This window comes from Onychostruthus taczanowskii, unplaced genomic scaffold, assembly GCF_017590055.1.
Source record: "Onychostruthus taczanowskii isolate IOZ18803 unplaced genomic scaffold, ASM1759005v1 scaffold41, whole genome shotgun sequence".
In the NCBI taxonomy this organism is placed as follows: domain Eukaryota; kingdom Metazoa; phylum Chordata; class Aves; order Passeriformes; family Passeridae; genus Onychostruthus; species Onychostruthus taczanowskii.
Window position 1 is genome coordinate 5,298,559 of NW_024501571.1, and position 142,416 is coordinate 5,440,974.

Here is a 142,416-nt window from a genome sequence, read left to right on the forward strand (position 1 = left end):
TCATGGCAGATGCCCTTAAAATAATAGGTAGTTACAGGTTCCTCCATGGAGGGTGGGAAAGGGATCCAGCCAAAGCATTTGCAGTGATGCCATCCAGTCCCAGCTGCCTTCTATGAATGGATATTCCTGACTTGTTAATTTTGGTTCCTAAAAGGTTTCATTGCCTTGTCTAATTGGAGACAATACTTTCTTTGGTCATCGTTTAAGCAGCTAAATTTGCCTGAAATAAATCTTCCCAGAGCTTTGGAATTTAATTGTCATCATGTAACCACAAGCACTGCAGGACAAAAGGGATCAATAATGCAAATAATACTGACTTACAGCAGTCTGGGGAACTGTTTGATGAGCAGTACATCTTCTCATGTGAGGCAATATTGTAATTAAATATATTCCAGGTAAAAAGAAAGCTTTTCTCTCATCTCACTCAGCTCTTAGATAAGGTATCTGATGGGATATATGCCAGGCAGAAAATGAGACAGTAAAGCAGTTCTTTGCAATAATAGAGACAGACTGCAGGCTTTAAGGAAAACTTGTAAATTATCCCTAAGCATTGAGTTGTGCTTAAGATGATTCTGAAACTTTATTCAGACTCTCACTTGAGTTGTTTCAGTGAGGAATGCTTTAGGTCCTTGCTAAAATTTGGCCAAATGTGAAATCATATATCAAGTAGTCTAATTTCTTCACAGCATATATGAAATACTTATCTTTGAAATGGTAGTGTAGTAAGTTCACAGCTAGATATATTTGTCCTCTTAAATATGGACACTGCAGTTGTTATGTTTTAATTGTATGTTGCCCTTTATGAGATTTTTTTAAGTACTTGCTATTTGATTTGTGATTTAATGTACAATTTTTTCCTCAAACTCTATGATTATTTAGTCCTCCTGAAATAGAGTTTTTCTCTTAAAGTTGCTTCTAATGCAATTCCTCTCTCTACATTCCTGTGGGATATCTTCCCTGTGGGAATATATCCAGCATTCTCACCACAGGCAGAACATGCAATTTGTCCTAAAACCATATTAATTATTGCATCACTGTTCACCTCAGAGCAGCTGCCTTCCTCTTTTGGGTTGAAACTATGTCTAAATTTTTTTACTGTGTTCAAATGTCTGTTATAAAAATGGCTGAACTGAAGCTGCCCGTGGGCAGTTCTCATTTTATCTAGATGTTCCCTCATCTCTGAGATGTAACTTTTTCTGCTGATTGCTCTTTATTTTCTGCAGTTAGGCTGTTTGCCTGTTTTGAATATGGTTGTGAAGGTGACATTTGTTTGCTGAGTGTGGAGCTCTTTTCTATACATTCTAGGGTGTTTTCTCCCACTGCCAGATAAGCTCAATATCTCTGTCTGGAAGGAATTCTAGATATCTGCCCTGTCTGAGCATTCTTCTGTCCAGGTGGCTTCTCTAAAGTTTGTGCTTTCAAATTTGAAAACCTTATTTGCATACCAGCTTTTGTCTTCTTTATTGAACTTGATCAACTCTTTGTTTGTGCAGTGGTGAACTGGTCATGGGGCTGTGTCCATTCTGCTGGACTGCCAGCAGTGACCCTCACTGGACATGGAATTTGCACCCCAAGGAGACCAGTTCTACAGGAAGAGCTCTGTAGGGTCTGCAGGGGGACTGGGAGAACTGAAATCAAGCAGACCAGCACAACCAGTTCTTCAAATGCATCTTAGTAGAGGAAAAAAATGTAAGATCTGCTGTGAAAACACCATCTTCCTTTTCCAGCAGTGTCCTTGGGCAGAATGCACTGAAGATGGTGGAGGGGGCAGTTAAAAGAAAAGAAGTAGCTCATAGCTCTGGTCAGTCCAAAGAGAAAAAGAAGAAATCTGCACTGGATGAGATCATGGAGGTAATAATCATGCAGGATCTGTTTCTGTGTGCCCCTGTGCCTGTGACAATGTCCACTTCACCTTTGAAGTGACCTCAGACCTTCAGTTCACGTGGAATTCCAACTTTCAAATCTTACCAGGAAAATAATTTCATTTCCCCATAAAACTGGTTTCATTTCTTCATAAAAGTGGCTGCTCAACTCTGCCTATTCTCCAGATAACTGAGGTGTTGGGAAGTAAAGGAATACAGATTTTGCAAGACAACAGAATACCTAGAAACACTTGCCAAAAAAAGAAAAAAAATACAAATCACCATTATTTTGTCATGAGTTCCTGGATTCATCAAATGGATTTATGAGGCAAGACTATACTGACTTACCCTTATTTAGGGTTTGGGGATTGTTTTTGTTCCCCACATGACATGGGGCTGGAGAATTGGTTCAAAGCTGCTCAAAGGCATGGGAAAACTGCATTGGCAGGAGGAGGCAAATGTTGATTATTTGTTCTTCTTTAGCTTGAAGAGGAGAAGAAAAGAGCATCTCGAAGAGATTACTGGTTACAGCCTGTAAGTGACTTAAAAATTATTATTATACCAAATACACTCAATTCTGCAATTCTAAAGCCATTGTTGATTAGTGTAAAGATCCAAAGCAGATTGCAAACTAGATTTACATTTATTTTCCCTTTCCTCCTCTTGACCCATTGTGGACATTGTCACATTAGATTGTGAATTCAAGTGTAACTGTATTTGTCAAAGAAACCCAAAAAAGTCTTGAGGGCTGCTACTTTGAGCCAGTAATTTGACAATATGCACAAATTCCTGAAAGCCACATCTTTACTATTGTTGCTTCCTGCACTGTGCTGTACTGTTAATTTAGATTGTAGAGTTGTTTGCGCATTTTGGCACTTTATTTTTTCTCTCCTTTCAAATCTCCCAGGAAATTGTTGTAAAAATTGTAACAAAAAAGCTTGGAGATAAGTACCACAAGAAGAAGGCAGTTGTTAAGGTAAGGTGGAGCACTGGGGAGCACTGGTTTGGCTTTTTTGGAATTATGTGACTTAGGAAGATTTGTTTCATTGTGCAGGTTGTTCAGCCTTAAGACAACACTGTTGAGGACTGAAATGTCACCTCACCTGTATTGGGATTTATTCTGGACAGGCAGTGAGCCTCTGAATTGCTTTAAGGGCATCTATTCAGTGATCTTTTCTTAAGCACAGCTTTGTCCTGTGTAGTTTGTCCCTATTAACACTTCCATCTTGGAGAATAATCTCTGTATCCATGGGATGTGACAACAGCAGTGCAGTGCAGTTCTGCACTGATATTTTAAGCTGCAGGGTCTCATTTGCACACAAAATCAATCTCCAGGCTGGAGCCCTTGCATTTTGCTCGTTTTGAAAATGCAGAATTGCAGAGTCACAATGCCAGAATTTGTTAACTTGGAAGTGTAAATTTAGAGAACAACGTTTGGTATTTCTGATTGGCCTCTGCCTTTCAAAACAGGAAGTGATTGACAAATACACAGCAGTTGTGAAGGTGATTGACTCTGGGGACAAGCTGAAGCTGGATCAGACACATCTAGAAACTGTAATACCAGCGCCAGGTACAGCTGTTTCCTTCTGTTTTCAGCTTCTGCCTCTGCAAAACTTATATTTCAGTTGTTTTAAACTATAATTCATCCACTTGAAAGTATTATAACCTCTCCTGAGAAGACAGGCTGAGAGAGTTGGGGTTGGTCAGCATGGAAAAGGGAAGGTGCTGTGAAGACCTTGGAGCACCTTCAAATACTTAAAGGGGGTTTATAAGAAAGATGGGGAAAAACTTTTCAGCAGAGGTTTGGGACCCTGTTGTGTAACTCTTTTCCTATTTTTATTTCAGGCAAGAAAGTGATGGTATTAAATGGTGGATATAGGGGAAATGAAGGCATTTTGGAGTCCATCAATGAGAAGAGGTTTTCAGTGACAATAACTATTGACTCAGTAAGTGTCAAACATTGCAGGCTCTTGTTTGCAGAGAGCTTTCCATCTGTACATGGAGAGCTTTCAGAAAGAAACATGTTATCCTTAATCCTGCCTTACAGGTGGGATTTGTGGTGTGCAAAGTTCTGTGGACACCCCCCACTTATCAATAGCCACATATTCCCATCTATCACAGGCTTATTCTTTGCTGTTTGCAGAGAATCTTCAAAAAGATGATAGGGTGCTGAATTTAGCAAGTTTTGAAATTGAAAGAGATTTGGAAAATATTTTATGTGTTTATTTTGAACATGGCTGTTGTGGTACTGTTTTGTGGGAAGGTAAAAAATGCAAAATATGCAAGGATGTGAATGCACTCCTGCCTTTTCCAGACTGAATGAGCTTTATGTGCTCATTTGTTGTCTTGTTTATGGTTAACAGTTATGGTTGACAATCAGTCCATGCCACCATGTCTGTGTGGCTTTCTTTGTTCTGCTCTGCAAAACCAACCTTTAAACTGATTGATAAAGCACATATGATACTGGCTCAAAGTCAAACTTCTTAAACACAGCTTGCAATTCAAAGAAGGGCTGCACAAACTCAGCCCAGGTTGGATTCTGGAGGATTTGGGAAGAGACAGTGCAGATGCCCTGATGAGAGGAGCAACTTTGGTACTAAAAGCAAACTGAAAAGTGAAAGGATTTCTGGGATGGTGTCGAGGCCTTGTCACATTCTCTGGTCAGGCTGAAAATTATGAATCAAGGAACATTGTATCATGAACAAATCCCTTTTACCTCTCCTACTATAATCTCCCTCCTGGGAATTCAAGAAACAAACAATTTTATGTTGTGATGTGGTTTTTTTTTCTGTCATTCTCCAGGGACCTTTGAAAGGGCGCAGAGTCGAAGATATCCAGTATGAAGATGTTTCCAAACTTGCCTGAGGTGCTAAATCGTGCATCAGAGAAGATTTTGGTTCTCAAAACCTTCTTTCTGACATCTTTCAGGCAGACACAAGACTCTACCATGTCAGGGTTTTAATTGTGTGTATATGTATTTATAATGTATATAGACATTAACAACAGCAAACTTGATTTATTTAAAGATTGATTGATTTTTTGTTACATAAAATGTTTATGGAAATACTATCAGTGGAAATTTTTCATCTGATTTTATATCAAAATTATATTTGCTTCCATTTCCTTTTGTAAAATGTAGCAGAGAGCTGCAAACTGGAATATGTGGGCAGGTCCTGAAGAGAGAATTACCTATAGGGAGGCAGTGTGTATTGGAGCCAGTGGAGTTTAAACAACACAGTTTGCAATTCAGAGCCAAAATGGACTTGTGAGTGCATGACCAAGGCATGGGATTGAGGGGATAACAGGAAGATACCAGTGCTGCAAGGGGTTATTTTCTGGATGCTGTAAGAGTGGTCTGGTTTATTACGTGCAGCCACCAGTTTATTTTTGATCAGCACAGCAGTGATAGTAGAATGCAAGTCATTACTCCTCCAGCAGGTTTGTCAGGGCTCCTGATAATACTAATATGGAATTTATCTTCATATGGACTCTATATGGAGCTGCTCCATGGATGTTACTTGTGGAGTGTCTTGGGATGCCAGCTGAAGCTTGGGCAGATAGGAATTGGGGGTTACTCCTTCGGTTTTCCAAAGCCTTTTCCTTTCTTCCATTGTTGCTCTGCTACGTGAGTAATGTTACTCATGCTAAATGATATAGCATTACTTGTTTTATTTTTTTAAAAGTGTCACATTTTGTACAATGTTTAATTTCTAAGGCACTTCAGGAATAAACAGAAACCTTTCTTAGGCCAGTGTGTTTCTTACCAACCTTTCCAATGCTGTTAAGTCCACCAAAGAGCACAGTGAAGTGCTGGGTTGGTGCACCACATTATTTGGGTCAAAAAAACCATGTGGGTGGTCCTGGGCAAACTAAAACCCATCACCTAAAGGTTGTGTGTCTCTGGAACCTTTTAGCTTTCCTTGCCTTGAAAGGTCTTGTTGATTTGTGGTTTCCAGGGGAAGCCTGCACAAAACTGGAAGTCTACAGAGGTTTAATGAAACAGCTGCTGTGTGAAGTAGCCTGGAACAACCTCACACAGGACATCAGCTGTCCTTTCAAGCATAAAGAGTGGAGACTTACAAGACCTGGAGGCACAGAACGCTTGTCTGTAAATTCAGGCTCTTTGTGCAGCCTGGGCTGTGTAAACAGCACTGCCCTCTCCCAGAGAACAGGTAGAGAGGAGGTTTCTGAGACAGTAGTCAGGGCAAGTGACAGAACAGAGCAGCTTCTTTGTCACTGAAAATAATTACACTTGACATCCTACAACCTGATGAATTAGAGTAAATACAGTAGACAAGTTGTGAGTTGTGTAGAGAAGACCAGAGAATGGTATCACTGAAGTGGCTGCTGCAGGATGTTGTGGAGGCCAGAATTGATGGGTGAGTTGAAAGAAGCAATAAATGATTTGTAGGAAGTTGCTGACACTTCCAAGAGGAACTTTGAAGAGACATTTCAAAACCACATTGGCACAGCTGCAAGAAAGGTCCTGTACCAGCTTTTAGTGCCAAAGTGAAGGAAACCAAAGCTGGGAAGGGCAAGGAGACTACGTGAGTTCCTGTCCTAAATTAGGGCTGCTGAAAAGCATAAGGCCAATGTGTTTTAATAAGGTGTTCTAAAAGCAGAGTTTTAAATCCAGCTTTTGGTAGACACACAGGTATATTTGTTTCACTACTGATCTCATTCATTGCTGAATGCTCCTGAAATGTAAGTGATCTTTTGGGAGCTAAGCTACCTGGAAGGGAAACTTTTAGTACTGATGATTATTTCTATATAGTGTGAATGTTTCCCACTTTCAAAGATTTGTATCTCTGTGAAGCCCCATTCTAATGTTGAATTTTCACAAAAGGGCTGGAGGCTGTCTAAGACTCATCTAATTAATTTCTTGCCAATATAGCAGCAACAATTATTTCAAGTACCCTCCTCATCACTGGTTAATCTATCTTTAGGTACTGGAGACTGCTCATGACATCCATTCCAGACCCATGTTCCTTTTCTGTTAAATTTCCTTTACTTAATGCACATCCTTCTTTTTGCCCAGTCCAACATTGTATGAGCATATATTTTCCCAGCAGTCTGGAAACATAAAGATGTAAGTATTAAATACATGTTAAATATTATATTAATACATATTAAATCTGGTTGTGTGTGTTACCAACTCTGCAGGAGCCATGACACTTACAGCTCTACTATGAAATGGATATTAGAAAATAGTAGAAATTTTTGATGGAGTTTACAGCCCATTAAATCAGACACTGCAAGAGGAAGACACCTCCTCCAACCCAGCATGTCACTTTATTACAGATTTAATTTCTCAGCAGAAAAGGGAGTTTACATGTCTTTGAAAGACTCATAAAACAAAACAAACAGTGGTGGGGTCACCCCCAGTCACTGTGGTGTGACAGCTGCTGCTGCTCAGAGGAGTTGTTTGGGCATGAAGGAGCAGATGGGAACTGTTTGTACTAAACTGGAGCATTCAGGGTTTCTTCATGAAGCTGTAGAGGTGGGGGACCAGGTAATCCCTGTAGTGGCCATCGATGAAGCCTTTGCCACTGTTGTGCACAAACCAGCACAGCACGTCAGTCCCCAGCACGCGGTCTGTCCTGTAGTCCTTCTGCACGCCCCTGCAGGGGGAGGACACCCAAAGGAGGGTCAAACATGGCAACAGACATCCTGCTCAATATTGGTGCTGCTCTGCCAAAGTGGGGAGAGGTGCCTTCCACCAGCAGGAAGTGGAAATAACCACAAAACACAATTTATTTTACTGTTCCATGACCTCACGGGCCTGTTCTGGGGAGATCCAGGCTGGGCAGCTCTGAGGACAGAACTGATTTAGAAAGAGAGCAACAAAGCACAGGATTCCTACCTGGTAACAGTGAACTTGTTGCCCTTCACTTCCATGATGGCTTGTGGTTTCTCTGGAACTTGCCCAGGTGTTTGGTGGTGGATTGACACTTCTGGTTCAGACACAAACTGACCTGGTCAGGGAGAGTTTAAAGCTGTTTGTGTGCCCTGACCTTTGAAGCTCCATCTCAGCTGCTGCCAGGCACTTTTGGAAAACCCAACTAGCTCCAGCAAGCAAACCAATCCTGCATGGACCATGGGGCACTGTCTCACTAATGGGATAAAAAACCTCTGCTCCTCAAAAGGAGTTCTGTGTGGGTCCAGGACTCAGAAGGTAGATTTGCCTTATGAACTGAGGCTTTGCTTTTGTTTTATACCACTGCAAGAAAGGGCTGTCATTTAGGGAATGCTAGTTACAGATGTTTGCACAGAAATCTCCTCAGAAAGTTTGGAGGAGTTTGTTTTGGTGTTTTTATTGTCAACGTGCAGCAGTTTAGCCAAGCAGGGAAAGTCCTGTCTCAGTGTCACCAAATCTAGTCAGGTCTGCTTTGAAAACACCCTCCCCAGCTGGAATAAGGAATAATCTCCTGGTCCCTGATGTTCCACTATGTCCTTGGGGCTTCCAGGATATTACAGAATATTTTTAATAATTTCTACAGCTTTTCCATCAGGACACAGCCACCAACAAATTGAAAGCATGAAGATGTGCCAGAAGATGTTTAGGCTGGATATTAGGAAAAGGTTCTTCACCCAGGAGGTGGCTGGACACTGGAAGGGGTTCCCCAGGAAGTGGTTACAGCACTAAATGGGAGTTAAGGAGAATATGGAAAATGCTGTCAGGCACATGGTGGGATTCTTGGGAATGTCCTGTGCAAGAACTGCACTCCTTGTGGGTTTCTTCCAACTCAGGGTACTTTATGTCTATGATTCTGTAAAATTCCCTCCAAGACCTAGCAAAACCCCTTCCTACTGCCCCACCATTCCCACTGCCTGGCCCCCAGCCATTACCTATCAGCCCATGGGCTGCAGGAGAGAACTGATTTTCTGGGGGAATGTAGATTCCCAGGAAGTCAACATTAACTGGGTGTTTCTTCCACACACGGTGCAGCAAAACCATGAAGGACATCTCCTCCCCCACAGTGATGGTAACGTTGCTTTCTTTCTTCACAGATATGAGGAGCCTGGCAGAGAGGTGCCAAAGGACAAGGTCAGTTCATCTGCCCACACAACAGCTCCCAGCCCTTTGAGATTCACCCAGGCATCCAGAACAATCCCACAGGGATGGCAGGTACATCAGAGGATCTGACAAGCCTGAGCCTTGGGAGTGGTACCCAGCATTCTGGCAGGACAGTGCCTAAGAAACACTTCACCCCCATGTTAGGGCAACCGAATTTCCCCTACAAAATTAAGCTCTTTCTACAGTGACTACAGATTTTGGATGTGGTGCTGTTGCCTAAACAGTGCTGTAGGGTGTCCAGCATGGCTGCCAGCTGTTAATCTGCAGGGGAAGCTCTCCTGGATGACGTGAGGCATTGCAGGAACCCTGAGGGTATCTCAAATAGAATTAGATGGGAGCAGGTGAAAAATGATCAACTCACTGTTTGCGAATGATGTGCCCTGTGTCAGCCCAGGTCAGTGTGATGGCATACGAGCCGTCTTTCAGCGTGATTGTTTCCGTGGTTATCTCCACTTTCAGGCCTTTCTTTTTGAAATAAAACCCAATTTTGCCAAAGTATGTGTTGAGTTTCTTATTCTCTGCTTTCTTGGCCCCAACGAGCTGCCCATTGACCACAACTCCTGTGAAGAGCAGAGAAGGAAACGTTGCCTCAGTCTTGGAGCACTGCCTGGAGACTTGGAGTTCTGATCTCAACAGGGAGCACCATGACATCAACAGAAACAGACACTCTTCTGACCCCATTTTTCTCATTTTTCCAGCCAAGAGAAGAGAATAATTTATTAAACTGCCTCCTGATGCTACTGTTCACCCCTTAGCACAATAATATGGTGGGAATAGCTATTAGATCTTGCTGGGAGTAGGAGCAAAACCCCTTCAGGTGTAGTGTAAGGGATGCATAGGAAAAGAGGAAGTAGCCTCAGGTTGTGCCATGGGAGGTTTAGGTTGGATATTAGGGAAAGTTTCTTCACTGAAAGGGTGGTCGTTGGAACAGCTGCTCAGGGAAATGGTGGAGTCACCATCCCTGAAAATTTCAAAACAACTGTGGTTGTGATGCTTGGTTTCCTGGTGAGGTTGGCCGTGCTGGGTTAAAATTTGGACTTGATCATCTTTATGGTCTTTGCCAACTTCAGCTGTCCTGTTATTCCATGATCTTGGCTCCTTTCCCTGTGTTTGGCCACCCTCACAGTGAAAGGGTTTTCCCCAGTGGCTCACTTCTACTCTGAGTTTCACCTGTAGCACCTCATTTCTGCAGCCTCTTGTCCCTTAGCTGTGCACCTTGGAGTTGTGCCAGGCTTCACCTTCTGATCATGTGGTTGAGAACACCAACAAGACCCACCATGGACCTACCACTTAATTTCTTAAGCCTGACCAAACCCAGCCATCTCAGCCTCTCCCTCTCTGTCCTCTGCTCCCAGCCCCAAAATCATCTTGATGGCCACCACTGAATTCAGTCCAGTTTGTCAACACCTCTCTTGTACTGACAAGATCCAAACTGGACATGATAATCCAGATGTGGAGGGAAATAACCATGTAAAATAAGCCATGTTTTACTCCCTTACCAGTGCCAGGATCAGAAACCAGGTTTAGGATCTTCCCAGGCTCCGAGTTGATGTTGAAGCAGATGTTCCTTTGGCTCTTGGGCAGGTGTATGATGAAATGTGGGTCATTGTCCACTGAAACACAGAAACAAACAAGTGTGAGAAGCAGGTCAGCGCCTACCCTGGAGGGGAGAGACACAAAAGCTTTTCAAAAATATTTTGAAGGGCTTTTTGGGATTCCTCACAGTAAAATGAGGGCCCTTTCCACCCTAAGGTAGCTAAAAAAGTTCTCAGATGTTCCTCATAAAAGCCCCTCACTTCCTCCTCAAACAATTCCCTGGTTTAAGGGAAGGAAGTGACGTTCCTGGTTTGAGAGCTGCCAAATGCAGTGAACCATATTGATGTCAGGTAAAAAAAAATCCTGCCTACCAATCCCACTGAGGAATACAATCCAGGACTGGATCTTGCAGTATATTTAACAACCTGGACAGGATTGGACCCCTCAGAAATGCATATACCCCTTAAAATTTGCCTCAGATGAGACAAACAGCTGCCCCCATCACTGAAGGCAGCTGCTTCCAGCCTTGTCTTGCAGTGCAGAGCTCTGCCCAGCTCCAGTCTGGCATTTCCCTGTGCTGAGAAGGAGTTTGAGAGCTCGTTGTGTAATCACTACATAAATACACACATCTCACAGAGAGTTATTGTAGTGACACCGTGTTTATGGGCAGTAGTTCTCACAGCTGGCTTGCTCAAATAAACTGCCACTAAACTGTGGCAAAGGCCCAAGAATTAACAGGATCCATCAGTCACCAGAGCACTCAGAGATTTTTATCTATCACAGGACATTTATCTGCCATTTACAACAGCAGTAACTCTACAATAGCTTTCATCTGTCATTTACAATGGAGGTAACTTTGCTACTGCAGAGAAGCTAAAGTTAAGCTCAGCAAAGAGCCCCAGCCTCAGGGAAGCACACAGGAGCTTATGAGGTCACTTAGATACTTTAGATCCTATTAGGATCCAAAATAGTTTCATCCTTGTAGTTTACAGCATATTTTTACAGGATTATCTATTCTAAATCAAAATTACTCCATGATTTATAAAGGAAAAGTTTGGGTTGGAAGAGACCTTAAAGAGCATCTTGTTCCAAGCCCCCTACCAGGGGCAGGGACACCTTCCACTAGACCAGGCTGCCCAAATGCTCATCCAGCCTGGCCTGAAACACTTCCAGGGATGGTGGTGAGAATTAGGTGATGAGTGCTGGTGTGTCTGGTGATCTTGGCAGAGAAATGCTGTAGGTTTTACCTCTGTTGATGCTCAGAGAGGACACAGGTGGGCTCCTTTGCTCAGGCATGAAGCTGACTGGCACAGCTGTGACATTGGCCCAGGATGGGATCCCCTTGTTGTTATTGGGTGCATTTGGAGTTAATCCCAGGGTACCTGTTAGATGACAGCCACAATTAGGGTTCTGCAAGTGCTGACATATTTAACAGTGTAATTTTTAGAGCATTGCAGCAGATCAAAACCTGATGTGTTATACCAATATAAAGCAGGTGAAACACCATTTACAATGGATTTGTGTAACATCATAAAGTTGGATTTGCTCCAGTGTCTTCACCAATATGATTTATGAGGGTAGATAGCTCACCATAAGTTAATAGAGAAAAAATGGAGCCTGGTTTTTTATCTCTCATTCATGAGAGCAGCTCCCACTTTAGCAAAGCCTCCCATGTAAAGGCTGAAGTGTTTTGCAAAGAAAAAAGCTGACTTTAAAAGATTCAGCATATGATAAAAGCTTTGCTGACTTGGGTCCTGAGTTTGAGATGCCTGATAAAAGACAGGACTCTTCCTGCATGCTCTGGGATGATCCATGTGAATGAAGGTTTCAGGGAAATGCAATAATTTAACATCTGTGATCATGTTCCTCTGGGCTAGAGCTCTCTCTGCCTTTGCCAATGATGGAGACAGGAAGTAACTTGTCCTGTCTCTCTCCCATTCAGTTCATAAAGCAAAATGATCTTAAACAATTCATGAAACTTGGTTTGTTTAGTGTGCTGGGCTGACATTCACATCTGCTGACCCTGCTCTGAAAAGGAGTAAGAGGGTGGAGGAGCTGGAGGAGAACAGCAGGGCTGAAGATTGCACAGGTCACATCTCTGTCAGCACCTTCATCCTTGTGTCCCTAATTCAGACCAGAGGCTGTTTCACACAACATGAGAGACACAGACATTGGCAGAGTGAGACACTGACCTGGGCAGCAGCCCTTCCTGGGGTCTTTGGGTTGGTCTGCCAGCATTATCTCATCCTTCTCAGCATTCTCTATCAGCATGGCTGTGAAGGGGGTGACGATGTGATGGTCCAGAGACATCTGCAGGATGGATTTGGTGATGTTCCTCTTCAAAGCTGCGGTGGGGGCTGCGTTCCTGAGTGGAAACAGAAGCAGAACTCCTGGTTAGCAGCTCTACAGGACAGCTACCATGGCAATTCTGTCATGGAGGGGTCACAGAGACAAGTGGTGTTGCAAGAGAAAAGGCTGAGGGGATTAATCCTGAGCTGTTCCATGGCTCTCAGTCTCCATGAGGTAAATCTCCATGATTTCATTCCCTCAGCCCCACAGCCAGGCCTGTTGGAGCACATTTCTCCTCACCTCTCTGCCATCATCTGGTTGACAGTCAGATAGGCCCACAGCTTCCTGGTGAATTCAGGATCTGCATATTTGTCCTTCTTCATGAATCCATCCAGCTCTTCAACATCTCTCAGGGTTTCCATGACAAGCTCTGCATTTGCCTGTGCAGTCAGAGACAGAAAGATGAGGGATGGGAGCCAGGAGAATGGGGTGCCTTGAATTCCCCTCCTGGTGCTGTTAAGGACCCACTCTGGCCCTGCCCTTGGTCACTTCTAGATCAGAAAGTCCCAGCACCGTTGGCCTGACTGCAATGGAGAGGGAAGGTGTAGCAGGAGGCCCTTCTGTTAAAGACACTTCTGTGGCAATGGATTAAAGTAGTTCAAGGAGCTGTTAACAGTAGCCCAAGAGGTGCTACCTCATGCCAAAAGAAGAGGCTCTTGACAGAGCCCTCAGGCTTTTTCACATCCAGTTCCACTGAAGAACACCAACCAAATTCTACTCTCTCACACAGACCCTTGGACTGCACTGTGCTTTGGCAGGAAAAAATACTGAAGATGTTTGGGTTTTTTCCAACAACTGACAAATGATAACTCCTAAGCCCTGTAAGAGTGCAGATAATTCCGTTGTTCTTCAGAAAGAAGGGTCTGGATGTAATGATCCCATCCAATCCCACCCCACTCCACCTGGAAGAGCAGCCCTGAAAACACGGGGAAAGGCTCATCACACATAAGAGGGCAGGTCTTGATATGCTGTAGATCCACCAGCTTGAACTCCCTGACAATGGGAAGTTCAGTCATGAAAAGAATTACCTTAGCGGGTCACTCCTGCATCTCCACAAAGCATGAAGGAAAATCCATACTTTTGTCCAGATTTAATCCTTTTGGTACATTTATCAGCAGGAAGCTCCTCTGGCAGGCTGCAGGGTGCAGGGGGTGACTATCCCTGGCTGTACTTGCAGCTATTGTGAAACACTATTGGAAAAATCTCCCCACGAGTATCCCCACATTCCCACCCAGAATCCAAGAGGACAAAACCCTCCACTGAGCATTAACCTTCATCAGGGAGACTGCACACAGGAGGGAATGGAGCAGCCCAAATCCCCTGAGCAGGTGTCCCAGGGACACCTTCACTCACTGCAGTTGCTGTGACGACGCTCTCCAAGTGCTGCAGGTTTTCCGTGTCGACCTTCCCGGCCACCACTATCTCTGAGCCACCAAAGTAGTTGTGGAAGCTGCTCTGGGTGACGTCTGACACTGACTCCTGGGGGTAGTTGAACTGAATCTTCTTCAGGAGCGGGGTGGAGACCTGGTTGTAGAAATTCTGAGAGGGAAGGAGGCAGAGAAGTGAGTTTGTTGTGCATGAGGTGACTCTCTTGCACAGGCCACTCTTACTGAAAGGACAGCAGGTGACAAAACCTGGAGCCTTAAGGAGCAAGAGGGAATTTCCTCATCTCATTGAATGCAGACTTCTTCATACATGGCACACTTCTTAGGGGGCACAGCAAGAATATCTGGTAGAAGACTTGTGAAAGTCAAAGGATGGTCAGAAGTCCATGGACTATGTTGTACCCAAACCTAAAAGTCCTGAGCACAGATGTATGTGGACCTGAATTCCTCCTCAGGATGGTCAGCTCTGGGCTACTGTGTAAGACACACAGCTACTTCCCACCTAATTCTTGTATAGATGGTGAAATCAGGGAAGAGTAACAGTATAAGTATGTCAGAGTTTGATCAGCAACAATTCCTTCTCACTGATTTGGAGCCAGAACTAGGGTTGAACTTTTTCTTGCATTGGGTAAGTCTGGATTATCATTCAGCATTTATTGCTGGGGTTTTTGTTTGTGATGACATGGCCTAAAGTAACATCCAGGCCTTAATTTTAACTCAGAAAATCTTTTTTTATAGTCAAGGCTGTTTTATAGAATATTAATCCTACACAGGGAAGTAAAGTATGTGTTATAGATATTATTAAAACTGCAACTAGGATTACTTAAGCTGAAATATGATTGATATTTTGCAGGACTCTCCAGAAGAAATCATGGGTTTTGAGAACTTCTTGGTAGTGGAGTTACAGCTGTGAACAGAACAGGAGAGTTTCAAAGGCAGTGAGGCAGAAACTCACCTTCATTTGGAGAGAAGTTTCCTGATTTCCAAAAATCCTCTGGGCCATGCCACGGTTGTCAGTTGCGATCCTCTGCAGGAAATCGTAATCTACATCAAACCCAATCCCGAGGCAGAAGAGAGAGAACTCATCCTTTATGCTTTGCTTCACATTCTTCTGGATTGTTGTTAACTTCAGCTCACCTTGGAGACACAGAAAGGGTGACATTCACCTGAGCAACAGGAAAGTCTCCATCAAGGTGAGCACATTCCTGCTCTCCCTGTGTCTCTGGTCCTCTCTGGATTTTAGGGAAATCCAAAAAGCTCAATGCTAGATTTCCACTGCCTACAGCAATGTTTGAGCTCCTCCTGGATAGAGATTAACAAAGTGTTTGCACTGAAGACAATCCTTTTGAACACTTTATTTTGATATCTGATGTGTTTCATTGTATATCCAGGACTCTTAGTAACTTCCTAGAGGGGTTTGAAATTCTAGCACATCTAGAGTTCTCCCAGAATTAGTGATTCAGGCTCTCTGCAGATTAAAACATCTCCATGAAGACTTTACTTTGTTTCTCATACTTAAGACATTCTCTGTCATCATTGGGACTGTGGTTTTTTTTCAGGCTTATATTTAATGGTGGAGTTTTTTGATATGACATCTTCAAGTCAGCAACTGCTTTGACCTGTACCAAATTCAATCCAAATTAATTTGCTTTCCACTCTCTCTTCCTGCTTTTGTTGTTATGCTTATGACTCCACAGATCTGTGTGGGCTAAGCTCATAGGAAGAGGAAGTTTTTGTGCAATCATAGGATCATAGAATGGTTTGTGTTGAAAGGAACTTCAAAGATCATCCAGTTCCAGCCCCTCTGCTATGGGAAGGGACACTTTCCACTAGACCAGGTTACTCAAAAGCCCAGTTTCTCTAAGGTTGTTTTGATTACCTGTCCTATAGGATTTGTGCACTTCTGTAAATTGCAAAAAAATCATAACCTGCACAAAAAGCTGCCCATCTTTTTAAAGATTCTGTGCTTCTGTGGCACTTCCAGCACTTGGCAAAAGGGCAGCAGAAGGCATTGGAAGAAAGATGAATGGAATTTTTTAAACTTACTGCCAAATTGTCTGCTTGTTGCTCTTCTCAGGCTTACCCCACCAGCCTTTCTTCTCACCCCAAGCAGGATCCTTACCTACTGTCGGGTCTCCATCAGATACCAATACAATCATGGAAACTGAGTTTGGGTCCAACATGCCTAAACTTTTGGCTTCGTTCAGGATGAAAGTGGCTCGGAGAAGAGCTTCATTGATATTTGTGCCTGTCAAAGACACAGGAAGAAAACAAGTTTTTTTATTCTTGTTAACTCCAGATCAGTTCTAAGATTCTAGTTGAGTTAAGTGGGACAAGAGCAGAGATCAAGGCAGCAAAACCCCTTCTCTCTGATGTTTAGGTAAACCTTTCTGCACTCTGGTTCCCTTTTTCATCCCAGGCTGTCATCTTCATGAGGCTCCTCCACTCCCCCTCACTAATTCCAGTGTGACGATTTGTGGTGTTGGGAACTACTTGGTGTGGGAAGAGTTACTGGGTGTGCAGGCAGGTGATTGAATGAGAGTATGGAAAAACCTCCTGTTCTGGCCATTAGCCCATTCCTTGGACAAGAGCAGGTATATGTTTGCTGAGCTTATCTAAGGCTTGATTTGTGACACAGAAGGAGGAGAGTAAGAAATCAGGATGAGAGGAACAGAAACCTGAAGGTTGAGCAGAAAATAGTTTTTTTTTTTTTTGTCAAGAAAGAAAAAAAATCAGCAGCTCCAGAGACAAGATAATCAAATGCTGCATTTAAACTGGCTTTGAGATCATTGGAGCTGATCTCTATGCTTATCTGTCAATTCTTTTTGGGGTAACGAAGTCAATCACTCATATATCCAGCTTGGTTTCCTATTTCCAACACACTGATGATTTTGGACAAGTCTATAACTTCATGTTCATTGTAGTGAAAACTTCTGGAGATGAAGGTGCCACAGCACCAGAAGGCTCTGATGTTAGGGAGAGTCTCTCCACAATATTGATGCACAAATAACTGAATAACAAATCCAGAACTGCACTTCAGATAGTGGCAGATTAAAATCATCATAAGCTCATTCCAAAGACCTGTGCAGCTGAAAAAGGCATCTGTCCTTGTTTATCAGACAGTGAATGAAGGCACAAAAAGGATAAACAGTTTGCCCACGTGGCATTTAGTAGCTCATAGAATCATTGAGTCGTTAAGGTTGGAAATGACCTCTAAGATCGAGTCCAACCATTAACCCCAGACCACCACTAAACCATATCCTTAAATTCCTGCAGCTGTTTCTTGCAGGACTCGTGGTCCAGCCCCTTCCCCAGCTCTGTTGCCCTTCCCTGGACATGCTCCAGCCCCTCAATGTCCTTCCTGTCAAAGGGGCCCCAAACTGAGCATGGGACTGGAGGAGTGGCCTCAGCAGTGCCCAGCACAGGGGAGGGTCACTGGCCTGGTCCTGCTGGCCACACAAGTGCCAGTCCAAGCCAGGACACCATTGGCTTTCCTAGCACCTGGGCACACTGCTGGGCGATGTTCAGCTGGCTGCCAGCCCAGGGCAAATGACTGTGATTCCCTGCTTAGGGAATATTTCATCTGCCTGTTCATCCAGGCCTATGGGATGGACTTCGTCTTTCAGTGGTATTTGGGATCTCTGAGGTGAGAGGTAAACTAGATTAAAGGCAGCTGCTCTATGGTCTGTGTTCTATCTGCCATAGGAGGAAATGCTATCTCATCCCCTAATACAATAAACTGCAATTCTTGCTCTCTTCTTTTAGGCATGCCTTTTCTATTTTGGGAATCAGACTCTTTTTTTTAGGGATACTCTGACAGTCTGAAGGCTGTCTGAGGCACCCATTCCTGTGAGATGAAACTTCTGTGAGCACCCTGCAATCAAAACCTCATACCCCCGTTGGGATGGATTGTCTGGATGTAGTTCTTGGCATCTTCCACCTGCGACGGGGTGGCTGAGACCAGATTGTCTCTCCAGCACCGCACGTTGTGGTTGAAGTCGATCAGGGAGAACTGGTCAGCAGCACGGAGCTCACTCAATATTGCCTTCATGGCCTCGATGGTCTGAGGAGAAGTTTAAGAGAAGACAGGTTTATGCTTCCTGCTTATGAAAGCCTCTTCTCAGCTTGTGACCACAGGAAAATGTAAGCCTATGAGGAATAAGTGCATGAGCACTGAAACCCAAGTTAGAATCTGCTATTCAAATCTCTTTTTTTTTTTTTTTTTTGCACTTCTTCCATAATGTCTAAATTTTCACCAAAGAAACACAGAAAAATTGCAGTTAGGAAGGATAAATTCATGTGGCACAACTTGCTTAACTCATGCTGACACAGAGAGAAGTGAAAGGGAGAAACATTTGTGGTTCAGGAGAGAGCAACTGCTTGGATCAGCTCAGCAGACTTAGCTCTGTCTGCAGTCGTTTCAGGCTGGGTAATATCTCTTTGGAGATGTGTGATTTAAACAAGTGACAATTAACTTGTATCCCAGTTTTGCAGCACTGATTTCCCCAAGGAAGCAATTTACCAAGCCTTACTCTTGTGCTCTGAAGGAAATTCAGATACACCTGGATGATCCCCAGCTAATGTTTGTCCATTCAGTTCTTAAAACCCTTCAGTGACACATGATATACAATTTCCCAAAATCCTCACTCAGACCGGCAGGGTTTACCTAATATATAACTTAAACCTCTCCTGCTGCAAATCCATCTGATTCCATCTTATTCTACCCTCTCTGGGCATGAAACTCAGTTGATGAGTTTCCCTTTCAGAAAAATTGTTTGCATATTTGGAGGCTGATTAGCTTTCTTGAAGCATTTTCTCTTGCAGACTAAAATATCTTATTTTAACATTTTTCCCCTTTATGGGTTATGTTGTCTAAACAATCCTTAGTAGCCTTCAGAGGGCTGTCAACAATTCATCCATGTTTGGAAAGCAGGGATGTAGTATCCCCATGGAGACTTTCTCAGGATTCAGTATGGAGCCTTAGAGAAAAAGAGGGTCAGAGCCTTTGCAAAATATTTTATCATCTGTCCATTAAAATTTAAATTTAGAGTTAAAATCTAGCACCACCTCTTCCTTAAAACATGGAAGAAGCATTATAAATAATGGGGTAAAATCATGAAGTCTTTGGTTCCAAATATTCTCCAAATTAAGCTGCTAATTTTAAATGCCAGTGTGCTACAGAACTGCATGGTAAAGCTCACAGGGAAAGTTGGCAGGATGTTAATTTTAAAACAGAAGTAAAACACTTACCTGTTTCATTTTTAGTCCCCACATCGAGCCACTGACATCTATAACAAATAAAATGTTTTTGGGCAGTGGATCAAGATTTTCCGGAGCAAAGAAGTGAATAAAATAGCCATTAAAAATCTGTAAAATAAAATTTAAAAATCCCAGTGAAATGAGTTACAGCAAAGATTTCAGAAAACTCAAGACAGCGACAGAGGAGAAAATTCTTATTTTCTTAATGAGCTAATTATTTTTCCCTTTTGTCTTTTTCTCTTCTTTATTGGCTGGCCAGTTCTAACTTTCATCTCTGCACGTCTCTGTAGCCTTACACAATTTTCACTCAATAAAGGCAGAACCTGGTTCTCAAATATAGGGAGGAATGAAAAATGCTTTGAAAAAGACTGTTCTGCCTGTAATAATTCAACCTCATAACTCAGCTTCATGTTAACATAAAAATAGTGATGTTCTGGTTGTCTCCTTGTGATGTATTGGTACAACATCCAATGACTCCATCCTCTGATTCTACATTAAATCACCAGAGTGCTGCCAGGTATAAAGACATTGGCTTTTGGACATGACAGGAATCTTCTCCTACTATATGTAAGCCCATGTCTTAGTCATAAATTAACTAAATCCATTCTGCCCACTTAAAATCCCTCTGTTCTTTCAATTGGATACAGAGCCCGTCCTCATGCTTATTTCCCTGAAGGATGAAGTTTAGCGCAGTTTGCTGAAGGACAGCAATTCCTTTATTCACAGCTCTCTGGCCCCAGCTGAGCAGCCACACTTACTTCCAGTTCTCCCCCCGTGGTTTCTCTGTTCACATCATACTGCACCACAAAATTTCCATCCACGGCCGTGGATGAGCACTTGGGGCATTTTCGCTGTTGAGCCATTGTTGGCTTGAAAGAAACGTGAGCCTTGAAATGAGGAGAGATCATCAGTCAGCCAGGTGTTGTGTGAGAGGGGGTGAATGACACAAAGAGACCCCAGATCCTCATGAAATACCTGATTTCACTGAACACTTTCATGCTTTCATTATTTGTGGAAAATGGACTTTGTCAACTCAGAAGAAAAACAGCACTAAGGTTTGCCTGGATATGTTGATTCAGTAGTAGCAACTGTGACACAAATCACATGACCCATCTACAGCACCAAAAATTTCAACTAGAGCTGTGCAAAACATTTCTATTAAGCAACACATTTGGTTTTACTAACATTTTCCTAGTGCAAACTATCCACAATTTTATCAACATTTTTAATAGGTTTCTATTTGACTTTTTCCCCCCAAAGAGGATTGCCATTTGTCTGTGAATTGAGTAGTAGGAAACATTTTCATTAGTCATATGATTGATTATGAAGACTTTATGGCATTTTTGCTGTTTTTGCTGTTTTGAAATTGCCTGAGAAGACAAGACTGAATATAGACACATAGTACTTCTGAAATAATTTGCTAAACTAGGAATGGAGGTGAATTTGAATATCAGGAAACAATACTGCCTCTCATATTACTATGGAAATAAAGACAGATTTTGCCACATTTTTGCATGCTTCCAGCAGGTACAAAAATTTGCCAGGACCGTGTAGAGTAAACTGAAGATTTTGTGCTCTTTGCAGTCTGTGACTGGTTACCTTTTTCTCTCCCTTGGAGATGGTGGTGATTCCATCAAAATGATCTCCGAGTGAATTAGGAACGTGCACGTAGCGCAGTCCCTGCGGCTCAATGATTCGGACATCCACCTGAAGGCAGGAAGGGAGGACATTTATTGTGGAGAGATGTCCCGTCCCTGGAAGTGTTCAAGGCCAGGTTGGACAGGTTTTGGAGCAACCTGGTCTGGTGAGGAACAAATGTGTCCCACTTGTAAACACAGCTGAGAATCTCCTGAATCGCGACTGACTCACGTCAGGACCATGCAGCCAAACAAGCTTTGACATTTTTATACTCTTGTGTAAACCTGACTGAAGGAAAACAAACAGTACTTGCTATTTATCTGAAACAGTGCTTTTCACAAAACCCCCAACTTCATGAGGTATGAGGTATCACTTCATGAGTGCCCTATGAGAGCTGATGATCTCTGGTTGTCCCTCCAAACCAATGATTTGTCTCAGAATCACAGAATGGTTCGGGATGGAAGGGATCCTAAAGTTCATCCAGTTCCAAGCCTCCTGCCATGGGCAGGAACACCTCCCTGAAAACTGTGGGTGCTTTCTCAGCAAGGATTCTCCTGTGGGGTTCTTCCTACACAACCCAGCTCTGCTTTACCTCCAAGTGCTTGGCCAGGCGTCCTGGCTTCACAGAGATGACGTGCTCGTAGGAGCTCAGCTTCCTTCGGATCATTTCATGGTAGTGAAGCTGGAACTGGATCCTCATTCCTGGAGGCACATTCACTTCAGTTTGGAAGTTTTCCATGTCCAAGGCATTGCTCCTGAAAAATCAGCTGTGGGGTTATTTTCGGAAAATACAAGGAGAAGGAAAAGCTTCGCTGCACTTTGTTTTAGATTGAGTCTCTTGATTCTGACTGTGGTCTCTGTCAGGGAGCTGCAGTTGTCTGCTAGCACAGGGTGTTTTAGCAAGCTGAGAGCTGAAACGCAGTTTAAGTCCATGAAACTTAAATAGAAGACCTGCTGTAAGTAAGCATTTTCCTTTCCAGGATACCCCCTCATTCTATCTCCTCCTGGGATGGGTCATCTCAGTTCTCCTGTGAGTAAATTCAGTACAAAACCCATATGCCAGAGTGTTTATACCTGACTATTCCAGCAGCTTTGCCTTTGGCTTTTGCTTGAGCATACATTTTTCTGGCTTCAGATTTTTCCCGAATATGGCTGGTAAATGTGATACCATTGATATCCCTAGGAGAAAGAAACACAGTCAGCTTGCAAAAGAAACAACTTTACAATCGAGGACTGTTTCTTCAGTTTACATCAGTGAAATATAAGCTGGTGGGAAATTAAATAACAAGGTTCCTATTTAACCCCAAAGTAATGAATTCTGATTTTCACTAGAACTCTATCTTTTTCCCTACCTAATTTTTATTTCAAGTAGCCAGCACCATTGTGCTCTGAGGAGGATCTGCTCTCCTCCAGCTCCCTCACACTTTCCCCATGCTTTGGGCAGGGAAGGCAGTTCCTGATGTCATGGCTCATTAGGAACATGGACCAGGACATCTGACCAGGAAACTGGCTGCTGCCTCTCGGAATGGATACTGAACCAGGCCAGTTTCCTTTCAGTGAGGGCTCTGATTTGGGTCTGTCTCCTTTCATCTGGCAAGGTGGGGGATTAGTCTGTTTGAGGCTTTTGTCCATTTTTGCTGATATTGACCAACAGCTCAATAATTACTAGGGAGGAGGACCTGGACAGACAGACTGATGACTTGAACTCAAGACTGATGTCTTGAGAAAGCCTGCAAAATTTACACTGAACCTGGAAAATAATAAGGGCTTTTTGTGTTCACAAATACTTCCTTCCCAGCCCATTGAATGCTTCCACATGACAAGACTGATACCTTTAGTTTTAGTTGGGCCTTATAAAGACATGAGTAGTTATTAATTGTTAAAAAGTTGTTTGTTGTATGATTATGACAATGACTATGACAATTTTCAGTTTCAAAGGTAAAGAGTTTAAGGTATTAAAGTCTGTGTTAAAGTATTAAAGTTTGTGTTAAAAACTTTCTGGTCTAGAGTTCAAACATTCCGTGTAGGAACAGCGGTAGTAGTAGTAATAGTTGTTCTCTGACATAAAGTCTGATGCTTTTAGTAGTTGTAGGAGGTATAGTTTTTTCTTTTTCTTTCTTCTCTTTTTCTTCTTGTTGTTCTTTTTTCTAATACAGGGGGATTTTTATATATAAAACAATTAATTAGGTAAAAGCACAATTCTAAAATATTCTTTCTAAACTAATCTAAACTTGATTTTAATGTGTGAAAGTAGTGTTAGTTTTTACTTTAAAAACTATGTATATAATATTATTTATTTATGTAATTATATGATTTGTTTTCTTACTTAAAATTTACATATATAAGTTTATTTATTTATGTGAATAATCCTATTTATTTAAGCATATAGTTCTACCTATTTTAGACATGTAAGTAAAGTTCTGTTATGTTTTTGTTATGTTTGGAGTTAAGTTATTGAACTTTAAACTTAGCCTTTGGGCCTTTACTAGTTAACACAGTTTTTAAAGGTACTTAAAATGTATTTCTACTTATTTAAAATTATAACTTATACTTCTATTTACTTAAAACTTAAACTTATACTTTTACTTCATATTTATGTGGTTTAATATATCTTAATTTTTTTTAAAGGTTTTAATTTAACTCTTGTATTCATCTCAGAGAGGCTTGTACTCTAACACCACCTGACCCTTACTTACATGGTAAAGTTGTCAATGAAAGCTCCTTTGGGGACTTGCACGTCGAACATGATGGGCTGGGGCCGCCTGGCGTTGTTCACCATCTTGGCTTGGATCATGGTGTTGGCCAGCCGGGATGTGATGGTGGATTGCACCTTGTAGCTGTACAGACCCACCTTGTCATCATCCTCCACCTGTGTTTGCAAAATCACTCTATAAATTTAGGGCACTGCTGGAAAAAAAATGCCCTAGAGGACAATATCAACCATTTTTATAGTCTCAGTGCTCCTTTTTAATTGCTCCTCCTTACAATATGGCAGCTAGAGGGGACATGAGCCCAAGTTCAGGACATCTCCATGGTTTACCTGGAAATTGTGGCAGGACATTCATGTGAATATAGTTAATTATAACATCCAGCTGAAAGAGGGCATTTTTTAAACTGGAAGGTTTTCCTTGCTTTTCACCTTGCAACCAGTCCTCGGAATGACTCTGTGAGTGCAATCCAGCATGGAAAGCTACACAGTAATCCTGAACATCATATAATGAGAAGGAGAGAGCTCACATTTTCCATAGAAGTACTAAATAGAGGAGACTTGAAGCATTGGTTACTGGCCTAGTGTTGTAAATGGTTAAACCACAGCAGGAGGATAACATTATTTAAGTGTTTTATTAAGACATTGTCTTTTCTAATTTTTGATGCTTATTTCTTCATATTTACCATACCCTTCTCCCTTCAAGAGCAGATGTATCAATAGTATTGTGCAAACAGCACTCTGTTTAAAGAAAATAGGTTAATACCCAACCAGCAGTAAAAACAAGGAACAGAACAAACAGAGGGATTGATTTCCAAAAAATGGTTAACTAGAAAATCACTTTGTTCAGTATTATTTACCACAGAGGAAGAAAAATACTCACCAGATCTCCATCGTACCCCCAGTCAGATGTGCTCCGCTGGAAAAGAAAAATATAGAGGGGATATTTCAGCAAAGCTAAGAACACTGACTGGCTGTTTCAAGGCAGGGATCAGTGTCTAAAAACAGTGTTCTAAGATTATGAATCATAGAATCATAAGGAATCACAGAACCATTAAGTCTGGAAAAGACATATATGACCAAGTCCAGCCATTAAGCCAACAGTGCCAGGGCCACTAAACATTTACATTCTTCTCTGAATACTTCCATCAATAGTGACTCCAACACCTCCATGGGAAATTTCAATTCTTGACAACTCTTTCATTGAAAAACTGCTCCCTAACATCCAATCTAAACCTCCTCTGGCACAACTTGAGGCCGTTTCTTCTTGCTCTGTCCCTGTTCTCTGGGAGCACAGCCTGACCCCCCGGCTGTCCCCTCCTGTCAGGAGTTGTGCAGAGCCACAAGGTCCCCCCTGAGCCTCCTTTGTTCCAGGCTCAGCCCCTTCCCAGCTCCCTCAGCTGCTCCTCATCAGACTTGTGCTCCAGACCCTTTCCCAGATCCATTGCCCTTCTCTGAACATGAATGAGAATTAGTTTGAGTTCCCAGACAAAGTGTGAATATTCCTTTTGTCTCATTTCATGTATTTCTACATGGGATGTTAGAGCATGTGATTTCCCAGCTGTGCCTCAGAACCTCTCATAAACAGGACAGCTTTCTTCCTCTGTCTTTTATTTTATTTTTAAAGAAAACATTCTCTTTTAGAAAAACATTCTTCCTGAAAGCAAATCACGCTGGCAGAAAGTCATCCTCAGACACCCTTGTTTTTAACAGAAAAGTTCTCTCTGTTTTTCTACGAAAAGTGAAAAAAACTCAAACTCCAGACTTCTTCAGCTCACTTTTCAGCCATTTACGTTAGAAAATATTTATGTATTATATGCAATGTGTATAAATTAAAAAAACCCATTGTGTAATCAATATTATATGCACATGCTTGGGCCTATGGAAATTAGTTATGCATTCATTACTTAGATGAAATTGCTCATTAATTGTTGTGGTTTTGCCCCTGCTCTGTGAATTGCTGCATTTGGAAATTTCTATGGCAAGGTGCTGACATCTTGTGGCCATTCAAATAATTCTCTTTAATTCCCAAAAACATCTCCCCCATATAAAGAATGTTTCTATTAATCCCCTGAAAAGGAATTTGGCTCACCTTTTTTATGCAGACATCTACTTTTGTGTTATCATCACACCTAGGCCAGCTCAGCTCTCCAGGGTCAAGAGGACCCAAAACCACAGAAGTTCATGAAAACAGCTTTTTGCTCTGCAATTGTTAAGTTCATTTGAAGCTAATTAATATACTGTTCTAGGGAAATGTTGTTCTGTATAAAAGATGAGGATGTCAGAGCAAGTTCATGTGAAAGATATGATTTTAAGGACCCTTTAAAGGTAGATGGAGAGGATTTCTCCCTGCCTAAGAACAAATGCAGGTTTTCATTTTCTAGCTCAAAAGGCTCTACCTGAACCATTCAGACTGGGATTTCAGGATATGGAAGTTAATGACTCTCTAGAGACCCTCTGCAGACTGATCCTGTCACACCCCACAATCTTCACTGTACAATGAATTGGATTTTCGCACCTGATAAAGGAACAGACCATGAAGAGTGATTTTTGGCCCCACACATACCCTTGGCACAGGGAACATCACCAGCTTGAATAAAAATTAAGATCAAGCCAACATTAACTGAAACAAACAATTTTGGAAAGATGAAGGCCAAGACATTAGGACACAGGAGTTTTGTTTTATTTGGGATACTTTTCTGGTTCTCAGCTTAGGGCTCTTGACCCAGTTTAGGAATGGTGGTTGAAGCTTTCAGGATGCCCAGGTTTTCCTCCTGATAGTTCTTGGTGCAGAAGAGGGGGTAGCTGAAGGAGAGGGAGCTTATCACTGCACATGCAGTGACTGCCATGGCTGTTAGAGATCAGACATGGGCTGGGCCAGCCATACCCCTGGGAACTCAGAGGTTGCAGAGGGCAGCCACTCCAACAGGCCAGGAGAACATAGCTGTACCTTCACCTTCAGGCACCTGAACCCCAGAACTGGGGAAACACAGAATCACAGAATGGTTTGGGTTGGAAAGGAGCCTAAAGATCCCCTAGTTCCACTTGCCTTGCCATGGACAGGGACACTTTCCACTAGATCACATTACTCCAAGCCCCATCCAACCTGGCCTTGAAGATCCTACTTCAGGTCTGGGTGCTGATGTGATTATTGAGAACAGGGACTTCTGTGGTACCTGAGACTACTTCCAGCATGAGGATTCATGGCTGATCCTGGCTTTTAAAGCACATCCAGGCCTGTTGATCACCGCACAAAACCAGGATCTTGAGCCACATCTCATGCATGCCAAATTGCTAACCAGAATGAAGACAATGTGTGCCTCAGGAACTGTTTGAAGGAAAGATGTTGGGCTCTGTCTTCAGATACTGAGATGCATCTTCTCCTGAAACCTGTGCAGGACATGGATATTTAACCCTTCTCGGTGATCTTTGTTCAAATCACTGTGCACAGATGGACATTGCAGTTATTTAGTAAAATAAGGAGAGCACAATCACAGATGTTCTGCATTTGACAGAAACTGTTTTTCTACTGGGGCATGAAAAATGTTGAAAATCAGATGCCCCACAGGAGAAACCAGGAAGAAGAAGTGATCTGCAAGTGTTCAAGGCCAGGTTGGACAGGGCTTGGAGCAACCTGATCTACTGGAAGGTATCCCTGCCCATGGCAGGGGTTTGGAACCAGATGATCTTTCAGGTCCCTTCCAACCCAAATCATTCCATGTTTATGATCTACCTGCAATGCTCTTCCAGTTATTTGAGGCCCTGTTCCCTCACAATTTACCTATTTCCCTCTAATTTCCTAAGCAGTTTTTAAGACACTCCAAATCCATTGCAGCCTCTTCACAATCCTTTCAAGGGATTCTCACTGTGAGGTGCAAGAAGAGAAATTTCAGACCTAAGACAGTTTGTCTTCACAGTGCTGCAGATGGATCTTTGTCTGTTTGATTACATTTACACCCTGGCAGCTGGGGGAGTCTCCAACCAGCTGATTTAGGGAGAAATTCTTCAGTGTGAGGGTGGTGAAGTCCTGGCAGAGGATGTCCAGAGAGGATGTGGCTGCCCCATCCCTGGAAGTGTTCCATCTTGGGTGGGGCTTGGAGCACCCTGGTCTAGTGGAAGGTGTGGGAGGTGTTCCTGCCCGTGGCAGGGGGGGTGGAATGAGATGAACTTTAAAATCCCTTCCAACCCAAACCATGCCATGATTCTATCATTCCACCCTATCTCTTTCCACAAATCCTTCCTGTGCTGCTTCTCTTGGAGGGGAAACCAGGCAGGCAGGAAAGGAAAAAGGAGTGATCTCACCCACCTCTGGACAGCCAGAGATCAGGACCCAGATCTGGGCAATGTGTTGCAGAACATCCCACCTCACAGGGTGCCTCACAAGTCTAGACACTTTATCTGTCTCCCAAACAGAGATAACAGCTGAGCACCACCATATAGAGGTTCACAAGGTCACCTGCATTCCAACCCATGGAACACTCTGCTGCTGGGGTCACGAGGACCATGCACAGGCCTGAGGCACAGCATATTGGGAATTACTCAGGAGCAAAATAGCAAAATACCTTATCTGTACCTAGAAAACCATCCTCTGTGTTTAGAGCCAATCAATAGGGTCTGCAGGGTGCTCTGTTGCCTGGTTGCCAATGGGCTGGTGAGCTCTTTGCAGAAAAGCATAGTGCTGAAAAAATAATTTGGGAGACAGCCTTCCCGTAGTGATGAACAGGAATAGCTGTGTGCCTGCTGCTGGCCAAGGGCTGCTGTCTCAAGATGACTTGCACAGTTCAGTTTAATCTAATTTATTCCATTTTATTGTGACTCAACTAACATAAGAGTAGCTGAGGTCTTCATTCCACTGGTTTGCAAAGATTTATTTGATAGGTAAAAGATGGGAAATAATTCATGGGAATAAAAGCAATAACTTGTATAATGAAACCAGTGGTAGAATTGTAAATTACTGCATGCATAGGTCTGTGCCTTTATGTACCCAGAAATTGTGGGAACAGAGGCAACATAATACATATGGCACTGATACAGACACACTGGAAAGAAATGATGCCCTGAACAAGTGCAGCTAGGAGGGATTTCTGTTTAGATCATGATTCAATTATTTAAATACCAGACTGGCAAGTGTGAGAAGGCTTGATTCATACTCAAGCTAAAATATGCCATTTTCTTGCACTGTTATGCAGGCTTTAGGTATCAATAAGTTCCATCCAAAGCCTTAGGATAAAGGAAAATCAGGTTTGCCTCTGTGTGATTTCAAAGACTCTGGGAAATCCAACATTACTCAAGAGGATTTTTCCTTTTCAGTACATTGAACAAGCTCAAGAAAAGCAGCACCAGAGCTTGGTGGAGGACAAGGTCCACTCTGATTATCACTTCTTTCATGCAGTGTAATGACAAATTTAATACATTCAAACAACTGATTTCATGAGTATTTTCATTAATTGCTACCATGTAAAACACAGAAAAACTCTTGGAAGTGCTGCTCTAAATTCTTCTGTCTCCCAAGCCAACCAACTAAAATAATCTGCAACCCATCAGTGTGCTGGAAACAAATTTTCTTCCCAGGTCTCAGATGCCACCAGCTCATTACTGAGTGTCCCTCTCTGACCAGAGTTAAATATGAATGCATGGACTGACTGTTTACAGCCTACATTTGCCAGTGTCTGAAGTCCTCTTCCACTTTCTCATGGAAAAACCTCACCTGTTTCAATGGGATTTTCCCCAGACATGAAGTTGTACAAGAATCTCCACTGTTTATCAGCTCAGGAGCACAGGTACAGAACAAAGCCTTGTTGTGCTTAAGAGAGAGCAGCAGTTCTTGTCCCAGCCAGAGATATGGAAGTCTCAATGCCTATAAAAACCAGCTGGTCCCACATGATTGCACACTCACAACCCTGGACATGGAAAAAAACACCTGGAGAGAGCTCCCAGGCATTCTGGCTTCCCTCCTCTCTGAAACATTTCTGGGTACTGTACCTGGTACCTGCCATTTCTGGCCTTGGAGCTTGAGGGAAATCCATCAATTTCCAGATCAATCAGGTTTTCCACTTCCTAGAGGAGGGAGAAGAAGAAAGAGTTGCTGCTGCCTTACTGTTTGATTTAGCACTTGATTTACTATTCATTAGCACTTCCCAGAAGAGTTCCAAAGGGAATTTACCTCCCCTGGATGCTAATGGGGAGCACAAACTATCTCAGACCAAAATCCTCACACATTCATTTTCCCTCAGTGGCCAACCAGCTCTATAAACTCCTGTAAAATCATGACCTTTACCATCATTTTACAGCCTTTCCTTCTGAAACAAGGAGTAATATTTAACATAAGATGACCACAAAGAGCAAGAGGCAGATGATTAGCATCAGGATGGGTCTAGCCATGGAAACTACAGCATTTCAGACACTGATGTCACTCAAAGCAAGTTCAGAGAATTTCTTCTCAAACTATTAGAAATTGTCTCTGGTTTTACACCAATATACCTGAGAACTAAATTTCCCCCAATGACAGCAGAAGAACATCAGGTCTTTTCCAAGTGCAAAGCTGCACTGATTCATTTAGAAGTGTGGGTCACACCACAGCAACACTCTTAATTAAATTTTGTTATGAGTTTAATTTACGGCAATAAAGAAGTTTAAGTGCATGAGATCCTTTCCAACTTATGTGATAGCATACTCACAAAGGTTTGCACAAAATTAATTTAAATTGTTTAAGCATATTGATGTTAAATTGATAAGGCATCTACAATTAGAAAGAAACACAGGTCTGGAATATTTTTCCTGGGAATCACAAATCCAGTTTTAAAATCTCATTGAGTCAAGAAAATGGCTGTAAAAATAAAGAAAAATAGGATATCCCAGTTCACTGAAGATTTTTATTGATGCTGCAAAGGAAAAGAAAGCCTCTATATCATCTCTGCTGACTTCACAGAAATATTTCAAAACTACAACGTGGAAATGGGTGTAGACACCAAATTTAAGTTCACCTGAGCCTGGGGGTTTAAATTTAGACTCAGTTTCAGAGTCAAAGCTACAACTGTACTTCTTTTCATCATTGTATTATCCCAAGAAATGATGGTGTCTTTTACAAATTCTCTCATCCCTCTGCTGAGGAATGTAAAGCCAATAGGATATTCACTCTATATTTGAATTCCTGTTAACAAAAACCCAACTCCATACAAAGCTTTGCTGAAGTTCACAGAGGTTCCATTCACAAAGATGTCTAGGTGTTTCTGCTTATTCTAGGGATACAGGGTATAAAATATGCTGAAAATCTGAGTACAGAAGCCCACACAAGTGTTTAAAAGTTAAAACCACACTAGAAAAGGCAACACCAAAGCAACAATATGAAACTGCTTGGAATGAAATTTGGACTTAGGCTCACAGTCTCCCTTTAATAATATTAAATAGTAATAATAATAAGCTTTAATAATATTTTAAAAAATAAAACAACATTACAAATGACAAATAAAGACAAATTATCAGAAATATTTACAGCTAAAAGTAGAAGAGAATTGTGAAACAGTGACCCAGTTCTGCTCCCACTGCTGCTTCCATCCAGAGTTCAGCAAGGAAGGGAGACCTGGGCCCTGCCTCCAAATACTCACATCTGGGATGTCACCGATCACCAGATCAAAGCCCCCGACTCCAGAAATGAGGAACAAGACCAGGAAGCTGCTCAGATTCTTCATTTTCTTCCCGCTTGCTTCCTCCTGAGAGCAGCTCACACAGGTTCTTCCCTTCTCTGAGACAAGTTCAAGGAAACAGCCCAGGTTTGTGCAGCATTTTGAGCAAAGTTCTGAAATGCTGACTTTGTTTAGGCCGTGGGTAAATATTAGCCTTGCAACACAAGCCTGAGCTGGGGTGCCTGAGCAAGGGTTATCCAAATAGTGTCTTCACTCGATAACAGCCCTGGATTGGATAGGCTCACTCCTTGCTTTTGTAGCTTCCCGTGATGTTTGACTAATTTCCTGCTAGGCACAGAGCTCGCAGTATCCAAAAACTTCAAAAGATCTCAGCAAGAGCTCCAGCTCGTCTGTTTATAGCAAACGAGGCGAAGTTTGGTTCTCAGTGTGTGGAGGCAGCAGCGCTGGGCTCCCCCAAGGGCCCTCCCACCCAGCCAACCCACAGGGGCAGGCTGAGACCTTGGGGCTGGACCCTGACCCACACAAATACCCTTTATTCCATTCTGCTGGGGAAAAAATCATACCTGATGGTGTGATAGTTCCAATTTTCCAAAATCGGTCACATGAGAACATCTGATGATATTTTCAGGTGCACATTGCTCCTGGGTGCTTTTGAAACAGGTTTTTTGCCTCCATGATTCTTTGGGTGCTTAGAGGAGATAAAGAGAGCAAAGCAAAGGGGGGAAAGAAGGAAGGAAGACGCCTTTTGGAAAAAGTTGTTGGGGTATACCTTCCACTCTTCCACAAAGAAAGAATTGTTGGAGACACCTGAGCAGTTTCAATGCAAATGACAGAATTATTGAGTGAACTCTGGGACAAAAAGCAGTCAAATATGTGTATTATATATATAAAAAATATATATATACACATAAAAGATATTAAAATATATATATACATAAAATATATAAAATATGCATATAATAGATGTAATACATATAAATATAAAAATATGTAAATATAAAATATATAAATCTATGTATAATTTATTTAATATATAGGAATATATTTATATATAGTACATATAAATTTATATATAAAATATATAAACACATAAATATATAAATATGTATAAATATATAAAATAAATTAAAATATATAAAATATGTATGTATATATAAAATAAAATATTATATATAATATAGAATATAATTATTATATTACATTATAGTACATTATACATATATGATATGATATGTTACTATATGATATTAGAATTTATATTATATTAATTATATTATAGTATATTATATCCCATGACAGTACATTACATTATCTTGTACACTATATTGTGTTATATGATATTCAAGATATAATACTAATAATATTCTGTTATCTTCCCTTATGTTATGTTATACTTTGATGTTTCAGTAAAAGATTTCTGTGGCACAAGTCTGCTGTTACTCACCCTTTCTTTTCCACTGCCTGTGTCTCAGTCTGAGCCCTGAACTTACTCCCAGAAGTTCACAAGGAATGCCAGCAGAGCCTTTCAGCTCTCTGCCAGGTGAGAGGGGTGGGAGCAGTGATGTGCTTGGAAGGGGGTGTGTACAGGAGGGGAACAGAGTGGGTGGGAGCAGGGTTTTTCAATAATCATGGAATCATCTAGGTTGGAACACACCCTCAAGGCCATCTGGTCCAACCCTCACCCCAGCACTGCCATCTCCACCACAGCAATCCCCAACTTCCACATCCATGCGTTTTTTTAATACTTCCAGGGATGGTGATTCCACCACTGCCCTGAGCAACCTGCTCCAGTGCTTGACACCACTTTTGGTGGAGAAATTTTCCCTAATGTACAACCTGGATATCCCCTGCTGCAACTTGAGGCCGTTCCTCTCATCTTGGTTACCTGGGGGAAGAGATTGACCCCTTGCCTGGCTGCATTCTCCTGTCAGGGAGCCATAGAGAGTGAGAACTTCACCCCTCAGCCTCCTTTTCTCCATGCTGAGCTCCTCCAGCTCCCTTTTGGTGCTCCAGCCCCTTCCTCAGCCCCCTTCCTTTCTCTAGACACACTCCAGCTCCTCAATTTCCTTCTTGTAATGAGGGGCCCAAAACTGAACCCGCTCTGGGGGTTGGAGAACCTCTGCTATGGAGACAGGCTGGGAGAGCTGGGGGTGTTCAGCTTGGAGAAGAGGCTCTGGAGACTTCTTATTGCAGCCTTTCAGTCCTTACAGGGAGCTTATAAAAACCAGGGAGACTGACTTTTTACCTGGACATTTAGTGACAGCAAAAGGGGTAGCAGTTTTAAACTAAAAGAGGAGATGTTTAGGTTAGATATTAGAAATAAATTCTTTTTGCACATGATGGCAAGTTGTGGCCTCACCACTGACAAATCCAGGGGGATGGTCACTGCCCTGTCCTGCTGACCCCATTATTTGTGGCACAATCTGTCAGTATTTAAGTTACCTACCTCAAAGTTAGCTTAGGAAAACCCTCAATGGGTGCAATTGTAGCTGTGGCTGACAGGGCTTCTCCAGAGCAGCAAGAGCAGCAGGACAGGGCAGCCAGTCTTTGCTGTGTTGATGGTGCCTAGTTTAGCTTGAATTTTGTATACAAACTGATTTTTAAATTCTTTATTTCTATTTTTTTATTAACATTTTTTATTCTCGTGCCCCTAGTTTATGGTGACCAGTCCTGTCCCATCAGAAACTTAAAGCTGTTCTGGAGTCATCTGGGCCTTTGGAACAGGAAGCAAATCACTGCTGTTTTGAAGAGATTAAAAAGTCTCTTTATAACAAAGTTTACTTTAAAAAACAACTTTGCAACCCCTTATTTCAGTCATCTCTCAACCACTAAATGTAGTTTAATATTTTTTTGGGGGTACAAATATCGACTGAGAAATTAATTTGACCACTAGATGGCACAAACTGCTCAAATATACTGCCCAAATAAGCCCAAAAAGCACAAACCTCCCAACCTACAGACATTATACTGGAGAAACAAGTGCTGAGGATGCTCAGAGCCCTACCATCAGTTTAGGTGACCCTCCTGAGGATTTCCTGAGGACAGGATCTTAGTAGGGTGTTTTGTGCTATGTTTTCATCGGGCTGTTCCATTAGTTGTCCTCTCATGGCTGGGATTCCTCTGGAAGGAAGCTTTAATGCACTGTCTGCCCTGAACCACATGAATTAGTGCTGTGCAGAGCCTGTCCCTCAGAATAATTGAATTTTGCTAGTTTGGCTCGCACCTGGGGAGAAATTTCACAACTTCTGTGTCTGATGAGATAGCCAGCATCCTCTTCTCATATTGCATTTCATATCTGGAAATTTCCAGTGATCCAGGTAAGAACAGGGTGTACCTGCAAGGAACAGTCTTGGTGTGACTGCCCTGACATTAATCCCATCACCAGCCATTCTGGGAAATCACACATAAGAATGTACAGCAGTGCCCCAGATGCAGTCAGACACCCCTAGAATCAAGGCCCTTTTGCAGAGACTTTGGGTGATTTTCATCAGAATAATACCACATTTGGAAGTTCTTAAACACTCTGCTGGGCCATGGTGCACACAGCTAATGGCAGCAGGGAGACCAGCAGACACTGGGACCCCAGAAAATACCTTTCTACTCTTCTCTGTCCTCATGGAACCCTGCCTGGAGGACTTCATCTAGGTTTGGAGCCTTCAACATGACACAAATGTGTTGGAGCAGGTCCAGAGGAGGCCACGAAGATGCTCTGGGGGTTGGAGAACCTCTGCTATGGAGACAGGCTGGGAGAGCTGGGGGTGTTCAGCTTGGAGAAGAGGCTCTGGAGACTTCTTATTGCAGCCTTTCAGTCCTTACAGGGAGCTTATAAAAACCAGGGAGACTGACTTTTTACCTGGACATTTAGTGACAGCAAAAGGGGTAGCAGTTTTAAACTAAAAGAGGAGATGTTTAGGTTAGATATTAGAAATAAATTCTTTTTGCACATGATGGTGAAGCACAGGAACAGGCTGCCCAGAGAAGATGTGGATGCCCCATTTCTGGAAGTGTGCAAGCCCAGGTTGGAGCAACCTGGTGGCACCCCTGCTTATGGCAGGGGGGTTGGAACTAGAACATTTTTATGCTCCCTTCCAACTCAAACCATTCTGTGATTCTTTCAGTAACACAGGCACCTCTCAGTAGTGCCAGAATTGGAGACCAGCAGATTACATCCAGATGCTTCAGAGGAGATTGCTTAGATTAAGACCTGAAGGAAAATATGGAATGCAATTCCCTGAACTTCATGGTAATTAATTTTACCTCTGGACATTTGTCTATGACTACACCTGTGTAACTCTTTGGGACTCTTGCCAATTTCTTGATCCACTTGCTAGCTTTGAATGCCACTAAAGTGTACAGTTTGTTGGTGCTTTGGGTACAACATTTAGTTGCTGTTTCAGACACTTCTGGCTGGGCATTTAACCCTGCATGAGGTCACCAAGGTGCTCATGTTTGTGTGTCAACACAGAGACTCCTTGATATAAAATGACCTGTTCCAGGTGAAATGTGAAAGCTCAGCTGTTGGATCATGCCCCTCTCTCTGCTGTCTCTGCTCATGCTGGCTGCAGGCACATCAGGAAATTTAATTTGCTGAGCCCCCATCCAAAGAACAGCTGCTCATCTTGCTAAGTCTGCAAAAATCAGCATCGGACATGTCTGATGTGAGCACACCTGAGTAACTGCTTGTCTGGGACTCCAGCAGCATCCCCGGAACCGTGCCTGCCACGTTCACACCCCAAACCAGGAGAATGTATTCCAAGGAGGAGGAAGAGGGGATAATGTGAACAATCAAGACCCCAGGCTCAATGTTCACTCAGCAAGCCTAACTGCATCTGAACCACATTAAAACACACCTTGGTCTTACACATGTGCTGTGTCCTTACGTGCCCTTGCTGTGGGGAGCATAAGCAGAACTGGCTGTTCCTAATCCCTTTAGGAAGGGCAGTGCTTTTCCCAGCCCACTCTCTCATGTCTGTTGGTTATCCCTGGAGGATCCTGTTCTGGCTTGAATACCCTCTTTTCACCAGGGGTGCATAGGGCTCAGCTTTATTGCAGCATCTTTGCAGAGTCTCACTGTTTGATACACCTGGACCTCAGAACCCCACCTGAGCAGTGGGAGATGCAGAGTGGCCAAATGCTGCAGCTGCTGAGATTTGGATGGTATTCAAATGCCTCCTGACTGTGCAGTGGTCATTTCAAACTGGCAAACATCTCCCTTCCTGACCAGAAACTACTGTTACCCCTAGGGTTAGCAGGCTGCTTTTGGCTTCCTTTTACAGAGGTTTTCCCTTTAGGTTTTCCAGAACAGGAGGAAAATAATCCTATATATATTGGTTTGGATGCCTGTTTTCAGCATTTCTAATCATACATTGTAGGACTTTTACACATCTGTGTCCCCATGGTAATGAAACACAGAGCAGGTTGAAACCACCCTAATGTCAGTAGTGAAGGCACAGGAGGCTGCAGTCCTATTTCCCACGCTGCTCCCATGCACTTCTGTGTCTGAGCTAGGCAAGACATGTGGGAATAACTGGAAACAAAAGAAAAATACTTAAAACCATCCTGTTGGTGTGTTCTTAACCCAGGTCTCAGCCTGAACTATCGCAGTATCTTCAGTGATTCCCAAATGGAAGCTTGAGACCTCTTCCACCGCACTTTGAAATGGTGGGGAGCTGAAGAAAATGCTTCAACTTCTTCTGGCAGGGATCAAATCAGTACAGGAACCACTTGGGCCTGAAGCATCCCGTCCCAACCTCCCTCCAGCTTTCTACCAGCATCCTCTCTTCCCCTCCTCATCAGTCTTCCATCAGTTCTGGCAGTGCTGCCCAGTTCTGCAGCTCCCACTGAAGGTGTGGCCACTACAGAAGCCTTTGTAGCTGACAGTGATCCCAGTGGGAAAAGGACTGGACAGGTCTTTGATTCCTTCCCTCCTGCTGGCAATGCCAGCAGGGCTCTGTGTGTCAACATGGTGTCACCTCAGCCTCAGTTTGAGCCATCCATTTGCTAACAAGGACTCCCAAAGATGCTGACCATGACCTTCCCTTTGCTCCATCTCCAGCTGCCCTCTTCCCTTCTGGAAGGACAGCATCTCAAAAAACACTTGTGAGATCTGGAGGACACAAAGCTTCAGAAAGGCCAGAGAGACATTAAGCACTGGGGAAGAGAAGAGAAGAGAAGAGAAGAGAAGAGAAGAGAAGAGAACAAACCACAAACAAAAAAACACCCCAAATGAAGCAAAAAGGGGAAGTTTGAGTCTGCTAGATTTGAGAAGCTACTGCTGTCATAGAAAAACAAAATAGCAAATACGCCTGATTTGGGGGTGAGGTGAGCGCTGCAGGTACCAGCTTCACAACGCCCAGAGCTGAGAGCTGCCGGGTCGGTGCCAGCTGGCAGAGCCATGCCCCAGGAACATCCCTGGCAGCTGCCAGGCAAAATCCAGCCTGTCCCACAAGCGTCCACCTTCACCCAGAGCCTTTGGGAAATGTAGGGAAGGGCAGGAGGTCACCCCAGCTTTGTCCTGTGAAAGCACAGTCTGGATGGCCGAGGGAGGTGGAATTATGTGCCTTGGCCACCTTGGCGCTGGGGCGGCTGCCAAGGTGAGGGTGCGGAGGGAGCCCTGCCCTGCCCTGGGGGCTGCTTTCCTAAACCAGCCAGGGCTCCCCAGATGGCGAGTGAGAGAAGCTTTCCCTTCACAGAGGGTGGAACCAGAGGGTTTTACCACCCCTTAGGAAAGCCCCAACTTTGAGGCATCTCCTGGGCTTGTGCTCCCTAAGGGTGTGGGTAGGAGACACTGGGGCACCAGCCTGACCCTTGCTCGGCACCCAGCCAGCTGTAGGAACTGTCCCCTCAGCATTCCCCTCGCTGAGAGGGGCTGTAGGTGCCTAAATGACAAGTGGCAGCCCCTCGGAGCCCCCTGTCCTGCGGGGCACAAGAGGGGGCTGAGGAAGAGGCAGCGGGCACGGCTCGGCTGAGGGACCCCGGCTGAGGGACCCCGGCTGAGGGACCCCGGCTGAAGATGCAGGCCCTGCCGGGATTCCCCGCAGCACAGGAGGCCGCCCTGCGTGGAAAAGGGGCCGGTCCCGAGCCGGGGGGGAGGAGGAGGAGGAGGAGGCGAGGGTGGGTCGCTGTGTGTCCTGTCAGGCTCCCGCAGCCGGGCCAGGAGCCCCGGCGCTCCGCTGCACCATGCTCCTCTGGCTGTGCCTCTGCTGGGGCTTCTCCCCCTCGGCGGGACAGCCCGACTCGGAGCTGATGGCCAGGTACCTGGAGGAGCAGCTGCTGGCCGACTACAGCATCGTGGAGCAGGTAGGTTGTGAGGCGGAGGTCGGTCGGGAGCATCAGGTGGCCGCGGCTGGCTGGTCACCTCCTCAGCAGCAGTATTGACAGGCGGGGCAGTGTGATAAAAATGCGTTTATTCCACCTGTCCGTGCGGCTGAGCTCCGTGGGAGGTGCCGCAGCCAGCATGGGGTTGTGCTGGAGGTGCTGAGGCAGGAGATCGCCCTGCCGTGCTGGTGCTGCTGCCCCGGCATGGTTCGGTTCGGTTCGGATCGGATCGGTTCCGTCTGCCAGCCATCCCCAGGCTGTGCTAACGAGGCTTTTCACAGGCACAGGGGAGCTAACGCCGTGTCCTGGCCACGCTCCAGTCGGAGTAATTCCGAGTATTTCAAGCTCAGGGGATAGTTTTTTCTGCCTATGGTCTTACTGTACTTGATTTTTAACTCGTGCTGGATGAAAAAAAGCGCATGAATTTCAGCTACTAAAAGGCTTCTTGACAGTGAAAGGAAAAAAAAAATTCTGCAAGTGAGGGCTATTATGTTGTGTTATTGTGTGGCTTAGATTGTCTAAGGAAATGGGATTGAAAGAGCAAGAACTTTTTGCAAGAGTTTGGGTGGTGGTTTGGGAGGCTGTGATCTATTTCAAGTGGAAAGTGTCCCTGCCCATGGCAGAGGGGCTGGAACTAGATGATCTTTAAGGTTCCTTCCAATCCAAACCACTTGGATTCTATGAAAGAGGGCTTCAGGTCTGTGCTCGCATCTATCAGGTCCATAAATTTCCATGTGTGACCTAAATCTGATCAGGTCTGAGAGGCTCTGTAGCACCTGAGGCACCCATGTGGGCCTGAAATACAATGAAGGAACTATGGAATACCTGTGCCTTGCTGGAGGTCAGGTGTGATAATCCAGTTTGGCTAAAATGTCGGTATTTGTCTGTATTTGCCATCTTCTGCCATGCAGCAGGTGGGAAGAGTGAGACTCTTCATGTGTATCTGTATCTATCCCTCCTAGAATAGAAAGAATTTCTCTCCAGAAGCAGCCACATCTTTCCAAAAACTTTGTTTTCAATCCTGATTGCTATGGATGCATATTCCTTTTGGGGGAATTCAGCCACAAAGCAACCCTGTTTTACAAACCCACCTGTCCAAGTGGGAGATAGTATCTCCACCACTGCCAGTGAAGCGGTATCTGGGATCACTCACCTGCTTTAGGGGGAAAATCAGTTGCAAAGCTCAAAGAACTGGCTCACAGCGCTGGAGTAACCTGGTTGATGTTGCTCAAGGGTGTTTTCACAGGAGCTGTACTGCTGCCAGCTCAGTGGCAGCAGTCACTTCCACCAGAAAAGCAGTGATGTGTAAATAGGTGTGGTGACCTGGTGCCCTGGGACAGCCAGATCTGGAAGAGGACATCTGTGTGTCCTCAGTGAACACCTGAGCCAGGCTGAGAAGAGGCAGGTGCTCCCCTAGACTGAGACACTGCTCTAGAAACAAATCCCCTGCACAGCTTATGTCCCATACACCATGCTGGGACTAACAGATGGCAGTAAGTTATGGGGTCACTGCCAGCAATTATCTGGCTTTAATGAGGGTGTTGGAAAGCTTTAAAGCTACAAGTTGATTGTAATTTGGAAATTGTTCCATTAGATGATGCCAGTGAAGCTGCCTTATTTGATCAGTCCAGTGGATTGATAACAAACCCTGCAGCAGTATTTTGGGAGTATCATGAAGTCTTAGAAAACAAGATACTGCTACCTGGTGGTCCTTAGCTCCTCACTGATGTCCACTGTATCCCCAAGACTTTAGAAGGTGGTTCTTGAAGTCACACAGAGCCTTCTTATACAATTCAGCAAACAAACAAGAGGGGTTTTGGTGGGGAAAGATAAAAATAGGAACCAAGTTTCCAGTTTCACTGATTAGTCTTAAAAAACCCCTGTGACCAGAACAGGTGGATTTCTTCCAAAAGGTAAACCTTCAGTAAAAAAATACTGAGAGCTATTGATCTCTCATCCCTGCCTCTGCTCCAAGCAGGGCCAACTTCACAGACATTTGTCTGTCTTGTTTTGAAGAACCTGCAGTGATGGAGAATCTGCAGCCTCTCACAGCAGGCTCCTGAGGGGCTTTATTTGTCTGAGATAACAGACCCAGACAGAAAGTTTTTTCCAAAACTTAAGATGCAAACGACACTCCTCTCCTCTCCTCTCCTCTCCTCTCCCTCTCCCCCTCCCTCTCCCTCTCCCTCTCCCTCTCCCAAGGGAGCTGTTTTCCCTTGATTCTAATTTCACAAGATGTTGGCCAAAATGATGCACAAGGAAATAGTAAAGATTCTCGTGGATAAAACTTTAATTTCCCCGTTGGGCATTCCTGAGCTTTTCAATGCACAATATAAACAGACATAAAATCATCTCCTTGGCAAAGGCTGCTGCTATTTCAGAGTAAATAAACTGAAAGGGCAAATCAGGTAAAAATGTATTGTTGCATTCTTCTTCTCTCTGGGGTTCCACTGACATTTTAAGCTGGCACTTGGCTTCCCTCATTGACAAAAAGACTTGCTTTGGGGAGGGACTTGATTTGGAGATGTTGTTGAGCAACCACGTGAGAAGAAGTCAGAGGAGTTGATGACAAGAGTGAGACAGGGAGTATTTGCACAGTCACAGGTGAAGCACTTTGTTTCATAATAAGGTCTGTGGCTGAATTTAAATATCTTTATTCCTGTTTTGCACATAACCAGTGCTTTTCTGTCACTGAACAATAAATACACAGTAGCTGTGGAGAGTATTTAGGCAACAGATCTGCTCTTGAGATAATATTCATACAGCTGTAGCTGTAGCATTAATTTAAACAAGTTATAGAACCATAGAATGACTTGGGTTGGAGAACGTTAAAGAGCATCCAGTCCCCAGCCCTGGCCATGAGCAGGGACATCTTCCACTAGACCAGGCTGCTCAAAACCCCATCCAGCCTGGCCTTCAGTTCTTCCAGGGATTTCTTAGCATCCAGGGCCAGGGCTAAAGGCTGACCTTCCTGCCATCATACAGATGGTCCCATTTGCCAAACACCCAGCACACACCTGCTTGCCTGAGACAGCCACATTCCACTGCAGAGCTTTGATCAGTGGGTCTGTTAATGCAGAAGAGACTCAGGTTTTAATTTTAACCAGAGGAACATTTGAACCTGGCCATGGGTGATCAGTCATACAGCCCTGTGTCTGGGATTAAACAAGTGACATCAAGTCTGCTGGAAGCTGAACAGAACCTACTCACTCCTTTAACTCTTTGCAGGTTGCTCGCCGTGTCCCAAGACAGGCCAAGTTCTTGCAGAGGCTGGTACGTATCACACCCTGTCTTTGTTTTACCTCATGGGAGCTGTACTTTCCCTGGATATGTGTGTGTGTGTGCATCCCTGTGCCCAGGAATGAACAATTTGAGGTAGAGTGAAATGCTGGGTAAGGAAAAAAAAAAACAAAAAAAGAAATCTTCCTTTTGATCAATGCAACAGGTACAGGTTCTTCTAATATTTCCCAATCCATCTTGTCAAGCCCAGATTTGGAGGAAGAACATCTAATGTTACCAACCTTAACAATGCAGTGAATATTACCCTGATGAAATCTCACTTAGTTTGAAGAGAAAGGGAGCTGGCTTTGGAATTTAAAGATCTCTGTCGTTCTCTGACAACATCTCCTGGAGTAAGGAAGAAAACCAGGCAGCCAATATCTCTTGTACTTGTGAGGTGCCCCGTGGCAGGAAGGAATGATGAATCTGACTCCATGTTCTTAGAAGTCTAATTTGTTATTTTATAATCTATATTATATTAAAGCATATTAAACTAAACTGTACTAAAGAATACAGAAAGGATACTTACAGAAGGCTAAAAGATAATAATGAAAAAGTTATGACTCTTTCCAGAGCCTCGACACAGTTTGGTTGTAGTTGGCCAGTAAGTCAAAAACAATTCACATTAAACCAACAAAACAATCACCTGTTGTATAAACAATCTCCAACCACATTCCAAAGTAGCAAAGCACAGGAGAAGCAAATGAGATAATATCGTTTTCCTTTTTCTCTGAGGCTTCTCAGCTTCCCAGGAGAAGAATCCTGGGCAAGGGGATTTTTCCAGAAAATATGATGGTGACAAATATCCTTCTTCCAGCACAGAAAGCTAAAATTTAGATGTAGAGAGGCAGCCAGTAGAATTGCTGTTCATGGCCAGTTATTTTCCTGGCTTTTCTGGGGGACTTCCCAGTTGAGAACTGGTGGAACTCATTTCACACACTGAGCAGCCATCACCTTAACAGCTTCCCCTTCATCTTTGACAAATTGGAATCTGCAGCCTAGAGAGAAACTCTCAGGCTTATTACCAGTTTATTTCTAATCTGAGAGACAGTAAATTTGTTTTGATAAAAGTAACTGATAAAAACAAAAAGACTGAATGGATTTCATATATTCAGCTCTTTTTCTGTTCTTCCAAATATTTCATGTAAATGAGCATAAAATAATTTGTTTGGTGAGAAAATCTCAGCTGCCAGTTCATCATCATGACCAGGACACCTCCACAAATCATCCAGCCAACATGCCTCATGGCAGTGTGCTAATCTGCTGCCTTGGCACTCCCTCACTTAATTTTTAATAGGGATGATAAGTCATGGTAATAATAACATTAAAAAATGGTTGGTTTTTTTTTGTTTTTTTGGGGGGTTTGTTTTTTTTTTTTTTTGGTTTTTTTTTTGGTTTTTTTTTTTTTTTTGTTTTTTGGTTTGTTTTTTGGGGTTTTTGTGGGTTTTTTTGTTTGTTTTTTTTTGGTTTTTGTTTTTGTTTTTTTCCTTTGAGCTGCTTCTTATCTTCTGAAGGGTGTCTTGGTTTGAAAAGCCAGGTGTCTGCTGAGGAAGGCAGGAGCTTCCCTTGAAATGGAAAATGTAAACCCCCTCCCTCTGAATTATTATCATTTTGAAATTAAGGGGCTCTCAGGCAAAGATATGGGAGTAGGAATAACAGTTCTTTACTAAGAAAATTAAAATACAAATGCATTAGTACAAAAGAGAAAACAAACCCCAGGCAGAGTCAGAGCAGGAGCTGAGCCCTGTGGGTCAGGGCGGTGGCACAGTCCCATCCCATGGGGGCTCAGCCCTCCTGCAGTGCCAGCTGTGCTTCTGCTGGAGCAGGGATCCTGCACAAGGCTGGAGTTTTCCTCTGGAGCTCCAGGGCTGCTGGAGATGGGCCTGCTCTTCCTCTGGGAATGCAGGGCAGGAGAAAGCTGCTCCTCTGGGAATGCAGTGGGCAAAGGCTGCTGTGCTGTTCCAGGCTCAGATTGTATCCAGGTAGGAATGCTTGGCTCCTGCCCTGGGCGGAGCATCTCCCCAAGGGATGCTGGAATTTGATCAGCCCTGCAGGGACAGTCAGTGTTCATGGACAGCAGAGATCTCCTGGAGGGAGGATTGTCTGTGGGAGAGATAAAGCAAACTGCCCATGAACAGAGAGAGCTGCCCCACCTCTGGCAGATGGGAATAGAACACACACCCCCATTTCCCACCTAAGACAAGGCCTCAATAAAAAGTGCAGAAAGCAAATAGGCATTTGTGCAGCTGTAAGTCTGAGCACCAGGCACTGATGGATTGTGCAAGAGCTCCAGGGAATGCAGCACAGGAATCACAGAGTGGAACTCAGGCTGCCTGCCCAGCCTGACCAAGCAACCTGTTTGGAAATGGACTGTGCCCCCACCATTTATATTTTCTATATACAGGGAATAGCAGATCCCTTCCAGGGATGGGAAGGTGAACCAATTCTTTCATCCTCAGCTCTATGTGATGTCCTTATTCAGTGTTTGATTTTCCCAACAGCAACTCATCCACCAGGAAGAGGGAGGGATGTTGAATATCTTTTTTTGTCGTGTTTTTTTGCCATTTGTCAGATTGTAAGGATATCAGAACTGGAGCTTGTTCAGTGGGATAGAGGTATTTTCTCCATCCCTGGAAGTGTCCCAGGCCAGGCTGGACAAGGCTTGGAACAACCTGGTCTAGTGGAAGGTGTTCCTGCCCATGGCAGGGGTTAGAACTGGATGGGCTTTAAGGTCCCTTCCAACCCAATCCATTCTGTGATTCTATAACAGAGATCAGCTGAAGCCAGCCAAGAGTGGATTTAGCAAAAAAACCCTAAGTGACTTTGTTTTTTTTGCATATAAAATACCATTAAGCTGTGGAACTTGCAGCAGGATGTTGCGGATGCTAAAAGTTTACATGGATTCAAAAAGCAGCAGCAAAGTAATAGAAGTGAAATCCATAGAATCCAAATATATTACAAAAATACCACCCTTGACCCTGGAGTTCCCTCAGCCACAAATTACTGAAAACTGAGAGAATATTGCAGGGTAGTATCAGTGCAGGTTGGACTGATTTTACACTCTCCTCTAAGCATGTGCTGTTGGTCTCTGCCAGTGACAGGCTACAGGGTTAGAACTGTTTTTTTTCTCACCCAACACAACCATTCTCCTGTTGTTGTCATAACAAAGGCAAGTTCATGCTCTCTGCCACATTTGAAAGACTTCCTGAGCTCCTGTGAATCCGTCAGTGCATTCACACTGTCAGACAGGTCACTGCAGAGCCACTTGTATCTCAAGTGAAAGGCAAAGGGCTTGATCCTCTTTTGCTGATCATCTGTCAGCTACATATAAACACAGATATTTATGAACTGCACCACGTGGGGGTGAATGCAGAAGGTCTGACACCAAATAATTTGCTGTAGTTTCTGATTCTTTCTATAACTTCTGTTATTAAATCCTCTGTGTGCCTTGCTATGTCACAGGCAATTAGTGGCATGGAAGACTGAATGAAGCATCAGCTCATTCTATCTGAAAACATTCCTACAACCCTGTTTCAATCAAAACTCCCCATCTTCTCCACCTTCAGGATAATGAGACTGGGAAGCCATGCCTATGTATCAGGGAAGGTCCTGAGAACAGCAGGATCTACTTCTAATTAACAGCAGTTAATTAAGCAGTGGTCTAAGGGTGGAACACTAGATTTGTGCAGGGGTGTCCTAGCCTAGATCCACAGATCCATTGCACTGATCTGCCTAAAATCAGTGAGGTGAATCCTACCCTGGAAGTTCTAATCTCTTGCCATTGTGCTCCATGTAAGGATCCTGGACACAGAGCACATTCCCCAGTTACAGATATCTATCATGACCGGGTTCATCTGAGACACATTATCAGTCTTTCCAAGCCTTGCAAGTAGGCAGGCAGGACTTTATGCCAAGTCTGTTGGTAGATCTGTGTTTCCAGTGGATCCTCATTCTTCCATTTGCCTAGAATTCACTAGCCCAGCAGCTTGGTTAGTTGGATGCTCAGTTAGTTCTGTTGCCATCAGCTACTGCAGAAATGATCTTGTTTCATACTCAGACAAACACTTGCTCCCTTTCTTAAGCTGTTTGCCAAAATTATTTTTGTTCTGAAAGAAAGCCTGGGCATGCAGCTGAAGAGTCTGTTCTTGTCCTCACAACTCTTACGTGGCTGTGAGTTCTTACCAACCTCAACAGGAAGAGTCTCACTGTATTTGGCTTAGTGGGGTTGCTCTGTATTTACAGTGTATTTTACCCTTTATCTCCCTTCTGCTTTTGAGGGTTTGGTCTTTGATTGTGTAAGTCAATGTATAGATTTTTCTTTTTCAAGGGCTGCTTACAGTTAAGTATACTAAAGTATTCCAGGAAGAAAACATTTGAGCTCCATGGAGATGTTGCTGTCAAAAAACACATTAGTCTGGAGAAATGCTCCAACTCAGGACTTGTGCACGAAAACACATTCCCAAGAAGCAGAAATTGGCTTTCGGCTTCCATTGCTACATCATGTGTCATTCACTGCTGTCTCTGCTGCTTCTCTGCTGGAAGGAGTCCAGTGTGGGCTAAAAAGCTTAAAATATTTTGCTTGAGATGTCACAGCGTCAATGTTTTTTATTAAGTCTCTTCATCAGACTTCCAGGATGGATTCTCAGCAGAGGAGGACTCAGTTGACTCCATTGACAGAAGTTTCTCTGTTTACATAACTCAGGGATCTGACTGGATGAATCTGGAGGTGCTTCTTCATAAATGGTGATGTCAGTTTTTCAAGAAGTCTTCCATCTGCTCTTGTGTACAGTGCACAGAGCAGGGTCTGTGACACAGTTCTGGATCCCATGGGGACATACTTTGGGCTTCTCTTCCCAGGTCACAAGGGAATAATCCTGATCCTCTCACACAGTCAGAGTTGAAGGCTTCAGGTTAGGACACAGATGGATTTTGTCAGGGTATTTTACAACTTATAAGCGCAGCTCTCAGACCTTTCCCAGGCACTGGACAATGTCTGTGGCCTCTGTGCATGAACAAAGGCACATTCCTGATTTACTGTTTGGAGGTCACTTGAAATTTTAAGGACAAGCCCAGCTTGCCTGTTGTCAGGAGGTCTAATACCCATTGTGTGGGAGATTCTAGTCCATATTAAATCTTAAACCCATTGAAACCCTGAAGGGGTGAGTTATCCAGCTCTCTGTTTAGGGTGACCTTTTTGACTCCTGTAGGAAACCAGGCCTCGGATGTCTGAGTTCCATGTGAGATCCACGATCATCTCCCGGTATGCCTTCACCACCGTGTCCTGCACCATGGTGAACAGCGGCTCCGAGGCACGGGAAGCCGTGTTTGAGATGCAGATCCCAGCTGCAGCTTTCATCTCCAACTTTACCATGTAAGTAAGTAATGCACAGACCAAGTCTATGGATGCCACGATACTAAATGCAAATCCTCAGTGTAAACAGGGAGGGAAACTATTCTAAACTATTCCGTTTCCCCTCTGAGTGTCTTTTAACCACTTCCTTCTCCTCCTCTCTCTGATTTGAATGAGAAAACTCTCTTCAAGACCTTAAAAACCTTTCCAGAGAAAGTTTCAGCAGCACTGTCAGATATGTTTATCTCACCTGACTGGCTGTAATGCCTGAGAATCTTCTTGTTATTTCATGTTCTTCACATTGGAGCAGAAGTCATCGCCAGGCAGCAGATAGGTTCAGTGGCTGCTGGAGGTGTGAGAGAGAAACCTCATAGTGAAATGACCAATAAATTAAACTCTTGATCTCAAATGTGTTTGGTTTGATCATGCTCAGATCCTCTCTACAGATAGATACTGGGGCCACAGCTTCAGACTTGACTGAAGGGGATAGGGGACCCACTCTTTAAGAAACACCTCCATTTAGGGTGAATAGGAAGAATAAGAGACTTTTGCCTTTGTAGTGGGCTGGTATTTCCAGCCAGGGAACTTCTGAATTGGCTTCTGTCCCAGAGACTTGGGTGGACTCAGGAGAGTGACGCCAGCAGCACTCTGAGGTTCTTCTCACATCAAAGTCTGTGAATGCACCTGCAGCAAATGTACACCTGTCACTGCACTTGGGTGCAGAGTGATCATGCTGACACTTCTGATCTCTCCAGGAGCATTGGCAACAAGACTTATTATGGAGAGGTCACGGGGAAGGAAAAGAAAAATAGCACTGATGACAAAGAAAGGCACAAGAAACCTCCAAGCCCCACAGAAGGAAGGTGAGTGTTGTGCTGTGTTCTGCGAAGTGATGCCCTCTCCTGCCATCTTTATCTTGGCTGCCTTGGCATGCCCATCCATGGATTTATAGGAAGGAGCAACTAAACTGAATGTTATCTGCACTGCCTAGTGTCATTCCTATACTCCAAGCCATGAAAAATTTTATGTGGCCTTTTCTAACCCTGTCACACAACAAACTCCAAGATGCTCCAGAATATACAACTGGGGGATAGAATTATTGTTACTTCCTCAATAACAGAGAGGAAAATAAGGGTGCTGTCATGGGCAGTCATCCACTTCACTCAAGAGGGAAGCAAGAATATGCTTTATTTATATAAAGCAGTAAAGCAACAAAGTTCAATGGTAAAATGCAACAGGTGTTCAACAAGATTTGGTGGGAATTGATTCAGTTGATTATTTACAAAGAACAGGATCAGGCAAAACTGCTGGGGGGAGGGGGAGGAGGTAACATGCAATGTGTATGGGATGTGAAACTCTCTTTGGATTTTCCTTCCAGGGAGAATGGCTATGAGACATTCAAGGCCTCTGTCTTCATTCCTCGCAAGATGCAGGCCAGGTTCATATTGCATTATGAAGAACTCCTGCAGAGGAGACTGGGGAAATACGAGTACACCGTCAGCATCCGGCCCCAGCAGCTGGTGGGGCGGCTCCGGGTGGAGGTGAACATCCTGGAGAACTCAGGAATAGTGTCCCTGGAGGTGCCTCCCCTTCGGAACAGCAGGCAGAAAGGCAATGGGAAAGCTGAAGGTAAGTGTGGAAGCCCAGGGCACTGGGAATATTTCTCTGTCTGCTCTGGGGTCTCCTGACCCCCAGGGCAGAACTGACTTTGACCCTCATTCATGCAGAAAGCTTCCTAGACTTCAAGATAGACTAGAATCCACTAAAGTGTGAAATAGATTATAGAGAGTAGTGTAGGTGTATCGCTTGCTGAGAAATTTAGGGTTTGGGATTTTTAGTATGTTGTGGATAGAAGCAAGATGGAGGGCACAGGGTGTTGTCCTGGGTTTCTTCTTCCTGCTTCTTCTTCCTTCTTCTTCATGGGTTTGGGTGGCATTTTGTAGTTGGGCAGAAAAGTCCACAGGCTCTTTGGGATCAGTTATTGGGTTAAAAGGGAAAATAATCTAGGTGTCAGTTCTTAATTGGATAGTTTAGTCTTAACATACCTTGTAACAGATTGTTGGCCATTTTGTGGCTTCTAATGAACAGTAGTGAGACTGTTTTACTGGTAAGAAATAATAAACACTTGAGTCCAAACGTGAACTACTGTCTCGAGTGCCTTCAACCCAGACCCAGAGAAACTGACCACTGGGACCCCCACAGGTGAGGAGAGATTTTATGACCCATGATTGTCATGGTTATTTGTGGGGTCTGGCAGCACTGGATCTGTTTTCTCTGGATGACTGTCTCTGTGTGGTATCTGTGCCTCAGTCTGTGAGTACTTTGAAGCTTAATGAATATAGGGCTGATCCCATTCATCTCAAAAGGGCTTTTTTCTTTGCTATTGTCTTTAAGAGCTTTGAACTGGGCCTTCAGGCCTTGTGCTCAGCACTGGAGCAGGCTCTTCCCTGGCCTCTGCATCTCCTGGGAACTGTTTATTTTAAGTGAATTGTTTTTTCCATCCATCCATGCCAAGCAAGATAGGAAATCCTGCACTTCAGAACATGGGAAATTCCAAGAGGAAAATCCATATTTTGCCAAAGCACTAAGTGCTATCTGAGCATCAGCTCTTACCCCAACCATCCTTGCTCACTGTTCAGACAGTGGAAATATAACTCTTTCTGGCATAAACCAACAGCTCAGGATACTGTGGTTGCTGCATGTTCAAAAAACACCAAAAAAGAAGGATGGAAGGAGGATGCAGAGTCTTTTGGGAATTGACCCTCAGTCACTCCAAGTAACACAGTGCCAGCAAAATCAGTGGAGCTGCACATATCTGCCACTGAAAGATCCTAATGCATGTGAACCGGAGTTTAACTGATTGCTCAGTGGGATCCTCCTGATTTCATCGAAATCACATGAAATCAAGACTCTCAGTGACTTGGGCTATCTTCAGGTCAAGCCTCATTAGCCTCTGTGTCGTACATCCACGTGCCAAGTGATAAATGTGCTCTGCTCCTCATCAGGAGGGGCAGGAAGCCTTTTTCACCTATCAGGGAAAAGCACAGTGCATTGTTGGCATGTGGTTTCCTGCAAGACATCTGGCATTGATCAAGGGTAGAGACAGACTGAGCAGAGCAGACACGCTGTTGGTCCAGCACAGGATGGAAATTCCTACATGTAAATGACATAACAGGGAAAACTCATGTAAGTCACTATCCAAATGGCAATCTGGGAGCACTGACATTCTTGGCATCATGCTCCAGATTTCAAAGAGCTCATATAAAAATGGGCCTGAGCTGTTGGATTCTGTAATCCTCCCCAGCCAGTAAAATGTATATAAAATAGGTGTTCCATTGCAGGACGGGTAATGCAACTGAAGCTCAGATTCCCTGTGCTTTATCTGTGTTCAGAATTCAATTTTGGACCCTTTCTGTCTGGAATCATCCCATGTGGCTGTCCACTATATTCCAGCTGACTGTCATCTCTCAAGATGGATCCAAAAACGAACCATCAGAGCTATTAGCTGCTCCCTTCTTGCTCATATGACACCCAAAAAGTGTGGGATCTGCACATCCAGTGAGACCTCCAGGGAAGGATATGAGGTTTTAGGTGAAAGACAGGTGAATTGTGAATCTCACATTTAAAGAGGGGCTGCTTGGCAGACAGTCTGTATACTGGGAGCAAACCAGAAAAAAAGTGTCTCCTCTCTCTTGGATTCCCATGGCTTAAAACTCTTCAGTACCACTTGGTTGGACATTGGAACATTGGAAAATGGTACTGCCTGACTGGTTTGAGGTTGAATATGTCATTAAAGCTCTCTTCCTCTGTTTCCTATGTCTAAACTATCTCACAGTAAATAATAAAATACGAGATTTTGATAAGTATTAATAAATTACTTTGAGAGTAGTGGAGGAAAAATGTGTTGTGCCCTCAGGTTGTAACAACCCAAAAGGTGAGGGCAACCCAAGTTCTTGAAACGACACTGATTCATCAGTGTTTGTAAATACACACATTTAGGTTTATTTTACAACAATATGGTTGCACAGAAAAACAGAAATGTTTTGCTTCTTATTATCTACAGTAATACGACAATATAAAACCATAAACATATCCCTTAAGAACATGTATAAGAGTAGAAAGATCTCACCACCTGAAAGACTTGTGATGAGACTTGGTTGTTGCAATTTCAATGTCCATTGGTCAAAGTGGTGATCACAGGCTAGACCCATCATGTGGTGAGGAAAATCCTGAGGAAACCCACAGAATGGGCAATCTGTTGGGTTCACATTCTCTCAGGTTCATGGGAATGCCCAGGTACCTGCCCAGGGGTGGGGAGCTTGTAATGGTTGTTGGAGTGCTGTGGCTCAAGGACACCTGAGTGATGGAATGTTGTGGATCATGGGACACCTGGGGAGTCTTTTACACCTTCTAAGAAGACACAGCTGCCTGATAAATTAGCACTGTTGTCAATTATGTTCCACCAGCAGAGTGAACACCTTCAGGCTCTGTGTGAATGTCCCAGCACTGCCTTGGGCAGGAGAATTGTTCACTCACAGCTGAGTTCACTCGATAAGGACAAAGTTCCCACCTCCCAGGGTTCACCTCTTTCCTTATCTGGTCCAACACCAGCTGCAGCCTGAGTTGGGCTGTGCTTGCCCCTGGCACCTGGGTGGGTGCTTTGCCCATGGCAGCTTGCCCTGAGTATCTGAGCCACCAGCATCCCAGTGTCTCTTCCAGTCTGACTTGTGGATGTGTACTTTTCTTGTCTCTCAGGAAGTTCCGTGTCCATCCTCTCTGAATGGGGAGCAGAGACAATGTGATGACAGATCTTTCTAGGATATTTCCTTCTGCAGTAACTCCTGTGCACGTGGCTCCCTCTGGGAGTTGTATTTTTCCCAAAGGAAGGCATTAGGCATGTGAGTTTTGGAAAATGATCTTTTGGCATGCGCAGGTGTTGTCTTCTGTCACATACTCACCCCAGGACAGGAGCCATTGAGGCCAATGGTCCTGACCTTCTCTGGAAACCTCAAAGTGGAGCCACTTTCTGAGTGATGTCCTGGATGTTGCCCTAATTTTGTTCCTCCAGTGTAGCTGTGTGAGAACAAGCCATGGGCTTGGGCAGGAGAGACAAGGCTGCTCGAGGATGAGTGTTTCTTTCTGAAGTCAAAGGTCTCAGAAAGCTTTTTATTTCTTACAACAGCTGTCTGGAAGTTTCCACATGTTAGCGGAGGACGAACTTTGCATTTGAGCTCTAATCCTGAATCTGCCAGACTTCAGAATAATTTAGGTTTAACTTTTCCTCTTGTGAGGACAACAGCTTCATCTGGAAAATGCTTTTTCCTGCTCTGTTTACTTCTTCAGCTGAATTTAGTGGAAAGTTTGTCTGAAGGCTCTACTAACTCCCTCAGTGTGAGCACAAACCAGCCCAAGCATTTGGAGCTCATCCATGCTCTGGACTCTGAAATATCTCATAGATTTTTCTCTCTCTGCCACTTGTTTAAAAAGAACAAGGCCAATAAACAGAGAAGAGTAATTGTGATCCAGATATCAAGTGCAGCCTAAAAAAGAAGCCTGGGGGAAGACATAGGAACTGTGTTCAAGAATAGAAAAGGCTGCTGCAAGGAGGAAAAGGATACTGTGGCTTCTGTGTCAATAACCAAAACAACAAGAAGTCATGGGTTTGTAATCCACAAGGAAACATGTAAATTGGACATTGAAAATATTCAACAGTGAAAAAAGTGAAGCTCTGGAAAGGACTGGCAAGTGCAGCCACTGAGTTTCCATTACTGGAGGTCTGGAGTGTTTCCTGATTGTATCAAAAAACTAAGTAGGGAGGGATTCAGTCTGGGAACGTGAGATGAATTAGATAAGTTACCTTCCAGACCTGATTTTTGTTATTCCAGAAAAAAAAAAAAGTTTTCTTGGACCTTTTCTATGAGACCATTTTTTGGTTTTTAATTTCTGTCCCAGGAATGGAGATGAGTGGCTATGAAGAGAATGGGAGAGATTCCTCAGCAATTTTTGTCACTTAAAATGGCCGTGTGAGACAGCCTTGGAAACTTCCTCTCCAGAGATCCCTAAAGCACTGTCTGTGTCAGAAAGGATGACATTTATCACCTCCAGAGAGTGTTCTGAGGAGCAATAGAGCGAGTCAGTGTGATCCACCTAGATTCCACATTGCTTTAAAAAATGGGTTACATGTGATTATGCTCATTTAACAAGTGGGGAAACTGAGGCAGGGAGTTGCTTCCTAAATCAGCTGATTTCCAATGGTCCAGAGAAATGTTAAGACTGGAGCTCCTGCTGTTGTGGCATGGTGTCACCCATCACTGTATTTGTGGCAGAGAAACATGGAAGTGCTGCCCAAAGGCTATGGACAGGGATGTGCAGGAGCAATAAGGAGGGAGCTTCTGACTGATTCTCACTGACCCTGGTGTGATATGACAGGCAGCCTAACCCACAGCAGGCTTTCCTTTCAGCAGTTGAGGAGAATTAATGTGAAACCCCCAGATCAGAAATTATAAATGAACTTTAAAGCCATTTCTCTGTATTTTAGGCTTTTCCCACACTGGCAGTTAAATGGGATTTCTGGAAGCAATAGAAGACAGATGGAAAATTCAAGAAGGCAGATACAAGCAAATCTGATGCATTTTGTATTAAAAACATATTGTTTCTGCCAATTCCTCAGATCAAAGGGCAGCTATAAAAATAAAAAACAGATCAAGAATGAGGTAAAATCTTATTGTGATGTTGATTTATAACTTTTTTTTTGTCAGGAGAAATCAGAACTGTACATGGATTTTAGAAAAAATGTCAAAGCTCTGGGTAGTCATTTTATGAGCCCTCTCTAAGATACAAAACTAGTGTCCTTATGTGATTTCAGTGTATTGGCTGGGACCTCCCTCTCTGTTTCCATCAGGATGAGTGGACAGGAGCTCTCACAGAGAAGCTGTGATGCAGAGTCAGTTCTTGATTTTACTGAAATTGAGTGATCTCTATCATTCAGTCTCCTTGGGCAAGGCTTTTGCTGAGGAGTTTGTTTCACAATCCTCTAACTATAATTTGCTTGTGTAAAATTGGGCCTGTGATAAAAACTTTCCCTATGTCAGTAGAACAGTCTTGTGCCCTGTATTTTCAAATGCACTCACAGGACAGCTGTGAAAGCAAAGCAAAATCATCCTGGAGTAACATTCTGAAGTGCTAGTGATTTATGAATCCTACTCTCATTCCTTTGCCTAGAGGAACCTAGATTGTACATGGCACTTCAGAGTAAAAGTTTCAGATTTGGCTAATCATTTCATAAACCCACAAGGACCCTAATCCTGGCATTTCTGTGGACTTCCACCTGTGGGATGTCAAGTAAGTTAGGTAACCACCCCATGCCTCCATTTTCCTGCTTGTTAAATGGACATAATCCCATATTTCTGGTTTTGTAAATCACTGTGGGGTCGGGATGTGAGGTTCCGTTCATTGCTGCTCGCAAATGTCACATTGACTTTCCCTAATGCTGCTCAAAGCTCTTTACAAAGGTGAAGTGCCACTGCCCATTACATAAACTGAGTTTTGGGACCCCCTGGAATGGAGCTTTCCCAGCCTGCCTGCTCCTTGTCATTTGGATCACTATAGTTAATTTATTGTTAATTAAAATTACCCTAAAGCAGATGTCTGTCTGGACAGATGTATCATACCCTAATCTCTGACACTTTTGACCTGATCTCCACTTGCATAGTAGAATCTAGAAAATAAACTTATATGTAGTTATTTGCATTGTGTACACCAAAACTGAAACTGAACGTCTCCCATCCCTAACTTCCATTCACCACAGATTTTTTAGGCATTTTTGGAAAAGATTTGAGATTTCCCCTCACAGTATAATTAAGCAGCTGATTCCTACTAATTCTACCCAGCCCAGGAGCAGACATAACAGAACTTCTGTGCCTCAGAGGAGTGTTGGAATAATCACTGTGGGAGCTGAAGTGCCCAAGAACAACTGCAGTTGACAATATATATTTTTGTGTTTTCAAAAGTCGTTTAGAAAAAGGGTGAAAGCCCTCAAAATCTGGAGAAGTTCAGGGGCCAAATCCATCTCATGTAAGGGTCCCAATGGAGTTGAGAGGGAAACAGCTGGCAAACCAAAAGAGGGTAAGGTGGGATTTTGTTTATACAGAGAGGAAACAGGGAGCTTCCACATCCTTCAACTTTTAGAGAATGAGCACAGATAACAATACAAGGAGAGTTTCCTGCAGGGTAAATAGATCTAAATAATTGTCTTTATCTGAGGTGTCCTCTGCCAGGCACATCCCTCTTTTGATTCAGGAAGGTTTTTCAGAGTCTAGCATGACTTACATCTTAGTTAAATCTGCAATTTGTGTGACCGCACTGGCAGTGTTGGATTTTGTCTGAATTAGACTGAAATTGCAGTGACTATAATGATAACTTTTGCTGAACATAAAAGCAGCTAAGGGGACTTGTTAAAATGTAGACATTACACATAAGACACTTGTCAGATCAAGGGATTAGTCACTCAGATCAATCCCACCCCACATGCCTGCAGCATGTCTAAACATGCCACCTCAAGAATTCCTTATAATCAATAAGGAAAAATCTACAGTGTGATTCATCTAATCCTGCAAGAAATGTTCAAACAGGTCAGATGAACCATACCTGCATAGACTGTCAGGATATCAGGTGTAGGATCTGCATCCTGGATGTCTAGAGCTGCCTGGAATGAACAGCATATGCATGTCTGAGGTTGTGTGTTTGGCCAAACAGGACTGAATACAGGAATTTTCTACAAACATTTATATCCCTGAGAGCACTGCAAGATGGGTTTCAGTTTAAAGTTTGAGGAGCTGGGTTAATGATTTTTTTTTTATCTCTCTTTTTTTTATCACTGGAGAGCTGAATCTTCAAGCCCAGTAAGTCACTCTGCTGGCTGACTTGGTTCCACGGCAACACCACCTGTGCTGTGCTTTGTCATCTGTAAGGCAGTGGGAAAAACCTGTGCTATTGTGGTTTTATCTCAACAGGTGATGTGTCTCCTCCTCCCTCTACTGTCATTGGGCACACCAAAACCTTAGCTAAGGTTACATTCAACCCCAGTGTTGTTGAGCAAACCAGGATCGCACGAAATGGAATTTTGGGAGACTTCATAATTAGATATGATGTCAGCAGGGAGCTGAGTGTTGGGGATGTTCAGGTACTGTACACATGATTCATCTTTTCTGTTTTATTAACTGTACCCGAGATGGTTTAATTGTTTTGCCTGCTCCAAATTCCTAGAAAATGCTTTCCAAGTGAAGGCTACTCCTCTATCTTGAAAGAACTGTCCAAAACAAAACCAGTCAATTAGCAGCCACAAGATGGACTTAAACCTCAACTTCACTGAGCTTCTTTTTGTGTCTGCTTTTCAGTTTCTCAATATACTGGCTGTACATATCTGGATACAAGGCCAGTTTTTCAAGGGAATGTTGTGGTTCTGATCTGTGGCACATGTGTTACATCCTTGCTGCATTTGGAAGGAATCCTTGATGTTAATGATAGAAGGAGATGTGGAGAGCTCCAGTTGGCTCATCCAGTCTGGATAAACTGATTTAAGGGGGGATCCCAAGGGTATCTGGGAACAGAATTAAGAGGGATTCTAAGGAGCATTCATACCCTCCAGTGTAGACACAGCCACGAAAGCACCCAAATATCCCATAATGACTTGTGTAGAACATTGCACCACGATCTGCCTTTGATTCCTGACTCCTTTTCTCTTCCACAGATCCTCAATGGATATTTTGTGCACTACTTTGCCCCCACAGACCTTCCTCCCCTGCCAAAGAACGTGGTGTTCGTGCTGGACAGCAGCGCTTCCATGGTGGGCACCAAGCTGAAGCAGGTGAGCTCCTCCTGCCTGTTCTGGGCTGCTCGGCTCTGGGGTGGCAAAGCTTGGTTCAAATTTGTCTCACCATTTCTCTCCTGCAAAATGTTTGCTGTGTCTGAGGTGAGAGGTGGCTCTGCAGGCACCTCGAGGTGAGGTGACCTACCTGCAATGAGAAATGATCATGTTAGTGGGAATGGGGTGGGAACAAGGAAGGTAGAAGGATTCATCACTCTGTAAAGGTCAGTGCTGTCAAAATTGAGCATAGGATTGTCCAGGTGGTTCTGTTCTGAGCAGTTCGAGGAGAGGCAGATCAGGCAGAATTCCCAGCAAAGTGCATTCAGCACTCTTGTATCCAGTCTAACAGCACAGAGAAGACACTGCTGCCTTTAAATTAGCTTGGCAAAACACTTAGTGAAGGATAACTCAAGACATTCTGCTGAAAGAAAAGTAATTTTGTCCTTTTTGGGAATCTGAGTCTTTCAGAACAAATCTCAGATGTTTTTCCAGGGCACAGACCTTAATGTGAGCCACCATACCAAGCTGAAGGGCACATCAAATATAAATGGAATATGGATTCTCTGGATCCAAATTATCTTCCATAGTAACTGGGGAAGAAGATGACTCATCAAGAGAGTTGTTAACAAGCAGTCCTAGTCCTGTCCTGAATGAGGTCTCGAATCAAGATGCCTCTGAATCTGTAAAAAGCCCCTTGGACAGAGCCTGGCTCTTGGCTTTCTGTTATCCTCCTGCTGAAAAACAACAACCTTGCCTCTCAGAATAAACAGTTCTGGCACAAATGCCCCCAGTCCTGCAGGCTGGAAGCAGACAGCCGGTGACCAAGTGCTGAACCAGGGAGATTAAAACTCCAAAGGGCTTTGGTGCTTTTGTGAGCTGCACAAGTAACCAGCAGATTAACCTTGCACTATGAAAGCTTTTATTCTCCTCCCGAGTATCAGATTTTCTTTTCATTACACCTACTAAAAACAACACAGCCATTAACCCCTAAAAGTTTAATTCATAGCCTGGGAAGTTTGTGCTGCTAAACATGGATCTCAGGCAAATTAGCTACAGAGAGGTTCCTCTTGAGGCTGAAGTGAGAAGAGTGTCTATCCAGAACCTTCGTTGAGGCTGTACCCAGCTGTTGGAGTCCTAGATGCTGAGAATTTTAAACTTTCTGTGCTGAAAGGCACAGACTCACAAGACAGCGCTACATTTAACCTGAGAGAAGACTTCCGTCATTGATTAATAGCACTAAAATGACTAGTATGTAGTTAGTTGGAAGTGTATATCACAGGGTAGAAAACTTAAAGTTTAGAGTTTTAGAATATAGTAATAAATATAAAACAAGATGAAAGTTTAGAGCAGAGGCAAATTATTCTTCTTCAACTTCTTCTTCCTTCTTCATGAGTTTAAGTAGTATTTTGTAATTAAGCAGAAAAGTCCGCATTAACGAGCTTCAGAGAATCAGTTATTAAATTTTAAAAAAATTAATCTAAGTATAATTTCTTAATTAGATAGTTTAGTCTTAAAAGACCTTGTAACAAGAGATAGTTAGCCATTTTGTGCCTTACTAATAAAAGACTACAAAATTCATAATTGTGAAGCTATTATACTAATAAAAAATAATAAACACATAAGTCTGAACATGAAATACTATCTCAAGTACTTTCAATCCCAACCTCAACAAAAATAAAAAACACAAACAAAAAATCCACACACAAGTTTTTGTCTGTTATCTCAGTATATTCTTTTTATGGAGAACCACTGGTACATTATGAAGGAGTGCTATGGGATGGAAGCACTTATCTTCCTTTGATTCCAGCTGCTCCAAAAAATAGAACTTTATGGACTTATTATCAAAATCATAAAGCCTACCACACAGATTAATCAAGAAAAGACCAAAATCTAGCACTGGCTGAAAAATAAACCTCTCTTGGTTCTCTAGGAAAGCGTGATCAGTTACAGCCATGTCTGCTCAGTGTCCTTTTTACCAGTTGTTGATGTCATTGAGATGCTTATTAAATTGCAAACAGATTCTCTGGTGGCAGGATACATCTGAGCAGAGGAAATGTCTCCTTTTTGTCTTTTGTCTTGGACTCTCACAGCTGTGATGATCTGTGGTGCTGTTTAGAGAGCTTGGGAATCCCATGGGAATGTCTTTCCTCATTTCTCTCCACTGAGTCATGTGCAAGGTCAGCTAAAAATACAGTTAGCAATTGTAAAGAGTGCTCCTGTGGGTCAGCTGCAGTGACTGTGGCAAAGGACAGTTTTTAGGATTGTGTAAGCAAGGATGGGAAACGTCAGCTGTGCACCTTTTTCTGTAGCAACTGGAGGAGATTTTGGACTCTTCAGTTACCTGCCTTCACAAAGTAAATGGCAAAGTGACTCAAGTGGGGCCAGGATTTCATGCATCCTGCAGTTTCTACAACCCAGCTGTGTCATTTATCTTTTCCTCTCCCAAGGTTTTCCTTTTCCAACATGATTTTTTAGCTGTTGGTGCCATCCCTTTTTTCCTAAGATATATCTGTCTTTGAAGCAACAAATGTCCAGTTGCAAGCACATAGAATGAGACTGGTTGATCAGCTTCAATCAGATCCTTGGAGGTGTTCAAAAAGCACGTGGATGTGGCACTTGAGACATAGTTTAGTGGTGAGCACAGTGGTGCTGTGTTAATAATTGGGCTTGATGATCTTAGAGGTCTTTTCCAGCTTTAACAGCTCTTTGGTTCTGTGATCAGGACCCTTGAAACATTCCCCTCACATCACTAAGAGATGTATTAGCTTTGAGAGGAAGATGTTTCTCCTCAGTTTTCACAGCCTCTCAGCTCTGGTGATGTCCAGCAGACTCAGATGTGTTGCAGCAGTCAAACTCCTCCGAGGTTCTGAGGCTTTGCTACAGTCTCCTTTCAGCACTGGCAGGGAGATGAAGTTTGTGAATAGAAAATTCTTGAGCATGATGAGGAAAAAATATTCATGTGCTCAAGGCTTTGCACATCATTACTGCTGTCCCACTGGCAAGGAAAATCCCCATGAACTTTGTTCCTTCGTGTGCAAAGAGACAGCAAGTTCTGTGTGGAATAGTTGCTTTTAACAGCCAGGAGAGCCTGGGGAAGAGGTTATATCTGCAGGGTTTACTGGGAAGCAAAATTATTTGCCCTTTGAGCAGTCTGCCCTGCTGATTTTTTGGTACCTTTGGCTAGGTAGAAGGGGATATAGCAGCTTTACATTGGTATAACCAGGAGAAAAAGGGGCCAGTTATAAGTTCACCACTTTTTAATTATCATCATTGCACCCAGCTTCACTGAACATGGTGAGAAAGGAGAACAAGAACATTCCAAGCTGTATGTCCCCAAGAGGATGAGTTTGCAGGTATTTTGCAGATGTAAAATAGAGTTGTTTCAACCACAGATTAGTTTCACCTTACCTTTCCCACAGGCAATAAATGCCACACACTCAGTTAAGCAGTCAGCTTCACCACAAGCCTGGCAACTTGTCAATGGTGGTGTGCCAGACTGTAATTTTCTCTGAGGTTAATTGCTCCAGGAGGAACCCAGCTGAAACTGGGACCTGCTGGGCATTTGCAAGGGCTCCAGTTCATTTGCCTGTGCCTGTCCAAGGGACACTGTTGGTACCCTTGAGTCACCCACGCTGCTGGAGCCCATCTGGGGACCCTGTGTGCCCAACCCAACCCTCTGTGCCTCAGCATCAACACCCCCGAGGAGTTTCAGGGTGGTGAAGGAGCAGACAAGCCTTCAATGTTCTCCTTCCAAACTCCTCTGACTTCTGCTGGTTGGTGCAGAACTGGCTGTGAGCCTGTTGTCTGTTAGTCCAAGTAACAGCTGCTGCCCAGGAGAACAACCTTAAATCGCCAGGGAACTTTGGAAAAAATGCTGATTCTAATTACAGCCTCCAGAATGTTCAAAGCTACTGTGACGAGGAAAGATTGTCAGGTTTTCCATTTCTGCTGGAAAGAAAGAACCCCAGAGAATACAGAAGAGCTGTCTGCAGCACCAGCAGCCCCATGCAGCTGCCTCCTGCTCAGCTACACCACAGCAGCAGCATCTCAGTCCTCTCTGGAGGTGTGAATTTGAGATATAAGAAATACTACAGTAAATAAGACATCGGATCTATGTAGATTTTATTTGCTCAAAGAAAATAAAATTTCTCTTCCAGGAGAAATGTAAGTACTTGTCACAAAGCAAAATAGTCTGCCTAACCCGAAAACTACTAAATAATGATGGGGTCATCCAGAGAAACAGCCTTCAGAACAAGATGCTCTCAAGTGTCCAGGACACAGAACATCTGCTTCTGCTCTTAGGACTAACAGCCAATTTTGCTTCATGCTGAGGCAGTAGAGGTAGAGACAAAAATTCCCAGGAAGATCCCGGACCACCTATAAAGTGCAAGTGCTTTAATTGAGTTTGGAGTAAATAGTAGACAAAGATGAGGGCAAAATTTCTGTGGGAATGCTGCTGGGGCTTGAACTGAAAACTCATGAAGACCCTGAGAGCTCTCCCAAATGTTTCAACTGAACCATCACTGAGTTCATCAAAGGATGAACTGGAAACAGGTGCTGCTGATGTGCAGACACAGCCCAGTGACCACCAGACAAAGCTGCAGTGAAATGGAAGTGGCTAAATGAAGCTGGGAAGTCGTTCTATGGATTGGGGTCATTGAGGTTTATGTAGCAGAGCTACAGACAGTACAGCTTTTGGTCTGAGACTGGGATGAGGGCCCAGGCTGGGGCTTAAATGGGCAGGAGAGTGGGTGGAGGCCCCAGCTGGGGCTGGGCAGAGCCATTAAAGCCTCTTGGTATCCTCGAGGCTCTGGCAAATGCATAAAAGTCAGTGAAGTGAAAGATCTTTCTTTAGTAGTCCTTTCCAAGCTGGAATTGAGGGGTTTTTTTTCCAGCTGCTGGAGCAACACCTGGAAGCCAGATCTGGCTTCTATATGTGTTTTCATCATGGATCTGTTATGTGAATTTAGGTAGGTTATTTTCCTTGCCTGTGCTTGTCTCTTTGCAGAGTCTTGTCTCTTTAGCTGGCAAACCCATGTCTGGATCATGGCTGTACAAAGATCCCCCAAGCCTAAAAGACACCAGACCCTTGTCCAGACTGAAGTTATTAGATTAGCATTGTTTGTAGCAACGCTGCTGTTTCCAAGCAAATACCCCTTCACCCTAAATCAGGGTGTGTCCCAGAGTTACTCAGTTGGGACCATTTGTTTCTGGCTGTGGAGAGCAGCTGAAGCTCAGAAGTGCTTGTGGCACCTCTTGTGGAATCCTGTTGGAGTGAGCTCTTTGAGGTTGTATTGCTGTCATCAAACAGTGCTCACAGGCAGCTCTGAGATCCACATGATGTAATCTGAGGTCCCTTAGGAATGAGGGATATGATGCTGTGTCATGAGGAGAGAGCTTTTGCTTGCATAGTTACCCCTGATGCAGTGACGTAATCTGCAAAACATCTGCTCTCTTCTCTGCAGAGTTTTGGGTGAAGAATTGGCTTCTTCTCCTGCCTGAGGCAGTGGCTTAGGATGGAAATGAGCAGGGGAAGAGCTAGAGGCAGAAATGTACATGAGGGAGTGGGGATCCTGCAGCTGGAGATGCTGAGGAGGTTTGGAAATGGTGAAAATTCGATGGGGGCAGGTGTTGGAGACCTGTGAGGGGCCTGTGGCACACTCTTAGGTTGGAAAACTGGCAAATTTGCTTTTTTAAGGAACTATTTAGTGCTCTTGCATTGCTTAATGCTAACCCTGAGCAAAAGTTCTGGGTCTTTGCTTCAACCAACAAACCATTGCCACCATCCTTCACTCACCGGAGATAAGAGAATCACAGAATGGTGTGGATTGGAAAGGACTTAAAAGCATCCAGTCCCAAACCCCTGCCATGGGCAGGGACACCTTCCACTATCCTGGGTTGCTCCAAGCCCCATCCAACCTGGCTTTGGACACTTCCAGGGATGGGGCAGCCACAGCTTCTCTGGACAACCTGTGCCAGGGCCTCACCACCCTCACAGGGAATTTTTTCCCAATACCTAACCTAACTCTCTCCTCTTGTAGTTTAAAGCCACTCCCTCTTGTCCTATCACTAGCACCCTTTGTAAAGTCCCTACTGCATGTTCTGTAAAAAGGAATGAAAATGGGGAAGTCCCAAGGGAGGAGCGGTGCATCTCTCCTAGCAGGTCACACCCATGGATGGGATGTTCTAAGTAGGGGCTAGAAAGCTCCAGACCTGTCAGGCTTTTGGCTGCTGGGACACCCACTCTGTGAGAGTAGCTGTGTGATGAAGGATGGCTGTAATCAGTATGAAGAGCATGCTGTGCTGTGTCTCAGCTCAATTCCCGCTCTGTAACGCAGCAGTTGATTGCTGAAATTGAGGGGATGTGTTGTGGGCAGCTTTTGGGTATGTCAGCTCTTCCCAGCATTGTGTTGGGGCTGAATTTGTGACAGAAAATGACAGTACTCAATTATTGGAACAGTTTCTGTGCCATGGGATGAACTCCATCTTCTGAGGATGGGCAGAGGGAGAGATGTCAAGCTCTGCATGGAGGGCATGGGGCATTTTTCCCTTGGTGCTGACCTTTTTGCTGCTATCTTCATGGAAATGTTTCGTCATGCTGGCAGGCTGGGGGTTTGACTGTCTGATGGGCATGTTATGGGATCTGATTCTACTTAAAATGAGCTAAGCACAAGGGAAGAATGTGGCCTTCAGACATTGCTGTGTCAGTCTGGCTGTGTGCCCATGCAGCCCCGTTGTTTCCAGTGGGGTTATTTCAGTGTAGCACTGTGGGACAGCCCTTAAGCTTTTCCCTTTGCCTTATTTACTGTACAGAATTGTTCACTGCTCCAACTGTAATCCATTCTGCACTAGGATAAGGGCTTCAAGTGCTTGATGCTGATTAGAACTTGCCTCCTTAAATCTTCACGCTGGCATTTATTCACATCCTCAGTGCTGCTATGAGATTGCAAAGACTGAGCATCTGGACCCATGGAACTCCAGTTCCTGAGATATCAGATCAGCTTTTGATCATCAGATTAGTTTTTCATGTATTTATCCTCACCATGCTTACTAGACAAGTGAGTTACCCCAGCTGATTGCATCCTTGAAGACAGTTTTATCATCTACTGGGCAAAAATTCAGTGCTTAAGTGCCCTAGATGGATGTGGAGCTAAGTATTTTACTCAATGTTAAGTGGAAAACCTTTGTCAGAAAAGGCAATAGGAACAAACATTTCTTCTAAAGGATAGTTGTTTTTCAGCCTGGGAAACAACAAAGCAACTTTTTTTTAAGGCCATATAGGGAGTCAGCAATGTTCAAGTGACCAGCAAAGGATCTGGGATGCTCAGGAGGAGGAGACTGGACCATGGACTGAAGACAGACCTTTATTGTCCAGAACTCCATATTCAAACTCCCTCCCATCACAGGCCTGTGTCAGTAGTGAACAAAATGCTTCTTGTCCAGAATTGCGAAGGAGTTTTCCCTGGTTACGCCGTTCTTGTCTGCCAGGAAGAAAGCACAAAGATACATTGACAGGGAGAGGGGCAGTTGCAGTTCCTCAGCTGCAGGACATTCCCTGTGGGGGCAGAAAGGGACAATTGTCCTCTCTGAGAGTGGGATGCAGGAAGGTAAAATAATCCAAGGGTTCACTTCGGGGTTGACCCCTGGTTTTGGTACAGAAGTCCCTGTTGCTGGCAGGTGACATATGACCAGCATTATGTGAGCAGAAAGGACACTGGGACACAGAGGAAAGCAAAACTCACATGATGCGGCTTCCAACCTCAGCAGGAACAGCACTGCCCAAACCTTTGCTCTCTCTGTCTCAGCTGCTCCCTGTAGTGTGGCAGTGGTGCTCCCACTGCATTCCCCTTGCCTCTGGACCCAAACCAAACCAGGGTTTGGGCAGCATTTGTCTGGCCATGTTTGCACCATTTCAGGTGTGACTTTGATGCTAGGCTTTCCTTAAGTCACAGTACTAATTAGTCTGACAGACCATGGGGACATTGATGAGCTTTGGCTGTTGCTGTTTGAAAAACCCAGCTCTGGACCTTTGTATCAGCTGCCTCTGCATGTTTGGAAAGGGAAAGAGAAGAACAAAAGCACAGGATATTGCAGGGGAAGAAGGAGCTCTTTTGGTTTTTCTCCCTGTATTTCCTTGCAATCTTTTGCCAAACAATATATTCACTTGTACTTTTCTCCTTTTTGCTGTAGGAGATCTCATTTCTGAGCCCTTCCCTGCCCTGCTGCACTCTCAGACACATTCCTGGACAGAGCTATGGCTTCCTAATTTCTTCTGAGCTTACATCTTGTGCCTTAGCTCCTTTCTTGTCAAATTTGCTTTCTCCCAAGGGATCTAGAAGGACAAACAGTGCTTAAATTTTGCCTTCTAGTTGTGAGATCTTTTAGTACATGGACACAGATGGCCCCAGGTCTGCTCTCTGCAGGCTATTCTTGTGCATCTCCTCCTGCCAGTGGGTTTTCCAAAGGCAGTGGTTGGGAATGCTTTCCTCCCTGCTAGCAGTGCTCTTGGACTGGCTGATCCCAAGCCCAAGCAGTTCCCTGCTCTTGGTGCTGGCTGAGCTGGGAGAGGCTGTGTCACTGGTGATGAAGTCCTGCTGCGCAGCTGTTGCGAGGGTGGCTGGATGAAACACTTAGAAGTGCTCCTAAGGCAATGGAAAGTGTGAATACGTGGGCTTGGGATATGCATTTTAATGAGGTGCTTGAATTCTCCCCTTGCTGCCCAGCAGGGCCAATGTCTGGCAGTGCCACAGCTCCTAACAACCACGAATTGTGTTCTTGTGAGCTGCACAGCTCTCAGGGTAGCCAGGCCTCACCCTCACCCTGCTCCCCAGACAAACAAGAGACTGTGAAAGAAATGTCAGATTCCTCCTAAAAGGTGCCCAGATCGTCTGACATCATCCCAGATGTCTCTGAGGCAGATCTTTGACCCAAAAAAAGGCTGAAGGCTTTCAGCTTTCCCATAAGAGTATCATCCCATGCTTTGCTCCACCAGTAAGCAAGATGAGGTCTGTCAGAGCTAACTCCAAGGGCTGGGTACAAGGGTGACAAATCACAGCCAAACTCGAGTGTAGCTGAGGGAGTTGTGCTCTTCCTGCTGGTGCTGGGGCTGATGCAGCTCTGAATCATCTTGGCTGCGATGCAGGGCCTGCAGCAAGCAAGAACCAGACAGGCAGCAGCTGTGTTGCATGGCCAGGTGTGCAGAGGTGACAAGGAAGGTCAGAGTGGTGGCTGGGAGCTGGCTTGTCTCTGGCCTTGTAGGCTTGAGCAGACACTGTTTGCACATCAATCATTTAGGCTGTGTGAGCTCCTCTTCTCTCCTCTCTCCTCATTCACAAAGCACAGACATAAACTGTGGTCACTCCCTGGCAGCCATGGTCACATCACCTGTCCCCAGCTGTAGACCAGGGTTGTACTGCTCCAGGTTTGGGGGTGACATTTCACAGCCCTGGAAGTGGCTGGTTCAGTCCCAACGTTCCAGCTGTGTTGGCAGCTCATTCACCAGCACAATTCCTCATCTCAAATGCAGTGGCAATTCAGTCTCCACCTCTCACCTGAATTTTGTCCATGCTAATTTGAGGGAAACGGAGGAATCTCCCCCCATCAAGTTATCCTCTTTTAAACACTCATTTAAAACCTGACTCTGACGCATACAAACCATTCCCAAATGGTAAAAAATTATTTTTATTCAGCTGTTCTGTATTGTTACTTCCTGCCATCCTCTGCTTTAATCCTTGCATCTCCCCAGGCAAACATGTTGGGAAAAGTATTTCACCTTACAGACCCTTAAACTCATTTTCCTCTGTGTAAGTGGGTCCAGCTTATCTCCAAAATGAACCAGTGTCATGTGCACAGCCATGGAGGAATGACCTGGCCCTCAGCAGGGTAGAAATGGTGAATTTTCTGCCTCTTTGGCAGGAGTTTCAGTGGAATGACTCAGTGGGGCCAGGTGGGAGTGGAACTGCAGGGACCCCACTGGCAGCAGAGCAGTTTGGGAATCCCATGGCAGCCACAGCCCTTGGCTCCTTGGAGCCAGGAGAAGGTCCAGCTGTGGCCTTGCAAGGACAGAAGCAGAAACCTGCTGCTGTATCCCAGCTGAAGCTGCAGCCAGAAGAGCTTTGCAAAGCCCTGCCTGGGCTCTGGTGGAGATGGGAGGAGAGGGCTGGGCACCAACTGCACTTGGTCACGGCTGAGTCCTTCAGGGTTTCAAGCAGTGCACTTTTACCAAGATATTCTCCTTATTAAAAGCTGTTTTTGCCTGCCAGCTGCTGAATCATATCCAGCACTCTGAGGGAAGCCACATCTTTCTCATAAACCATTAGAGGGTGAGGAAGGCTGGTAGGTATCAAAGTGTGTTGTTCCATCCCATGAGCAGTGTGGTCGTTAGGACACACCTGGGAGTCCTTAGGAGCTGGGAAGAGAGATGGAAATAGGAGGAGACGGGATTCAGAGCACTCTGGGAGAGGTGGAGAGACAGTTCAGCTCCTTTTGGCTCCAGCAAGAATCAGAATGCTCAGGATGGGGCAGGATTAGTTCTTGAGGTGAGTCCCACCTTCTCCGCTTGAAGGCAACGCCTAAAGACAGGCACTTCCAGACAGTGACTCAGCACATCCTAAAACCTGTCCAAAACAGATGGGTTGGATTATTCCCTGCAGGTGGCTTCCCCTGCCTCGAGCAGGATTAGATGTGATGCCCAGCTTTCTGATGACTGAGTTGGCAAGGCTGAATCCCACCCTTTTTTTTTTTTTTTTTTTTTTTGCTGAGGATGGAGTAAAAGCTGCATCGTTTGGATGGAGAATGAACCATATGTCCTCCCTCACTCTGTTTGCTTTGGAGCAAACCCATGTGCACACACGCACACTTGTACATATGCTTGTGTGCATGTCACATAAATTCAAAGGGTTTTCATTTAAGTTGCAGAGGCAAGCACAGGATACAGATGCCAGAATCCAGGCTGTCAGTGCATATCCATTAAAATATGGCAGAAGTTTTTTCCTGGGAAAAATTGACTCAAATTCCGTGGAGTGACGAAAATGAGACAAAAAGCAAAAAGGAAATGAAAGAAGGGGAGAGAGTGATGGTCCCAGCCCCACATTTGGCACCTGTATGAGGGTGTGGGGAAGTGCTGGGTTTCCTGGGAATGTGTGTTTCAGTTCCCTCCTAATCCTCTCTGCAGCTCTAGCTTGGATGCTGTGTACACCAAGCAACTTCTTCTCTGTGTTGTTTTACTTTTTCCTTTCCTTTTCTTTTGGCTGAACACAGGCAAGTATGTCAAAAGGAATTTGTGAGCACAAGGGAAGTGAGTTGCAGCCTCTCTGCAAGTAGGCCAAAGCAAGATTATTTCTCCTCTTGCCTTGTTCTCAGAAACAGCAGAGCTTATTTGGGCCCAATAAATCCCTCTGAGAAAAGTGCAGTTTCACTGAATTGGCAAAAAAAATGAAGATAGGGGTTTTGTAATGGGAGAGGTCAAGCAATGTTAATTATGATCAGAGCTGTAATATAGATAATGAGATTTGGGGAGTTTTTCTTGAAATCATTGCCTCTAGGAACCTCTGTTCCTTTCCTTTGTGGGGGTAGAGGGAGGATGTGTATGTAGGGAGTTGTGGTCTCTTTGCTCCTTGCTTTAACACCCTGCCTAAATTTCCTTCAGCAGAGCTTGGCACGGAGGCCTGCTCAGACACAGGATAGAAGGTTCTCCATTTTCACTTTCTGCTTACTTTGATTCATTTTTTGAGGGAAAAATACTCGGGTCAACCTTGTTATTGTGGAATAAATCCGAGTCCTTTTCTCCACTATGTGATTGCTGAGTGTGCACGTGTGGGATGGTTTGACTGGCTGAACTGAGAGCTGGGAACCCCAGGTTTTGGGAACCTCCCACTTTCTGACCTTGGCATAATTACGAAAGTAGCCTGGTTTTCCTCTCTGTAAAATGGGATGTTGATGAAGAGTGTCTCTGAAGGGTAATGTCATGCATTATCTGAAGCATTTTTAAAATACAAATGGTGTTGTAAAAGAGCAGATGAGAGAGAATAAAGCTTTCCCTTCTTTTTCAAATAGCTGATTATTTCACCCAACTTTTCTATTTTCTGGACTGTTAGACTGGAGGCAGCCTCCATGTTTGGGGCAGGAATTCACCTTTGAGAAGGCTTGTTTGGTGCACATCATGATGTGAACCTGATGGGAATCTCCCTTTCTCTTTGAAAGAATCTCTTCCACCAGCATTTGCTTTAATATTCTTGTCTGTGAAATGGTGATGGGACGTGGAGGAATGTTCCAGCTAAGCAAGTGGAGGGATTAAGCCTGAGATCCCTGCAGAGCAAAATGATTTGTACAGAAGACAGAAACAGGCAGGGAGAGTCTCCAGACCTGGCTCCAGAATGTTTACAGCTATGAGAAATATTCCCCTTAATTTCAGGTGGACTGGGAGCCAAGGCAGCAGCTGTGAGGATTAGATTTGTTTGCATCATTGCATCATCATCTGCCATGCAGGATCCAGGGGGATATTGATGACACAGCTTGATCAGTCCTTTGAGCTCTTTTCCAAAATGTCTTTACATAGCAACATCAGGCCTAGGCTTATGTGGTTTCCAGCACTGCTGATTACTTCTGCATTTCTTCTGGACAAGCCCTTCACGTATTTTCCTGACAGGCATGAGAGGAACCTTTAAATGCTAGTGAGCCTACAATATTATTTCTTGCATAGCTTTCCTTGGAATTTGAAGGCTTAATGGTGGCCAAGAAGGGGCTGAGCTGAGAATCTGCTGATTCCTCTGCCTAGATATTGCTTCATATTCCTCCCATGTGTTTTGCATCCAAATATAGGGTATTTTTGCATGGACAGAAGCTGCTTTTGGGCAACTTTTCTGTGTCTTACTCAGCTGAAGTCTGTCTCCATGTGAACACAGCTGCATGGCTGCTAAATCCACTGAGGGGAGCTGGACAGCTCTACAGTCTTCCTATTTCCTTTTCCTCAGTGGTCTGGCTTCCCCAGAGCCCAGGATCGTTAACCTCCTTTGCTAAGAACTCATCTTGTGACCAGCTTTCCTCACTCTGTTGCCTGTGTTTAGATAGGATGATGAACAGTTGGGATATTAATAAAAAATAATATGCCTGGGACAAAACTGACTGGCAGGTAGAATCTGCAATGACTAGTCAGGACTTCTTTTTATATCTAGTTAATTGAATATATTAACCTAAACATTTATTAATGGCTGAAACTATTCATTAGGGTGTACATGTAGCAAATAGTATCCTAATTATGAACAGAGAATGTGCATCCTTTGACATGTTTACTGTTTTTTTAACTTATAAGTAACCTGTTTTAAATATATGCCACTTGCAGCTTACTGCCAGTCTAGAGGGTGTTAGACAAACTCTAAGAGTTTGTTATTAGTCATTATTATTCACTATCCCTTAATTCAGAACATGACTCTCCCAGTCACTGGGAGCTTTTATCCTAATTGTGGTGCCTGATTTTTAAGCTTATTTAGGTCTAGATGTGCCTCATAAGATCTTTTGGGCAAGAGCTGTTTTTCATCTCATATTTGCCCTGCCCCTACCATCACAGAGATCGGGCCTTGAGACAGGAAAGGACATCCCAATTTTCTTCATCAGCCAAAGTGGCAGTGTATAAATATCTAAAAGATCAGTAAACATCTTAAAATTAAATTCCCACCCACTAAAACACTGACAGCTGTGTCTGCTGCTTGTGGAAACCCAGGGCACCAGGATTATTTGCCTGTCTGTTCTGGGGTGCCCTGACCCCCAGGGGAGCACTGACTGTGACCCTCATTCATGCAGAAAGCTTCCTAGACTTCAAGATAGATTAGAATCCACAAAAGTGTGAAATAGATTCTAGAGAGTAGTGTAGGTGCATCATTTGGTGAGAAATTTAAGTTTTGGGATTTTTAGTGTGTTGTGGATGGAAGCAAGATGGAGGGCACAGGGTGTTGTCCTGGGTTCCTTCTTCATTCTTCTTCTTCCTCCTTCTTCATGGGTTTGGGTGGCATTTTGTAATTGGGCAGAAAAGTCCACATTGTGATTGGGTTAAAAGGGAAAATAATCTAGGTGTCAGTTCTTAATTGGATAGTTTAGTCTTAACAGACCTTGTAACAGGAGATTGTTGGCCATTTTGTGCCTTCTAATGAAAAGCTGCCAAACTCACAGTAGTGAGACTGTTTTACTGATAAGAAATAATAAACACCTGAGTCTGAACATGAACTGCTGTCTCAAGTGCCTTAAACCCAGACCCAGAGAAACCAATAGCTGCTGTCTTTTCTCTTTCTAGACCAAAGAAGCTCTCTTCACAATTCTGCAGGACCTAAGGCCTGAAGACCACTTCAATATCATTGGCTTTTCCAACCGGATCAAGGTCTGGCAGCAGGACCGGCTGGTGCCAGTTACTCCAAATAACATCAGGGATGCCAAAAAGTACATCCATAACATGTCACCCACTGGAGGTATGATCAGAGATACAGATGGCATTAACTGTGTTATCCAATTAACTACAACAGAACAGAGAGTAGTGAATGTGGTCCTGGAGCATATGGAATAAAAAGGCATTGGGATTTAGGTCATGGGACAAGGGGGTCCCTTCACCTCCACTCAGGGTTATATGTTCTTTATTAACATACATGGTGGGAAGGTTTCCTCAGACCCTGCCCATTGCAGGGAGTTTGGACAAGATGGCCTTTAAATGTTCCTTCCAACAAAAATTAATCTGTGATTCCCTACACTTATTAAACCAATTTTGATTCCATTCTCTTATCTGCTTATCTGGTGACATCCTCAGAATGGGAAAGCTTCCAAGGTTATTTCTTGAGGACACAGATGAAAACATACCCTGGCAAAGGACACACAGTGCCAGTATTGTGTAGTTTCTGAAAGGCTCTGTGAAAGCAGGCTCATGATTTTGTCTGGGCTGGAAACCCCAGGGATGAAGCACATGCTGTGGGATGAGGGATTGCATTCTGCAGGAGTTTCTCACCTAGTACTGTCCTCTTGTCTCTGCCAAGGAGCAGCCAAAATTATATTTTAAGAATTTCTCAGCCCTTTTTACTTGTGCCTTGTTGCCTGGAGCAAAGTGGACAGAGAAGACCCCAAAACAGTGGCAGAATGCAGGTGTGAGTTTTAATTTGATTCATAGGTCTCCTGTGTGGCTATGGACAGTAGTATAAAAAATCTCCAACTACAAATCTCCTGTGACATTTGCAATCAAACATATTCCAGCAGCTGCCCAGAGAGCTGCAAAATGACCTATTCAAACCCTTCCCCGTGGAAGTAGTCACAGCTGGTTGAAGGTCAGGGAGGGCCTTCCCATGGCTGCCCTGAGCAGTGACCACTCCTAGCAGAGGAAACCCTCTGATGGAAAAACACAGCAAACAGGATGGTTGGCTGTGCTCTTTGTGTTGTGAGAGGAATTGCTTAGGAAGTGGTGAAGGGACCTGCCCAGTTAAACAATTACCAATAGTGGGACTAAACTCAAGAGAACAAAGCCTTTTACTCCTGAAGTGCCAAGAGAGCTGTGCAGGAACCAGCTGGGTTTGCCCATGAACCTGCCAGAGAATAAAAGTAAATGGCAATTACTGACTTTGGTTCAATAGGAAGGTGCAGTGATTCTCCACCACAGGTACTTCAGGTTTTTTCCAGGTTTGGATAACTCTGTGTTTTCCCCATAAAGATGCTATTCCTTGAGTATCTTCCACTGAACATAAACACACACAAATAACATGGTGTGGTTACACCATGTGTTGTACTTGCACACCAAAAAATGGGAGAAGAATCCTGCTGCTAAATACCTGAGCATGTGGTAAAAGGCAGTTTTTAGTGCTTGGTAGTTCTATGATACAAATGAGTGTAATGCTACATGACATGGTCTTCTTCTGGTTTTGGGGAAAAAGGTTTTTCTGAAATTTTGGATCTGCCTGGAGATAGAATATTTGGGTGCAGGTTTTTTTGGTTGAGAACCATTTTGCAGAAGACAGAGTCACGATTTTGAGGACTTCTCAGAAGTCTTTGCTGCTTTCCTGTTCCTTGTCTTGCTGCAGTCACCGGAGCTGTGCACACTGAGTTTCTAGGTTTGTGCTGTATGCACTGACTTTCTATCACATCCTGTTGATAACCTTCCTAGAATTCCCTTTCCAGACCCCCAGGAGTCAGCTGTGTATGGCTCTTAACCCATTTCACCTGCTTTGTTTTCTAAGAGCTGTTTTTAACCCTGATGTGCTGATCTTGCAAAGGTCCCACAGCCAATACCTCTGTGCTTTGACCAGAAATACAGAAAGGGAATACTTGTACTAATTTTCCTGTTTTTTCTTTTTTTTTTTTTAACACACAGTGGGTTTGAGCCTTTTCATGCCTATTCTAATGTACATCTGTTCCCTCATTTACTTTGTTTTCTCCCTCCCACCCCACTTCAGGCAGTTTCATTCTTCTTTAGCCAGTTGTTTTGTGCAAACGCACTCCTCAGCTAACCAAGCTCTTCCCTTTAAACTTTGTATCCCCTGGGGTGTGAAGAAGGAGCCCATCCAGTTGTTTGCCAGTTTGAAGACTTTTTTCCTGACAAGTGTTGTGCCCTTCAGAAAAAAAATGAGCAGAACATTTCCTAGTTCAGATATCATCTAGGAGAGTCCCGTAATTAAGTTTAACAATTTTTGCTTGTACCAGCCAGACATAGTATGACTGTTTACCAGACTGATTATTGTACATTGAAACATTCAACGGCAATTTCACATGACAAAATGAAATTCATAATTCAATTCATAAGACCATAAACAACTGTGCCAAACTTTTACTGAGTAACAGAGCTGAACTGAATTCAAGGGCTAGAGCAACTTCATGTGGAGAAAAGGGACATCCTGATGTCCAGAGAAGCTGTCACCTCACTGAAGGGAGCTCAGGGAAGTTATTCACACCACTCTTAGAAGGAGAAATGACCTCTAATCATTCTGGTACCTTCCCAGGGACTAATATCAACGGGGCTCTGCAGACCGGGGCAAAGCTGCTGAATGACTACATTGCTCAGAACGACATCGACGCCAGGAGCGTGTCCCTGATCATCTTCCTCACGGATGGGAGGCCGACTGTTGGGGAAACACAGTCCTCCAAAATCCTCAGCAACACCAAGGATGCCATCCGGGATAAATTCTGCCTCTTCACCATTGGCATTGGCAATGACGTGGACCACAAGCTGCTGGAGAGGATGGCGCTGGAGAACTGTGGCATGACGAGGCTTTTCCAGGAGGATGAGGATGCAGCCAGCCACCTCAAGGGGTTTGTTCTGCTTTTGCTGTTCTTTGGGTTCTCTGGGAAAGCATTTTGGGATGGAAAATCCTTAATGACACATGGCAAGAAATTGGAGTTTCCCTGAGGCTCAGCTCTGGTTGGGAGAGGCGGAGTATGATCTGATGCTCTGAATGGCTACCCGAAAATTTCCTTTTTCTTAGCAGACTCCCTGAGATGTACAGGAGCTCCCAGCCCCTCAGAACAAAGCACTTGTTTCCCTAATTCAGATCATTGTTTTGGACATTTAAACCTGGAGATCTGGGGAGCACAGCTGAGTCCCAACTCCTCACAGGGAGATGATAGGAGGAGACAATGCATTGCATACATCGAATCAACAACATAAACAGCATGGAGGGGATCAGGAATGAAGACTACAATTTGGGGCAAAAAAATTATTTATTTATTTTTAAAAAATGATAACCTTTTGCCCAAGATCCAGAATATTCGACTTGGAAAAACACACGAAGATCATTTCTGGGATAACCATATAGTCATTAATTTCCTCATTGTTTGTGACCATTAATTTCCATTATTTTTTGTGACCCAAACTCCTCACAAGTTTCCTGAAATCCTCATCCTTAAGTAGGACCAGAAATTATGTTCTTCCTCTGTGATAAGAGAGCTGTAGTCCAAGGAGAGACCCTGGTAATGAGCAGCAGAAAGATGTGTGACCAAATGTTTAGCAATGTGTCAATGTTTCCAAATAAAAATGTTTGGCTTTTGCTTCCAAAATGTTAGTGTTTTAACCACAGAAACCAAAAAGATAAGGTTATTGAGAACTGGCCTCTCTCCTGGCTCATGCCTGACTCCTGTGGAGCAAAGCAACTTTCCACCAGGGCTTTGCCTTCTGTGGCAGTTATGCAGGACAAGAATTCCTTCAAAACTAAATTCTATAGATCCATATGTCACTCCACCCACATAATTTCCTCCTCAGGACATGTATTTTGGATAGCAAGTGGCATTCCCTGGCAGACAGAGGATGTTCTGCTTGATTGGGCTGTGGAAACCCAGTGCTGCCAGTACTTGTTCAAATGCCTCTCTCTGATGAACAGCTCCCTGCTTATCAAGCTCAGTCATGGCAAACCCATTTGGCACCTGGTGCCAAATTTATACAGAAAAGCACAATCACTGCTGGAGGCCAATTCAAGCCTCAGTTGGAGGGAAAACCTCAATGGGTGCCAATGTAATTTTTTTTTTTTATGCACAGTGGGTTGTATTTTTATACAGATACTTCCTTGAATTGTACTCTAAGACAGGTTGTGTATCTCCACCATTTGTTACAACTCAGAAGTTAATTTACAGAGAGTCTTCAAGTTTAATTTAGTCATGTTTTTAAATCTGGTGAGGTCTCTGCATGAAAGACAATGAGTGCTCAGACACACTAAAAGAAAGTCAACTAATTCAGGCTTTGGGTTCCCTTGGAGAGGGAATAAAGCAGAAAGTGTGACTTTAGCTTCCAGACAGTCTGTTTAACCAGATGTGTCAAATAAATGCAGCTTGAACTAGAAAAAGGGCCGAGGCCAATTCTTTGTTTATTTACCAAATTAAACTCAAATGACTTGCCAAGAGATGAGCAGTTTGGCATTTGAATGGGAAATGTGGTATTCTTGGAGCAGCTTGGGAGGAACCTTCAAAAGCACATTGCTGCAGGGAAAACACAGTACTGTAAACTGGAGCTTTGAGCCTTGGGAAGGTTTTCTTGGTTGTCCAGTGTGAGGTGCTCTCACAAGTGTGGTTGGTCACATTAACAAGGCATTAAAGGGTTAACCTCCCTGGTTCCAGGGAAGCCGTGCCTTGCTCCAACAGAAAATCAGCCATGAGGACTTGAGTTCTCTTGTGGCAGGGTGCCTGTACATAGCAGCTGGAATTCCTCCATTCCTTGGAAATGTCCTCATTTATGGGGGGCATGGTGAGATTCCTTCTTGATTTTCTTTCTCTCTTGCCCCTCAGGAAACTGTATTCCTGCCTGTCCTACACTGACCAACCCAATCTAGGGGTCTTTCAGAGCTTCAGGAGCTTTGGTTTGGAATCTCTTCAGCTTTGGTGGACTTAACATTTTGGCCTTAACAGTTTCTGGCTCTGGGATACCATTTGTAACACCACAAGAAACCTGTGGGTAATAGCATCTTGTCGAGGTTCATTTTTTAATAACTGGTGTGCTTTCTGTGAATCTTGGAAGCCAATAATTTACTTTTAAATGGTCACAAATATCTCCTTGCAGAGATCTGGACCCATAGTGGAAAGGAGGTGGCTGCCAGGCCATGCTGGGATGGTTCTGAACATGCTTAAGAGACTCTGTTTAGATGCCTAAGGAACAGTGAAGACTAAAATGAGGCAGAGAATAACTTTGGTTGACAGGGACCTCTGGATATCCTGTAATTCAGCCTCCTGTTCTGACAAGAGCTTCAAGTTTAGGTGAGGGTTCCTTTGTCCACTCAGGTTTTGAAAAGCCCTAAGGGCAGAGACCCCCCCACCCTGTTTTTCTAGGCCAAGTTAGAGTGGATGTGGTAGTTAAATTTGGTTTCTGATGGCTCAAACTGCCCCTGAACAACTTAGGAGCCGTTTCAAATAACCTGACTGTGTCCTTGTCAGTGTATGAGTGCAAGAGTGTGTTCACACAGTGCTAACAGTGAAAAATATGTCTTGCTTTAAGGTTCTATGATGAAATTGGGACACCCCTTCTCTCTGACATCCGTGTTGATTACCCTGAAGATGATGTGGAGCAGGTCACCCAGAACTTCTTCCCCAACTACTTCAATGGCTCTGAAATTATCATAGCCGGCAAACTCATCAACCGCACCTCGGACAAACTCCACGTGGAGGTGACTGCCAGCAATTCCAAGAAGTACATCCTGCTCAAAACAGATGTGGCTATTGACCTGCCAAGCAGAAATGACATCAGAGGTGTCCCCGGCCTGGAGGATGGCAAAGGTGACAATAACTACATTGAGAGGGCGTGGAGTTACCTCACCATCAAGGAATTGCTCAACTCTCGGCTGAAGAGTGATGACATTGAGGAAAAGGACAAATTGATGGAAAAAGCCAAGTCGATGGCCCTGGCTTACAATTTTGTTACCCCCTTCACTGTTCTGAAGATGAAAGAGGCTGGACTCCACTCGGAGCCACCTCAGGAGGAATTTATCAGCCCTTCTACTGATGGCATCGGGGAAAAGGTGCAGAGCCTGCAGGGTCACAGGGCCCCATCAGGTATGAGAGAAGAATAACCTTGTTCTGGTAAAAAATCTTCTTTCTGGCCAATGTCTCATGGCTGACTTTGGCACAGGGGTGACCTAAACAGGGAACTGAGGGGTAAAGCTGAGATTTTCATACTGGTTTTGCTAATTGTGGGCTGGGTAACCTTTAGCAAACCTTTCAGGACGCTCACTCACCCCCTTGAAGCATTTACTGCTCTGTAGAAACTACTGGAGAAAAATTGGTGTTCTACATTAAACTTAAAGTGGCTGCAGAAATCTATCCCATAATCTCTCTGAATAATATTTGGGGAGCATTTTTATAATATGTCTTTTTCTGCTGCTCAGTAAGTAATTGTAACAGCCTTCCTTCCCCACTTCTAGGTATACGCAGAGGGCAAGATAAACAGAGGATTAAAATCTCCAAAACTTCAGGTCAGTGCCTGCTTTCATGCCTTTAATAATACAAAATAATAGTGACTGATTTATGGAAACCTCAGATGCATATCACTGTGGTATAATCATACAAGTGACCAGCCAAAATTCTGTTTGTCAGACCTACAGAGTGGGGAGGAAAATGAAAACAAAACCAAAATACAGAGAGGATCAGTAATGAGAAGGAGTATGAGCAAGACAGATGATCTACAACATTTATCCTCATATTTGAGACTTCTGCAGGTCAGGGGAGAAAGAAACACATTCTCTCTGTACTAGAAATAATGAAAAAAACCTTTTATAAATAATAATGCTGAAATGTAAAAACGTTGTTCAGATGGAAAAAAGAGAAAATTCTATAGTATTTTATAATTTTCCTGTTAGTCCTGCACCTTTACCTAACTTTTCATACATTAAACTCTGAAGAATAAGTCCAGAGCAAGAACTCTGACTTGAATTTCTCTTGATAGGGTAAATTTTACCTAAGAAAATAGCATTTTTGGCTTGCCTTATTAATGGCAGCTGTCTGATAGTTGATGATAGGTCAAGGATTGTTGAAAAAATTAGGACTGTAGGATCAACAGCTGCTGTTGACTGCTCGAATGTGATACTGAGGGCCAGGAGGGGTCAGTGTGAGGTGGAGCCATGCAGCAGCCCTTGGTCAGAACGTACATTTCTGTGTGCTGTGGGGATGTAGCTTGCCAAGAAAGAATGGAGAAGAGTTCAAAACACCTACATGATCATTCCCATAAATCACAAAATTATATTCTGGGAAGAAAATATCCTGATTTTAATCTAGACTGTTTTGAGTTGTGATTGAAAATTCTCATCTGTGAGAAAAACAAAACAATCTTTGCGAAAAACAAAGCAAAACTTGGCATTTCCTGGCAAACTCCATCTGACCCTCTAAAAACAACAAACCAGGAGGACTTAGAAAAAACAGGGACAAACACATTTTAAACAGCAGTTTTGTTGCAATCTGTTGGACACTGGAGTTTTGTGTGAGCCTCTCACATTTGTCTGTTTTTCTATGCCTTCTCAGCGGATGGAGACCCTCACTTCGTCATTGATTTTCCCTCCAGCAAGTTCTCTGTCTGCTTCAATATTGATGGAGAACCAGGGGACATTCTCAGGCTGGTCTCTGATCACAAGGAATCTGGTGAGCAGCCAAGTCAAGCAGTTTCTTGTGGAGGAGAATCAAAGTGTAAGGCCAAGCCTTGCAGCAGACCAAGCACCAAGGTGCCTCAGGCAAGAAAATGATAGGAAATTAGAAAAAGTTTCTTGTATGGTTCAACTTCACCCAGTTACAAAGTCACAGCTTGCAGATAAAAGGTTTGGACTCAACAAAATTACTCTTCTGTGGGAATTACCCTCTTTAGTCACAGTACAGTTTGATTGAGGACAGAGCAAAGTACCCAAGCACCATGGCTGTTTTAGTAAAGAAACCACCAAACTGGCTAGAGAGTCATGACAGTCTTGAGAAAACCCACATGATTCAGGATCTGCTTTATCCAAGCCAATCTGAGCCAAAGCGTGGTCTGATCCCATCTGGAATTCTAAGCAGGGCAGCTAATAAGCAGATTATGTCCTGCTCAGGGCAACAGTGGGAGAAAGGGGTGTCAAAACCAGAGACAATTCACAGGCTTGTTTTAGAAAACCCCACAGTAAATTTGTAAGGATTCTGTTCTGTGTGGCAGTGGTCTAACCCCCATATTTCTGTGTTCATGTGTGCCTTAGAAAGAAAAAAAAACAGCTCCAGGCAATGTTTCCCTTCAACTTCTTTCACAGACTGTTTGTGCTACTGCTTGAATGATTTTGTGGCTCAAATGCAGAATGAGCTTGAGGAAAACAGACTCTGTAGCACTAGAACCTTGAACGTTTGAAGACAGAAATGAGAGATCCCATCAGGAATAATGGAATATGGAGGCATTTAATCTCAGTGCTAATGGCTTGGGTTTAGCTTGGGTTAGCAACAAGCCTCCTCCTTAAGTGTCAGTCTTCAGAGGCTTGTGGGAAGTGAGTCACTGTCTTATGGACAATAGGTCACAACAAATATTAAAATGACTGGGAATCTTACTGTGGACATCAAGGCTTTAATTGACCTATTGGGATCTGCACCTTAGAATACTCAAAAGTGTTTCTTTTTGTGGCACTGTGTACACTGTGATTAATGGGACTGGGGGCACCTGCCTGCAGAGAAGGCCAGTATTTCTGAGCTTGGGTAAGATTATGTGCTCTGTATGAGGTCACAATTCCGTAACAGTCTGATTATACTCATTTGAATGCTGGAAAGTGAAATAATCGAGCACGAGGTGGCGAGCCTGCATGTCCTCAATCACCAGGCTTGTGTCATTGAGACAATAGACCTGTTCCTGCTGGGCCCCTTCCAGCTCAGACTCTTCTGTGGCTCTGTGATCCTGGGTTCCAGCTTTCATTTACTGATTGTTTTCCTGCAAGGTGTAACCGTGAACGGGCAGTTAATTGGAGCTCCCGCACCACCCAACGGCCACAAGAAGCACCGGACTTACTTCAGCACCATCACCATCCTCAGCAACAAGCCAGAGAGGTCTTACCTGGAGATCACACCCAAGAGAGTCATCCTGGATGATGGGGAAAGGCTTGTCCTGTCCTGTGGCCGGAGTGCTGTCGTGAGGAGCAGGAGCCTGGAGGTGTCCATCTCTGCCTACTCCAACATCACCGTCACCATCCGGGACTCCATCAGCTTCGTCATCCTCATCCACCACTACAAGAAGCCAGCCCCATACCAGAGGAATCACCTGGGGTTCTACATCTCCAACAGTAAAGGCCTCTCTTCTGACTCCCATGGGCTACTGGGTAGGTAGCAGATTCTCAGGTTCAGAGCTCTAAATCAAACAAAAAGGATATTTCTGAGCAGAGACAGGAGGGAAGGAGCAAGGCAGGTGAGGATTAAGTTCCCAGGTGAGACTTTCACATCCTCTCTCAACTTCTCTATTTCTAGTATCTCCAACTCCTCTCCTGTCTTTTCCTGTAAGTTATCTCTCCCTATCCCAGCTGTGCCTGGTTTTCACATTTCCACTCTTTTAATGATTGTTCAGTACAGTTACTATTAGAATACACATGCTTGATGCTCCCAGTACAGAGACAGAAACCAAATCTTCCCTAAGAACTTTTTGTGGCCCCTTTTTTTCCAATGTGAAATGAAGGAAGAGTCACCCCTACCTTTTGAAGGAGCTAGGCTTTAGGTAGGCTCAGCTGATGACCAGATGGTTGTGTTCTTTCAGCCAATGAGCAGCATTGATGCTTTTGGTCATGTACAGAACTCCAAAGCTTCTGCCATAGTTTCTGTGCCACTCAGACACACCCAGGTGAAGGAGGAGATGATCCCTTAGGAGTGGGATTTTGGACTCAGGCCACTCTCATGGACAAACTTCTAAATCCATGCTTAGGTTTGGCCTAAAAGAACTTTCTACCAAGAGGGCAAGGGAACAGAACTTGAATTTTCAGGCCTAGGACTTTTTGCTTGCCAATGGGTATTGTGTGGGTTATTAACCTCTAGTAACCATGTCCCACAGAAGCAAACTTACTACAGGCAGCTAAAAAACCTCTTAAGCTCTTTAGTGACCCATGAAAAAAAGAAATAAATAGGGTTTTATTCTAACCTCTGTGTTTGTGGGATTTAGAAATGAATCACAGGAAGAAGATTCATCTTGCTATTGCAGAGAAGATCCATAGGCTGAGAATCCTCAAATGCATCCTACCAAAAAACCCCAAAACAAACCACCATCCACAAAAATTTATAAACAGGCACAAATCAGCCAGTCATGGACTCTTATTTTTTGCCTTGCAGGTCAGTTCTTGAGCCATGAAGTTAAGCTTCTTCAGGAATCCCTAAACACGAGTGGTCAGGAGGTTGGGCAGAACCAAACGGAGGTGTTGAAGGCAAACCCTACAAACACCCTGAAGGTGAAGGGGCGGCTGGTTCCTGTGGTGTGGAAGCAGAGGAGGATCTACAATGGCCAGCAGGAAGTTGACTGCTGGTTTGCCAAAAACAACGCGGACAAACTGATCGATGGCAGCTACAAGGACTATTTGGCTTCTCATCCCTTTGACACAGGGACCAGCTTTGGGACAATCAACAGCCTTTAGGACTGGTCACAGCAATGCATTGCAGCAGCATGTGGGGTACCGGGTCCCTTCTGAAGCCTTTACTAGGCAACTTATGAGTATTTCCTTACCTTTTGGTGCCAAAGAAACCGAGGATTTTGTCCTTGGAAATCAGCTGTCTCTCTTTCACGCTAAATGACTGTTCATCAAATTCCTGAAGAAAAAGAAGGCTGGGGGAAATGATGTGGTTAAAGGCATGATTGATGCTCTCCCAGTGGGAAGGGAGGGAAAAACGAGCCAGTGAACAGTGCAGAGGCTGCTGGCCTTAAAATAAACCCATGCAGGGATCTGTGCAATACCCCCTGGGGCTGGTGAGTCACCCCACGAAAGGCAGATCATACAGAACAGTGCCTGTTGAGGTAAAAGGCTTTGCAAAGAAGTGACTTGGAGCACCTGCTCCAACCTTGGTCCATGGGGAAAGGAGAGAAAGACAAAAAGAGAGAGGAGATGTGGGTGGATATATCTGCAGCGACTCATTAGCATCAAACAAAATCAAAACCTTAAATCAACAGGCCCCAGGAGGGTACTGCTTTCCTGGTTAGTGGGATGAGGTCTGGATTTGCCACTAAACATGATGTTCCTTGAATCACTACAAACCCTTACAACAGTGGTGAAAACCTTGATGGGGTTTACTGCTGTCATGGTGCACAGGCTGTGTGCTTGGAAAGCACCTCTGGTCCTCAGCAGAACAGAAGTGTTGCAGGCTCCCATTCCATGGAGCAGTTAATTCAACATAATTCAGTTTAAACAACATTGCAGGGTTAGTGATTCCTTGAGTCTTGACTCCCTCAGGAAGAAGCAAAGTTCTGCTCTGAGCTTCCAGCAGACCTGCCATGTCCTTGAGCATCACACCCCTTCTGCTCAGCAAAGATTAAAATTTCCTAAGGGATGACAACCCAGAACCCTCAACAGCTTGTGAGCCTACAAAGCAGCCTCTTGAATTTCGACTAGACAATTCTAGCTGCTTTTGTAATTAGGGAGGAAGTCTTTATTTATTCCAAATTGTCAAAAAATTTTCATCCTGATTTCCCCTGGCTTCTTCTCCTTTCTTACACTGCAGGAATTTGTGCGCAGCAGGAATTTGGCAGCAGGAGGTTACAGAAGGGTCTGCCAGCCACTCCCACTGCAGGTGGTGCTCCAAGCCCAAAACTGCAAGGCTGTGGTGTGTTTTAAAGTGAGGCATCACTGAGCAATGCTATAGATCAGCCACAGGGGAGTTTTGGCAAAGAATTTGTCCAAAAGGGACTTGACAACCACAAAGACATTTACATGGCAAGGCCAAACTGAGCTCATGAATACTCTGCCTTTCCAGAACTGAAAAAGAGGGAGGCTGGGTGTGGAAGCATCTCCAGGAATTAAATGACATCCATGTGTTAGGAGAAAACAGTTGCCAGGGACCTACAGAAATAGGTTTAATCTTGACTTTTTTTTTTTTTTGTATTTAACAATTAAATCATATTGTTGCTGTTGGAGCTCCAGCTGCTGGGGGTGGGGTGGTGATTTTCCAGTTGCTTGATCAGCTCGTTAGTGCTGCAAGCACCGTGGCAGCAGAGCAGGTGGCAAGCATGGTTTCTTTACTCACACCATGTGCTGCCTGGAAACAGCCAAAAGCAACCAGCAAGATTTAACTGCACTCTGGAAGATCCTTACAGAGAGCTCAGTTAGCACAAAACTCATGCCAAGGCTTGTACTTTGGAACAGAACATAAAGAAGAAACTACTGCTTTGGGCACTGCTATCTTGAGAAATAGCTCTCCTGCGAGGGAGAGCTGAAGGCAAGACCTTCAGCACAGTCCTGAGTGTGGAATAATAACAGAGGTTTAATGCTCTGCAGTTTGCTTGTGGGCCAGAAAGAAATGAGGAAGAACAGCTGTGAAGTTGACTTCTGTGCCCAAGAAGAGAGTAGGAAGATCACCCACAGCCCACATCCAAACAACCTCCCCTTTCACTGGCACGGAGCAGACAGGAAAGTGCAGGGGATTTCTGGAGACCCCAGGGTTTGGCATCTGTTTCCATAGTGTCCTTACTGAAACCTCCCCTCCCCTCCCACATTGTGCTGTCCACGTGCATTGCTAAGGGGAGGGACTGGCTCAGGCTCTCCCCTCATCTCCTCTGTATATAGACATGTATATAATATATATAAACACACACCTACTGCTAATAATTCAGGTGCATCATTGCTTCTCTTTCTCCTCCTCCAGCCAAGGAAACACATTTCTTTCTGGGCCTGAAGATAACAAGGATCAAGTCCAATGAAGCACCTGGAGCAATATACTCAAGGTCTCCTGAAGGCTCCAGTTATCCATTTCACAATAAATATTTTACAGTGAACACTGCAGTGAAGCTTTAATTTGGTAAAGATAAAACAAGCTTTGAAGCTAAAGTTTTGTGTGTGTTTTATGCTGCTGGACAGGCTCACGGTACCAGATGGCTGAAAGAACCACTCATGAATTAAGAGTAAGTTGGGAATAGGTAATTTCAGTGGAAAATTAAAGGCCATTGATGTTCTTTAGTCTCTGTACACTTGGTAGGAGGCAAGAACAGATCCCAGGGTTCTACTCCCACATTGAAATGAGAGTTTAACCACAGACTTTAAATACAGTAGAATAGGACATGGGAAAACAGTTTGTGCTCCTGCTGCCCCAAGAGCAAAGGCAGGTCATGGACTGTAAATTCAATTTTTTTCAGCTCTGAAGTGGACATCACAACACTTCCCGCTCTAATGAGGGGGAATATGTTCAGGCTTGACCCTCAGAGCCCTTCATGCTGTCCCAGAGAGCTCCCAGACCTCTATGCAGTTATTGCGGTGAAGATGCATTTGTTCTCATCTCCAAGAACGTCACAGAGCACTTGGATTCACAGGGATGTGCCCAGCGATTGCACATTGCTCAGACAGCTCAGGAATGAGGCTGAGCACTCTGGAGTGCAATGGAAATAATTGCATGGCACCATTGCAGAGAAGGGAACAGGGCTGCTGGAACAGCACTGGCTACACAAGGGTTGAGAGGGAGAACCTTCCCCCACTTTTTACTTCTCTACTATTGCCAATTCTGAACTTCTCAGACAGCCTCAACTAAGAGATAAAATTAAAGTCATGTCACTCACAGTCCAGTTTAGGTCAAGGACATTGCTTTGGCCAAATTTGCACTCTTCACCCATTGCAAAATTGCACTGTGCAGCCCCATAGCAAGAACAAAACTCCCAAAATACCAGTATTCCTCAAAACAGGGAGCCAGTTTCCAATAAGAAAGCTGTTTTAATATATTTCCAGTCAAAACCTTGCACAGCACAGGACTTAGGCCAACCCTACCAGTGCAGAACCTCCCAGACAAGCAGTTGTGTTGTGAAACTGACTGCACTGAGCAATATAAATAATCCATTCAGAGAGCTGTGTGCCATGTGTTCCAAAAGCCTTTTGATGTGCCAGCAGAAGTAAGATTTTGACCCTTCATTAAGGAAGAAAAACAAAAAAGGACTTAATTTCCAGAAAAACAGTTTAAAGCTGCACAGCTGCAAGTGTAGCCAAGCGTGTCTAGTGCACTGAGGGGCATCCGAGACTTTGATTTGCATCTAAGGCTTCAAACCACTTTGAAGTCAGGAGAAAAACAACAAACCAAAACCCAAAAAAACTCCCACCAAATATCTTCTCATGCTCCAAGCTCAGCCTTTGCATCTAAATCCATCCAAGCTAGAAAATCCAAATCCTTTAATTTTTACTCCTTAATAAGGGCTGTTTTCTTGGGAAAAAAATACAGGGGGAAAAGGAAAAATAAAAGAACATTCCCACCCATCACTTAAAGGGAGTTGTCTTGCAAGAAGCAAAGGCTAGCTAAGGCTCCAGTAGGGATAGCAGCCCAGTGGATCCTCTCCCCCCAATTTGGACTCTGGCTGGGTCTCTCCACAGCTGTGTCTCTGCATCCAGCCTGGGAGTGGGGTGGTGCAGCTGCTCTGTGCTCGCCCTCTCCCCAGGACAGCTGCAAAGTGTTTTGCATTTTTGTGTTTATAAACAAATACAGCTTGCTAAGAGGAAAGCAAACAGGGCAAAGCCCTGCACTTCACACTTGGAGGAGAAAGTGCCAGTCCTGGGGTGAACCAGGGTCTTTTCCAGCAGCTGTACCACCCCAGATCCTTCCCTACCCCCAAAAGAGGGCTAGCTAATGGGGCTTCAGACACAGTTTGAATCAGATCCTGCAGAGATTTCAGTTGTTTATTTTAAACTGAGTAAAAGGCGAGCTGTCAGCTTCCAGTAAACACTCCCTTGTAAGGTGCTGACTGGGATCCAGCTCTGAGTGTGTTCTGGAGCCCAGCACAGGCTGCTGCTGCAGGATCAGGGCTTTGCACTGAAGCAGCTCCTGCAACTCAACCACACAAATCAACCTCTGTGGCTCAAGCTCTTCATCTTTAGGTTCACCAGACCAGCCCTGCAGCTCTGCTCCTACAATCTTACCTGGTGAGGAAAGATTTCAACAGCTCCCCTTCCTCCCTTTCACAGCATCAAGGTTGTGCAGAACATCAAGCAAATGAAGGCATTTAACCTATGAAGCAATTTTAGGTCAAATATTTATTGGATTCCTTATAAAACAGTAAAAAGAATCTGATCCACTGGGACAAGCTTCCCAATTCAAGACATTTAAATACATATTGCAAACCATTTCTTTTGAGCATTGTGCATATAAAAGTGTCACAGTTCAGGTACTACAGAATACAGCCTTTTTTTTTTTTTTCCTTTTTCGATTAAAAAACCAGACAATATTTACATTTCAGTCTCTAGCCCTGACAAAGAAAAAAAAAAAAAAAAAGTCACACCCAGTTGTCTAGCCAGGGAAAATCCATCCCTGTATCCCCAACCTCAACGTGCCTGCGTGTGGGGTAGACAGGTAAAGCAGATACTGCTCAAGCCTGTACAGGATGCACAGACAGCATCCACAGGACAACTGCAGGATAGGTCTAAGGTGAGGCAGGCAAAAGGATCTCTGTAGACCCACAAGGATCACCCCGTGTTTCCCACCCTGCCCTTCCTTGGCCAGCTCAAGGATCACAGCTGCTCCTTCCTCCACCTCCCTCGTCCCACTGTTGTCAGATGACCACTTGATAGCTGGGCTGCTTCATCTTCTGGTTGGTTCCCCAGAGTCCTGAAATATCCTGATCGCTTTCAGACTGATCAAAATCCATGTCTGGAGAGAGCAATACCTAGAAAGGAGAACAGACAGATGCTGTTGGAGTCAAAAGTCCCAGAGCTTCTCAATACTGCTTGCTGAACGAGTCAAGCATTCCTAGAGGGGTCTGCTGCCAGATCCAATCCTCTCTGGCAGATGGGTAAGGCCTCAAGGTCATCTAGACCACCTCTCCAACAACAGCCAAAGAGATTTGGGCACAGGCACCACACCAATCTGGTGTCCCAGTGCCCTTCCTTGAGAGCAGAATGGGCTGATGAAGGCTCTGATCCCCATGGGACAGAACTCACACATGGATGTCCAGGCCTGGCTGAAGCCTCAGTGGAGCTGTACAAAAATTAGGCCACATATTTTGGGAACAGCTGTACCACATGTAGACCTTTTCCCAGGCCCCCAGCTGCTTGTCTCCTCCACAGCTCAGCCAGAAGGGCAAGCAGGGCTACAGGCTCAGCTCCAGCCATGGAGCCAGCTCAGGAGGGGTGTCCTGGCCTGGCAGCACCTCATTTCTGCCTGGCACAGCAGCTCCTGGCTCAGTCTGAGTTGTGGGGGCCAAAGCAGAGCACTGACACCTCTCACTGGTGTTTGAGGTAAAAAAAGCACATTTTTTTCTTGCTGGAGGACCCAAAGGAACCCCTACACCCTCAGTAGTTAACTCCACACCTGAGGCTACCATGGGCTGCTCTGAACTGGCTGCCATCAGCCTGGATCTTTTGCAAGATGCAGACAGAGCCACGTGTGGGCATTTTTCAGCCACATCCTCTGGAAGAGGAAAAAGGCCTGATTTTATCCAGAAGATGGCTGCACTGCCTGCAGAAGAGCTGAAACCCAATGCCAGGCAGCCAGCAATGTGCATGGATAATATTCATGGCTGGATAGGTTAGAGTCATTGAATCCTCAAGGTTGGAAAAGGCCTCCTAGGCTGAGTCCAACCATTAACTCAGCACTGCCAGGTTCCCCAGTAAACCTAAATGTCCCTGAGCACCACAACTACATGTTTTTTCAACATATCTAGGGATGGTGATTCCACCATTTCTCTGGGCAGCCTGTGCCAGTACTCGACCACCTTTTCAGTAAAGAAATTTTCTTTAATATCCAATTTAAACCTCCTCTGGTACAACTTGGGCCTGTTCCCTCTTGTCCTGTTTTTGTTACCTGGGAGAAGAGACTGATCTCCACCAGGCTACAACCTCCTTTCAGGGAGCTGTAGAGAGGAATAAGGTCACCCCTGAGCCTCCTTTTCTCCTGCCTCCCCAGTTCCCTCAGCTGCTCCTCATCAGAGCTGTGCTCCAGACCAGGCTGTTCGCTCAACCCTGTCCTACCCCCATCTCCTCAAATACCCACATCTGGCCAAGAGAATCCACACTGTCACCACAAAGTCTCCCTGTGCCTGACTCAGCAGCCTTTCAGCTCCAAGACCCAAGTCAAGGGATGGTTCATGGACTTTCAGCCCAGTGCTCACACACAGACCATTCCCAACATTCCCAGAGCTCAGGATCCCTTGGGCAAAACCAGGAGCAGGAGAATCACTCCTATCTCTATCTCCACATATCTCCACACACAGTTGTGAATTAACATGCCCTCCACTTGTCAGCACTCGGGCAGCACCACGGGGCCAGTCACCACAGCAACAAAACTACTAAACAGGAAAAACACAACTCCAGTGAGTCAGTGACTTCAAAGCAGCCGAAGAGCCGCAGGGGAAGATTTCCTGCTACCCACCCTCACTCACATCCCAACCCCTCCATCCAGGGCTGTTCTCCTCACAGTCACCCAAAGGACAGCAGCAGAGCAGATTAAGGTCTCTTGTCCCCCTCATTGGTCTCAAGGATTTTTTAATTTATTTTGTTTTGCTTCAGGACACACACTGGAAGGTTTGCATCTCTCTCACGTGAAGATTTCCTGTTTATCACATTAATATTGTGATGCTGTTGGACCTGAAGAAATGTGTGTGCAATTACTCACAGGCAGCACTGTGAACTCACTGAGCTCTGACAGGCTGCAACAGACTGCTTGTGGGGCCTGTTGAACTGGTGATTTGGGTGGCTTTCAGCTGGAAACTCCAATCCCCTTGCAGCCAAGCAGGGATGGTGACACGGTGCTGTGCATCCAGACCCATCCAGGCTGCTACCTGCCCACCACAAGCTTCACAGAATGACTGGGTTGGAAGAGACCTTCAAGATCATCAAGTCCAACCCAGTCCCAACACCTCACTTACAGGAAGCTAGAAGAGCAACAGTCCCCCAGTAACCTTTCCACAATTCCCCAGGAAGCAGCACCATGAGAGAGCTCAGTGAGTTCACAGTGCTGCTCATTGCCACGACAGCCACAAGACACACCCTCAGGCATCATCCGCAAGCCCAACTCTCATTTGGGAGTTTTTAAACAATTTGGACAAGGCTCTTTCCCTGCAGATGCATCCAGGTCAGGATCACAGTGGCACAGCTGGGACATGGTTTCCCAGTCCTGGGACAATGTGCTGCTGTCTCACTCAGCACTCCTCAAACACCTCACATTCCACAGTGTGATTTGCCATGAGTTAGGTGGGACAGTTTCCTTCCAGAAGCACCTCTATGTCCACCTTCATTTATCTTCCCTGTAAGGACCTGACACCTCAGCTCAACACAAGTTTGAGCTAATTAAAAATCAAAAATAAAATTGTTTCTCGGCTAAGCAACAGGCAAATCCAACTTGCTCTTGGACTTTCTAAGTGTTTCAGCATGAGTTAGCAGCACTGTATTGGTGTCCATCAACATCTTCATCTAATGAATGCATAAATGCAGAGTTCCTTATGAAGGGAATTAGGCAGGTGCTGAACTCCATCCTGACCAAAGGCAGGCCCTCATGCAGTATATTAACTTTCCTTCCAGCCTCACAGTAGCCTCTAATTTCACCTTAATTTTTCTCACAAGCACCACTGTTAGTGGACTTTTGCTTTAAGGGTTGTGTCTAAAAATGTAAGCCTTCAGGAAAGGAACAGAAACTCATCCACCTCCCTGGGGAAAAAAATAATAACTGAAAAAAGATCAAATAAAACATATTAAAACTGACTTGTTTTCCTGAGTGGAGGAAACAAAGAAATCACTGATAAGATCTAAAGTTCATGGGAGTTACAAGGGCAAGGGAAAAAAGCCTCAGGTCAAGGGCAGGACACATACAAAGCAAAAATAAGGGCTTGCAGATGAATTAATTTCCCTGGCTGAACAGCACTGGATGCAAAGTGGCATTCAAGAGATCCTTCTCTATCCCATAAGAGGGAAAAAATATTACTCCGTGAACATTTACAAGGCAGGGCAGGGGACTGAAACAACACAAAGCTTAAGACTGACATGGAAGGAAAGAAGGGTGAAATTCTTCCAACCAGAAGAGGGAGTTTGTCCCTTTCAGGGATTCAGTGTAAAAGAAGCAGCAAGAGCTCATCCTCTGGCTCACCAAAGCAGCTTTAAAGCCCACAAGACCTGCCACTTCCTTGGCTGCAGGCACAGATCCAGCAGGATTGCTGCTGCTGGGTTTCTTCTGGCTGCCCAGCTGCTCTACCAAGCCAAGGACAGAGCTGAGGTTTCCTTCTGCCCCTGGACAAAGCACAGAGCGTGGGCTTGGAACAGGTTAACTCCAGCCCACTCTTTCCATTCTCCTTCCTATCTCTCTGCCTCCTTTTCCAAACACAGACTGCTGGTTCATGTGAAAATAAAGACACTCCATTGGTGAGATAGGCAGAGGGCTGAAATTCAAGTCAGCAGTGAGCTGGGAGCTGGTGGCGCCTGCAGCGAGACAGCCCTGATGAATCCTGATAAACCTGGGGGACACATTAGCTCTGCCCTGCACTCCTCAGCCCCCCTCCCTCCTCCACTGGGCAGCAGGGAAACATGAAATTCCCCCATGTGAACAGGTGGTTAGCAGCAACAAGCCCAGCAAATGCTCATTTTCTGCTTTTGAGCCTAAATTCCAGTCAATCCAGCTGTAGGGCTCAGCCAGTCAACACGATCTTTAGTTCACAGCTTAAGAAGCTGACACCTGAAGCAGGAGCTTAAGGCTATTCCTCAAGGCCCAGTGCCAAGAAAGAGTTGGAAAACAAGTCACCCACTTCTGTATTTCTTCATAAACTTCCTTCTCTGCCCAAAATATTTGTCAGGCCCGAGGCACAGGAACATGTCTGAACATGAAGGAGGCAATCCCTGCAGACTGGTGTGAGAAGACACCAGTCCCCTTGGTAGCTCCACTGCAGTGATGGATCAGAGGGTTTCAGGATGAACAGATTACCTGCACATTGTTGAATTTCTGCTGAACTCTTCAGAGAAAAGCAGTCAGGTACTTGGAAGGTGAGAGAAACCTTTGACGGAAAGTGGCAGATTGTGGGAATTGTTTCCACTACTTGAAACTCCAAGCCTGTTGACCTGCCAGAAGAGGCTTTCTTAGCATCTGGAAATTAGCAGGTATTGTTCCTTCAGATTATCCAAAAACTGAGCTAGAGTCACCAAACACTTGCAGTGCTCCAGTGGAACAAGGCAGAGGTGCAGCTCCACCTCCATGGAGGAGCAGTTCCTGTGACACCATCTGTGGCACATCCACAGCAGCCACCCTCTGTGAGCCTGGATGCTGCCAGGTTGGGTCCCAAAAGCTGTAAAGGAGGTCCTTGTCTCAAACAGAGATGTCACCTCCTCAGCTCTGCCTCTGAGCTGGGGTAATTCTGACAGGGCTTGGGCTTCAGGAACACATCCAGTGAGCAGGGCAGGGCTTGACCACCAGTGACCTCCCCGGAGCTGTTCATCCAGAGGCAGGACCAGCAGGAGTGACCCCCTTGTCTCAACAGCTGCTCCCACCTGCCTGCCCTCCCTGCCAGAGCCAGGACTCCTCTGACACTGCACGAGCAGTGGCCACTTCCCCCCTGCACCCCTGGGACACAGCAGCCTTGGCTGCTGTGCAGACTGCCAAGCACACACTGTGAAAACGTTTCCACCTCTGTGTGCGCTGCAGTGTCACCAGTGATGTGCCATCCCATCTATCAGCACAAGAGCTGAGTTACTCCTTGTGAAAGAACTCTCAGAGAGCAAGAGCTATTTGTGTTCATCCTAAATTCCTCAGCAGGAGCTCCTCCAGGAGCCAGGCTGCGATTGCCAGAAATTATCTTATCTTGGTAAGTCTCACCAGCGAGACTCAGGATACTGCAGGATATCAGCAGTAGCACAAAGAACACACTGAAACCAGGCCTGGGTGCCAGGAGGAGGAAGGGAATTCCTCCCAGGGACCAAGACTGTGGATTCTGCCCAAAGGTCAGTGAGAAGTAGACACCACCTACCCAACAAACCCCACATGATTAAGAAGAACAAAGTCTGCTGGAACTGCAGCATTTCCTCCCCCACCATAACTTTCAGGCTCAGACTACACAAAACACAGCCTCCTCCAGCTAAGGGACAATAATCTGGTTGAAAAAAATACCAAATGCTGACAAAAATAGGATTCCCAGCTAAGCCTTGTCCTCTAAAAGGGATGCTAACAATTACAGAGAGGAAAGTAAGCTCTTCCCAGCCAAAATTAATTACAATTAAATATAGCAAAGCTCAGAGGGACAGTTTTAGCCTGCACACGCAGATCAGTGCAGAAGCCAGCTCATCCCCCCAAGACACTGTCATCATCCAGGGCAGTATTTCAGCAACACTGCCTGGGCTGTCACACTGTTCATGGTTAGAGTGAGTTTGACTTTGCAGGGTGATCACCCACATCCATGAAGCACCACCCCAGGTCCAGGCAATGTGATGTTCTGTTACAGGACTGTGGTAAAACACACAGACCATCCCACAAATTTGCATCTTGGTCTGAAACAGAAGTTTGCCTCCCTGGTCTTACCTGAGATTCCTCAGTCCTCCTGGCCCGAGGAGTTTCTGTGGATCCATTGATGTCTAGGGCATCCTTCTGCTTGTACTTCCTCATGATCAAGCTGTCCACAACCCAGAACATAATGGCCTTGGGAAGAAAGAAGTTACATCAACAGATTGCAGAGACCAAAATGTGGAGTCATTCAATCACAGATATTTCTTCTCCTCTTGGGTCCTCCAGACATCCAGCCTTGATCAACCTCATATCTAAATCAGCCCTGCATCAATTGTGTCCATGGGGACTGGATGAGTCAAATTCCTTAAGTCCCTTCTTACACAAGTCCTATTGTTTCCAGATTAAATAAAGACCACAATAGGCTGAGTTTCCACCAGAACATAACCACTGAACCAAGCTCCATCCAAAGTTCATCTGCCAGAACCAGACCCTAATCACTTCTTTGAGGACCAGAATCTGCTTTCCAATGTGAGATTTGCTTTCCAGGCTGGGATGGTGGAGAGAGGCAGATCAATCCAACTTTGCCAGTGCTGCATCCATTGAAAAGTGCATGGAATGAGCTGGAAGTGAGTTCAACTCCCTGCTTGTCCAGGGAGCATCTGAGTGTTAACACCTTGTTCCCACCACCCACCTTAGCAGGAGCTGAGCAGCACTCAAGGATTACCCAGAATCAGGGGAACCAGGAAAGAGCTGAGCTTTCAAGAGGTTTTGTCAAACTAGTTTTGAGAAGAACAGTTCTGGGTAACCCTGAGCACCTTGCTGTAATACAATCTGACATCCAGCCAAATGACTGGATTGCAAGGTCACATACCATCCTATAGGACTTTAAAGTGCTTGGGGCATCCCCATGCTGTTGAGATGAGCTCTCACCTAAGGAGACCCAGCTTTATTCCAAGAGGTGAAGAGTCAGCCCCACAGCAGCCCAGAGAAAGGGAAGGGAGTTGGGAACAGAGACAGTGGCACTGACACGTTTGTGACTGACAGATTTCTTTACTCACAACTCCACCCTGTCCCAGGCACTTCAAGGCTGCCCCCAGCCAGTCCCTGTGCACTCCCATGATTAGTTTGGTAATCTCCAAACCAGCCCACCCAGCACTTGCAGAGGCACCACTCACATTGACTATGAAAGGCACAACAAACATCACCAGGACGAGCTCCAGCTGAGGGTTCGGGATGTAACCCAGGAGGATCTGCTGAAGCTGCGGAGGAGAAAATATTTAGAACACTTAACATTATTTAGAACACTTTAGCATTATTTGAACAGCTCTGTTGCAAGATCTTTGATGAAAACTGCTTGTCCTCTTACATGAGCAGCCAGAGCTCTCCAGCCTGTGTTTCAACCCAGCCCTTAAAAGTTTACACAGGATATTCCCTTAGCCCAGCTGCCAAACACATGATTTTGTACAGAAACAAGTCTTTCAGTGTAACTATCCATGACAACAACTGGTGGGACTTCCCTTGGCTCCCTGGAGCTCATCTGCAGAACAAGGACACCAGCCATGAACTGCAATCATGGAGAGGAATCCAGAAGCTTCTCTGGATCTGGATTGGTGCTGCTGGAGAATTCACATCCAAGTGTGAGCACTGTAGGCTACTGGGTTTGAAGGACAACCCTTGAAGGGGTAAGTGCTCCCAGACTGCTGGGGATAACTCCTCAGTTACACCCAGTGTCTGGTACCTCAGAGCCTGCTGAAAGAGGACTCCAAGCTGGAGTTACCCCTGACTCTCAGAATTAGGTTTTTACACCCATCACACCTACCTGCCAACAGGTAAGTGGCTAAAAGCCCCACAGGTTATTATTTTTATTTTTTTAAAAAATAAACTTCGGATCAACACAATTAACATTGCTGGCATACAGAAGCAGCTGAGCAGGAAAAGACAACACACTACTCATATAGCACTTCCCAAATTAATCTCTAATCCCTCAGTTTAAGCACAGGATCATGAAAGACCAACACGGACTGACTTGACAGAATAACACAGAAATCCTCTGGCAGAACTGAAGGAGCTCAGCTGCCAGCCCAGCCCATTTTAGCCTTCCAAGAATGGGGAAGAAAATTAAACCATCATCTTATTCCATTAGCTTTTGACTAGCAAGAGAATACACCAGAAGCCAAACCATTATGAAAGTCATGTTTCCCAAAATTTAAGTAATAGCTAATGATTACAGAGTGATGTCAATAAGTGTGAAGATTAAAGGCCTTCAATAATGGGAGCCATGAATCAGGCAAAGCAAAAAAGAAACCACAACAGCTACAGCTAGAAAAATACTGCTTACCTTTGTCCAACCAGGGATAAGCAGGACAAGGCTAATCACAGTCTTCTCAAAAACCATTATCAGCAAGTAGAGGATACACTGGCCAATCCAGGCAGCAGCTTGTGGAGGGTCACCTGGAAAAACAGAATATTAAATCTGGGACACAGGACAGGAGGAAACAGCCTTGCAGAAAAGTTGCCTCATGCTTGATACTGACTCTCTTCTCTACAAGGACCAGTCAGTAGCTGCTCACTCTTCTATAAAATAAAGTAAATGCAAGTAGATCATTAAAAATATAATATGCAATGTGCTCCCTGCCAAGCCTTACCCACACAGTTACCAGAAACAGTTTGAAAATTTCAAGTAACCGTTTTCATTCCAAGCAGTGTAATTTATCAGGCCTGAAAATAATTATTTCATTGTGCTGATGAAGTGAAGGGCTGGTTATGTGATATTGTCTGAGCAAGGGACAGTGGCTCCATCACCCCAGGTTTTAAAGCAATTCACTCAAAAAGAATCAATGCTAATTAAATATGAATGTTTCCAACGGGGCACTCACCAAGAAATAAGGAAAATCATATTTGTATTGTTAACAACAAGGATGGTTCTGTATCTATTACATGTGCTTGCTTCAGCCCTGTGTGAGCACCGTGCCAGCTGGTATCACCTCCCCTGGCTCACCAGAATATCTCAGCTCTGCAAAACTGAGCTACTGTATCTGGCTCAGGAAAGCTGCAGCATTTCCTCTTACCACTTAAAGACAAAGATAACCCCTGGCAACACTTGTTCCCAGCATAATCTGCCCGGGATTTGGGATTCCATCCGTGCAAAGGAGCACTGAGAGATGCCAACACTCGATGTGGTCAGACAGCAGCACGCTGGGAGCCTTGCTACACTTTTGTCCACTTTTCCCCACAATTCTGTTGAGATGTGGCAGAGGGAGACAACACCAGCACTCAGCAAAGGCACATTTATCCACACCAATAAAATCCTCTGGCCACAAAAACCAGCAGCACATGCTGGGATTTGCTAAGAGCGGGATCCAACCAAGCCCCAGCTCTGTGGGGATCAGCTTCCCAGCAAGTGCAAAACAGGTTTTTAGGTACATTTGTCCTTATTCTGTCATTTATTAGCAACATACCAGAATACCTGCCTCGTTGCAAAGCTACAGCTAACACTACATCCTGGTAGTGTCCAAGGTAGGATCCCCAATTTCTTAATTGCTCAAGACATAACTGAGAAGGAAGGAAAGAAGAGGAGAGGGAAGAAGGAAAGCTGAGGTTGCAGGGATGAGGAGAGCAAGCAGAGAGAGCCAAACCAGCAGGAACTGCATGGAGGGAAGGCAGGAAGAGGGAGCCAGGAAGGTTATGTGGAAGCACACCCAGCAGAGCCTGTGGAGATTTTGGAGAGAAGAATCTCTGCTCTCTGGCAGGCAACAGCTTAATGGGTGGTCTGTGAGAAGATGGGAGCAGTGTTAGAGGCAGCTGTCAGCCACAGGCTGGTGTCAGAGAGCCTTTGATCCTCCTAAAAGCCTCTCCCAATAGATTAGGTTGCCTGGCTGCCTTTGGCACACACGTTGGGTCTAGTGAAGCTTTTTGCCCCGTACCCCAAAAGAAACCAATTCTCCCAGAAACCTCCACATTATCACCACCCATCAGAGCTCGGAGAACAAACAAATCAGGAAAACAAACACAGCCGTTGTGTCCTTCCTGCATTTGAACTCTTTCCCTTCTGCTCTGTGTTGTCAGCTGTGCTCTGTCCCCCGTGGAGGGACAGGACTCTTTGTGACAGCACTTCCCTCTGTCATCTCAGCTTGCCCAAAAAGCAGCAGGAGGTCTGAGATCTCTCCCAAATACCTGCCCCCTTGCAGAGACAGGTCACTGTCATTCCCCACCACAACCATGGCTCTTTGCTCTGCACTCTGTGCACTGCACAGCTTCAGGCAGGTTTTGGCTCACCAGGCCAAAGAAGAGAAAGGAGAAATTAATGTTCTCCTTCACCCCAAAGAATGCACCCACTGAATTTTGACTGCTCTCCTCCAGCAGCATTCCTAATGCTCCCCACCACCAGCAAAACTTCCTTGGAACAGCCCAAGAACCACTGGAGCCTGTGGCAACCTCACACAGACTCTGGGAAAGACAACCTGCTTCTAAACCCACCCTAGGCACGGACTTGCCTGGGTATTCAAGACTTTCACATCCAGCAGGAAGATTTATTTACTGTTATTATTTATTTACTGGGTTTTTTACTGCATCCTGATCTCCCAAGGACAGGAGGCTGCTCTGTACCAAAACGATTCAAGACAAAGGTGAAAACAAAACAGCAGCACGGCCTTAAGGGCTGCAAAGGTGACTTAAGAGAGCAGCTCATTTCCACTTCACCAAGGAATGCAGCTGTCTGCTTCTCACCTCAGCAGGTGTGGAGCCATCCAAGGACCACTGATCCACTCCAGTGTCCATCACTCACTAATCCACCACCTATCACCACTGATTCACCTGACTCTGACCAACACCAGGAATGTTCAAGTCAACATCTTCTGGAACCTCATCAGGGAAGCTTTTGCTGTGGTCCCTAGACCAGCCCATGTGACAGATTTGCCCCATCTCCTTCCACAGTAGGGAAAGGCTGGAAGACTGGAGCTAAGCTCATTAAGTGCTGCTTTCCTACAGAAAGCTGGTCAGAGGCATCCTCAGCCTCAGCCTGATGTCTTTGGTGGATCAAGAGCTGCCCTGCTCTGTGGGTGGGAAAGGATTCTTCTTACAGGAAGTGTTTCTATACATAAATCTCGAGGAGAACCCACAAGACTCTCAGCCACACCATGCCGCCAGCCAGCAAAAAACTAATCTGCTACCTGGAAGCTAAAAAAAAATAGAATAAAATAGATGTCCTCCTCTTTCCTACAAGGAAAGGAAAACTCTGAACACAGCAGGGTGGGGAACTGATCTGAATGACCTCTGCAGCCTCCACATCACACCTGCTGGGTGATTAAATGTATAATAGTCCCTCTGAACCCTTCAGTTTCTTGTCCCTGGTTCTAGCTGGGAGGTAACCCAGGACATCTCTGTCACCCTGATTTTTTAAGATTTTCTAAACCTTCTGATGTCTGCATTCTTGTAGCAAACTTTCTCATGCACTCTATGTAAGCAACTTATTATTTCGTATTCTTTTATGGAAGAGGAGAAATTTGATGAACTGTTGGTTTGTCCAGTGTCATTGGAGAGGTGGCACTTTCACCCTCCAATTCACTGTCACCTTTGGAAATCTGTAAGTGTTGGGAGTCAGAAAATAAACTTCCCTTTTTCCTGCCTTGAGAGCAGCAGCGCATCTGCGTTGTGTTGTCTCGTGTCCTATATGGACACATCTCAGCTCTGCACATGGAGTCTAACACAAACCTCTCCCTCTAGCTTAGAGAACAGCCTCTGCTAAAACCTTCCTGCAGCCATCTCCCATCCTCACAGAAATTCAGATCTTCCACCCCAAAGGATGCACCCACTGAATTATGACTGCTCTCCTCCAGCAGCATTCCTAGTGCTCCCCACCACCTGCAAAACTTCCTTGGAGCAGCCCAAGAACCACTGGAGGCCGTGGCAACCTCACACAAATGTGTCTCATCCCCCAGTGGTGTGTGGGAGCCCAAGTGCTGGGGAGCCAGAGCAGCAGAGCCTGAGGTATTTGAGCTGTTACCACACAACAGGATTAGTTTTAATCCAGGCTGCCTAATGCACCAAGCTGTCAGCACAGCCCACATGTTACTGCCAGACAGCTTTATTTACAGCCTTCTGGGGACTGCTGTGCACAGAGCAGGTAGGAAAAAAGCTCAATCACAGCCAAAGTGGAGGGTTCAGGGGGTTTGAGGAAAGGCAAGTGTTTGAAAGCAATGGAAGTAGTACTGGGTGACAAGGTGGGGGTAGAAAAAGTCAATAAAAACTTCTTAGGAGATATTTAAATGGTACCTCCAAAACCAAGGGATCTAATTACCAGTGCCAAGTAGAGAGGGTAGCGCTCAATTGGAGGGCAACACCAGGTTTTTAGAGATGGGAATGTGATGCATCAGAGCAGCTGGATGAGGCTAGTGAACACTCCAGACCCTCTCTGGCATTTTCTGCATCTGAACTAAAATGACTGACTCATAGAATGGTGTGGGTTGGAAGGGACCCCACGAGCAGGGACACCTCCCACTAGACCAGGTTGCTCAAAACCCACCCAACCTGGCCTTGATCACTTCCAGGGATGGGGCATTCCCAGTTCCCCTGGACAACCTGTCACACTGCTGAACCAGAGAAAAGTGAGTGCACAGCTGGAATCTATCCCCAGTGTGCAGTGCCACTGCTCTGGATCTTTGGTCCCTGTGGATATTCAAACTGCAGGGAACAGTGTTGCTGTCATCCAAATTCAGAGGCTGCATCCTTGCTCAGAGCAAGGGACCCAACCAGACAGTCCCTGAGCAGGACCTTCAGCCCTCTCCTCACTTTTCTCCCCTGGCCCTAGGGGTGGAAAATCCCAGCAGGCTGAGGACAGGATGGCCCCTCAGGTTAGAGCTATTTCCAGCAGTATTTCCTCAAGCATTAGCAGCCAGCTCCCTTGACTGCTCCAGGATGTGGGAATATTTGTTATGGAAATTCTGTACAGCATCACCACGGGGCCAAAAGCAGCCTACACAGGTCCTCAGTTAAACTCAGCAGCTGGCACAGAGCATGTTCTCTTAGAACTAAATTTGACCAGCAGAGTTCAACAGGCCACTAAACAGACTTTGAAGGCCTCCAAGCAAGATGCCTTTCCATTTCCAGACACTGAACGAGCACAAAGCATCAGGCTTAGACAGCCAGTGACCACAGCTACAAGTCAACATCCAGATGGGCATCCAGAGGGACATTTTCCACTGAGAACACTCTTCCTCCCCCTCATTTCTTAATGCTCCTCTAGAAAAATTTACTTGCACATTGCAGGAAATCTCTCTCTCAATGCAAATTCATCACATTTACTTACTTAAAACAAATACTGGGGTATTTCTGAAGTAATCCTGGAGAATTACTGAACACAATTAAAATGTCAGGGCACTGCAGCCATAGTAAGGTGCTCTCCAGGGAGCTGCTCAGTGCCATGGGGAGGGAGAAGAGAGCTGGACCAGTTTGGAGATGAGGCACGAAGTTCAGTCAGGCTTGATCTGCACACCTTGACTGTGTGAGCCAGCACATCCCCTGCTCAGCCTGTCCCAGCCCAACAGCACCTCCAAGAACTTGGGTATCCATCTCCCACATCTTTTGAAACTTTAGCTCTGCCTTGCTCTCCTCCCTGTGATGGTTCCCTGCAGGGACAGTTCCTATGACCTGCTACAGCAATGGTGTGTTTGTGGAATTTCACAGAATCACCACAGAATGGTTTGGGTTGGAATGGACATTAAAAAGATCACCTAATTCTAAACCCCCTGCCATAGGAGCTTCTCAGGGTCCCATCCAACCTGGCCTTCAACACCTCCAGGGGTAGGAGCTTGTTAGCTCTGAGCAGGTGTAAGGCAACCCTCACTCCCCAAAGCCCACCTGTGCCAAGAAAACACTTCCCCAGTCTTTGATCTTAGGAGCCAGGCATCCTGAGAAGAGACAGCACATTCCAAAATGCAGTTTCCCGTGCTTAGAGGCAGTTCAGAGAGTAATCAAGAGCTTTTGGGCAAAAGATGGAGGAACATAAGCAAACAGGAGCCTTTGATTCCCCACTAGCTGTAAAACAGGTCATTCCTGGCTGCAGCAATGTTTGGCCATGAGCTCAGGCACAAGAGAGGCTGATCTCAGAATGCCTGTTCCTGGGTTTTTGGATATATGGAAATAATTGATTTTTCTAAACAGTTCTGGACAGCTGGATGCTTAAAATAGCAGCATAGATTTAAGTGCTTTCCCTCCCCTTTACTTTACTTCCCCATTAATGCAGCTGCACAGGGGGAGCCAGCCAGGGCTGTGGAGGCAGGAGGAGAAACCAGAGAGCAGGAGGAACTGCTGCAGCCCACACCAAAGGACAACTGCAGTGCTTTGCATCAGCTGCAGGGCTGCTGGAAGCACACAGCTGTGACAGATTTATTTTTTTTTTTCCCCTCCAAGCTGATGCAGGAAGATAGGTACTGGTTCTACTGGACAAAACCTTACAACACTTCTGTTCTGATGGCTGCAGCAATGGCACTGACTGCTGTTTGCAACATGGATTTGGTGCTCCCCTGGCTTTCTCCTCTGCAGGATTTATGTTACTTCCCTCAATTCTCCTGAGGAGCAAAAGTCTGGTAGAGCAATTAGCCCAGAAAATGAATCATATTCCTGGAGCCTGCATCAAACTGTACAAAGTTTACAAGCGTCTTCCCAACTGTTTTGGAAGTTACTTAACACCAGAGATGAGGGCAGGAGTGTTTTCCTTCCCCAGCCCTGCCACAGGATTGCCTTGGACATGTCACTTGGCTCCCACCTGTATTTTCCACTGGGGTCACTGGCCAGAGACCTGCACCAAAAACTGTACTTGACGGATGAGTATTTAACCCCCAATCCAAGAACCAAATTCAACCAACAGCACAAACTTGTTTTTTACTAACGAAAGCAAGATTTTCTCAAAGGAGTGAGCTGTTTCTGTGGTCCAAGCCAGCCCTAATGAGGGGCCAGCTACAGCTCAACAGAAGTTCATCCCTGCTCTGCCAACAGACTTTTCATGTTTTTTGCTTCTGCTCATCTGCAGACGTGGCGCACGAAGCTGAGGCTGTGTCCTGAGGTGCTTGGGCTTCCAGTCCTTCTTGCTCCAAAGGGGAAAAACTCCCAGTTCCTGAACTAAGAATATCTGCATTCTTCTGCTGTCTCATCTGACTGACTGATCCATTATAAAAGAGGACCTATAAGGGAAAATACAAAAGGTATTGTCCCCACCAAATGCCTGCTGTCAGGATGCTGAAACTGCTCTGGAGATCAGCCTTGAAAGCCCCTCTCAGGTCTGAGGGGAGCCAGCCCTGCCCACCTCATCTCATTCCCAGTGTGTATGTGCTTCTGCTGCCTCACAAACCCAGCCAGGCCCTTCACCCTCTGCCACGACCCATCTGCACAGCCTGAGTAAATTCACAAGGCACTGGGGTCTCCAAATGAATCCCACTTGAGCCCAAGTTTCACCAGATCAGATGCCAGACCAGCTACTAAAAACACAAAAAAGTCAGACTAACTTCAGAAAAGACTTCATGATTAACATCTTAATGGCAAGACTGCAATTTTTATGAATAAGATGTATTTTCTGAAATAGGACAGAATCCATCTGTACATTAGATCTAATGTAAAATAGGCAAAGCATTAATTTTTTTCCTTTCCAGCAAGCTGGCTCTGCTCTTTTGGAAGGGAGCTGCTACCCTCTAGTGGGGCTGGCTGAGAGCAGCTTTTTGGAAACGTTTTCTCCATCTCAAGGCAGGAATTTAAAGAAAAAGAGGCCACACTTGAGAACTCAACTTTTGGGGTCACACTGTGCCCTGGCTGATCCCTACAGCTCAAGGCAAATACAAGAAAAACTCCATACTCTGAATGGGGATGATAGGTAAAAACCCACAGAAAAACCCCAAAAAAAGAACCCTACACAACTCAATTTACCACACCAATGTCCTGAGGTATATTCTACATCCAAGGAAATGTTCAGCTTTTCCTCACCTGCCACACTCCAGTGGTTCCAGCATTTAACTCACCCTCATGAGCTCCCTGAAGAAGGGATAACAGCTGCTCCCATTTCAGCCCCAGACTGGAGCTCCTGCCATTTTTTGCCCCCATTCCCAGCTGGGAGCACACCAACCCCCTCTGGGCAGAGCAGGTGGCACCTACCATACTCCCCAAAGACCAGGTATGTGTATTTCTTGTGCTGCACGATCCAGGAGACAACTTTCACACCCAGCCAGATCAGCAGCATCCCCAGCGTGGCATCCAGGATGAAATTAATAAGGTAGCTAAGAGCAGAGGAAAATTCAGGTGTCAGCTTCAGTGTTCTTAAGTATCACTTAAAATCTTTAATTTCATAATGGAAATGAATTTAAAAACACCTGCTTAACAATCCAAACTTTCCTAAGCCTTACCAGAAATTTCTTAGTTTAAAAGCTTCTTCAGGAGAGAAGGGACAGGCTCCACCAACTCTCTGGCACTGCTCGTTTATTCATACAGCAATAAATACTTCTTAAAAGTTACACTACCTCACCCCCCCCCCCCCCCCCCCCCGCAAAAAAAAAGGAAACTTTCCATTTGCAGTATCTTTTTTTCCTAATAAAGAAAAAATGAAATCTCAAGTTTCAGAGGAAACAAAACCAAACTGTTCCCGGAATTTCACGTGAGGAAATGGCAGCTTTTTGGGCACCACAGCTGCTCTACAAACTGGGCAGCAGAAGAGGCATAAAGTCCATTTTTCTGAGCAGCTGCAAGAGGCTCCAAAAACAGAAACACAGACTGAGAGGCAGGTTTTGGGACAGGTGATGGGCCCTGGCTCAGCAGCAAGAACCCCGAGGTCCCAAAAAGCTCCAGTTCAGGTCCCACTGCAGAGCCAGGAGCTGATTCCATCCCTGCCAGGAGATTTTGGCTCAGTGGATTTGAGTTCTGCAGCTCTGGAAGTTGAAGTGTCACTGGGCAGAGTGCCAGAGGCAGGAAACCTGCAGGGACCTTCTGGGGATTGCAGGGTCCAAGCTCTAATCCAGGGCTTGGAATTTTAATGAACTCCAAAAAGAAAAGAAAAAAAAAATCACATAGATTAATGTGATTTTTTCATGCAGTTTTCCATTATTGAAATATTTTCTGCCAGATTTCTACAGGAGGAAGAAAATGCCAAGCACAAGGCTACAGCACTGAACATTTCCTTTTCCAGAACTCGATGCTGCCTCTGAACCAAGAAACTGAAAACAACAATCTGCTTTTGATATCCACTTTGAAAGCATAACATTAAGTTTTTCTACATCCAAAAACTCAGAGTGGCTTTTTACAGCTTCCAGCTGCTGAAAATCAGAGCATTCCATACAAACATGGAGCTCTGGTGGTTTATCCTGGGCAGGACACGGAGTGTGAGCCTCAAAGCCCAAGGACAGGGCTGGAGGGTTTTAAGCTGCTTCAGGATGACAAGTCAGGCAGTGCAGGGAAACATAAAACACACATCAAAAATAAACAACACACCCAAAGGGCACAGCGTAAGCATGAAAGGGTTTATTTTAAAACACTGTCTGTTTAAAAAAAAACAACAATACATCATCTGAGAGGTTATGCACAGCCCCAGCCAAACTCGAGTCTGCTTAAAGAAACATATCAAGGTGCAGAACTTGAATATAAAAAAAGGAGATGGGCCAGAAGGTTTTAAGGAGCATTTTGAAGCCTAAAGGAGTTTCTCAAAATGAGATGAGGTTAATGCTGAGACTAAATTTTTATCTGCAAAGTGTCTGAAGTAAAGGTGGCATTTCTACGTTTAGTCTGAAGTTTGGTTCAGAAATCCCCCAAACAGGACCAGCAAAGAAGACAACAGAGACCACAAAAACAAGCACAGCAGGGTTTATCCCCATGCAGTGCTTCAAATGGATCCATTTCCACTGTTCATGACACAATTCTCCCTCTGACAGATGTAGGGCATTAAGGCAAGAGCCTTGTGTACTTACAGAGAGCAAGGGTCCTCCTCAGTGAGATCAGACAGAAAAACATTGGCAAAGTGGATGAAGAGGGCACCTATGGCTTGCTTGGAGGTATCATAAAACCTGGGGGAAAAACCAAGATTTTCTGAAGGAGTTATGCAGGGACTTTTATTTCTAGGGAACACCAGATACTTTATGGAGGTTTCCTTGGGAAGCAGCAGCACATTTCATTTAACAATTAAATGTCATACAGGACACACAGGGGGCCTAGAAGATAGTTAGTGTAAGAGGGAAAAAAATATTACAAACACAGTTTTTTCAAGTTTCAAATTAGAAAATCTCACCATATCCTCCAGGGACGCCGCTCTGCCTTTGGCTCCTTAAATCGTTTTACTGCAAAGAGAATCAGAGAGGTTCCATCACCCACATGAACCCTCCATGTGTGCAGCCTGCTCTGCAAAAGCAGCCCAAAAATCCTGCAGGAGCCTCAGCATTTGCAAGTTTCAAGCTGAGCAAAGCCAAAGGACCTCCCCAGGGCACTGGTGGAATCACTGTCCCTGGAAGTGCCCAGAAGACACAGATGTTGTGTTTAGGGACACGGGTCAGGGTTGGGCTGGGCAGTGCTGGGTTAATGGGTGGGATTGATGATTCTGGATGGCTTTTCCAGCCACAATTATTCCATTTTTCTGCTCTGTGGCCTGGAGCAAACCCACCAGAGGCAAGGCCTGCACCCAGGGGTCAACAGGATGGACAGGAGAGGTGCTTGGAGAGAAGTGTGTGCTCCTGGCACCCCTCAGCAACAGCATTCCCGTGCCATGGGACCTAGGGAATGCTGAGGGAGGGGTCATCACTACCTGCCAGCCCTAATAATCCTTCCAGGCAACCTGGAATTACAGTGACAGCAAAGGAACTCTTCATTGCTCAAAGCACACAAGGTCAGGTAACTGCTCTGCTCTCTCCAGCTGTGTTTGAGCACTCAGGCTGCTCCCAAAGGGCAGCCTGGGCTCCTTCCCCTGGGAAATGCCTTCCTGATCCAACATGGAAGGATGCAGGGACTTCCCTGACAGGAGCCTTGACATTTCAAAAGTGCAGCTTTGTGCTGCTTTTACTGGCAAGGTGACAGGGCAAGAGATGAAAAGACAAGGGTGAAAGGACAATGAGGAACTTTTTACTACTAAAAGAAGAGATATTTAGGTGGGAGACTGGGGAGAAATTCTTTACTGTGAGGATGGGCAGGCCCTGGCACAGGGTGCCCAGAGAAGCTGTGGCTGCCCCCGGTTCCCTGGAAGTGTCCCAGGCCAGGCTGGACAGGGCTTGGAGCAACCTGGGACAGTGGGAAGTGCCCCTGCCCATGGCAGGGGGTGGAACAAGATAGTCTGTAAGGCCCCTTCCAACCCAAACCATTCTCCAACCCTGTGATCTCCCCTGATCCCAGGATTTAGTCAGGCACATGCAGGATTTGGTGCCAGTCTCAAATCCACAGGAAACCAGCACTGCTACGCCCTGATCCATCATTGCCAGTGATGAGTAACAAAACACCAGTCAAGTCACACCAGCCACTGCTGCAGCAGCTTGTCCTACCCCTGTCCAGAAAATACCACCAGTTTCCCTCATCCAGCTGAATCCCACCACGAGATATTCCTGCAGCAATGACTTCCATCAGCTCAGACAAGATCTATCATCACTGATGCCCTTCAAAAGCCAATTTCATTTCACCTACCCACAAGCATCAGAGCCATGGACCAACCAAGAGCCCAGAAGTGTTTAAAGCAACCCTCAGCTCCTGGGGGCAAAGAGAAGCTGCTGGAGGGGTCTTCAGGCCACCAGGCCAGCCAGCTGACCACTAGCCCAACCACAGGAGCACCAGGGGTGATTTTGATTATTTTCTTAATGAGAAGTGACATGTTATGTATCCCCAGCCACTCAGGCTAGAAACGCAGTAATTCAGCGTGATAAGATGACAAGTAAGAGGTAAGAAGTTAATGGTGTGGTGCCTTGTTGAACACAGCTTGTCATGCCTCATTAGATTTAAGAGAGTTATCTGAGACTGTGTAATTATCAGAGACAGTAAAACTGTTGTATTAAAGATAAAAGCTAGTATTATAGAGAAATAATTAACTGCTTAATAGGGCATTTACTGTGCAGAGCTGCAGCAGGCTGTCTCCAAATTAAACCAGAAATCCAGCCAAGATTACCAGAGCTTAAACAGGGAGCAGAGTTGTTTGGTAGCTGTGACCCAGGGTTGGGGGTGGATGTTAAATTCACAGGAGCAGCACCACATCTCTGAAGACTCCAGGAGATGATGGAGCCCTCCATGAAGCAGCACTTTGTGCTCAGTGAGCACAGCAGAGCTCTGGAGACTGAGCAGCAACTGCAAAGCTTCCCTCCCCTCTTCCAAATGCTACAGAGAGCCAAGCCATGGCATGCACAGGCACAGGCTCAGCTGGATCAAGCTGGAGAAAGGCTAAAATCTCCTCTGTTCTTCTCAAAATGTGTTTCCAATCACTGCAGTCCACTCAGTTTTCCACCAGCTGTAGATGGGTTTGCTACCCTGGCTCAGACAGACCAGTGCATCCTTAATATTTACTTTAAGAGAAGTTATGCATGCATCAAGGAAAAGAAAATGTGGTATTTGAGTTCTAGCATCTACGACCAAATTAAACTCCATAAAAACACCTGAAACAAATCAAAAATGCAGTTTACTGCACACAGAGTTGCACAAGATGGAAGAGAACCCCCATTCAATTAGGCTGAAAATGAGACTGGAATGTAGCTGGTCTATATCAGAAGGCACCAGGAATTTGTCTTCCCAACCACAGTATTGAACATTTTAATGCTGCTTCCCTTCTCAGCTGAGTCCATGTGCAAAGCAAACTGCCTTGTGCAAGGAAGCAATGTTACTGCACATCTTTGGAAGGAATTCTTCCCTGTGAGGGTGAGGAGACCCTGGCACAGGATGCCCAGAGAAGCTGGGGCTGCCCCTGGATCCCTGGCCAGGCTGGACAGGGCTTGGAGCAACCTGGGATGGTGGAAGGTGTCCCTGCCATGGCAGGAGGTGGAGCTGGATAATCTCTAAGCTCCCACCCATTTTTTGACTCTGAGATTTTTAAGAGCCAGGAGAAGGGGACCCAGGTCTGTCCCACTGAACACGAGCAGAGCAGCACTGGGATGTGCCTGCCTTCTGCAGGGTCTGCCCTCACAAGCTCCCACTCTGCCCCTGCTTGGCTCCAGCTGCTGCAGACAAAAAGCTGTGAAGCTGAACCAAAAGGGAAGGAAGATGGGTGACAATTTGAGAGATCCCGACCACAGCAGAGAGAGGGTAGGGCAGGAAACAAAATACTTCCCAGCCCTTCCTCTTCAGTCAAGGACAAAAAAGATTATACATGCTTGAAATCCCCTCAGAGCCACCAGGCTGGGTGGGAGCTGAGGTCTGAATGAGAACCTGTGAAAAGTTAAAAGAAAAAAAAATTGCTGGAGTCTGTCAACATAGATCTGGAAACAGCCAGAAAGCTAAAAGATAAAAGCACAATGACAGCTGTCCTCACTCTTTTTCCAGGGCAATATAGAGGTTAATATTCCTTATGCTGTTCTCTTGATGCATCAGGAAAGGGACAGACAGCTTTGCTGCCCTACACAAAGACAAGAGCTGTGAAGTTACCAGAGCTTGTCACAGTCAATGTCCCACAGCCTACTTCTGCTTTTAAACAAATTCTCTGATTCTAATGATTGATTAAGACAAGGACAGTAGCAACAGCAGCCCTATTCCCTTGTGCTGTTCCTCACCCACACTGGAACACCCTCCCTGCATCCTCATTGACCCCACACTGCATTCAGGCACATCTGCTGCAGATTTGTGCACCAGCACAGGTATAAAATAAACCCCCTGATTTAAGCAGAATTAGCTGCAGCATCAACCAGCTGCTGATCAGCAAAACAGGCTACCAAGTCAGGTTTCTACAAAATTACAGGGGGAAACTTATCTCCCTAGGATATGGTTAGACATGCTTGGCTGAGAGCCAGACCACCTCCCTGACAAATCTTACTGCAACCAACCACAGGAGCCTGAAGCTGAGGTTTGGGAGGGAGGTGTTGACTCAACAGACAGAACTTTTGGGATTTGATTTACAGGGATTCAAGCCTGACCCCTCTGAGCTCAGCAGCAGGCCTGGGGGACGGATACTGAAAAATGAACCTGATATGAGAAGCACTTATAGATGTATTAATACACCTAAATTGTGAAAGGTCCATCAACAATAAAGTCTGAAATGCCCCAAACTGGTGACACTGCTACCTGCATTTAAGAGGGGACTAAAGTGACTGCCATAAACCCCATCTCCAGGGCCACATCCCACTAGCAAGAGGGTCAGGACTTTATTTCTGACCTGTGCCAAAAAGAACTCGGAGCTACTGTACCAGGGAGGAAACAGAAGCTCTTCCCCTGCCCAACCTCTGTGTTATTTTCAGCAGTACAGTCTCCAATAACACATCTCAACCTATTTTGCAGGACACGCCCTTTCCCAGGCTCTTTCCAAGCCCCAGGCAGGAAAGAAGCCAACATTCAGGATACAGAGCCAAAACCCTGGCGTCTGCACTATTCTTAGCCTGAGCATGCAGCCACTCAGACAGCTCGACCCCAGACACAATGGGAGGAAGAAGCAGCAGCCACTGTTTGCAGAGAGCAGCCAGCATGCTGGCCAGAAAAGCGTGAAACTTGTATCCCCCATCAGTTCAGGGAGCAAAAGTTCTGGTTTTTCTCCTCAAAAGCTGTCAGTGGTTTGATGGCACGGACTGCTGCTGACTTCCATGCTCAGGTCTGCATTAGGTGTATTCTGTCATTCCCTCCCAGAGAGCCATGTACCAGTGTTAGGAGAATGAAAGCACCTCTAGCAGAACTGGCAGAGGAAGGAACAGAAATTGAGATGGTGTTCATGGAATCACTGAATGGTTTGATGGGAAGGGTCTTTAAAGACATCTCGTTCCAACTCCCTGCCATGGGCAGGGACACCTTCCACCAGACCAGGCTGTTCAGGAGCCTCAGCTGGAATATTCATCCTTCTGGAGACTCCAGCTGCCCCAATGAAGGCCACAGAGGACCCTGGCACGGTTCTCAGCCTTAAGCTCTACCCTTTGTGTCTTATTTGTACACAGATTTTTAAAGCTGTTAGTCTAGCCAAGTGCCAGGTGGTCCCCAACCAAAGCTGTGAGATAACAACCATCAGTTGTGCTTTGCACATTGAGAACAGAACATAATATTTGCTGACACACTAGGTCCTACAGGACTCCTGGACTGAGGCTGGGCTCCAACTCAAATTCAGAGCATCCTGGAGGAGGCAGTTGTGACTCCATCCATACAAAGCATCACTACATTGCAAGCCAGTCCCTTGGAAAATGGAGTTTAGACAAGGAAAGATAAAAGTAAGACCATAAAATCCAAGATCACTAAGAGAACACCACCTGAAGAATGAAGTGATGCACAAGCAGTTATTATAAAATCACAGATGGTTTGGGTTGGAAGGGACCTTAACCATCATCTACTTTCTATTCCCTTTTAGCATTAAAAACAACATTTTATCCCAATCCAACTTTTATCATTAAAGTCTCTCTGCCATACAGTTCTCTTACAAATCCTGTTTAAAAAAAAAACAAGCTGTAAATTTAAGAGACTCCTTAAAGCTTTGCACGCTCCATCTCCTAATTAGACTAATTTCCCTGTACAGTTTCTTGTTAAGTCACCCGGAGCATCAACTTCTCACCACACACTGCAGAACCAACTCAGCCAGCTGCAAGGTGCTCAGCTCCCTTGGGATCACAGCTAACTCCTCATGGAGCTCTACTCTGCCAGCTCATTTCTCATCTCCCCCAGTGCCTTTGTTCTCTCAGGAACCAGGAGCTTCCCAGTGCCCGCTCAACTCGGCCGCTCGAGGGGTGACGGCCAAGGAGAGGTCAGAGCAATCAACAGCTGCAGTTCTAAAGCTCTGTGGAAAGCTGTGTGCAGCTTAATGAAGCACACTGAGTGCTGCACAGACCTTCCAGCCCACAAAGTGCAACACATGTCGTCGAGCTCATCCAGTTTTCAGATGTACTGAAGCAGAAGAGAAACATGCTGAGAGTCCTGCCATGTGCAGCTCGTTGCTTAACCCACAAACCTACATGTAAATCAGCAAGGACCCAAGCTTCACACTGCCAGACACAGCTAACCTCTGTGGCTTTGTTTGTCTCTAGAGGGAAAAGCATTTACAGGGGTGAAGTAGGAATTTACACTTTGTTCTTGTGTGTGAACAATTAAAATCACACACAGTTATGCACTTGGGTGACAGCAAGCAAAGGCACAGAGCCTGTCTTGGGCACAGTAAGCCTGCAGTGTTTTTGTGTCTTGGGCAGATGTATTTCAGAACAGAATGGAAGTCTGGACAGATCAAGTGCTCTAGCATTTATTTCTTCTTGTTAACAGGATCGTGGATTCCCACTTCCACCCACCCTTATGAGGGATTTTGAGTGTAAAGTCAAAACACAAAACAGAAAGCACTCGGGATACTTCTGAAGCACAGAAACAGCATTTCACTTCAAACTGTGTACAGTAACCACCCTGAACTTGGCACTGGGGCAGAATCACAGGATGGTTTGGGTTGGAAGGGTCCTTTGATGGTCACCTCATCTCAACCCCCTGCCATGGACACGGACACCTTCCACTAGACCAGGCTGGTCAGAGACCCATCCAACCTGACACTGGATGTTTCCAGGGATAGGGCATCCATAATTCCACTGGGCAACCTCTTTCAGTGTTTCAGCACCCTCATTGTAAAAAAATTCCTCTTGTACTTAGTCTAAATCTATCCTCTTTCAGTTTAAAACCAACACCCCTTTTCCTATCACTACAGGGCCTAATAAAATGTCACAAAGGTGGGTTAAGTTTGATTTATCTGGTGGAGATGAGTGCAACAGCTTCCATGAGTCCCTCTCAAAGTTCAGACACTTCTCAACACGAGGATGCTCTCTCCCATTTCACCATCCAGGAGAAAATCAACATTGAAAGCTCAACTGGAAAATCCACAGGTATGAAGAAAACACAGGCCACAGATCAAGGGGATACTTCTGATGTTCTTTAACAACTGCTTTCCACCACAGAGACACTATTTCTTTTACAGGAAGTCTGGTGAATTCCGATTCTGTGGCTCTGCCTCAGGACAAGCTACTTGGACCAGTGTCTAAATCACCATCCCAGGTGCTAACAGAGCACCTCCAGCACCAAGTCCTGCCTGGGGGTCAGCACCAGGGTCCCCACTGCAAACTGTGCCTTCTTAAGACTAAGCTCAAGGCAAGATGTGCTGGAAGAGTGTGTCCAGCAGTGACATGCAAGAGGAGAGGGAGACACTGCTGTCACATGAGGCAGGATCAAGACATTTTCAGAAGTAAAGCTGAAAACCAGATTTCCCACAGTGTTGTGGGGGCTCAGTCCAGCCCAGCTCTCCTTGCCTGGCAGTATGAGTGTTTTCCAAGAGCAACATCTATTTTCATACCAACATCACAAGTGCTACTACACCTCATTCAGCAGCTCAGAGGGCTGCCAACACAGTTTCAGAAAAAGCTGGAAGAGAAACAAACGTTCGTGCGTTTCCTCCACGATGTTTGTGGTAGAGTAGAAAAGGAGTATACCAGCTCCAGGGAAAACTTTTTCCATTCACAATGGAGACAAAAATTCTTCAACTCCCCAAATCCATTTCTCCTGCACTCTAGTTAATTCACAGAGAAGGCTATGGATAAAGTTTGTACAAAAGATCTTCCCTCATTTCAAAGAGTTTTGTTGTCCCCTGTGCAAACCTGGACAACTTTTGCTAGCCTAGAACCCCTTCCTCAAAAAAAAAAAAAAAAAAAAAAAAAAAAGGTTTCAAAGAATAGCAGCAACTGCAGGGGCTCAGCCCTCAAAAGCACACCCAGCCACTGCAGCTGAGATAACTGCAACAAGCTTTCTCCACTCAGCTGAGTGATGCTCACGGTAAAGCACTGCAAACTGCTTCAGATGGGATTGCACAATTATCCCCACTCCTCAGGGCCATGACCTCCCATGGGGAGGTTCTTGCACAGCAATCCAGATTGCCACACGCACACAGCTGCTGGGCTCCTCTGCTTTCAGTGTTTGGGTTCAGTTCCAGGACTGTCCTTACAGCCAAAGTGCCCCCACAGCCACCCCAGGCAGGTGGAAAGGGTAACACCTCCTTGCTGTTTGACTCCCAAATGGGGCAAAGCTGCAACCAGAACAAGCTCTGGTCATACTGGGGTTAGGCTTGACTGCAGCCCTAAAGACCTTGCTGGAAAAGCAAGAGAGTGTTTGTAGGCTAAAATGAACTGTTACCACTATTGCTCATGGGAGTTGACAGAATAACAAAACCCCTCTAAACAGCTGTCCTGACTCCCTGCCAAGGCTGGGCATCATTTACTCCTGGGTCCTGTGTTCTCCACTCAAAGCACCCATTTCACAGAATCCACAGCAATGGGGAGCAAGCACCCCACTCAATCATTCAAGACTGATTTCCTCCTCTATTATGTTTTCCTACCAGGTTGGCAGGAAAGAATCTTTAACAGAGCCCCAAGAAACACAAATTCAATGACACAAATTGCTCTGATAAAAACAAATTTATCCTCCCTTCAATGGCCATGCTTGGGATCCACATTCTGGAGGGATACTCTGAGCACATCCACGCACACACACCTGCAAAACTTTGTAGAATGCCACATTATTGTTAGTCTGAGTTCCTCTGCATGTTTTCAAGAGCTCTGAACAGTATCTGCACAGTCTGGAAATTTTATCTGTCCAAATCCAGGTGTTCCTATAGCTGAGCTGGTACTTTAAAGTAGAAGGAATAGGTAGCAAAGGCATTGGTTTGGGTTTGGATACGAATTGTGAAACATGGTTTTGGGTCAGAAGGGACCTTAAAGATAATCCAGTTCCAACCCTTTGCCATGGGCAGGGACACCTTCCACTATCCCAGGTTGCTCCAAGCCCCATCCAACCTGGCCTTGGACATTTACAGGGATCCAGGGGCAGCCACAGCTGCTCTGGGCACCCTGTGCCAGGGCCTGCCCACCCTCATGGCCCATGTTTCCACTTACTAACCCATAGCCTGCACCATCCTGGCAAAAAAGAAATCACAGTAATAAAACCAACAGAAACACTGAAGGAAAGAAGAAAGGGCTGAAGGGAAGAAGTATCAAAGGGCAGAAACAACAGCAACATCCTAAATTCTACACGGTGTAGTCACCCAGCTGGGACTGCCTGGCTGAATGCAACGAAGATGCAACCAAAGTTCCCAGGAAGTTTTTTGTCTCAGCTCCAGAGGCTTCCAAACCTCCCAGGCACTGGAGCCCTCTCCTTTACCAGAAGGCTGCCAGCTGGATGTGCCACAGAAACAACCCAAAAGCTGCAAGCTGCTGCCCAACACAAAAGTGTTGGTGAGCCCATCACCATGGGCTAGGAGTCAGCACACAAACAGCCCCTCCAGCAGATCCAAGAATCCTCCAGCTGGAAGTGTGTGACTGGGGCACAGGTAAGGACCAGCTGGGGTGGGTTAGGGACCACCAGGGCAGCTGCAGCCAGGGGAGGTGCTGTGGTTGGGATCCCAGGGTTGTAAACACATCCACCCTTGGGGTCCCAGGCAGCAGTTCCTCCTCAGCTGACTCGCACCAAAACCACACAGGATCAGCTTTCAGTTTATCTTCATTAACCAAGAGGTTGTTAATGTTCACAGAAATATCAGCCCTTGCAGCAGCAGTTAGCCCAGAGTTGCTGATTGTCTGGCAGGGGTTATGCAGCCTCATCCACAGAGGTATTCCAACATGATTTACTGAAGTCCTTGATTTTATGGGACACCCCATGGTGTTTATGGGAAAATTAACCAACATGCACACATTACTAGGGGGAACAGGAACAGAAAAAGAAATTACCACTATTCTTACTGAAAATATTTGGTGAAACACAAGCAGTGGCATGTTGCAACTGGGCTGCTCCAGCTGGAAGGAGGTATCAACTATCCCTGGAAGAACTTGTTGCAATTTTCTCTGGCAGCTTGGTGTTAACCGCAGCGCTGGAGCCTTTGAAAGTCGTTTCCAAAAGGCAGAGGGGGCAAGAGAACCTCAAAATCTGCAGCTACTTAGCCAGAAAACTTGGAAGTTTCGGTTCACTGTCACCACAGGCTTTTAAACAAGGAAAACAGATCGAGTTCTGGCATGTTGATTCAACTTGTGCTAAACCACTTAACCCTGAAGAGCAGCAACACACACATTGCTCTGAGCAAAACACAGCTGCAGCACAGAACAACAGTAAATTTTCACGGCTCTTTCAGCCTTAGCGTTCCGCACCTTTTCTCACACGATCGCAGAATCACTGAGGTTGGAAAAGAATTCTAATACCGTCAAGTCCAATCATTAACCCAGCACTGCCAAGTCCTCCACTAAACCATGTCCCTAAGTGCCCCATCCACGCGTCTTTTAAATCCCTCCCGGCACGGAGGCTCCACCACTGCCCTGGGCAGCCTGTTCCAATGCCTTCCCCTTCCGGGGAAGCAGCTTTCCCAAATATCCACTCTGAACTTTCTACAGTGTAACTTGAGGCCGTTCTCTCTGCATCTAGGAAATCACACCCCGGGTGATTTTTCTCACTCATCAACTGATTTCTCCCACCATCACCCCTTCCCGGTAACCAGAAAAACACGTTCTCTCTCTAACCTCCTTCCCCAGCCGCTCAAGCCTTAAAACTTCGCGCAGCTGAAGGGAGAATTCAACAAAACAGCATCACAGCGCAGTTAAATCACCCTGAGCGCGCAGCGCCCTGTCGAACACCCGCCCCGTTTTTATCAGCTCCTCCCCGGCAACTCGCGGGGTTACACCAATAGCTTTTTTTACCCTTCATTAAAATTTTCTAAGTGACTGAGCAATGGCTCGCACAAGCGCAGCCAGTGTTAACAGATTACAGGGAGCTTCACTACCATCAGATTAGGCAGTTTTGGAGAAGGAGCATCTGGCGCTGCAGCCGCCGGCTCGGCGACATCCCCAGCGCGTCCCTTCCTCCCGAGCCCAAAACTTGGTGCTTTTTAAGAGAACCCGCCCCAGCGAGGTCCCCCCGGTCCCCCCGCGGGCAGGGGGTGCCCCGAGCTCCCCGGTACTCACACATGAGGGTGCTGAAGGCGCAGAGAGCCAGCAGCGCCTGCAGCAGCACCCCGAAGCGCCCCAGCAGCGCTCCGCTGCCGCAGCCGTGCGCCGGGCGGGGGGCGGCCATGGAGCCGCGGGATGCGCTGGGACGGGACGGGACGGTGCGGTGCGGAGCGGGATAACGCGGCACGAAGCGGGGCTGGGAATGGGGATGGGATAGCCCCGGCACCGCACAAAGGCGGCCCCGAGCCGCCGCCCCCGCCCCCCGGCCCCCCCCCCCCGCCCCAAACCCCCGGGGGGGGGGGAGGGACGGCGGAGGGGATGGGGAGGAGGAGAGGGACGGGGAAAAGGGACATGGATGGGGACAGAGAGACCGAGGGATGAAGATGGGGATGGGAATGAAGTTCGGGACGGGGACGGGGATGGGGAAGGGGACAGAGGCGGAGATTGGGATGTGGAAGAAGTTGGAGATGATACAAATTGGACAGAGAGAGGGATGAAGATGGAGGCAGGGATGGGAATGGAGTTGGGGACGGGGATGAGGATCAGGGCAGGGATGGGGAAGGGGACAGAGGCGGAGATTGGGATGTGGGAAAAGTTGGAGATGAGGATACAAAGGGGACAGAGAGACAGAGGGATGGGGATGAAGATGGAGGCGGGGATGGGAATGAAAGTGGAGCTGAGTTAGGGACAGGGATGAGGATCAGGACAGGGATGGGGAAATGGAGAAAGGGACAAGGGACAGATGGCGAAGGATGGGAACAGAGGCAGAGATTGGGATGTGGAAGATACAAAGGGATACAAAGGGGACAGAGAGATGAAGATGGAGGTGGGGATGTGAATGGAAATTGAGCTGAATTAGGGATAGGGATGACAATCAGGACAGGGATGGGGAAGGGGACATGGATGGGAACAGAGGCAGAGACTGGGATGTGGAAGAAGTAGGAGATGAGGATACAAAGGGGACAAAGATTGAGGTGGAGACAGATGGAGATGGGAATGGGGACGAGAATGGAAGTGGAGTTGAGTTAGGGATGGGAACAGGGAAAAAGATGGGGACAAAGAGATGAGGATGTGGAAAGAGTTGGAGATAGGGATGCAGGGGACACAGACATTGAGACAGAGGCAGCCATTGGAATGGAGATGGGAATAGGGATGGGGATGGAAATGGGAATGGAGATGGCAATGAGGATGAGTGTGGTGATAGGGAGGGGGAAAAGGATGGGGATGGGGAAGAGGTTGGAGATAAGGATGCAATGGGAACAAGCAGACAGAGAGAGGCATGGAGTTGAGGATGGAAATTAAGATGGAGGGGTGGATGTGGAAGGGCTGGGAGGTGTGGAGGTTAGGAGGTTATGGAGATGAAGATGGAAACGGGTGGGGATGAGGATGGGACAGAGATGGAGATGACAACGTGGATGTAAATGAGGTTGGAGATGAGGAAGAAGATGGAGATGAAGAGGGAAATGAGGATGGAGATGCAGGCAGAGACAGTGATGGGGACAGGAGTTATGGACATGGATGAGGACGGAGATAGAGGTGGGGATGATGATGGTGATGAGGAGGTGAGGTCCTGGAGGGAACTGGAGTGCTGGGTTGGGTAAATTGTGCTGAGGTTGGGAGAGCTGGGCTGGGGGAGTCCTGGTGGGATAGGGGTCCTGTTGGGATTTGAGATGCTGGACTGAGGGAGTCCCAGAAGTGTTTCAGGTGTCAGGATGTGGAAGTCCCAGCAGGGTTTGGGTTGCCCTGGCTGGAGAGGTCCTCACAAAGTTTGGGGTGCTTGACTGGGGAGGGTTGGTAGGGACACTGGGCAAGATTGGGGTGCCAGGCTGAGGGGTTCCAGCAGGGATGGGGGTTCTGGGTTTGGGAGGTCACAGCAGGGTTTGGGGTGCAGGGTCCTGGGGGGGTTTGGGGCAGGCTGGAGAGGATCTCAGCAGGGTTTAGAGTGCTGGGCTGGGGTTAGTCCTGGTGGGATTTTGGGTCTGCTGATGGTGTTGTGTTCTCAAACTGCAGTGTCAAATATCTTTTTTTTGCTCCTCTGTGTAACAGTGCTGCCACCCCCCTCTACAGCCTCCTCCCCACAGGGCAGATTTTGTTTTTTCTCTCTTTTCAATACACTTGAGACCATCTTTAGAGAGCACTGGGGTCACATGGTGAAATTTCCCTCCCTGATTTTTCAGGCTAGGAGCTTGTGTTTAGTTACAAAACCAGAGAGGCTGCAAATCTTATCCTGTCATATGACTCTGAGGGATGGCCTTAGAAACAGCAATAAATGTTATGAGAAAAGAAAATCATGGGAGCTGGCCTGCTTCCCAAATAGGTCCAGTTTACAACACAGGAGGGAATTGTGTTGTTCCTGGGCTTGGGAATCCCCTGTTCTGGGGAGGTCATTAGTGCCAGGCAGTTTAGGCTGGAGCCTTGTCCCTCCTCAACTCAGTCAGCACATCACTGAAATACCAAAAATAGTCCCTTCTCTTTTTCTTTATTTTTTTTTTAATTTTTACTTTTATTTTTCTAAGGGTGAATTGAATCTTGGCTTGATTGCTGTTCACTTAGCTCACTGACTTTAATCATGGTTTAATCACAGGAAGGTGGAAGTTTCATCTCACTAACTCATTTTCAGCTGATTTTGTATGTGCAATTGTTAGTTTCATAAAAAGGTTCATTCCCCTGAGCTGGTAAATCTGATTGTGTTTTGCAGTCAGTTGCCTTTATATTAAATTCTAAATCAAATATTAAAGTTGATACTTTTATATAAGTCAGCTGAACACAGGGTATGGGGAAGCATCTATTAAGCAAGTACACACTTTAACAGAGATTTCTCCAGGCTCTAACTTCTTTTGCATTTTCTCAGATTTCCTAGGTTGCTACTATAAAGACATTTTCAAGAATTGCTGGATGGTAATTATTCCCCTGGGAGGTGCCTTGGACTCTCTTTGCCCAGGTACAGCACAGCAATTGGAGAAAACAAAAGGGAAAAAAAAAAAAAGACACTTAACCAAGACGAGTATTTTTTAAACAAAATTTCAGTTTCTGTGAATAACCTGCAAATTATCTGCGATGTATCAGGGTCTTGCCCAAGGGGACAATTTTTCAAAAGCTCCCTCAGAGTCAGTGCTGCCTCCTCCCCTTTCTTCAAGCCCAATTAATGGTGCTTTCTCCCAGCTGCTTTATCAGCAGGACAAAGTTGTGCGGGGCCTTATTTCCAGGTGCTGACAGTTTTACAAGAGAGCAGGGTGCCTCCCACGTGTGAAAACGCTCAGGCTCCAGGAGGGCAATAAACAGAAAGCCTTGATTTCCCCCTCCTTGCAGGGAGAGGCAGATACCCTTCGGTGGCTCTTGGTGCTCCACACTCCTCCGTGAAAACGCGGCTTTGCTTTATCAAAAGCACCATTTGCACTCCAAAATATTTGTATTTTCTGAACCCAGGCAAAAAGTCTTGAAGTTTTGTCTGTAGCCCAAGTGGAGTCCAGGAGCTTTGGTTATTAAATTCTAAACTTAGAATTTTGGCAATTAAGATAACTCACCATTGGCTCCCTGATTTTTTTTCCCCCCCCTGAAGTTTTTCTCTCTCTGAGGAGACTTTTGAGCCATTTTCAGTATCTAAAGGGGCTCCAAGAGAGCTGGAGAGGGACTTTGGACAAGGGCATGGAGTGGTAGGATAAGGGGGAATGGCTTCACACTGCCAGAGGACAGGTTTAGATCAGATATTAGGAAGAAATTCTTCCCTGTGAGGGTGGTGAGACCCTGGCACAGGGGGCCCAGAGAAGCTGTGGCTGCCCCTGGATCTCTGAAAGTGTCCAAGGCCAGGTTGGACAGGGCTTGGAGCACCCTGGGATAGTGGAAGGTGTCCCTGCCCAAGGCAGGGGGTTGGAACAAGATAATCTTCAAGGTCCCCTCCAACCCAAACCATTCTGTGTTTATAACATTTGAAAAACACCCAGCAAAAGAAAAAGCAAGTCAAGTAAGCACTTATGCAAGAAGTAGAATTTAATAAAGGAATCATTAAAGAAAAGGAAAAAAAAAAAAGCTAAGAAAATTGAATTAAAATATCAGGCCAAGTGCTTAAACATAAAATCAGAAACACCAAAGTGATTTTAAGTGATAAGGAATGTAAAAACTAACCCAGGCTATTTATGAAAGTACAAGGAAAAAAAAAAAGAAAGATTGAGGAAATCTGCAAATTTTCTGTAAGAACTTCTACAAGTATAGAAGTGTATATAAGTAATATAAATAATACATAAGTATATATTATTCTATAATACATCTATAAGTATTCTACTCTATGACAGAATGGAAAACCAAATGATGGACACCACAGAATATACCTTAATTTCCCCATCCTTCCAAAAAAAGGATTAGCAAGTGAAATTAACTTAAAACAACAAGAGCAGTGATAATACAAGACAAGAACAGGTTAAAAGATGAGAGGAATCAAGACTGATGAATTCAAGAAGAAACTTGAAGAAACCTAAGCAAAAGTAGCTGTGGAGTGGGCAGGGTAAAGTTTGGCTCCTCAGGTGTTATCACAGGAGAAGGAAAAATGCTGTGCCTGGCTGTGAGGAGGGGAATGAGGGTGTGAGGAGTCAGAGACCCACCAGCTTTATTCCAGTATGCAGGAGGACACTGGTAAAAAATTACCAAAAAATCAATTTATAAGCACCTAGCAGATAATGACGTAATAAAAACCAGCCAATGTGGATTTGACTAGAATAAATCATGTCAAGGGAGTTTTATTCCTGCTTTGAGAGGATGACTGGGTGTATCTTGTGCTTGGGGAGGGTTTGTGTTGCTGCCCCAGTAAAAACCCATGAGCCCTGCAGGAGCAGCACCTCTGGACAAACCCCCACCAGCTGCTCCCAAAGCTGTTTGCTGCTGCATCAGGGGCAGTGTGATGGCTCCAGGTGAGCATCTGAAGCTAGGTGAGGTAAATGAAACCCTTAGGAAGGGTCAAGGATATCAAACTAGAAGAGTCTGCAACCCTTCATGAGGTTAGGGTGAAAATTAGGAATTATTTCATTAAACCAAAGGGATGGTTCCAGAGTCAACAGAAGGAAATGCAGGCAGTGGTCGGGAAGGAAGGAGGCAGAAAGTGGCTGGAAAGAGCATCAGGAGATGTAAATGTCCTGCAGACAAAATGTGAGTGGGTAACAAAAAAGGTGTTGCAAAGAGGAATGTTGCACCTCCCTGTTTCAGGAGGTGATCTGGAGAGTTTTATAGAAAAATTGGGCAGTTGCTGGGTTCAGCCCAGTTTTGCCATCACACAAAGATGTGCTGGAGTCTGGAGAAAGCAAAGAACAATGGAAAGCATTGGAAAAAATAAGAAACAGAAAGGAAATGGGATATTTTCTCCTCTAGAAAAAAAACCTACATAAATAGTAGCTGTCATTGGAGGAACTTTGTGGCAGAACTGTTCTGGTTATAAAAAGTTAACAAAGTTATTGGAATTTTTCTGCCCCAAAAAGACAAGTCAGTTTTTTTGTTTCCAAAAAATAAAGCAAAAAAATAAAACATGTTTGAAGCATTGGGGAAAATTGTCCGGCCCATATCTGACACTCAGCACAGATACCTGCTCACACCCAGCTGGGCCTGGGTTCAAAACAGACCTGAGAGCAGGACAAGGCTTTTCAAGGCTTCCTCACTTCAAGGGCACTTAACTGTGAAAAGCTGCTGGCTTGGGATCCAGAGGGATGCTCTTTTTTTAGGTCTCCTCCTTTTTGTAACATTGCCACGGCCTTGGATGCCCTTAGTGCAGTCCTGCTTTGGTCACAGGGTGAAAAATCCAGCCCCTGTTCTGCACAAGTGAATTTTGGGTGGGAGCCACCTGCAGATGTCCCTTTTTGAGACATCTCCTGCCTCCTTTCACAGCCAGGGGAGAGGAATAACCTCCTTCAGGACACCTTCCTTTGACCATCCTGGTCAGATGAATTAAGTCTGCTCCAGCTCCAGGCTGTTCAGTGATGGCCTCATGTCAGAAAAGAGCCACAAAAGCATCAATGTCCCCTTTCTTATAGCAATAAGCAATAAGTATATAATGCAGAGATCAGCATTGTTTTCTTCAGCTCACTTGCCCCCAAAACACTCAGGTGTTTTGTGCCCCCAGAGTCCCCAGCTTGATGGTGGGGATGAGGAAAAGACAGTGGCAGGTCTGCAGGTGGTTATTGTGGTAAATTGGAGGAGAACACACCAAGCTGCCCTTTCCAGGATGATGCTCATGGAAATTATTCATCTGGTTTTATTTATCACGTGGTGAAGAAACTACTTCTGAAAACAAGGTCTCCTGGGAAAACTTCCTTAAGCTGATTCTTGGAACAGGCTTTATTCATGCTGCCAGCAGCAGTGATCCCTGCTGATTAAATAGTAGCTAGACCTTATTCTTGCTGAATTACCCATTTTACAAGGCCTAGCACATTGAACAATCAGTTCCAGGTTATATTCATAAGCAAGAGGCCAACACCAATTTTTGTATCAGCCAGGGCTTTGTATTGCAGGATACTCTAAGGAGTAATTGTCAAGGTAATTCTTTTCTATTTTCAATAAGTGCTTTAGCTGTGTTATTATGAGCTGTTCAGTGCCTTGCTCACAATGAATGGAATAATTTCCCACTTTACAGGGCCTGTAGCATTGTTGGCTGGCTGTGCTTGGCTTGGAGCTGGGGCTCTCCAATATTCCAGCCTTGCTCACCCTACCTGTGTAAGCCAGAGGGGCAGGGGACACCTGCAGGTCTGTGCCCAGAGGTGAAAGGCAGAAAGAGGAAGGTTTCAGCTTCCCTTTCCCCCTCCCCTCATCCAGAACACCCCAGCTCTGCAAACCAGCCCCTGGGTGTCACTGTCATATTTTCTGGAAAAATCCCTTTGCCAGGATTTCTCTCCTGGGAAGCTGAGAAGCCTCAGAGAAAAAGGAGAACAATATTATCTCATTTGCTTCTCCTGTGCTTTGCTGCTTTGGAATGTGGTTTGGAGATTGTTTATCCAGCAGGTGATTGTTTCATTGGTTTCATGTGAATTGTTTTGGCTTAGTGACCAGTCACCATCAGGCTGTGTCAGGACTCTTGAAGGAGTCACGAGTTTTCATTATCATTCTTTGTGTCTGTCTGAATCCTTTCTCTATTCTTTGGTATAGTTTTAGTATAACATTCTTTAATTTGATATAGATAATAAAATAATAGATTAGCCTTCTGAGAACATGGAGTCAGATTCATCAATTTCCTTCCTTCGACAGGGACCCCAGAAACCACCACAGCCCACTCCTCTGCATGGCCATCCCTTCAACCAGGACAGAGGGGAGCTCCTACAGCAGCACCAAGGAAACCCTCACAGGTCCCACCAACCCTGTGGGATGATGTCCCTGCTTCCAGCTGGACTCTCTTGAGGTCACTGAGTATCACCCACATTCCTGCAGAGGTGAGCCCTTGGCAGGGGATTGGAGTAGATCCCCTTTAAGGTCACTTCCAAACCAAACCTTTCTATGGTTCTGAGATGATCCTTGGGTTTGTGACTATTTGGACAAGGATAGAACTGCTAGAAAGGCTCAGCATTTGCTTTTTCAATCAACTTCTTCCTTGAAAATTCCTTCCCTCCAACAAACTTGTGTTGTCCTCATGTAAGAATGGCCAGATGCAAGTTCCTTCCAGCTTAAGATGCATTTGAATTTATGGCCATTGAGACCTGGGCAAAATTCCCTGGGTCAGAACTGCGACAGAGTGGATTTAGGCTGGCATCAGGGCACCTTTTCCAGGACTAAGGATAGTTAAGAGCTCCAGTAAGTTGTTGGGGGCAGAGGGAGAAATTTCTCCATTGGAGAATTCTCCATTGGCGAATTTTAAGAATATCCATCTTTTTAGAATCAGAGAATCATGTATATTGGAAAAGACCTGTAATATCATCAAGTCCACCTATTAATTGAGTCCAACCAAAAGTTTTCTCTCAGGGAGAGCTGGGCAATTCCTACCTGAGGTGGGAGAATTGGTGAGCTGATCTCCTAAATTCCCCATGAGCTGCGTTTTCTTGGCTGCCCTGCTCCCTTTTGCCAGCCTGACCTTGTGTTGCAGTGGTTTACTGGACACACAGGAGGTGTCCCAGTCCTGTGCTTTTGGAGATCTTACTCCTCTCAACATCCGTCCAGTTCAGGAGGATCAGACTCCTCCTCAGGATAAAAGTAAAAAAAGGGTAAAGAGAGAAAAAAATCCAGTCAAATACAGTTTTGTTCCTTACAGCTCTTCTGTCTCTCTGGCAGACCTGAGGTTGCCTCAGGAAAAAGGAAGCTTTTTTTCTCTGCACAGTCCTGGGTCTGGATGAATCCTTTCAGGTCTGGATGTCGGAATCTGACAGCCTGGGTGACTATTTATGCAAAAAGATCAGTTAGGAAATGGAGACCTACCCTATTGGAGAAATGTTAAATATTCACAACATTCATGTAGCATGAAACAGAGAGGACCTTGGAAATTTTCCCCTGAGTTCTATCTTTCATTGGGAGTCTTGAAATAAAATGCTAATTTGCCAAGACCTGGCGAATATTCCCTGCTCCCAAGCCTTTCTCCATTAGCACTTGAAAACCGCAGGTTCCTTCACAAGCCACCCTTGATGTTTTATAAATGTTATAGCTGAGACATCGCTTCTTCTCCCTTTAATGCATTTTTTACAGCTGCAGCAGGGATATTATTTCCATTCAGGCTGCAAAGAGTCATCCTGGAAGGGACCTCAGTTACCTCTCCTGAGGTGTTCCCAAAAGAGCACATGCTACCTAACCTTAAGCTAATCACCTGCTCAAGGGCTCCATTTCACATTTACTGTGCAATCTCAGCTGCAGAGATACAGGTCAGGAGCCTGATGGATCCTTACAGGTACAAAAAAAGCTTTCAGAAGAGAGCTCAGCCTTGGCTGAATTTCACATGGATGGATTTCCATGAGAAACAACACCTGGATGTGGAAGAAAAGGGGTGTTAATAGTGTTTGCATTAGAAATGCTGCAACAAATATTGCAACAAAACAACCTTATCAAGGAAGAAACCTCAGTCAAATCTGCCTCTGTGAGACCTACAGTGTTTCTCCCAGGGATTGCCAAATAAACCTCACCAACTGTCTTAAAACTTGATTTTTACTCACCTAGAGGGTCTCTGATGAGAAACATGCACACACAAGCCCATAATGTTCCTTCTGGATATTGAATGGGAGGAGGAATTAAAGCAAGGAGAAGTGCATTACTTTCCTTAGCATCTGGGGATCCTGCCCAGGAAATCAGTCAGTTTGATTCCCACCCCAGTTCATTATCCAACTGGGTAGGCACTGCAGAAGGCTCAGAGATCTGCTCAGCTAAGCCAGTTCTTCCTGAAGACCTGCTGGAATCTTGATTTTAGCTTTAATCCCATCTTAGTGACTTCATTTAGTTAAGCAAGGAACAAAAGTCACAAAGATAACACCAGGGGGAGGATTGCTCATTTCTCCTGTGATGGGCAGCCTCAGGTCTGGTGGCGTTTACTTAAACACTTTGCTCTGAATTATGCACTTAATTTAAAATAATAACTTTGCTGTTGTTATTTTGTTTTACACTACAATATGCAGTGGTTTTCCAGAGCAGTAAGTGGTGAGGTTGCTTTGGTCAGCCCTGTGTTTTATGAACTCAAGGGGAATCTTTTTTCCTGATCCAGCTGGCCTTAGATCAGATGTGTAAATCTCACCCTTAGATGAGACCTGATACAGAACAATCTCAGCTGAAAGAACCCATTTACCAGAGCTGTGGTTTCACATTTCAGTTCCCAAACACTGGACACGTGCCACAATGTACAACTCCTTTTCAAGCAGAATTATGGCAGCGTGGATCTGCACACATTCTGAGCCCAGAGCCTCCTTCAGCACTGGAGGGGAGGCTGTAACTGCAGGGATTTGGGTCTGTTGCTTTTGAGGTCTTTGAGATGTAGCCCTGCAGCCAAAACTGGCTTTCTAGGCTTCCTCAAATCGTGCCTCTTCACCCCATGCCTGAATTTATCTTCTGGAAGGATCCTTAAAGTTATTTACAGAGGAGTCCCAGTGCTCACACGAGCACGGCTCACAGACAAAGCTTTCTGTGGCTCTGAAGCCCAGCACTGTGTGGATGCAAAGCTGTACTAAATGCCTGCCAGCTGCATCCCAGAGGAGCCATATTTTTTACTGCATTTCCATCTTTAGCAGGAGAAGAGGAAAATATTTGAAGGAGAAAGGCAGCAGCTGCTAGAGATGATCCTACAACTCCATCCCACCCTGCAGCCCTGCTCTTGCTTTCTGTAACACACCTTTCCAATCTGAATGATTCTATGATTCTATAACACAGCTACAAGTTCTTTTTATAACAAAAAGGGTTAGAAAATTGCTTTGCAGAGTGATGTACAAGCCCTCAGTCACTGTTTGTGTCTGACACCAGATCTGTTCTTTAAAAGTTTTTTCTGGCAGTGTTGTACCAGTGAAGGGGTGGAGTTTTACAGTCACCTTCCTCTGGTACACACAATTGAAAAAAGGCTTTTTACTGGCCTAAATTTTACTTATTGCACCAGAATAGTAACTCTACAGGCTGAAAACTAATTTTTTTTTTTCATGGAGATTTGTGTCTAGTGACTCACATGAGTTCTGCTGAGTTCTTAGCTTTTGGCATATCTCAAAGTGGGGATCCCAAGCCTGAGACTTTTCCTCCTTGCCTGGGAGGAATAGGCCTGTACCATTCAATAAGAAATTATTTTTAACCCAATACTTCTTTCAAACTCAACCTAAATGGTATTTCTACTTTCTTCTACTGTATTTTTTCTATTTTCAGCCTCACCCTTATCAAGGGCTGCTGTTTTAACAGGTGACTCCTTAGCTTGATGCTGATGTAGGCCATATGTTCTTTTCCTCCCCATCTCTTCACTTCTGGATGTTACAGCTGAAATACAAACCCCTGAATGCCCAGGGATTTCCAAAGGCCAGAAAACATCTGCTTGCCATCACAGATGTTTGCAAGTTAACACATGGATGAAATAATATTAGTCAGTGAGATTCAGAACTGATTCAGATTTCCACAATTAAGCATAAATGGTGCTTTGATGAAGAATTAAACATTGATGAAAAAATTGAAACATAGTAAGATTTCCACCCTTCAGACTGAAGACACCCAAATCAGCTTGGTTACAGGAATCAGTCTTGCTGTAGCAGGAAGAAATGCCTGTGTGGACTCATTTTGCTCTGTTTTCAACAGGGAATGTACTACAGCAGCTTTGTGGTTTCTGGATAAGTGTGTCTGCAGCACGGGTCAAGGCCAGGCTGGATAGGGCTCTGAGCAGCCTGGGGTGAGACACTGAAATGTTTAGGGTTTAGGGATGGTTCCAACATTTGCACTTTCGTGCTTTGCTGGTGCCAGGTTTGCACCCCAGAGGGGGAGGAAGAGTTTCTGGGTGTGTGGTGGCATTTCACTCTAACCTGCCCCTAGTGCTATTAACGAGAACCTGAGTTACCCTCACCTTCTGCAGCAGGCTGTAACACCTGGTCCAGTGGAAAACGTCCCTGCACATGGCAGGGGGTTGGAACCAGATGGTCTTTAAAACCATTCTGTGAGTCCAGGGAGGCAAGCGTGAACTGGGAACCCATACCAAACCAAAGAGGTGAAGTGGGAAAGGGTGGCTTAGGCTTTATACAATGCACAAAAAAGAGACATGTGCCAGCAGAGATGAGTCCCACAGGCATGTCTGGGAGGGTGTCCCTTTTCCTGGGGGAGCCAGCACAGCCACATTCAAGAAAAATAAAAAGTGAGTTTGTGTCTCCAATAAAGCTGGAGTTTTCGCTCTCCGTAAATATCGTGCTGTTCAATTGCTGTGTCTATACTGATCTCCACAAGAATACATCCCATTTTTTTTTTTTCAGTGGGATCCTATTGGCTGAGGCAAAAATAACTCCAGAAATCATTTATTTCTTCAGAAAGTGTGGGAGTACTTGTCCCTGCTGCTGTCAGCTCCCATCCATCCATTTTATCAGGCAGTATCAACACTCTCTCTTCCAGCGAGGACTGCTCAACAGCACACAATAAAATTGATTCATTACTCATTTTCTCCTTATTATCTTTCAATTGCTCCAGCTCTTGATACCACTTAAAGTGGACATTAGCTCTTCGTAACCAGTGTGTGAATGCTTTATCTCCAAGCTTTCATTACATCTATTTTCATTTAGTATCATTACACCATGTGTCTTTCTCATGAACTTCTTATAATGCCTTTATACACATTTGTGTATGGCCTGTCATGGTGAGGAGTGAGAACCCAAATGGATTTCTTGGAAAAGCTGCCCCAGGTGCTCTGTGGGTGAAAATGAGAAGTATTTAGTGCTGGAAAGTGGTTTTACTTACAGGAGCTGGCTCTTGAGCTCTCCAGAATGAAAAAGCCCAGAATCGCTAAGAATGAATCTCAACTTTTGTGCTTGTCTTTGGCATGAAAGCAAAACTGATTAAACTCCAGGAGGGGCAAGACTTTCTGTTTATAATTAGCCTTGAAATGGAGATGGGAGCTGAGAGCTTTGTTTTGGGATAGGGGGGAGGATGATTTAAACTTCTATCTGCTTTGGGAAGGATTACAGTGACGGTGAATTTAAAACAGTTTTGCAGACTCTGATCTGTACTCTGGAAGGAAAAATCTTCCCAGTTCCCACACTCTTGCAGGGTTTAATTCAAAGAAGTTCAAAACAGTGTACCTCCAATGGAGCAAACTTCACAAGTACCTGCAAAATTTTGTCACACAAGTAGTTATCCTGTGGGGAATCTCTGCTCCCTGCTGGAATCTGTGGGACCAGGGGTTCTTCTTGGCTTTGGGTTGGGTTTGGGACTCTTCTCACCCAAAGGTGCAGACCAAGGTGTCTCAGAGGCTGCTTTGGGCCTGAAAACCAGTTTTGCTTTATTGAGACAGATTGTAGTTAATACTCAAACGTGGAAGTTTGAAAATCTCAAGCATAGATAAAATATTTGCCATTTACCCTGGAGGGAGATGAATTTCTTTTCCAGGTCCCTGCAGTGATTTCTCCCCCCAATTACAATGGGGATTAATACTTCAGCTGCACTTATCTCAATATCTCCTAGCTCAGACAGATGAATACAACCTTCAACATTTCATGGGATCAGATTTCTTTTTAATTAAAGCAGCCCTTTGTTTCACTGTGGCTCTAAAAGTCTTATTTATCATTAAATCCTTTAGAAGTCTCTTAGGAAAATAATTTCCTGCTCCCAGTTTTACTGAGCCTTCGGATCTCCTATCTCTTGTCACCTGTAACAAAGTGCTGTAGGAAGGAGCAGTGCTGTATTGCTTTCATGTTCTCCATCAGCTCTGATATGGATGGTTGTTATAAAGCTTCATACATAATATATGCCATGTCTTAAAGCAGCCCTGTAAACGACTGTACAGCTGTAAAGGTTTCTTAACTCAACCAGCCTCCAGCTAGCAGCTATAAAAAGGCAGTTAAGCAGATTAGCATTAAAACTACCTGGTGAGATGAAAAATGGGGAGGCAGGACGGCCTAAGGATGGATCCTTGGAGTGTGACCAGTCACGTGGGGAAGTCACCTTTCTGTGCCTCACACCTGCAAGCGCCGGCACTAATCATTTTTGGGATATTTCTCTGTAATTGCCTGGTTTGCCCCCACAAGGGCCACCTCTCTGAGCACACACAGGGAGGATTTTCCAAGCAGTCCAAAGGAAATGTTGACCCTTGACCCCCTCCTCCTGGGTCTGAGTTTTCTTGGTCTGCTTTGAGAGTGCTGCCTTGGCTGTGCAAATGCCTTTGGATGACTTTGCATGCTGAGTTTTCTGCATTTTTTCTATGGCAGAGCTGGAGAAAAGCCTTGGAGCTTGTTCTGCCAGGAAGTGTGCTCCCATTCCTGTCCAAAAAGCTTCTCCTGGCCCCAGTTTTTGAAAAGCTGAGCTGAAAATCAAATGCATTTTAAAGCTTGTCATGAGGAAAACCAAAGTCCTTTCCTACCAGGACACCTGTTGTTACTCAGCAGAGGAGGAACATGAATTCTGTGTCCTGTGCTGCCACACTGATCAGGTCTGGATCAGTCTCCATGGACATTTCTCACTGCTCCCATCCTACCACTGGGCTGGGCACAAATCATTGCATAGGAATAGAGGAACATAAAAGTTACAGAGTCACAGAATGGTTTGGGTTGGAAGGGACCTCAAAGGTCATCTCATTCCAACCCCCTGCCATGGGCAGGGGTGCTTTTCCCTAGGCTAGGTTGCTGAGAGCCCTATCCAACCTGGCCTTGAGATAGAGCAGGGAAATATCCCCAAAATACTGACATTTCCACAGGAAAAAAAAACCAAACAATTCCATCTTTCAGAGTGCAGTCTTGAGTACATCCATTGTGGTATTCCAAATATGATACAGGGACACTGCACTAGCCAGTTTTAGAAGGCATTTTCACACAAACTTTCATCCCTGACATTGCTTTTCAAACAGAAATCATTCTCCCTGGCCCTGTCTTGTTGGCACCTCTTCCAAAGTGCCCTTTTGCCTTTGCCCCTACTCTTCACTCTTTGTTTATGCTGATAGCTAATGAGCTGCCTTTGTGGATCTTGGATAAATAGGATATTTCCTAGACAGTAACATAATCAATTAATTGACTGCAATCATGATTTGTTTACCTAAACAGCACTTTAAATCCAGTGCTTGTCAGCAAGCATTTCCTCTTGACAGGGCTGTGCAACATCCTTTTGTTTGTAAGGAGGCAATTCAAAGGACATTGAGATGACGACTAAGAAGATTTGTCAGGGTAAAGCATTCTCTCATTTTACATTATGAAACTCTAGGTGTGAGCTTGAAAGCAGCACTTGTTTGTGCCAAGCAAACAAAAATCCGATTTTTCATGTGTAAAGAGTTGTGTTCCTTTAGACAAAAACTTTTTTCAGAGCACTAAAACCTCTTCTTTTCCAAACACCATGCCAAGAAGCTTTTACATTTATACCTCACATGTATAATGAGAGGTGATCAAAAAGCAAGGAAGGAGAATAATTTTTTTTATGTTAAAATGTTTTAGCTGTTGGAAGCACAGCTTCCCCAGTGAAGATCCTGAAAATCCTGTCCAGTGCTAGTGAAATGTTACCTGAATTTACCCTGCTAGTGTTGTTTGCAGATCTGCAGCCTCCAGGACAAATCTTGTCTACCCAGCTCATGGCTGGCCTCTTTCCAAGGTGGTTTCTGGGTTTAATGAGGCACCTCTCTATCCCCAAGAAAAAAGGTAATTTGCAGAACAAAAAGACTGAAAATACAGCCCAAGAGGGTGGTGCTGAGGTGGCACATCCCTCCCTTTGGAACCTGGCAGAATCTCCTAAGGGTTCTTGAGGGTGAGGCTTTGAGGCTTGCTGGGGTAGTGTTGGAGAGCCAGGAAGGTAAACTCATCCTCAGTCACATTGTGGACAAAGGGAAATCCTTCAAGTGATCCCTGAATGCACCCTGGACCCATCAGGGAACAACCTGGTTCAATCCAAAAGAAAACAGATAGTTAATATTTATAATGTGTGACAGGAACAAGCTAAGGTTTTTTTTGGGTTTTTTTCCATGTTACAACTGAACACACAGAAAAAAATAGGGCTTGTATGGATGTCAGAATTTAGGAGATGTTTGGAGATTCCCACTGGAGAACACTCCTGTCCAGACTGTAAATCCTGGCCTGAAGCAGTGCCAGTTTATAAAATCAAAAGAGAATCAGCAATTAGGTTGAATTGCACAAAATCTCTCTCTCATTAAATGTCAGCACGCCCTGTGCCATGTTTTAGGGTTTCAGATCAGCTCCACCACGTAAATGAGAGTGGTTGACTCAGATGACACAGTTGGTGCCCGAGGGCACACTCTTCTCCTGGCACTGACTCTGCGTGAGGGTGTCTGCACACAGCCAAAATCCAGGTTTTCTTTTTCCTATGATCCTTCCTGCATGTGAATTATGAAAGAGCACAGCCTTTCCTGTGCCCACTGGGATCCACCAAAACCCAAGCCACTTTTAACTGGTGGGACACTCAGGTAAGAGTCCTGGGTTTGGGGGCTGAAGTTGTGTCTTTAACAGGACACAACAAGTTGTGTCAAATTAACAGGAATTTCTGAGCAGCCAGGATGGATGCTGGGGATTTTCACCCTCTCTACGTGTGGCAGCAGTTACCATTTTTCTCCAAGTCTGAACTTTTTGGGGGGGTTTGGCTGCAAGTTTGTGACAGACGTGGAGCTGAGTCTCCCTGCAGGATTTCAGAGCGGGTGTGAATTTCAAACAGAACAGATGCTGCTCTAGGACCAAATCTTCCTGAGGCTCTTACCAGCCTGGGGGTGCCTGAAGGTAGCCACACATGTCCTGGGCAGGCTCACTGAGAGTCTGAAAGTGGAGAAAAGTGTATCAAAGTCATAAAAGTAAGGACTTTGAGGAGCTGACTTGATCCTGGAGTCATGTCCAAAGATGCTTGAAGCTTTTTGAGTTCCTTAAAACTCTCCCTCCATTCCTAAAACCTATTATTTGCAATAGGAAATCCCAGAGGTATTTAAATTATTAAATATTTTTATGATCCTGGCTTTTAATTCGCCTAGATTTCAATCTCCCAGCTGTACAGTAGTTCCTTCCTAAAGACAAAATACAGGATACTTGTAAGGTACATTTTTCAGTAGTGAATTCTTCAAGCAGTTTATAAAACCAGGACATTATTCTTATTTTTGTTTTAGGGGTGGGGAAACTGAGGCACAGAGGCTGTCACTTGTCAGGGCTCAGCCAGTCTAGGGCAAAACCATGGTCACCTGCAGGCAGAATGTGATTTACCAAGGGGGCACAGTCTGAAATGAGATCAGAAAATTCACTTCATGAAAAAAAAAAAACCCTCTTTGCTTCCTTCTTTACTTATAAGCCCACAGCCATATCTTGCTCAGCGGAGTTCTAGTAAGAAAAGTATTTATACACCTCCCCTCCTGATCCCTGCACTGAGAAACTCAGTCCTGAGCTCATTATGACCTTAAATATGTTACCTATTACCTTTAATGGCATACTGCAGACTCCTCCACTCATATGCATCCTTATTAAATGTGCTTAGCAACCTGGCAATGAAGTGTCAGCCTCTTCAAATTAAAATAAAAAATCAATTATGCTCTTAGGGGCAGATGGAGATTAAGCTGAATACAATGTACAGTTACTCTGTTGTGGAAGCTGGGGCCTTTATGTGCAATTAGTGGCATTTTGTTCTTAATCTTCCTCCTCAATACAGAAAGAGCCATTAAAAGAGCAAAAGCCATTCACAAGCCCTTTTCATAGTTAGCTTCAGAGAGACACTTCTAAATGCATCATTTTCATCTTAGTACAGTCAAAAAAATCCCTCAAAGTACTGACATACTTTTAGTGTAGTATATTTAACAAATAGTACTATAGTAATTAGTACTTTTAATACTTAGCTGTAAATTTGGGGGTGGTGCTGAGTGAGGGCTGGAAGGAGGGAGAAGAAGGTCAAATGGGTAATTGCAAGAGTAGGTTTTGTTGCACGGTGAGATGTTTGCCAGAGAAATTTTGGGCACAAATTGTGTTGTGGATGGGCTTTTGGGCTGTTGTGGGAATGTGGCAGGGTATTTCTGCCAACAGCTGTCCAACTCCTAAATCCTATTAGGAACCAAAACCATGGAAATGCCTGAGCTGGGTTTTAAGCCCACCATGCAAGGAGGCACTGAGAGAGCCAGACCAACTCAATAATTTTTTGCAGGCTGTGATACAGAATTCGCTCCACGTGCAGCAATGATGAGAAATGCAGACGTGATGTATAATTTACACTTTATTAAAACATGAGCTCCTGGTCATCTTTGTCAGTCAGAGATTTTGGTCTTGTTCTGCCATTAGGGATATTCCTGTATGAAACAGGAGGGAAATGGAGAATTTACTTGTTTGACACCACAGAACTTGGCAGAAACACCCCTGTTAAGTGAAAGCTGTAACCACAGTGCTGCATCTGAGGTGTAAATCCATTTCCACTGTCACAACCTTCCCCTGGAATTGCATAGCTGTGTGTGAGAGCTCAGCTCCTCCTGACTCAGTTTCCCCAGCCTCCCTTCCCAAAACCAGCTCGTAAAGGCTAAAAACCAGGAGGAGCTTTCCTGCCAAGGCAAAGCCTGTAAATACTTGAAATAAATAAAGAAGCTGTTAGTAAATGGTAGAAATGAGCAAATTTTTGATATGAGAGTGGATCTCTCCCGTAGTGCTGGCACGATCAATAAGGCTCATAGCTGTGAGCCTCAGTATTGAACCTCAGCCCTGTGATTTATTGGGTATAACATGTGCTTCCTTTTAATTTACTGCTGAGGTGGGAAAGCCATTGTTTAGCACAGAGACCACGCTTTCTGGGCATTCCTGAGCTGCAGGCATGAGGTACTGGCTCAGATTCTCCAGTTAATATTAAAGCCAGTTATTGCCCCTATGCTGAATAGCCACAACCCCTACGCAGCGATTTCTAATCAACAGGCAGTAAAAATAAATTAAAATTGGGTAAATAAAGTGCTCTGGGCTATGGAGGTGGTGTGTGGGTCTCCACATGGGGTTTGTGTCTGGTGCAGGGTGTGCAGGGCAGCTGCAGCTGAAGGCTGTGGGGGTGCCTGGCCCTGAGACCTCCCATTTGAGAGGTGATGATCCCTTTTCCCTGGTATTCCTTGAGTTCCTGCACAGGAAGGGCTACACAAAGGCAACTTTTACCTCTCCAGGGGGTGTTTTGCCCCTGCAATCACTGCACACAGGGCTGGTGCTGCCAAGAGGTGCAAAGCCTGTGAGACCGTGACCCAATGAATATTTTATGAATCCCAAGCCAGCAATTCCTTTGCTGTTCACAGCATTCAAGAGGCAGGACTTTTACCGTGAAGCATAAAGAGGGAGTTTAAATTTTGGATTAACTTCACTTATGCTAATCTCTTCTTTAGATCATGCCTTAAACACCTGCCTTCAAAGCTCAGATACATCGGAAAGAAAAAGGTATCAGAGAAATTCAGCCTAAATATGATCTCCAGGAGATGGCACTGTGAAACAAGTCTTTCAGCATCCTAATGCCACCTCCCAGGACCAACTCCTTTCTGAATTAGGGCTGATGGATAAAAAGAAGACAAAGATAGAAGTGAAAGCCCTGGCCCAGGAGCCGTTATGAAATAAAGGCCTGATGGTGTCTTTACCTCCTGCAAAGATTGTGATAAGTGGGGTGAAAACTTGGAAGCTGAAGGTCACGGTTTGTTGAGAGGAGAGGGAAAATGCAGAGAAGCTTTGCTGTGAGCCCAGAAGCAGTCCCGGGAGATGAGTATGGCAGAGGAACTAATAGGAACTGCACTTGCCTGTGGAGGTGGCCCAGGTGATGTCCTGTGTCTCCTCTCTGACACCAAGAGCCTGTTAGACACTCTCCACCCTTCAGCTCACTCAGGCTGGACACTTAACCAGCCCCAAATAATTCCCCAGTGCCAGCTGCACAGCTCTGCCCCTTTTCCAATGCAGGAATCAGCATCCCAAAAGCAAGGAAATACCTCCAAAAGTAACCACATTCTTTGGGTTAAAAGGAAACCTGGCTGCCATCAAGGAACTTCTGCCCAGTCTCATAGTGTTTATCACAGATGAAGCTCCAGAGCCTCAACTTTGCCATTTTACCCCCAGAAAAGTTGTCTCATATCCCCCCCATTTACTCACAAACACAAATGTCATCTCAGCACCATGTTCAGCTTGTGGGATGCTCTGGGTCCTTCAGGCATCTGCTTAAATTTGGGCCAGAAATGGATAACCAAGTACACAACCACCTACAAATCCCATAGTGTCCATCAGAGCATTTATCTTCCCAAGCCAGGGGAAAAGAGAAAAATTAGGACTGTTAATGCCATAACATCACTGTTTGTGTGTGTGCTTGTGCCTCCTTGTGTAGGCAGATGTAGTACATCTCCATCTATCCTCCAAAAACATGAACTTGCTGAAGGCAGCAGCCTGGAAAATGGGGGAAAATTTGTGTCTAAGTAATCTTATCCTGCAGATCAGGAACTGCTAATATCTGATCTAAAGTAATAGGACTGTCTGAATTTCACTGGGTTGGACATTTTTTGTGTGTCCAGCTAGGAAAGTTTGGAATGTGAGCAGTTATATCCTTTAGGAGTGATCATCAGAGGCAACAGCAGATGGATGTTCATTACAACTTGGGTACTTGGTATTCAGGTAAATCTTTTTTATCAGTATTAATTGCATAAAAGTGCTTCAGTTAAAAGCAACAAAATTTAGATGTGAAACTTCTGTTCCCAAGTTGAAATACAAGATCAGGTGTCATGGTTGCCAACAAATGCAGCATTAAGGAGCATGGACAGCAGTGAAATTAATGGAGTTGCTTTAGCTCAGTGGAAGGTTCATCCCTGAGTGTCACTGAGTCTGAAACTGCAACTGATCTCAGTGTGGGTTTCTCCCAGGGCTTAAATCCACTTTACATCCTGGGATACTACACTGGCACAACTCAGCATTTCCCAAAGTGCTTTCTTTTTTTCACAATGATGCTCTCAAAGCTAGTATTAAAATGAAATCTCTCAGCAATTACTGCAGTTCATGTCCACTAAACCAATTTGTATTCTCAGCAACGAGCAAGATACTCATTGGTCTTTGCTGCAAATAGGAGCTGTTAGAGTCATCTGCAGCTCAGACCTGATATAAATCTGCACCTTTTCATTCATATCTGAGAGCTTTGTTGTAGCAGCTTCTTAGAAAATTTCCAAGAGAATTTTGTTCCTCAGCTTTAATTACTATTATTTTCTATTTTTTTTTTCCTAACCACCTCTTTGGACCCCATACACAGACCTAATTTAGATCACAAACTCTTAGAAGGCTTTCTTCCACATCTCTCCACAGAGGGCCAATTGAACCATCAGTGCTTCAGAAACAGTCTCTAAATGAAACTAAAAGAAAATAGTCAAGGTGAAGAGGGAAGAAGAAGCTCCAGAGAAGACAGTGGAACCAAAACCTCTGGGAAAACCCCTTGGGCCTGAATGGAAATAAAGCACAAAGGCATCTGGTGTTAAAGGAAAGGAGATGGAGAAACACCTGAAGTGCTGTGAGAGTCACTGGGGCTGTGTCTGTCCCTAAACTGGATGATGCCTCCAGCTTTAGATGAGGAGAGGCTGAGGAATTTCAGAGGAATTTCAGTGTAACCTAATTCAGTGCAGACTAAAAGGAGAGAGAACACAGATGTGGTGTTTGCAGAGCATCTTCCTTTCAAAAGTATGTTGAAAATTTGAAATGTCACTGTGCTGAAAATGTCACCCACTTCCACACTCATCTGGATAAACAGGACTTCAGTGCTCTCCTGGCATCTAGTTGGGATTTTGGTCTTACTCTGAAGTTCTGACCGTGTTTCCTTGCTGTTTTGAAATCCCATCCAGCCCAAAGCCTGAAAGTAGGAGCTGCTTGATTTGTTTTCCAGGAAATCTGCTGGAACAGGAGAGGCTGAGCCCATGCCTGTGGCCTCTCGGCGTGTGAATGGCAAGAACATGGATAGTGCTGAAGAAACACTGTCTGCAGTGTTCTTTTTTCCCAGTCTTCACTATCTTCTCAAATGTATTCCAGAATCAAAATATTTCTTCATATTTATTCCACCCCTCACTTGTCTTCTTGCACAAAATCCATGAGAGGCTGGTGGAAGAGAAAGGGATTGGAGAGAGTTGAAAGGAAAGGGATTTGGGAGAGTGGAAGAGAAAGGGATTGGAGAGAGTGGAAGGGAAAGGGATTTGGGAGGTTCAGTGATGAATCCCCAGCAAGAACCAGTGAAAAGGGTGCTGGTGCTTGCAATAGGGCAGAGAAAAGCTGGGGTCACCTGTGGGAAACCAGTGCTTCCCCAGTGTGAGATGACCCTCCCTGCTCCTGCAAGAAGGGAGGCTCACAAAATCAACCTGGAAACTTCAAATCTCAGCTTGGAAATGACCAGAGAAAGGCAAGTGGAGATAGACAGCACTTGCATCTGAGTAGGAGGGGTGATGTAAATTTGGCAGCCCGATGGACGCAGCAGCATTTGGGGTTAATTCCAAAAGGAATTTGTGGAAAGGACAATGTCCAGGACTGGCTGCTGCCTCAAAACCGGGATGTTCCTTCCCTCTGCTCTCCTCCAGACCTGTTGAATGTGTGTGCCCTGCACCAACCCCCACCTCAGAGGATGCTCCAAAAACATCTACTTGAATCCTTAATCGTACCAACTGTGCCTGAAGGGAGATGGGAGCTGGGGCTCCAAAAATCCCCATCAAAGATGCTTTACACACTCCCTGAGCAGGGCTGCAAGAGGGGGGGCAAAACCCCTGTAAAATTCATCCCCAGCCCCGCCGCTGAGCAGACCGGGGTAGGGGAAGCTCTGGGATCTGCGGGTGGTCGGAGCATCCCGAGAAACCCCGGCTGCAGAAGGGGGCTTTATCCCCATCCCTCCCACCCAAGGGGATTTTTCTGACCCCTTTCCCGAGAGCAGGACCAGCCGGGCGGGGGGCACGGGCATGATTTTCCAGTCCTGCAGCGGGGGCTGATTTTCTCGGGAGGGGAGAACAGAATGTCTGTGCAATCTGAAAAACCCCGCAGTGTGGCCGTGCGTGCGAACACCCCCGCAGCAGCACAGCCCCGCACACCGGCGAGCAGCGCGACTCCGCCGTGAATCCCCCGCACTCGCCAAAGGAAGGAAAAACCATCAAATAACCCCAAAGAAAAAAAATCCCATCCGATAACCTGAGGAGCAAAGGAGGGAAAGTTGTGAGTGTCCCTGCGCGCCGGGAGGGCGGAGGGTGCCCACCAGTTGATTTTACATCCCGCCTTGTGCCTTCGCCGGCTTTTCGTGATATATTTTATTTATTTTCTGCAACAGGGAATAAACAGGTAATGCCGGAGCCCTGCGAAGCGGAGGGAACGGGCGGGCTGAGGGATGCGCCGCATTTTTTGCTTCCCCTCTTTCCCCCATCTTCTACCCCCACCTCCCTCCCTGGAAGTTTCTTGGCCACACGAAACGAGGAGGAAAAGCGAAATAAAAGGTTGTGGGGAGGGCAAGCCGGGCGGCAGCGCTCCGCTGTTGAAGGCTGGTATTTGATGGTATTTGGTGGTATTTGATGGTATTTGATGGTGTTTTGTGGCATTTAAGGCGCGGGCGGCCAGCCCGGGATGCCGCTGCGCGCTGCCCCGCGCCGCGGAGCGCGGCCGAACCGCGGCATCGCTTCCACGCGTGGATTCCATCCCTGCCCTCGCCCGCGGAGCCCAAATCCCCGGCTCAAAGCGCGGAGGCACCGCGGGCGCGGAGCAGCCGGGGCGGTGTGGCTCGGGATGCGCGCGTGATTATTTTGACGGATTATTATTTTATTTTTTTTTAAACCCCCTTTTCTTGAAACTGCTGAAAAAAGGTCAGCGAAGGAGTTGGCTGCTAAATATTAAAAGGGAAAAGGGGAAAAAAAAAAAAAAGGCAAGAAAGAAAGAGGAAAAAAAAGCCCTAAAAAGAGCGGCAGGCATGCGCACTGCGCGGATGCCATATTGGAATGAGTCTGCCGCGGGTGCGGGCGCAGGCACGGCTGGGCTCCGCTCCGCGCAGCGCCGCGCACCGCTCCGCGGGGGAAAAAACGGGGAAAACACCCCAAAATAAGCCAAACTCGCACAGGTAAGGCACCGCGCCCGGCAGCCACCCCTCTCAAGCCCTCCCGGCTGGCATTTCCCTTTATTTTATTTATCGGGTTTGGCAGCGCTTGGGTGGAGAGAGTCTCTTTTCCCCTTTCCAAGATGTATTAAAAATTCTTTTTAAATATATATATATATATTTTTTTTAAGCGTGTGAGATGGGTGTGGATATTTCCCCCCGCCGTTTTCCGAGGGTGATCCCGCGGTGGAGTTGCTGGAAGTGCTGGCGTGCCGGGGCTGAGCCCGGCCGGGACCGGCGCTCGCAGCGCGGCTGGCGCTGCCCGGCTGCGCCCCGCGGGCCGGGAGGCTCCGCGCTGCCGCTCGGCTGCAGCGCAGCCGTGCGGGGCTTGCTTTTTACCTCGGCAGACCGCGTTTTAGATGCTCTCATCTCCTTTTCTCCCCTCCTTTTCCCCCCTCCCTTTTTTTTTTTTTCTATTATTCCCTTTCCCCACCTTTTTTTCTCCTTGTTTTTAAATTATTTTTAAAGTTATACCTATCGTTTTTCTGCTTTCCTGCCAAACGCTCGTGCGACCTCCTTTCAGATTTGCAAGGCTCATGCACATCTCTCGGAAAGAGTTATTTTGGGTGTGCGGGTGGGTTTCTTCGGAAATCTGCGGGGGAAAAGGGGGGGGGGGTAAAAAAGCTGCTGCAGGAGGCGAGAGGGAAGGGGGAAAAAAAAAAAAAGAAAAGAGAAGAAAGCAATCAGCTGTGCCAAAATGTGCAGCCCTGATCTAGACGTATCTTCCCGTAGCGCTCCCGAACTGCGGTAAATGAATATTTATAAAGCTTGTTCAACATGGCGGGTTAAGGTGTCTTCAAAAACTGCGAATAAACATTTGGAGAGGGGGGAAAAAGAGGGAAGGCGAGGTGCCACGCGTTTGCTCCAACTCTCTTTTGTTGCTCGGAGAGGTGCGCTGGTGAATTCGGTGCGGAGGGATGAGGATGGGATCCCCAATTCGGGGTCCTCCCCCCGCAGCACCCGGCGGTGGGAAAAGTACCGGGGCATTTGTTTGTGCTGGGAAAAGGGATGTGTGGAGTTGGAACCGCGGCCGATTTGCCTTTGAATGCCAAAATCGCAGGCGTGCCATGAGAGGGGAAAAAAAATAAATAAAATAATGCGTCGGGAGACGGAGCGCTGATTTATTTTGCATTAGCTGTAGACACGTCGTGGGATGAGATGTCCTGTTGGAGCTGTCAAACCTTCCTGGGCGCAGGCAGCTGGGGATGTCTGGGGTGGGTTTTTTTCGCTCTTTGCATGTTTTTGTTTAGCAAAAAACCACTCTGGAATTGCTCCACGCGGAAATTCGGGCGGCAGACAGGCGACTCGGGCAGTGCGAGCTGCATCTCCTGCAGAGAGACCCTGGGAACGCCACGGGGACGGAGGCGAATCGCAGCTTTAGAAAAGCGAGAGAAGGAGTTTGCAGAGAGTTCTCCGTCCCTTCAGATCCCTACAGTTCTCTGCGAGTTGCTTGCAATACGTTGGTTTTTTTTTTTTTTTTCCAAATGTGTTTTCCAGGGGAGTGGAGGAGCGAGGCTGCCTCAGAGGCAGGGAAAACTTCCCCGATACGGTGCAGGGAGCACTTGGGTGCTGCTGCTGTTCCACCGTGGTTGTAAATTGTTAACTTTGGAGCATCTGTGTTCTCAAGCGTGGGAGGTGATGGGATGCTCCAGCATCGCGGGCTGTCAGTGCCTGGGTGTGGATGGAGGAGCCAGGGAGAATCCAGGAGTGGCTGAAGGGCTGCTGTGCTGCTCATTTTCCTGTGCCTCTTGGAGATGCTGCCCAGCACCTCGCTGTGGTTTTGTTCAGCAGGGCTGGTTGGCGATGCTGTTTGCACACCTTGTCGTGCAGGGTGAGATTTCCCGTTCCAAAAGGGCTCTGATCCATCAAGCCACCCATTTCCCCCTCCTTTCTCCAGGACCAAGCTGGCTCAGGGATCCAGCAAACTCACATCGCAGGGTATGGTGGTGGGGGGGGTGGCAGAGGAGAAGATGGGGGTGAAATAGTGATTTCTTATCAAAATAGCAGAAAATGGCAATAATTATAAGCAGAGAGGCTTGGAAAGCAGTTACCAAGCTGTGTTGGGATTTGGGTGGCAAAATCCAAGAGCTGCAGTGGGGTTTTCTTTCGGGTGGGAAGAGATGGAGCCATTGCTTCCAGAAGGGGAAGGTATCTTCCCTCTTTGCCCCCCGTACATCTCCCCATCCCAAACTTTGTTGTCCCTTGGACAGGACAGCTTCTACAGTCAGTTTGTGCCCCTGTGTGATGGGGACGTGGAGATGGAAGAGATTTGGAAAGGTCTGTGGGGATTCCTCTGAACCTGGGGCAAACCTTCCCCAAGGAGTTTTTTCTTCTTACACAGAGAAGGGTGCTGGCAATTTATTTAGCGCAATTTATTTTCCCTCTCTAGCAGCTTTTAGGTGAAAGCAGATTTGATTTCATTTGTTGCTGTTGAAGTAAGAGCAGGTGAGGCATGTTCTTTCT

General features: G+C 45.2%; 4 protein-coding genes across 5 annotated transcripts in view; 2 read left to right on the forward strand and 2 right to left on the reverse strand.

Moving 5' to 3' along the window:
- KIN (Kin17 DNA and RNA binding protein) overlaps positions 1–5,609 on the forward strand; it is a 10,363-nt gene extending 4,754 nt beyond the window's left edge. The window contains exons 8-13 of one of the 2 annotated variants that reach the window (XM_041413370.1): positions 1,728–1,851; positions 2,346–2,396; positions 2,770–2,838; positions 3,333–3,432; positions 3,708–3,808; positions 4,665–5,609. In XM_041413370.1, coding sequence (XP_041269304.1) covers positions 1,728–1,851; positions 2,346–2,396; positions 2,770–2,838; positions 3,333–3,432; positions 3,708–3,808; positions 4,665–4,727 — 508 coding nt within the window. In that variant the 3' untranslated portion in view covers positions 4,728–5,609. The remainder of the gene's footprint in view (positions 1–1,727; positions 1,852–2,345; positions 2,397–2,769; positions 2,839–3,332; positions 3,433–3,707; positions 3,809–4,664) is intronic. The other variant, XM_041413371.1, reaches the window with a different exon arrangement.
- ITIH2 (inter-alpha-trypsin inhibitor heavy chain 2) lies at positions 4,495–31,527 on the reverse strand. Its single transcript, XM_041413369.1, has 22 exons — positions 31,419–31,527; positions 29,797–29,871; positions 24,698–24,733; positions 23,804–23,976; positions 22,182–22,286; positions 21,700–21,862; positions 21,069–21,176; positions 20,228–20,356; positions 19,461–19,577; positions 18,105–18,273; positions 16,333–16,458; positions 15,166–15,347; positions 14,179–14,364; positions 13,066–13,205; positions 12,669–12,841; positions 11,724–11,858; positions 10,440–10,553; positions 9,302–9,500; positions 8,712–8,884; positions 7,726–7,837; positions 7,328–7,483; positions 4,495–4,506 (listed from the first exon to the last, which is right to left on the reverse strand). Exons 1-21 carry the CDS (start codon positions 31,500–31,502, stop codon positions 7,336–7,338), a joined length of 2,847 nt encoding a protein of 948 aa, XP_041269303.1. The 5' UTR covers positions 31,503–31,527; the 3' UTR covers positions 4,495–4,506; positions 7,328–7,335.
- A 7,087-nt stretch (positions 31,528–38,614) lies between these two features.
- On the forward strand, positions 38,615–84,650 carry ITIH5 (inter-alpha-trypsin inhibitor heavy chain 5). The gene is made up of 14 exons (XM_041413433.1): positions 38,615–38,756; positions 42,003–42,047; positions 47,261–47,424; positions 48,159–48,266; positions 48,782–49,032; positions 56,415–56,584; positions 57,152–57,268; positions 71,553–71,724; positions 74,227–74,536; positions 77,202–77,755; positions 78,124–78,174; positions 79,217–79,333; positions 80,632–81,009; positions 82,004–84,650. The coding sequence occupies exons 1-14, from the start codon at positions 38,637–38,639 to the stop codon at positions 82,300–82,302; spliced, it is 2,856 nt and encodes a 951-aa protein (XP_041269367.1). The 5' UTR covers positions 38,615–38,636; the 3' UTR covers positions 82,303–84,650.
- Positions 84,651–86,899: 2,249 nt separating this feature from the next.
- Positions 86,900–116,481, reverse strand: LOC121340569 (store-operated calcium entry regulator STIMATE-like). Its single transcript, XM_041413406.1, has 8 exons — positions 116,329–116,481; positions 105,513–105,561; positions 105,196–105,291; positions 103,397–103,518; positions 95,598–95,710; positions 94,435–94,518; positions 93,335–93,451; positions 86,900–87,509 (listed from the first exon to the last, which is right to left on the reverse strand). The coding sequence occupies exons 1-8, from the start codon at positions 116,435–116,437 to the stop codon at positions 87,396–87,398; spliced, it is 804 nt and encodes a 267-aa protein (XP_041269340.1). The 5' UTR covers positions 116,438–116,481; the 3' UTR covers positions 86,900–87,395.
- Positions 116,482–142,416: the final 25,935 nt, after the last annotated feature.

Bases quoted from the DNA above. Each gene is read 5' to 3' on its own strand.
- ITIH2 (XM_041413369.1), bottom strand. From the start codon at position 31,502: ATGAAGAATCTGAGCAGCTTCCTGGTCTTGTTCCTCATTTCTGGAGTC. The intron at 23,977-24,697 runs GTGAGTATTTTT...TTGCAAACACAG, and splicing joins GGGGGTACGATGGAGATCTG to GTGGAGGATGATGACAAGGT. The intron at 10,554-11,723 runs GTAAAACCTACA...TCTGTGTTTCAG, and splicing joins CTCTCTGAGCATCAACAGAG to TGGACAATGACCCACATTTC.
- ITIH5 (XM_041413433.1), top strand. From the start codon at position 38,637: ATGCTCCTCTGGCTGTGCCTCTGCTGGGGCTTCTCCCCCTCGGCGGGA. The intron at 47,425-48,158 runs GTAAGTAAGTAA...TGATCTCTCCAG, and splicing joins TTCATCTCCAACTTTACCAT to GAGCATTGGCAACAAGACTT. The intron at 71,725-74,226 runs GTATGATCAGAG...GTACCTTCCCAG, and splicing joins TAACATGTCACCCACTGGAG to GGACTAATATCAACGGGGCT.
- LOC121340569 (XM_041413406.1), bottom strand. From the start codon at position 116,437: ATGGCCGCCCCCCGCCCGGCGCACGGCTGCGGCAGCGGAGCGCTGCTG. The intron at 105,562-116,328 runs GTGAGTACCGGG...TTCTCTTTGCAG, and splicing joins CGCCTTCAGCACCCTCATGT to TAAAACGATTTAAGGAGCCA. The intron at 103,519-105,195 runs GTAAGTACACAA...CTCTGCTCTTAG, and splicing joins GAGGAGGACCCTTGCTCTCT to CTACCTTATTAATTTCATCC.